This window comes from Passer domesticus, chromosome 9, assembly GCF_036417665.1.
Source record: "Passer domesticus isolate bPasDom1 chromosome 9, bPasDom1.hap1, whole genome shotgun sequence".
In the NCBI taxonomy this organism is placed as follows: domain Eukaryota; kingdom Metazoa; phylum Chordata; class Aves; order Passeriformes; family Passeridae; genus Passer; species Passer domesticus.
The window spans coordinates 9,459,121-9,599,686 of record NC_087482.1 but is presented as its reverse complement, the minus strand read 5'-3'; the positions used below and the strand labels follow the sequence as shown (position 1 = coordinate 9,599,686).

Genomic DNA, 140,566 nt, shown 5'->3' with positions numbered 1-140,566 from the left:
GCCTTGGACCAATCCCACCCTGGCTCTGAAGGAGCAGTTGTCTTGCTCACCATTCCTCAAGTTTGCTGTCCTTTAACCCTAGGCCAAAACTCATGGCTCAGTGTGGGCTCTTGCTTTCCTTTTCATTGTGCCTCTCCTTTCCACCTGAAAGAGATCAAAACAACGCTCCAGATAAAACTCATTCTGCCAAGATGTGTCGGTAGCCCTGCTTCTCGTCCTCATCATCACTGAAAACCCCAAGCTCCTCTGTCCCAGCTCCTCTCCATTAGGTGTCATTGCTGCATTTTTCACTTGGAATTTCTGAGGCAGGTCCCTCTAGCAGTCTGCAGCTTGCTCAAGAAGGAAAGCTGAAGGGCAGGCACTAGAGTGCCTTGAGTCTTGGGGCCAGTGAGAAGAGCCAAGAGGATGCATGGAAGATGAACTACTGCAGGCTTGGGTTGGATGGAAGGCAAAGGTTCTTCAGCCAGAGGGGGCTTGGGCACTGGAACTGCCTCCCCAGGGAAGGGCTCCCAGCACCAAGGCTGAGAGAGCTCCAAAAGTCTTTGGACACTGCTCTTGGGCACAGGCTGGGATTCTTGAGGCTGTCCTGAGCAGGCCCAGGTGCTGGGCTCCATGATCTTTGGGAGTTCCTTCCAGCCCAGAAAATGCTGTGACACTGTGATTGTGTTCCTGAGAAGCACCACTCAAGAGGGCATCTCACAGCTGCCTCTGACCGTGAGGCAGAGCCAGCCCTACACACATTGAACAACACAGACAAATCTAGAGCAATATCTCTCTGGAAAAGAGATGCAAGGCAGTGGGAAAAAATCAAAAAAGCTATGAAAATAGTATGTGTCTGTAAGTGATGTAAGTATGTGAGTATATAGGAATTGCTGAAACCAGATCATTTCTGAGGATGAAAGCCAGTACTGCAGACAAGCCCAGCAAACTGCTTCCATGCTCTGATGGGCAGGCATCCCAGAGGAGAAGTCCCATCCTTCTGGTTTTTCAAGCTTTGCAGGAGGTGTGACCAGAGTGAGGGCGTAGCAGGATTAGCGGACACTGAACCCCTGACCTCCTGCGGAATGACCAGTTGGTTTTGGGGTCACCACAACGTAGTTTTAGGACTTAAATGGGTGCCACGAACTTTTACACGGGTCATCAGAGGACGAGAATCTGCAAGCGCACTGTGACAGGTCCCTACGTCCTCTATGGAAAGGTGTGTATTTCCCCTGGAGGCAGCATTATTCCTGGAGAAGTTGCAGCCTGCTTTCATGTGCAACCTCGTCTGGGGAAAGTGACCACACACCGTGTCTGTGGTGGTTGGTGGCAGAGCCAGCTGGAGCCTCCTGCCGTTCTGTGAGTGCTTTGGGGGCCCACGGGGATTTTCTTACCTTGCACAGTGCCAAAGTGCTGTGGGGATGCCTGGCAGTAGACGAGGAGATGAGGATGTCGCTGCAGAGGCCAGCTGTGGCGCCGAGTGCAGAAGGTGGCTGCTGAGGGACAGCCAGGAGCAGATGCTGCAGCTGCTGCTCCAGCTGCTCCACCAGTGTTCCACCAACGGCCGCAGGATCAGCAGACAAGGGCAGTTGCTACAGGCACAGCCCAACATTCCATGCAGAACCCCAGGGGAACCATGGGACAGAAACAGGGATAGGCCACCTTTGCCCCTTCTACTTCTTCTGCTGCAAGTTTGCTCTGAAAACTGAGGAGAAAAGCTCCCCACTGGGGCTTTTCTCCTCAGTCCTCTGGATGGGGAAAAGTAGAGCAGGGACAGCTCTGGCTCTCCTCTTTGCTTCTCTGTAAGGTGCCTGCAGCTGAACAGGCACAGGAGGCTGGCTCTGTCCAAGCGCCCATTCCACATTTCCTGCACTGCAGAACCAGGATGACTGGCTCTCCTCTGGCTCTGAGAGGAGCTTGCAAATTGTTCCGTGCAGAACCAAGTGCAAAGCTTTCTGTCCAAGTGGCGGCATTCATCCTGCCCCCTTTCTCAATTGTCTGGTGCCCAATAATGTCACTTGATGTTTTCCCTCCTTTGGCCTGCTGAGCTGTCTCTCACCTCAACACTCCTTCCCTGAAACTTGGAGAAACGGGATGTTTCTCAGGAGAGCCGATGGGGACACACACACTGGGGCAGTGCACCAGCATTGCTGTAGTCAACAGGTCATGCAGAATTTCTAGGTCTCTCTTCCAGCTCCCTCGAAGAAGGGAGAATGTTCGTCTCTACTACTCTGGCATTCCTTTAAGGAAGGAACACCAAGAGAACAAACGGCTTTTCGACATGAACGGCTTTCGCCTTTGTTTGAATACTTAGATATGGTAAAACCCAGCCACTTGTACTGCTTCCCTGCCTAAGGTTATAGTAAAACAAATCTTGCTTCCTTCCCAGCAGACATCTTCCACACATATGCCCCCAACCTGCTGGGAAAACATCTGGAACAAGGCCCACTGCAATGCAGATACTTTGTAGGCTCCAGATCCCACCTGCACTGGCTCCAGCAGGCAAGAGCAAGCTTTGGTCGCTTCCCAGAAGCAGCCTGGCCATTCCCCCCTGCCTCGCCCCCTCGCCATCCTCCACAGCCCCTGCTGCCAAAGCCTTGCTAGGCAGAGCCATTTGCTGGGCTCGGTAAAAGAGTGACTTGGATTCTTCTTTGGCGCAAATACCAAAGCTGTGAGAAGTGAGAGGATCAGGTTCACAGCCGCTCTGCTTTAGCTAAGGACATTACTGGAGGCTCAGAGCCTGGTCCTTTAAAGAGAAACTGAATCTGAGCTACTGGTGTTTTCCTGGTGCATGTGGACATTTATTTTCTACAATCTCAAGATGATCCTGAGGTGTTCTAAAAAGTCTCTTTTCCCCAACTCAGTTGTCGAAAAAGGAGTCAGAAGTCTTCCGTTTTGTTCTCAAGTCTGTTTATTATTTCTTATCTAAAACATTCTCTGTCTGGCTTGCAGAGGTCTGTTCTGTACGTCAGTCTGAGGCACACTGCCCTCCCCCAGGGCTGGTGTTGTCTTTTATACTATAAACTACGTATTCAATATTTACAGTTATGTCCCAATACCTATCACCTGTGTTAGACAGTGACTTTCTACTCTAAACCAATCCCAAAGTGCCACCATCACCAAGAAGATGGAGGCTAGGAAGAAGAAGGGAGAAGAACAGGACAATGCCCAAATTCCTCCATCTTGTGCCCCTAGACCCCCATAGTCAAATTCCTCAAAATTCCACCTTTCACCCTGTGGCAACTACTGTTATGCTACTTAAACTTTTGTGACTTGTAATTCTTCATATAAAGTTGGTAATTTGCTCCCATGGGTTGAGATTGAATTCCCAAGTGTCTTTGGCTTCCTGCCAGGGTCTCCAAGCCCCTGACAGGATTTTGAGCCATCCAGGGCATCCAGAGGGATGTCCTGGGTTCTGACAGAAGAAAAGACTACATATGGGACTTATCCTTTATTTGATATGAAACAGTTTTCAACAGAAATCGGGGAAAAAAGCCTTTGAACACATCTTTACTTTGAAGAAAGGTGGCTGCAGCAGCAAATACTTACCACGACAAATAGGCATGAGCTGTCATTCTTTATGTTATTATGTGTGCGTGAAATACTGTCACTAAGCCTCTACAAAACACACAGTGCAATGGGAATCTCTATTTAATCTCCTCATCAGTACAACTTATGCTGGATTCTGAGAGACCTATTTAATTACTTTAATGCTTCGACCATTCCTGTGAATGTTCAAAAGCCATTAACCATGGCACTCAGACTCTGGCAGATATTTGGTCTTGAAGGAGAACTTTTTACTGAGTTTTTTCTTATGTCTTTTAAAACACACTGTGATCAGTTAATATCATGAGTTAGAAAGCCATAGCATGTTGAAAAGCACTATTGTAGCAAACATCTATGTAGTCAGAAAACGTCCTTTAGATAAAATCAGAATGTCCAAGGACTCTATCCTCTCCCTCTCTCTTTCCCTTGCCTCTTCTTTCTACCTTTCCCTTCCCTTTTCCCATTCCCTCTTCACTCCTACAGTCTCTTATATTCACAGAGAGAGGTTTCTATAACCTGTCCCCTTTAAAGGGATTTACCACCCCTTCATTAACTCTGCCAGATGCTGTTTGAAGGTGTTCTCTCCGTTCTCTGAGAGGCATCTCTACACCATCCTGCCCCTGCAGACACTCTGCCTTGGTGGCAGAGGCTGTCACAGCACTGCCAACAGCAACTGTGCAGCCAGAGCTGCAGAATCTGTCACTGCTGGCCTGAAAGTGCCAGCCCTGGATGGAAATATCAGCAGGAGCTCATGCTCGTCCTCCCCGTGCTGACAAATCCCTGCAATCCCTCCTGCTGTGCTCTGTGGCAGCACTGCCAGAGGAGGCAGAGGATGTGACACATCCTCAGGGACACCTCGGGCAGCAGGACCTTCCCTTGGCCCATGCTCACTTCTGCAGACAGCTACGGCCATGAGCCTCACACACTCCTTGCTTTTTGGGGCAAATCCCTTCAGCTTTGCTCATTTAAGGCTCTGCAAGGGGCCAAAGACCCAACCCTCTTTTTCTGAAAAAGCAGATGGTGGGCAGTTCTTCAGCCCACAGAATTAAAAATCAATTCTTTTGACCCAAGTAGCCTCCAAGCACATATTTTGGGAAGGAATTACTTTCCCACACATAGTGCACTTTCCCTCTTTTACTGCTAACAAAATCCCAGTGTTTGATGCAAACAGCCCCAGGATATGTTCATGAATAGCTCATCAAATAGCTCACAATCAGCCCCTTGAGAAAAGCAAAGTGTGCTTTCTAATGTAACCAGTTAGTTTGAGTTTTGAATGTTTTGCATTTGCAACTGAGACCCTGTAAGCAATTCTAATTGTTGGCAGTAGGTGAGATATTTCTGAACAAAGAAATCAGTTTTACCTGGCATTTACCTGGTCATACAAAAGAATGGATGTTTGGAGAGTGTGTTTTTATAATGTCATATGTTTAAGGTGGGACACACACAGTGTACAACATCTCTCCTTTATACTTTTCTTTTATAAATACATAGTTCTAAGAATTTATAACTTTTATTTGGCTTAAAAGATCAAAGACTCAGTAGTAAACACCTGTCAAGCCTCCTGGACCTCCGTTCTGGCCACCCAGGGCCATAGGGTGCTACTGCAATAGTTATTTTTCAGGCAACAGTAGCAAACATAGGCCCCAAGGCACCAACCTGTCCCCTTTCTGTATCATCAGCAATAGAAATTGGTTTTAAATTATGAGAATTTCCAATTCCCAAATGTCAAAAAGTATGTATTTTCACATGCAAACTATGATGGCTTTTGCTGATGTTTATAACATTTCACAGGGCCAAAGATGACTCAGATTTCTGAAGTTTTACAAAATAGAGATGCAAATGTCACAGGAAGCACAGCAAGGATGAAGGTTTAATCACCCTGAAAAAACCTCTCTTGCTGAAGTGTCCATAGAATCACAGCTTGATCCAGAGTGCACCAATAGCACCTTACCCTGTCCATGAGCCATCCTGGAAATGCAGAGCATGCCAGCCCCAAGTCTGGTTCTAGTGCCCGTTCTTATGCACAATTGTCTCCAAAATCTGCAGCAGCACAAGCCAAGGTGAGGGCAAAGCCCATTCTGAGGATGCCTTGGGGACCCTCCACGCCTGTTCCGAGCGCAGGGGACAGCAGGTTCTGCCACAGCAGCAGAAATTACATTATGTGTTAGTAAATGCAGCATTTAGAGTAGCAACTAAATAGTCCTATCTCAGAGTTAAATGTTCAATTCTTCATAAATGCAGTACCTAAACCAGTTAAATCCCACCTACACCCCAGACATCCACCTATACCTGCTTGTGTAAATTGTATTTTCCACTCCACTCCCTGGCCCTTCTCTCACCACAGTCCTCAAGCCCTCAACCAGGCACAAGCGAACTTCTCACCATGCTGTTAGTAATCACCTGCCCCACCCACAGCAGCTGTGCAGGTCCCTGACTGCTGGGAGAACAGACTTGAAATGCAGACCCCATCCTCCACCACAAAAAAAAAAAAAAAAAAAAAAAAAAAAAAAAAAAAAAAAAAAAAAAAAAAAAAAAAAAAAAAAAAATTCAGATTTTTCTAAATCATTTCAGACTAGTGAAAGATCAGGACATTGAGAGACTTGTTTATTACCTTCAGGCCAATCAAGATAAAGTTTATGTCCTTCTGTATCAAGGGAAGTCATGGCTTCATTTTGAAGCCCAGTTTTATGTTTTGTCAGCCCACTTTCCTTCCTCGTTTGTCCCTGCTCCCCAGGAGGCCACTCACTAGGCATATATAGAAATACCTGTGTCTGAAAACACATCTACATGAGTGCATGACTTGCACTGCAGCAGTTGAAGGCGTTGTTTTTATTGCACAAAGATCACAAACCTCTTCTAGAAGAACTGTAGAGTTCTTACTATGGAGCTGTAAGAACCCTGCCAGCACATCTGCTGCTAAAGCAACAATTCCAGCTTTGCAGTGGCTTAAGCGGGCTGAGACAGAATTGTTGCTCCATCAATGCGTAAACCACAACAAAGCAGTGGGGACAAGCCTTTGTTCCAAGTGTGACTGAAGCTTTGGGAAGCAGGTTTGCCTGCAGAGGGCACACAGAAGCATGACACCTTTGCCTCCTGTGCACCTACAATTTCTACACCATCATTATCACTGCTCGGGTGACTGAACAAGCTGACAGTGTGTGACAGATTGTCTGTCGTGTACAGAAAGTCACAGAAAGAAGAAGGGAGGGAGAAAACAGGGAAGATGACAATGCAAAAGATGTTGAAGGAGTGTGGCAAGGATTGAGGATTAAGAGACAGAAATAAGAAGAGACCATACCCCTAAACTGTCAAGTGCTGAGGAGAAACTGCAAGTACTTGCATACTTCAGCTCACCACCTGGACTTGCATGCCTTGTCCACATTACCATAATTTCAATAATTTTGATTCCTGGAGAAGCTGCCAGGTCCCCAGTACCAGTCCTACCTCCCTTCCAGCAGTCTCTGTCTGGGCAGAGTTGAAAATACATCAGGGATTATCTTTTACTCCATAAGCATTCAAGACAGCCAGAGAGGTTCCAGGAAAAGGCCATAGTGAGTGCCCAGAACAAAGAGATTTTAAGCAAGTGGAAGAAGGGAGTATTAATTGAGGATCACAGTTATATGTTGGGGTATAACCTTTCAAATATTTGTTGCTTTTGAAATAGAGATTTTTGGAGTTCACTTGAGTTAGCAATATGAATTAAGCATTTAAATTTTAGCTTGTAGAATTAAGTGTTGATTTTTTTCCTTTTACTTAAGAAATCATGGATGTAATTATCATGCCAGGCAAGAACAGGTGGGGCCAGGGGTTGGATATGCATGAAAAGGTTGAGCAATGTCATCTATATGGAGCACCTTTGTGAATAAAAGATTGAGCTCAGACCAGGGCTCAGGGCACAAGTTTTCAGGAGAGCTATCTCGCTTGTGCCAGGTGCTGACAATACAGACCCAGTTCATAACTACATCAGGTTGTGGAGTCTATTTATTCCACCTATGGCTTCACTTTTCTACTGAAAACTGCAGGTGAGAAAGCCCAGGCAGAAAAGGGAAGGAGAAGCCACGTAAACAAACCCATAGCTCTATACAAGGACAGAAGCAGATTTCATCTTCACCAAGCTGAAAAGAGTGGTTTTATTAGAAAAAAAACAAAAGCAAAAATACCCTAACATCATATATATTCTCCCACCACATTCAGACATTACAACAATAAAAATGCACTATAAAACCACTGCATTAAATTGGTGAGTTAGGAAAAATAAACAGGGCACAGGTTAATCTATATAGATCTTTGGAAAGATGAGCAATTACAATCTGCACCCCAGCTCATGCTCAGTATTTACTATAATCTTAAATAACAATGAAGTCAAACACAACAGAAGACTGATGTTCCTACCTTCTGCTTCCAAACACAGCCACGGGTGGCAGCAGCTACCATGAGCTCCATTCTCCTGAGCTCACAGCGCAGCACAGCTGTTCCAGCCACACCAGCACGGGACTGGCCGCAGGTTGTACAGCCCGTGCCTGAGCCAGGATCAGAGCGCGTTTCCTCTCAGGTAAGGGGAGCCCCGTGCTCTTCCACAGCTTCTCCACCTTCTCCAGGAGCAAAGCAAACCCCACCACAGCTACAAAAGCTGATGCTTATCAAAGTTTTCCCTTAGCAGCTTGGAAGAGCCAACTCCCGCAGACTCCGCAGAGCGTCCGTCCCGGAGAGCCAGCCGCAGCTGCCCTGCTCTCCTTTCATCAGATCTGGGTGACACCTACCCACAGCCATTGAAAAGGGTCATTCCCAGCCTGGGAGCCAGGCGGGTCTAAGCAGCGAACAGTGATGATCATTAGAATCACCTGAGTAACAGCTGAGGTGACTTAGCTCCCTGCTTTGGACAGGCCCCTTTGGTGTCCTTGTGCAGTGGGGCAGCCCCTGCCCCGGCACTGGCAGGGCTGGAGGGCAGCTGGGAGCCTTTCCCAGCGCCTGGCAGCTTCTGCAGCTTTGGCAGCTGGGGCATGTCTTGTGTCTTCTGGAAACCTGCCACCACAGGGGGATCCTCAGGTAGCCTCGGGCTGGCATCTCTGATTTTTTTTGCAGTTCTTTTGTTTGTCTTAGGTCTGAGATCAACAAAAGGGCTTTTCCCACAACTTGCAAGCCGCTAAGTGAAATAATCTCGTTAATTCACCAAACACAATATTGCTGCCCCAAAGCAAGAACACACAGGCCAGAAATATGTCCATGCATGTGAAAAACACATATGAAAACTGATAAAGTTTAATAAAGGACAACAGGAAACAAGGACCATAGCACAAAGGTTATTATGGCTGGATGCATCTGGGCACTCAGCCAAGCCCACGCTGTGTGTTGCATGAAGATTGCTGCATATGCATAGACCCTTATGCACAGCAAACTTTAGTTTACATGTTCCAAGAATTGTTTTGCATGGCTCCTCCTGTGTCTTAGAGCATGCATATTCCTTGGTTGTGGTTTTAGTCCATTCTTACCACCTCCAATTTTTGGACCTTGGTCCGCACCATCTTCAGACAGTGAGTGCTGACAGTGGGCACATCTGTAGCAGGTGTCTTCTTTCTATGTTCATTGGATGTTATCCCATTTAAGTAGGCATTTGAACACAAGCATACTTCTATCAGCTATTTCACTACTATGTCTAAGCCTAATTAAGAACTGAAATAAAAACTATATCTTTATAAGAAAGTTACTTTAACATCACACATATAAAATCTATTTTAATATTTGCAAAAAGCCAATATTAGAATATTATAATATGTATCTATAACAATCTATTGATAATATTGCTGAAAGAAGGAAAACTTTTCTAAATACCTAGTGCCTTTGGTAATCGCTAAAGGTAATGTAGCTTGGGCTCTACTACTGTTTACTCATCTTTCTATTGCACAGAAATCTTGGATACTTTAGTGTGTAGATCTGTATTTATGACATTCTCTGAAATGGAAGTGAGAGGAGAAATGGGCTAAATTCAGATATCTGAAGTTATGTCTGAACATTTGCTGAGGTAAATCAAAGACTAAAGGACAGCTACTCTTTGTGAAGAATGCCAGAGCAAGTTAAAATATGTATTAACAGGCATAATCAACACACTAGAATTAAAAGAGCATCTCCACCAGAAGAGAGAGTCTATAAAATCACACTCTGCATCAAGAAAACATAATGTCTATCACTACATGGATTTGTTGCTTTGCACGCCCCTCTGCCAAGTGCAAGGGGCCTCAAGGACTGAAAGCACAGGGAGCCAAAGGGAGACAGCTGCACCTACGTCACTGGGGGCTCCTGGGGAAGCAGTTTCCTTGAGAATCAAGCTCCTCTCCTCCAAAGGCACTTCCCCAAATGTCTGCATTTCCCGGGAAACACCAACACACACTTCAGAAACCCTGGCAAGGCTGAATTCCTTATGCTCCTTGCAGCACAGGCACTCCAGCTCGAGCTCATCTTCCTTCCCCCGGCTCTGTGTCACTTCCTTCCCCACGCCCACGTGTCGCTTTGGGCACGCAGCCCCGGGTCCCTACAAACACGAGCTGCCCGCTGCCTCTGCACGTGCCTGAACTCCTACCTGCGCTCAGGGCAGCAAAACCAGGCTGTTCCCAGCCAGGGAGCGGAGCCCTGTTCCCACAGGAGGCTCTGGTCAGCCCCTTGCAGGACGCTCCGCTGTGCACGCAGCACTTCTCTTGCCCGCCCAGAACGCTCCTGGCACAGCAGAGCACAAGCTGGCCGGCTCTGGGCTCAGCACTCACCAAACACGGACACAGGAAGACGCAGTGGCTGTTTTGCAGCCATGTCCAAGACAGCTGGGAAGGGTCCCCTGCCTCTGGTCTCACTTGGTTGGCTTTCTGAGTGGGCCTGAGGCAGGGGCTGCGATTCCTCACTTGTGGGGAGAGCAGAGCTGCCAGAAGCGCACCCAGCCTGCAGGCACTGCCTGACAGCGCTGCGGCCACTGGGACGCTCGCGCCTCTGAGTCACAGCCACTGCACTGCTGCTGCTGCTGCTGCTTCATTTGCTTTGAGGCACACCCAGAGCTCACTGTTAGGCCACCATGGTCTCTGGTTCTGCCCTCTTCCTGTCCCTGTGAATGCATGGAGCATTGCTGTGCTTTCAGCAAGCTCTTGGGGAGAACTTCCAGCATGGCAAGCTCCTCTGCCCTTGGTGGATGCTTGCCATAGAAGAGCATACTCAAGCTGGCTCTTCAAAAACCCAGGGTCCTTGTTCCCTTCAGCGTGCTCAGCACGACCTTCAACTCCATGGTGCTGTGCAACTGGAGCAGCAGGACAGGGACCTCTGCAGCCTGAGCTGCCCTTGTTCCTCTCTGCCCGTGCACAGACGATGGCGTGGAAGAGAACGGCAGCAGGGCCCTGCGTGTCCCCGGGCTCAGGATTTGTGCTGCTTCAGCTCCACAGAGGGAACCACGGGTGAAGTGAAAAAGCCAAAGTGTTTATTAAGGGAAGGCAAAGCAAAGGGGTGAACTGGGAGGGAAAAACGTGGATGGGCAGGGCGTGGGGGCTGGAGGGAGGGAGCTGCCAACAGGGAGGGAGATGGCAGGAGCTCCTGGAGCTTGCCACAGGCTCAGCTGTGACCAGCAAGAGCTGGGCCTGGAGCTGCAGCTGGTCCCCTCTGCTCTGCAGGTGGTCCCGTCTTCAGTGGGAACTGGGAGTGGCCAAAGGACACTGGATCTTCTGAGCCTACAGATGAAGTTCGGCAGATCTTGTGCTGAACATCAGCTGGACAAATTGCTTTATAAAGGAGGGGCTTTATTAGCTCAGGGCTTGAAGGGCTCGAAAAGGGAGGAACAGAGAATAAAAAAGTCTTGACTAGCATTTATTTGTTTGTTGTTTGTTTTTTAAAATTTTCTGATCTCTTGATAGATTAAGAGTTCCAGTCTATCTATTTTTTACATTTCTTTGTTTTGATTATTTGTTTTTCTGATCTATGGAAATCTATAATATCTTCTCAGCTTTTTTTTTGTTGTTGTTTGTTTGTTTGTTTGTTTTGTTTGTTTGTTTGTAATCTACATCATGACTGCCATGGTAAGTTACTTACCAGACAACAAAAACTTTATGCACTTTGTGTTTGCACTGCTGGAAGCTGTGTCAGCTGTGTCATGCTCCTTGTGTGCCCATAAGATGTGACAAGGAGCAGCTGTAGTGGATGTCAAAGGAGTGCAAGGAGGGGTGGAGGAATCAATTTGCATTCCTTAGAAAGAAGGGAAACAGAAGTACTGAGATGCTTTACACTACTTCTGTGATGGGTTTCTGGCATATTGTAATACAATTATCTACAAGCAGGAAATCAGCAGGCTGCTAAAAAATGACAGCAGAGAGCTGAATACCCCTAGTGCTGAAAGGCAAGGGATTTAATTTGTTCCTATGTTGGTAGGGATCTCATTCTGTGGTAAGGTAAAGAAACAAATTGCAAGTAAAATAAATCTGTGCACATCCGTATTGAGACACTCTGACTGGCAAGGTGTCTGGATGTTGTGTGCATAAGAATCTCTAACCAAATACCAAATTCTAATTGACTTTCACAAGTGAATTCATACTGGATTTCACAAAGGCAGTTGTCAATGCTCTGCAGGTGAGCAGCTTCTTGAATTAGGAGAAACTCGCTCACTATTCTGAGCAGACTGCATTCTGAAAGTGCAGGTGAAAGAGTTAGAAAATCTCATCAAATACCACTTAGCAGAGAAAGGATTTCTAAAAATTGCATTGTAAATAGAAGCATATTTTTCTGATTCTACTTTCATTGTTCTGTAAAATTAGGATGACTTTTATGAATAATGAAGAAATGAATTTCTGTTTATTGAACATAAGAAATTCTTTTTTTCTTTACAAATGCCAGCATAGATTAAATACTATTTCTATATTTCAGAAAGCTGTGGGAGAGCTGTGGAGAGTTCTGTTTAAATCACCCCAAGTGATTTCTAAATAACTTCTAAATTGTTTAAATCATCTCCAGCCCATCAGAGAGGAAACTCTTTTTGTTAGAGAAGCAGCTAACTCTGTCTTTTCATACTTGAAATATCTGATGCTTTGAATAATACGTGACATTTGAATGCTGATTTTGCACTTGGGACCCAGATCATCTACCAATCTTTAGGGATATTGGGACCTGACATCCATCTCAGCAGCTTGCTTTATGCAGTAACCAGCTGCAAGCAACTTAAAGAACATCAGCTGTGAGAGTCACTCCTAAAACTTCCTGTCTCCAAAGTTAAATTATTTAAACAAATACTACAGTTTTTTAATAAGATGTAAAATGTATAAGGAAGCTTTCAGAATGGCTTATTGAGATATAAATTGTCTGTGATTGACTGGAAATACACCTAGGTGCTGTGATGGTACCTTTTTGCTGTGGAAGTGTGAGCCTGTTGTTACTCAGGAATGACAGACTTCATTGTCAGGAACAAGAGGTTCCATAGAGCAAGGAGTTTCCAACAGTGCAAACCAGCACCAACCATTTTGCAAGTCAGGACAGCCTTCAATCATGTTTGTTTCTGAGTTTCATATTGGATGCTCTCATGACTGTTTTCTTTTCACGGACTCATCTGGAAAATGTGGAGATCTTGAGCTGTTTACACCGACTAATCCCTCAGGCTAGAACTACAGCAGAAAACAATACATGTGACAGACTCCTTAATCCTTTTATGATCTCCATCTTTAATAGGCATCCTGATGGCACACAAGAAACCTGACTGCAGAGTAGTCATGCATACAGAGCACATGTCACTAGTTGCTCAAAAGTGGGCCTGTGGGTATTTCAGAAGGAGTGGGTGGGTGTTTTCTATATCACATGCATGTGACAGCTCTCTTCATGTAGTAGGTGAATGCAGTAACTGATGTTCCACCACTAACATTTGTTTAATGTAGTCAAAGAAAAGCGTTTTTTTTTAACATTATTTGTTTCTATGTATTCTACTCTGTGTCGTAATGGATTCTGAAGGCCATAGTGACTTTTTGGTCTGTTTTTTTTTAAGAGGTCCAATAGCACAGTTAACACAGTTTAATTATTTCTCCATGTAAGAAATTTCACTCCATTTTCCGCTTTCCACATTCATTCAGTTTATTTTCATCAGGTGCCAGCTTGCTGTCCAGCAAACCAATCTCATTCCATATTGGTTTGTGATGAGGCCACAGGGCAAAACAATGCAAAAAGAATAGGAAAAAAGTGGCCAAGAAAAGAGAAGCCCTTGACCTCCTTCCTTTATGTGGCAACCTCGTTTGGCTGAAAGAGAAGTGTTGTAGTATAGATGAAAGGAATTGCTCTAGTACAAGAAGTATAAATTTATTTCTAGCTCCTCTCAGTGTGGAATTTGTGTGCTAGATTTGTATAGTTAACACTTTGTGACAGGAGTCATGATTAAGCAGAAAATATTTTCTAGTTGAAAAACTCGCGTGACCGATAGCTGGTGAAAACCCAACACAAGCAGAAAGTTTGTTTGGCCACCCTGTCTTAATAGTCTCACTCCTGAGTGAAATTGGCAAAATGAAGCCAAGATCTTTCCAAAGGCTAGGGCCTGTTTATTGAAAGTCATGACAAGCTCAGAGGAGAGCCCAGGGTGAGCCTGGGACCTGGGCGGCAAGTCCGAGTTCCAAGCTAACAATGCTGCGTGCTGCACAGGGTGTTTCCTTGGACACGGGCTGGGCAGAAAGACCCAGGTGCTCAGCACCCGGGGCTTTCAAAGTCTCTTAAAGCCACAGGAGTGATGCGCTCTCAATCCACCTGTTGCTTGCTCCTTGTCTTGGTTGTTGGTTGCTCCATAAGATGGTGCATCTCTGGCCAATCATTCCAGAGTTCCGAGGCTTCATTGGCTGGCTGCTCTTGCAATCTTGTTTCATATTAATGTCATCATCTCATGAGGCAGTTTTCTAGAAAATTCCCTCACCCAGATCTCACCACCCCCACTCTACTGGGCATGCATTCCTATTTCAGCACATTTAACTCCATAACTTATTACTCTATAACTTATTACGTAAATTAAGTGTAACAATTTATTGCATTAATTAACAATTCATGGCCCCGCCTACAAAAACTAACTTTATTTATAACCCTACTGCCAAGAACTTGGAGCTCTGCTCCTGTGCCTTTCTTGGCAGGGCTCCTGGGGCAGCTGGTTACTGTGCCAACACTACCTGTTCTTCTGTATCAGATACAGGAGTGATGAGAGAAAAAAAGAAAACACAGTCTAAAGCAGAGCTCCTGAAGAGGGGACAGCCACAGTGTGTCCTTTTGTTGTTCAGAAGCTTCTCACCATCAGGGAAGGGAGCAAACCACATCAAAACCTACCACTTTAAACCTGAACTGGAAATCCGATCATCCTCTTGTGGCATTCGCATATTCTGTGGACAGAAAGAGACTTCATTCTCTGCCAGGATTTTCCTGAGAAGCTGTGAGAAAGCTCAGAGAAAACAATTCTTCTCTTAATCTTTGCACCTGTTGTTGTGCACATGTGGAATGTGTTCTGGAGGTTGTTTACCAAAAGGTAGTTTCCTAATTGGACTCTAGTGCTGGTGTTGGATTCCTTGACCAGTTGGATCCAGTGTGTTGGACTGGCTGGCAATGGAGATGGGTTTTTCCTAGTAGTATAGTGTAGTAGTGTAATATAATATAGAATAGCTTAATAAAGCAATTATTCAGCCTGTACTATACTATAATATAGTATAGCTCAATAAAGCAATTGCTCAGCCTTCTGCAGTCATGGAGTCAATGCACATTATTCCCCCCATTCGAGGGCCCCCTGCCACACAATAATCCTATAAGGATTGATCAATGGCCTTTAACAGAGAAAAAATTAAATATCCTTAAGAGATTGGTAAAGGAGCAATTACAGGTCCAAGATCACATCACACCCATGAATAGTCCCTGGAATTCACCAATATGCCTCATCCACAAGAAGACATCGGGCTCCTGGAGGTTGCTTCATGACCTGAGGAAGATGAATGGAGTGACTGAAGACATGGGACCTCTTCAGCCTGGACTTCTTTCTTTAAAAATGTCACATTAAAAATGTGACTTTATGGTCTCATTTTTCAATGGGACCTTTCTGAGAGATATCCTTTGTTGAGAATAGAATGGGTTTTTCTTCCCTACAGGTTCCAAAGACTAGTTTTACAGTGTTAGGGATGATAGCACAAATTGTCATTAAGGCCAGAACAAGATTGTTCAGTTTAGCAAGTCAAGAATTTGCAGTTATCTATTTACCACTGAAAAAAAGATTCTCTTGATTGGGCAATGCAAAATTCTGATGATTTACAATATGCATTATTAAATTTTACAGGTATTTGTTCTGTTCCTTACGTGGCTCACAAATTATTGCAAGCAAAATTGAGTTTTAGAAAGGAACCTATGTTAAGGGATGAACCTTTAAATGCAATAACTCTCTTCCCTGATGGATCTGGGAAAAGTCATAAATCAGTTGTAATTTGGTTGAACCAAACATCTAAAACCTGGGAATCAGATTTTCTAATAATAGAAGGATCACCTCAGATTGTTGAGCTTGCTGCTGTGGTTCAGGCTTTTCAGCTCTTCCCACAACCTTTTAATTTAATCAGAGATTCTGTTGCTAATGTGGTTAAAAGATTAGAAGGATCAGTTCTAAAGGATGTTAGTAATGACACTTTATATTGTTGGCTTCCCTGTCTTTATACATCATTGCAATATAGAACTAATCCATATTTTGTTTCTCACATCAGGGCTCATTCTTCACTTCCTGGATTTTTAGTGGAAGAAAATGCGAGAGCAGACAAACTGGGAATGGTTATTTCAAACACTCTGCAAAACATTTTTGAACAAGCAAAACTGAGTCATGTCTTTTTTCACTCAAATGTGCAAGCACTTGTGCGAATCTTTCAAATTTCTAAAAGTCAGGCTAAAGCTATCATCAGTACTTGCCCTGACTGCCAGCTTGTGCAGCCTCCTGTTTCTACAGGAGCGGTCAACCCGCAGTGTTTGCAGAGCCTGCAGTTATGGCAAATGGATATCACTAAATACCTTTCCTTTGGTAAATTTAAAAATACTCATTTTTCAGTAGACACATTCTCTGGTGCAGGTTTTGCTTCTCTTCACACAGGTGAAACAGGTAATTGTGCTTGTCAACATTTTTTGCAAGCTTTTGCTTCATTGGGTGTGCCCCAAAAAGTAAAAGTCTGCAATGGTCCCGCATACATATCTCAAAAATTGGCCACATTTTTAAAGGATTGGACTGTTTGTCACCATTCTCCCACAAGTCAAGCAATTGTTGAGAGGACACATCAGGCATTAGAACACATTCTTGATCAAGAATGAGGGGGGGAGTAGAGATCACACCACAGATGAGATTGAACAAAGCTTTATATATTTTTCATTTCTTGAACTGCTCTGTTGCAGAACCTGATCCACCAATTTTTAGGCATTTTTCAAATAACACTCAGGCGCAACGAAAAGAAAATCCCCCTGTTTTAATTAGAAACCCTGGGACAGGACAAATTGAAGGTCCTTTCTGATTAACCACTTGGGGCAAAGGGTATGCTTCTGTCTCTACAGGTGCAGGAATTAAGTGGGTCCCAGTGAAAAACATCAAACCATATCACACCCCAGAAGGTGTTGATGAGTCCAAGACTGTAGAAGCAAGTACACAGACGTGAGCTGAATAGAGGGATCACGTGTCACACCTGACATTCCTTGTTCATTGCTGGGACCTGCAAACTCTGATTTTATGCTGTTTATAAATGTGTCAATTGTTGGTTTTGTAGAGCTTTTTTGGCAAAAGTGTGGTTTTTGTTTTGTGACGTTATAGATCCCCTCTATTGGGTTTTCAAAAGTGAAGTTTTTATTAAAGGTCAAAAGCAAAGTTTTTAAATTGAGGAAGATATGGGAGGTTCTTTTGCCAAAAATTAGCTCACTAAAAGAATGGAGCAAAATTGAATGATACACTGATGTTGGTTGTTTTTAATTGTTTAACAATTTAACAAACTAATGCCAATATCACTGCAATAACACAGTGATATTAAACAGATGTTAACATCTGTTTCATATCACTGTTAAACAGATGTTAAGATTGTTGGGCATGCTACCCTTTGAAATAGAACAGCTGTTGATTTTTTCTTTTTCCTGGCACATGGACATGGTTGTGAGGAATTTGTGGATTGTGTTGCATGAACCTGTCTGATCATTCTGAATCCATCCACAAAAGTATACAAAAGCTGACAGACTTGACAGCTCCAATTAAAGAAGATGCTGGATCCTGGTTAGATGATTTGTTCCTAGGATGGAGCCTTGCACCTTGACAAAGGGAACTTAGTAAAATAGGTCTATATGTGTTGGGTGTTTTGGCAGTGATACTGTAGTAATACCTTGCATACCTCAGTGTGTGCCACAAATGATGGACAAAACTATCAAAGAAGTGTTTAGCATATAAGAGACATAGGTAGGAAATGGATTCACAGAGAGTTCGCAAAATCTCACAGAGATGGTGGATGAAGGTATTGACATAGAAGAAGGTTTTGAATTAAGACCTTGGAACAGGTGAGACTTCTTCTGACAATGACTTGTAATTGCTATCAGACATGACTTATGCCCTTTGAACTGACTGGACTTTCACAACATTAAAATTGCTGTGTTGTAAAATAGCAAGGCTTAATGTGAGCAAAAAGGATGCTTTAAGCAAGTAAAAAGCCGATATACTATAGTACAGCTATGAAACGCAAGGCAGTTAATAAATGACACGGTTATGAAGGGTTTTTTTAGTCAAACCGAGAGGGAGAATTGTGGGAATCCTTAAAATCAGAAGGTTTTGGGAAAGCTGCAAAAGGCAGGGCTCAAAGACATAAGAACTGCGATTAGAGCTAATCAGCAGCCATAAGTCTGCAGCAAAATTACATAAGACGTAAAAAAGTAAGGACAAATGGAACAATGGTCTTTGTAGTAACGCTTGGCTAGAATAACTCCCTAAGCTACAGAAAGGTATATCTAGTGAGATATTAGGAACTTCTGAGCTTAATAATGGAGCTCTGTGCATTGTACTTTAAGGCTTACAATGGGTATTTCATTCCAAATTAGCAAGCATTGTTTGAACAAAAGGTACCTGTGCTTCTAGGGGTTGGATAGAACTATTGTCAATATGCTTTTGCTTTGTGGGATTGGTCAAAAAAGTTTACTTTTTTAAGGTAAAGTAACATTAAGTTCTTTGTGTGCTGCCGGGGACATGAGCTGCTGGCATCTTCCCATTGTCATAACCATGTAATGAGAGTGGAAACCAAACAGCTGGAAAACAAACAGCTCGAGGTGCGTTCCTCAGCATTCCCGTCCCGTTCATGGATTGACACAGACCCCTGGCCAGCAATGCTCTCCTCTCAGGAAATGTGGAGGGACATGGAGTTATTCAGCTTTGTGAAGAACAGGCCCCAGGAAGACTTTAGTTCCACTTCCCAAAACTTCAGGGTGGCTTTGAAGAAAGTGGGAGACAGCTTTTTTAACAGGACCAGTTACAATAGGATGTGGTCTAATATTTTAAGGAATAGATTGTAAACAAATCAAGTTCTTATATGAACTGTCCATGAGGTGGGTAGACTTCAGGATGCTTGTCTGTGGTTTCCACTGAAGTGTATTTTAGGCAGCTGAATATCATAGGGTTATTATACTGTTATATTATTTACTTAAGAGTCAAAGACGTACCTTCACAACAACCCCTTTTTCCCCTTTTTTCTTTGTATAATAAATAAAAATAAGGACAAAACATGGGTTTTGAGCTCTGCCTGAGTCTCTTTTTCACTATGAGAACCTGAGAAAAACCTCTTCTGGATGAGGCTTTTTTCATTTCTCTCAATGGAAAAAGAGAATCTAGGTTTAATAATATATTTTTCTTTACCAGCCAAGTTCATGGCTTGATCAGGATCATGAGCTTGGTTGGGGGAGGTTTTTTGTATTTATACTTTAAAAACAAACTTTTACTAATATCTAGTGCACGAAAACTTTAGACATGAATAACAGTGCAAGCAATCCACCCTTCTCCCCTTGTTAAAAGTTATACATTTTGTTAGTGATTTAATAGATGACTTTTAACTTTTAAAATGTGTCTTGGTTTGAAATGACAGATGTCTGCTGAGGAAGGCAGAAACCTCCACTGAAATGGAAAATGTGAAACCCCTCCTTACAAATTGTTGTAGTTTTGAAATTAAGGGAGCCTCTCAGGCAAAGATGCGGGAGCAGGAACAACAGTTCTTTATTAGGGAAGAAAATAAAAGTCAAATAAACAATGCAGTAATACAAAACAACACTGCCAGAGTCAGAATACAACCTGACACCTGTCAGCGATGGAGAGAGACGGAAGACTGACTCAGTGATAGAATCCAATTTTATTGTGGGATACAAACACTTTTATATTATATACTACTTCAGGGAGACTAGTCATGTGTACTACAATGATTAGGTTAAAATCACATACACAAACTTATGCATATAACAACATCTCCTGCTTGCAGAGTTTAATGGGATTTTCTTTTTCTGGTAAACCTCTTTGATTTAATCTTCTTGCAATCTAAGTCTAATTTTCAAAGTTCCGTTTGCTTTTGCCAAGGCATCCTGTTATCAAATCTCTTATGTTAACCCGGTCCAAAGTCCATCATCTGCCTTGTGTCCTCCAACACTCCAACAGACACCCTGTTGGTCAGGGGTTTGGTAGCAGTCCAATTGGAATGGTGGCTGCTGTCCTCCTGGAGTGTCAGGTGTGGTTCTGTTGAAGCAGTGATCCCGTAGAAAGGTGTAGTCATCCTCTGATGACCCAGTGGTGGTGTGGATGGGCCTGGTCTTCCTCTGGGAATCCAGTGGAAAAGGCAGCTGCTCCTCTGGGAATCCAGTGGAAAAGGCTGTCCTGGTGTCCAAAATCTCAGATGATATCCAGTTAGGAATGCTTGGCTCCTCCCTCTGGGCAGAGCTTCTCACAGTGTGGGATGATGTAGTTTTATCAGTCATGCTGTGGCACTCAATGGCCCATTAACACAGATGTGTCCCCAGAGGGAGGATTGGTCATGGAAGAGATAAAGAAAACTGCCCAGTTAAGAGAAGATAACAGAGCCACACCTCTAACAGATGGCAAATAGAATACACACATTATCTTGCAATCTAGGACAAAATGATGACAAGTGGTAGAACTTCAGTGAAAGAACTTTGCAACAGTAATTTGGTTATGACAAATTGATTTTTTTTTTTTTAAATGAGTATTTTAGTGGATATCCCTTGGAGCTTAACCATTCTTCTTGAAACAAGGCAATAATAATTAGTAGGAATACTAGGAAAACACATATTAATAGACACACTAAGGCTTCCTTGATGCACAGCAGTTATTGCCTGAAGAAGAAATAGCACATTTTCCCAATCATAGGCCTATTGATTTTGGTCCTAACAATCGCAAACAGTCATAATGAGTATTGTACTCTGAACTCTAAGGCATATTTTACAAACAGTTGTACATTTTTCTAACTTTTGTGTGATAACCCTTCAGTGTGTTTATTAGAGTTTTTGAAACATGACAGCCTTGATTTGAAAAGCTTTGTAGGGCAATGTTGGCTTTCTCTTGGACTTGGTGAGAAAGTGGCCCTCTCTCAGCTGCTGTGAAATGGCCATAGCATGTGGCCAGCAGCATCTTTTCAGGACGGCTTGCTTGCTATTGCTGACACGGCCCCACACCCTGGCATGCTTCTTTCCACTGTATTTTGTGGGTTGGGCCCCCACAGGGGCTTTTCCCACACTCTGCTTCTGGCTTTGGTGTCTGCAGCTCTTCTCAGATCCGACCTTGGAGGCAGGCTTGGGGGCAGGGCCACTCCCGATGCAGACACGCCGGGCTCCAGGGAGGGGTGACTTTGGAGCCAGCCCACTCGGTTTCCGTGGTGATGGGAATTGCGGCGGCCCCGGTGCGAATGGTGGGGGGCGATCTCAGTGGCCGCGTGGCACGGTGTAATGGCTGCGGAATTCCCCTGTAACCCGGGAGGGCTCGGAGCGGCTGCATGGCATGGTGTCCCCGGGGGGGAGCAGAAGCGTTCCCCACATGGTCTGCTCCCCCAGGGCAGGGCGGCATGGTGTGCCCGCCCGGGTCGGCTGCGGGGGCTGTGACGGCCGCCGTCTCTCCACGTGTCTGGATTGTGCAATCGGCGCCACCGGCCCTCTGGACGACATCGGTGTCCTTGGCTCGGGCAGCCCCCGGATGGTCTCCGTTTTCTGGGATTCCCCCACTCCCTGGGGCTGTGCTGGTTCCCACACCCGCTCCACATTGGTCAGCCACAGTCCCAGTAGCAGAGCACGTTTTCACAGCGGCCGGGGCCTGCCGGCTCCCGCGGCAATGCCAGCTCGCACACAGGGTGGAAGGAAGAGGCGGCTGCACTGCTGCCCTTCCCCCTTTGCCTTTCAAAATCCAGTTCTTTAATAAGTCCAGAACAAGTGTCCATGGTTTTATAATACCGATGGCTGCATCATCGCCAAATGAGACTGCCTCAAATATATTTTGTCCAGCCCTCTCCCAAAAGGGCAAATCTAAAGCATTGCCTTTTGATATGTGCAGCTCATGGTTTTCGCACCATGTGAATAAAGCTTGTAGAGCTCGCTCATCGTGGTTTATTTCTCTTCTTTGAAGGAAGAAAATCAGTACCTTCGTTACAGAGTTTTCTGCTCCTGACATCCAAGCTCCCATGGTCTCCTAAGTGATTCCAGTCCACAAATACAGGGCTAGAAACCTCGCAGCACTTTATGCTACTTAGCAAAGTCCCAGGTTTTCAGCATATCAGTTCTGTCACCATTCCCAGCTCCCAGGCTGTATTTCTCCAGTTCCAAACACCAATTTGGGCCTGTTGCTCTTGTAATCTGGTTCCCACACCATTTCCCAGCTCTTACGCTGCTTGCAATCTGGTTGTACACCGATTTCCAGCTCTAACGCCATGTGTCTCCTTTGCTCTGTGCTTCTGAGTTCTTATCACTCTGGGGTTCACCACGTGTTAGGTCATGTCTGGGGATTGTGGGTGCAGGAGACAGAGATCACTCAGCCTCGAGGTTTGTGTGGCACAGAGAGGGTTTATTTCCCAGCCTACCCCTCATACAGAACATTTGAAAGACCCAGTCTGCATATTCTCATTGGTCTGAACTGCACACCCCCTCGGCATCTGGCCAGTGAAATGCTTGCAGCTTCCTAAGAGATCTGACTGGGGGAAGCCCCTGGCAGTCAATCCCGGGGCTTGGCAGCAAGCTCATCTCTGACATTTGGGAGCACCAGCCAATGGGTGCCTTCTTTCTGTTCAGTTCTGTTAGGTCTCGGTTTGGTTTCAGTTATGTCAGGTTGAGACTAAAGGCATAAAAAGTGTGCCATGTTTACAATAAAGGGATCTCCTTTGGATGCATGAGGGGGTCTGTGTCACTTTGTTCCCCACTGCTGCATCCAAATCTGTCTTTTGGGAGTGCTAATTCACTAAACAGTCACTATACACAAACAAGGCATGGGCTATAATTATCAAAAAACTTCAAATTGTCTCAAGCCGTTTTGTTTTGTTTGTTTGACAGAACACCTACTTTATGTGTGAGGTAGAGAGTTCTATCTTACAGACTGCCTGAAAATAAGAGATACTGGAACCCCACCAGATCAGATCAATCAAAGCACTCCTAGTCTATTAGTAAGTATTAACAAGGTCTGAACTTATATTTTCTGTCTCAAGACTTTGTATGTACATCCATCCACACAATACCACTGTGATTAACTACACTGACACACAGGTTTGCATAAAGATTATTTTCCCAAATACATTGGAGTATGGTAGAGCAAAAGAAAACCTTGATTGCAGTGTCTAAAGACATTGCATCTGGTTAAATATTCTCTTTCTGTTCACAGCTTTAAATTAAAATTTACACCTTTATAACTAAAGGTACTATAAATAAAGGCACTAGAGGTTCCCATGAACTCCACAGATCTTCCAGAGGTGTTTGAAGGCTAGGTCTGTAGACACAGAAGTGCTTCATCAGCAGGTTTTAAGTTGCAGAGTTTTCTGACTATTTGCCACCTGTCACTTCTGTTTACAGTGTCTATAAAATAATTTTCATGCTGAAAATCACTAACAACTACCTTCCATATTTATTCATGGTTAAGCACTCATGCCAGCTCCTATTGAAGTCAAGAGCAGGTTTCTGAAAATAGCACGAATAGGATTAAACCTAAAAGGTCTGGCACTGCTATCACTGAAATATTAATTTGCATGTTTTCTTATTTTTCAACCAAAATATGACCATGGCTTTTAATGTTGGGTTTTTGCAGCTAGTATGCAGATGTAATAATCACAGAACTGAGGTCATTTGATATTACAGAAAGGTTAAAAACTAGGCATGGGAAGGTCATAATGAAAATTTTTAACTAACAAAAACTGGTTTGTCCTGCAGCCTTGAACTCATGTCCTTATACCCTTCCCAAAAGAAAACCTATTCACTGAAGATGCATCATCATCCCAAAAACATGTTGAAATTAGGCTCATGATTCCCTCAGAAAGCTAGGAGGTAATATTTTGCTGCAGCCAAAAGGTTATTAGAAAAAAGAATGAAAGCTGTTGGTGCTAGGTGGTGTTAGTTCTGGTTTGCATTTGTTCCAGTTAATTTCTTGGGTGTTGCTGTGAGCTGGAAAAGGGTCAGGGTTGAACACCAGAATAAAAGAGAGGTAGGAGAAGAGGAGAGGGGACAGAAAAGTAGGCTGTCAGGAGAGAATGTAAGTTGCCTAGCACCCAGCCAAAGGGGAAGGGGACAGGGATCACCTGAGGCTGGGAAAAGCAATCAAAAGCAGCATTGTGCTGGTGTGTGTGTATGTTCAGCTCTCAGGAGACAGAGATACACAGCCGGCTCAGTTGAATCCTTACTAAGAAGAAGGTTCTCTTTTGCTTTAATGACTTTGTCTCCACTTAGTGGTAACTAAGAGTTTGTTTATTTCTAACACCTCTCTCCCAGCAGCTCAGAGCGGCACTGCACAGTGCTTGCTGTGCTCCAGAGAGCACACAGCAGGCTGGCCTGGTGGGCCTGAATATTTCTGCAAAACACTCTGCATTTCACACCTTTGCTGTGGCTCAGGGCAGAACTGCAGGCCTGCAGGCGCTTCCTGGCAGAGCTGTGGGAGGCACTGGCTCCTGCAGATGTGAGCTGCCAAGCTGTCAGTGCCTCAGGCTGGCCTGGGTTGCCCTGGCAGAAGTGCCGTGCCTGAAGGACGCTGCCCTGTGCTCCAGCCTGCCCAGCAGCCCGGCTCCCTGCGCCGCTGCCCAGAGTGCTGCACACACTGCTGCCCTTTGCCAGGAGTCACAGGGCAGCCGGCACAAGAGTAGGAATCCTCAGCCAGGCCACCGGCCCTGGGCTGCCCCTGGCCTTCCTCTGCTCCTGGGCAGACTCCAGATGGCCAATGCCTCCAGTCTGGGCTGTGCCCAGCACGGCTACGCTTCCCCTCGGGAGCAGCCAGCTGCCACCTGGGCTCTGAGAGCGGAGGATTCGCCCGCTGCCAGGAAGAGGCACCCAGGGCCCGGCTGCTGCCTCCTGCAGCTCCAAGGGCCTCCTTCCAGCCTGCCTCTGCCCAGGCTCAGGCTGCTCCGGGCTCTGCCAGGCCTCTGCTGGGGCTGCACCCCGGCCAAGGCCGGGCCCGCTCTCACCTCACAGGCGCTGCCAGCTCTGCACCAGAGGAGACCTTTCAGAGCCCCCTCTCTGATCCTTCTGCTTTCTCACTTGAGCAAGGCTCTCCTTCCGCCAAAGACATTGCACTTAGGGATACAAATCCAAGTGGCAGGAACTTGAATGCTCCTGAGTCACAGCAGAGAGCCTGTATCCACATAGAGTATTTGGGCTGTCCCATTCCTCCTTTGTTTTTTCATGCAAATGCCATTGCCCTTTCTACCTCAAATAGAGGTACCACAGCAGACCAAAACCAGACACGTGGGTCATATTCCAAAAGCAGCATGGTCTGGAGAGGATAAATGAAGATGAGCATACCCCGATTTCACACCATGCCAAAGACACTGTAGGGGTGACTTCCACCTTTAAGAAACAACAGACAATTTACAAGGAAATCATGAGCTTATTCACAGAGTAAGAAGGAAGGAAATTACAAGGAGAGTTGTGGTTTTAAAAATTTTATTAATTTCAAATCCTACTCAGCAGACCTATTAGATAATCATACCCTAACCCTAAACCCCTAAGTTCTAACCCTAACCCTAACCCAAACTCAAACCTAGTCATAACACTAACTCTAACTGTAACCCTAGTCCTAAACCTACTCCTAAACCTACTCCTAAACCTAGTACTAAGCCTAAGCCTAAGCCTAAACCTAAGCCTAAGCCTAAACCTAAATCTAAGTCTTCTAAATGAGTTGATGTTCCAGAAACTTTATTTAAATCCAATCCTAATGTATACTCTATTCTCTTCAACAACTCTTCAACTCTTCAACAATCCTACTCTACATTTCTAATCTAAATTTCTTATGAAGATAACATCTTGAAATTATTGTTAAATTCTCGTCTCCTAATACTTCTTTTTCTTCTTCTGCAATTAAATGATGAGTGGTGCCAGGATGGAGGCTGGCTTGGATGATGTTACAAATGGATGCTGTCCACAGGAAAAAGAAAAAAAAGAAAACAACAAAGAAGAGTGGTGAACCATGACTTTCCAAGCTCAGTGCTTCACTGGCTCCATGAGGATTCCTCTAGTTCCTACAAAGACCCACAAAGTAGAACAATGGGACCATCTGCACCTCCATCTTTATGTGCAGGACCTTGCCATCACAGGCAAACCTGGCCCAGAATCCCACTCATCCTTTTATCAAGGTGTTTTCATCTTGCTGGGATTTTTGCCCTGCCAGTGCTCTAGAAATGGTGTTTCTGCCCTGAGGTTTCTTCCTTTCAGGAAACTCCAATTAATCACATAGGTCCCTGTATTTGAAAGACAGGCACTGTGCTGATTTCCACAGGGAGACAGAGCAGTGCCTACCTTTCCATGCCCTGCCCCTCCTGTGCTGGATGGCACCTTCCTTCCCAGCAGGGACAGCCCAGTGGCACTGGCTGCTGCACTTCCCTCTCTGCCACACAACCTGGCAGTAACCCTGGGGCAGTTCCTGTCTGCTTGAGCGTGCCAGGCAGCAGATGGGGCTGGGACAAGTCCCTCTCAGCTCTCCCTGTTTGCGTGCCAGAAACCTCCAAGGGTGGGCTGGGGGCACAAACCAGGGCCCCTCAGAGGCTGACAGTGAGCCCCCCACAGCCCCTCCTGCCCACAGCCAAATCTCTGACCACTCAGCCAGCCTGGCTTCCTTGGGTTCCTGCACCACCTTTGCATGTCTCTGTACCCTGCATTGCTCTACTTCAATTCTTTTGCCATTAGATAAAATGGGGCACCCCACCAAATTACAAAACAGGGCAACAGAAACCAGTCAGAGGACAGAGCACCTCTCCTCTCAGGAAAAACAGAGAGGGGTGGAGTTATTCAGTTGTGTGAAGAACAGGCCCAAGGAGATTTTATAGCCATTTTCCAAAATTCAATGTGGCTTTGAAGAAAGTGGGGGACACCTTTTTTGAACAGTACCAGTTACAACAGAATGTGGGAAAATATTTCTAAACACAAATGGGATGCAATCAGAGTAGATCTTAGGTAGAACTTGTTTACTTAGAGCATTCTGCAACCCTGGCACACGGGTCCCCAAGAGCTTGTAGGTGCCTCATCCCTGGAACCATTCCAGGTCAGGTGGCAAAGGGGTCTGAGCAATCTGATCTCTTTAAAGATGTTCCTGCTCATGGCAGGACACTTGCACCTGATGACCTTTACAGGGCCCTGCCAGCCCAGCCCAGTCTAGGACTCCTCACCGTTTTCATTTGAAGAGCACCAAGAGTGCAGGTGAGGAGGAAGGGGGCTCATCTGATGCCTTGGACTTAAGTAGATGAGGAGCCCATCCCTCACACCCGGTTTCACCTGTGGCCCCTTTGCATTTTACCTGCAGGAGCTCCTTGGCAGACCAGCGCTGCTCCTCATCTGTCTGCAGGCAGCAGCTCAGGAAGTCACACAGCCAAGGTGAAAACAGGTTGGGCTCCTGCAGCTTTTCTTTCCCTCCTGTGCCTATCAGGATTTGAGGCTGGGGAAAAAGGAAACAGGGAGGTTCCACCTGCTGCTTTGCCCATCTGTAACTTTGCCCATCTCCCTGAGCCCATTGTTTAAGCTTCATTCTGCAGTGGCAGTTTCTGCCCTGGCAGAGACCCAGAGATGACTTTCCTTCACCTACAAAAAACCCAAACCCCACATTTTTTCCAACATCCTACAGATCTTGACTTGGCAGCTGATTTCATTGACTGACCTAACAAGTGGGAACTACATCAGCAAAGCATGTTTGATTCTCTGAGAATTCACACCAGCTCGATAGGGTTTTTGGAAGAGGGACTTTGCTATACTAACTCTGCTATTTCCAAGGATTAGTACAAGAAAGGCATCTCTGCCATGCTTGTTGGTCCCTTAAGCAGAGCTGCCATAAAACAAAGCTCATCAAGTTCTCTCCTTTGTTCTTGAAAACCATGGTAATTGGAAGGAAAGAAAGGAAATCCACCAGGTATTCCTCAGGTAAGGAAACAAACATTTAAATCTCAAATTCCACACAGACACATTAAGATGCCTGCACAAATGTGTTGGGATGAAAATGCCTGCTTGGGCACACAGGAAACACCTGCAGCTCTGTCTCTCAGCAGTCGGAAAATTTCAGCTTCCCTTATGCAGCAAAAGAAAACTTTCCATGGTCAGAAGAAGGAGAGGTGCCATCCCTATGGTCACTCTCTGCTCATTTGGCTACTCAAGTCAATGCATTAATGGTAGGCCCATCCCAGAAAGTGCCAGGAAACAAACAGGGGGTTTTGGCAGGCTCTCCACATCACCAGGCTCTGGCTTGGTGATGAGGAGAACGTGGCTTGGGCTATGAGAAAAAACACGGTCACTAGGTGTTTCAGCATTACTGGAAAAGAAGCAGAAGAGACTCTGAGCCATTTACACCCTCATTCCCAGGCTTCCAGCATGTTTCCCAGTGAGAAGACACTGCACAGGGAATTAAGTTCCTCTCTAAAAATCATTGTTTTAGAAACTTTGTTGGCTTTGGGTTTCTTTTCTTCATTGCTGGAAATGTAACACCAGTTCTGAGAGGCTTGACTTGTGGTTTTAGGGGCATCTTCACAGACAGACAAGTGGGAACAATTTGAAACCCAAAGCAAAGTGTTGCCTCAGAAGAGTTGGGGAGTGTTTGCCTGTGTTAAGGCTTGAGCTGTCTGGCAATCCCCTTACATCCATGTGCAGAAACACCCAGCTGCTCCCCAGATCTCAGTCCCTCTGGGCACACAGGCCTCAGGAAAACGATTCCAGCCTTTCTCCTGCTCAAGAGCATCTAACCTAAGCTGAGCTCCAGTTTCTTCAGTAAAGTCAAGGACGTTCTCTTCCATGCAGCTGACAGTGTTCATGGAGCTCAGCAGGTCTTCCTGATATTCCTCAGGCCAAGGAATTACAGTGGAATTTGGCCAGACATCAGATGAACATTATCCAGTGTGGTTCATGTGGAACCAAGCTCTAACGCTGACAAGCCAAAGGGAGAGAGCTCATTCTGCTTTTGAAAGATGTCAGTTAGAAACATAAGACACAGACTTGGAACTACTCAAACCTCAGCGTGCAGAATCCATCTAAAATAGACCACAATCATAATGGCAAGGGGCGTTGGAGTCTTGATAAAAACGCCCACCACGATAATAATAACTCTGCCCTAGTGGCAGTGAAATCAATGGTGGCCAAAGAGACTTTATTACTTTCCTCTTCAAACCAAAGGAAAATTTCCAAGCCTAAAATAGCCAATGTACTCTCCTTGATTAAAAGCAATTATAACAATTCATTCAAGTACGCAGACGTGAGCCAAACAGAGGGATCACAGGTCACGCCTGACGTTCCTTGTTCATCAGTGGAACCTGCAAACTCTGATTTTATGCTATTTATAAATGTGCCAGTTGTTGGTTTAGTAGAGCTTTTTTGGCAAAATCATGGGTTTTGTTTTCTTATGTTACAGATCCCCTCTATTGGACTTTCAAAGGTGAAATTTTATTTAAAATCAAAACCAAAGTTTTTAAATTGATATATATGGGAAGATCTTTTGCCGAAAATTAGGTCATTAAAAGGATGCAGCGTTCCTCAGCAGTCCTGTCCTGTTCCTGATTTGTACACAGCCCCTGGCGGGCGATAATTCCCTTCCTTGCCAGTCAGGGAATAAGGCTCTATGTTCTCTTCTGAATTGGCCATTCGTTCTTAAAGATGGAAAGTCCCCCCTTGTCGGAACCCAGGACATCCCTCTGGCAGCTCTGGGTGGCTCGAGCCCCTGGCAGGGGGCTCAGAGACCCTGGCATGAAGGCAAAGACACCTGTGCCTTTGAGGTGTCTTTGATTTTGACCCATGGAGTAAATTACCAATGTTACGTGAAGAGCTACAAGTCACGAGAGTTTAAGCAGAATAATAATTTGTCTCAGGGTGAAAGGGTAGAAGTTTGGGGTTTTTAGAATGGGGGTTCTGGAGGTGACACAATCCGTCCTAAGGACGTGATTCATGGAGGTTCTTTTTCACTGATCTCAGGGTGCAAAAACTGACACGACAAGGGGATTTGCAGTAAAATCAAAATACATGTACTTTTATTAAATAGCCATAGCAAAGATGCGTTAGAGAGAAGGGGAATGAAGAAAGGGAAAAGAATAAGGAAAAGAAAAAGAAGAGAGGGAGGGCAAGGAGGTGTATAGCTACCAGACGTGCGGATGACAAAGTCCCTCGAAGTCCGGTCGACGAAGAGGCCTGTCGTCCTCACGTCAGGGGAGATCTCAAAGGTATCAGTCAGGTCTAACCTTTTTTATAGTCCTTTTGAAATGGGGGAAGGGGACCCATTTCAAAATACTCTATTGATAAAGGGTACAAGGAGTCCATCAGTAGTCCATCAGGAACAGGTGTCGTCAGCAGCAGATGTCGTAGGCAGGAACCATTGTCTTCTCGGTCCAGTGGTCGCTTGCAAAACTTGCTCCGGTCCCCACGCATACCTTCCCTCACCCTACGGTGGGGATTTCAGTCTTAGTCCTTTTGGGAAAAGAGGGGAGCTTTTCCAGGTAGGGGTCGCACGTCTCAGTCCTTGAGGGGAGAACCTTCTCCCATCTCAGTCCATCTGTCACGGTGGTTGATGTACAGTGAATGGAGGGTCCTTTTGTGGCGACCTCCGGGAAGGTCATTCCAGAGAGAAAGTCCAGCCAAGTCAGAAGGGTGGAGAAATTCCAGCACTAGCGTTGCTAGGTGATGCAGGCGAAGGAGAGCACACTGCCCCTTCTTGGGTGCAGTGTTCCATGAGTTGAGCAAACACACCCGTAGGCAATAATCTGGCTTGGTGGACCAGACAGACCTGGATTTTCAGAACAGGATCTTTCCCTTTCCCCGGTGGTCTTGGCTTTCATGACGATCGAGAGGCAAAAAATGAGGGAAGTTTCGGACAGACTCTCACACCTTGTCATCTCCTTTGCTTTTTGCATTCCCTTGCTGCAGGGATGGCAGCAATCAGGCTGTCAGAAGAGGCTTAAGAGAGGCTCCGCTGATTGCAGAAATGGATGCTGCCCAAAGGGAAAAAGAAACAAAAGAAACCAAATTAAAAGAGACAAAGGAAAAAGGAACCATTTTTCCAAACTGAGTTCCTAACAGGGTTGAGCTGGATTCCTCCAGCACCCAGATATACACAGACATGGGACTGAGGGCACCAGCAGCACGTCTGCCTTCATGTCCAGCATGCTGCTGGCACAGGCAAACACGGCCCAGAACTGCACTAGTCCATTCCTCATGGTGTCGTCACTTGCTGGGATTTTTGTCCTGCTATCACTGTGGGATTGCTGCTTGCTGTCCTAAGGATTTATTCCTTTCAGGAAAGTCAACAGACTTATTCAAGCTCCTCTTTTCTACAGACATGGGCTCTTTGAGTGTCCAAGAGAGATGTGGGGTATAAGGCATTCCTCAAGAGACTCCCAAGAGCTCTGAAAAATGTTGATCCCACATGTTGATCTCAGGAAAGCTGGACATGCAGGTTTTCAGCAGCAAGCCAGGAGCAAGGACACAAGCATCAGGGTGCAGATGTGCTCAGCTCTGGTTTGCAGGAAGAGCAGTGTCTGCCTCAGCACACCCCACTCCCTCCTGTGCTGGCTGGCATCTTCCTTCACAGCAGGCACAGCCAAGGAAGTGGCCTGGTCACCAGCTCCTTGTCTGCCACCAAACCTGGCAGCAAAGCCACAGCCATTCTCATCTACTTGATGGGGCAGGGCAGCACATGGGGCTGGCACAAATCCTGCACAGCTGTGCCTGTTTGGCTGGCAGAAACCTCCAAGGGTGGGCCAGGCGGGACAAGCTGGGTGCTCTCGGATGCTCACAGTGAGCTCCACCCCAGCTCCCCCATTCCCACAGACCAATCTAAAACCGCTTGGCAGGGACTGCTTTCATTGTGTTCCTCAAGCCCCATCCCCAGCATTGCAATACTTCAGTTCCTTTGCTACCAGGCAAACCTGAATACAGCACCTGAGAGCAAAAGAGGGACACAGAAATGACCAGAAGGTGGGAGCTCTCCTCTGAGGAAGGGCTGGGAGCCTTGTGCCTGTTTATCCTGGAGAAGAGCAAGCCCCAAGGAGACTTTTCAATATTTTCAGGGACTTTTAGGAAAGTTGGGGACATTTCTTTTAGCAGGGCCAATTGCAAGAGGACAAGGGGGAACGGCTTTAAGCTAAAAGACACTCAATTCAGATTGGCTCTGAGGAAGAAACTGTTTGTGAGGAGAGTGCTGGAACACTGGCACAGGCTGCCCAGAGAGCTGGGAGGAGCCCCAAGCCCAGCAACATTCAAGCTCCGCTTGGATGGCCCTCTGAACAACCTGATCTACTTGAAGATGTCCTTGCCAGTGGCTGGAGTTCTGGGCTAGATGACCTTCACTGGGCCCTTCTAACCTCAAGCAGTCAAGATCCTACTTGGTTTTCATTTGAAAAGCACCCAGAGTGGAGATTACTCTGTGGGGGGCCCATCTGATTCCCTGGAGTTTGGCCAAGGAGCAAACCCTGGCAGGGAACAGCTGTTTGGCCCGCAGCCGCTTTGCCTTGTACCTGCAGAAGTTCCTTGGCAGAGCCTTGCCTGTCCACATCCATCTGCAGGCAGCAGCCCAGAAATTCACACAAGCCAGGGGGTAGCCTGAGCTGGTGCAGATTTGGAACCCCTTGCTTGCCTATCAGGTAGCTGGCCTGAGGCAAAAGGAAACATGAGACTCTATGTGATTCTTCCATATCCTTCAGGGCTCACCTAGACCCCATCTTTAAAACTCCACTCTGCAGTGGCAATTTCTTGCCCAGCAGATGCTTAGAGATGAGCCTTCTCTCCCAAAGGAAAAAAGGCCCCAGTGCAGCCCCAGCTATTCCAGCACCAGGTCTTGCCTTGACGGCTGATGTGAGCCCCAGAGACCTTTTTTGAAGTGGCCCTTGCTGGAAGCACTTCAAGCTGTGGGAATGGGATTTTCTCTAATGGACTGAGAGCAGAAGGACACGACTATCTGAGCACATTTCCACCTTACCTTGACACTGGTCTCCTGCATATAAGGAGCCTCTCCTGTGGCCATTTCTATTCCCACAATGCCAAGGGACCAGGTGTCCACTTTGGGGCCGTAAGGCTCTCTTCTCACCACCTCGGGTGCCATCCAGTAAGTGGTCCCGACCATCGACCTCCGTTTCCTGTGCTCAGGGCTGAGCACAGCACAGAGGCCAAAATCAGCTGAGGAGGAAAACAAACACTGCTTCAAGTAGGAAACCAAGGAAAAGGGCTTCTCACTCTCAGTCCCAGAACGCAGTGCTTAATGGAGCTGGAAAAGCAGCTGGGCTCTCCTTCCTCAGGGCTGCAGCCAAGGACATGGGCAATTGTTCAGGTAACAACCCGCCCAGGATTCCCACAAAACCTTGGCTTTTCCTCATTGCCCTGAACGTTTACACTGTAACTCTCTCCCTTTGGAAGGAACACCCACAAACCAAAGTTACTCTGGATACCTGGTTGCTCTCTAGACCACTCAGCACCTTCCAGCTGCGGCCTGGGCTTGCACAGCGCTCCCTGCACTCTCAGCAGCCACTGCTGGCACCCGGCACCTCTCCAAAGCAGCCCCACACCGCCTCCCCGCAGCGCTGCGCCTCAGCAGGAATACCCACCCAGCCTGACGGAGCCATCCCGGCCCAGAAGGATGTTGTCACTTTTGATGTCTCTGTGGATCACCTGCTTGGCATGAAGGAAAGCCAGGCCTTGCAGGCACTGCCAGGGGAAAAAGAAACAGGAGGCCAAAAGTTACCCTGATCTGATTTCATCACATGCAAAAGGAGGCTGCTCCTGAAGATTCTCAGATCTCCAAGGAGCAGTGAGTTCTGGCAAGAGGAAGAGCTTGCTGCTGCAGCACTAGGAGAGCAGGATCTTTCCAAGGGAAGGCATATTAGCTTTGGAGGGGGAAGCATCAGTCAGTCGTTGCTCCAGACTGTTCCCTGCAAAGCCAGTCAGAATGAGCGCTGCTGCAGCGGATGCGCTCTCCACGTCCGGACGACAAACAATGGTTTGCCAAAAGAGGAAAACATACCTGCCTTGGATACCTAGGGGATCACTGTCGGGCTGGAGACTGGAGGACAAGGGTTCTATGGCTGCCTCAACAGCAGACTTGGAAGTAGCTCTTTTGTCAGTTTGCAGCAGCAAGCACCATGCTGGGTGCCGTGCCATCCTTTGGAGTGGAGACCTGTGACAGATGAGTCTCTCTTTGGCTTGGCCTCTGGTTTAAAACTCTCACAGCAGCACCTTTGCACTTACAGGCAAAGAAGGCAGTGCAGAAAGGCTCTGGGCAAAGGCTTGGGGAGGCAAAGTGCAGAACAGAAAATAAAAAGGAAAAAGAGACAGAGAGTTCAATGATAGTGGATAAGAGTGAAGAACAGAGTACAGGAAGGGCAGGGACACTGGCAGGCAGTTCAGTCCAGATGCTCTTTCTTCTCTGAAGCAGAAGAGCAACACAGAAAGAAAGCTCTGAACATGGAATCACTCACTTTGCAGTGCTTTCAAAGGACTAGCCTTGTCCAAGCCATCCCAAGCACAAGCAGGACCCCTTACCTCCCGACACACTGTTGCTATGTGTCCTACAGCCATCCTTCTCACGGTGACCACATCAGCTAAGGAGCCTCCATCCATATATTCCAACACCAGCAGGACAGCCTCATCCACAAGGTAGCTGCAAGAGGAAAGCAACAGCGTGGAGCTGAACGTGCACAGCTAAATTGCTGTGGGGAAGAAAAGACTACAGCTGAGTTTTGTTTCCAGGTCACTGGTAAATGAAGATGGAATCAAATGAAGACACACTCCACCTAGGCTAGCCAGTGCCTGCCATCTGTGCCACCTAAAGGAGGAAGGCACATCCATGGAAAAGGAGACGGCTTAGGTGGCAAGCAGTGGGAAAAGGAGGTTCAGTGAGGAAAAAGATAAATCTGGAAGTGGACACATCCCAGCAGCTGCTTCATCATCTTCAGACACAAATTGCACCATTCCCTCCAGCAGCAAGGAGACACAGTTTTCACAGCTTTTACTAAAGGCAAGTGGTTGTGCAGCACTGCCAACACCCTTTGGAAAACCTTGCAGAAAGGACAGTCACAAACAGGAAAACAATTTCAGACCTGGCAAATTATGTGTCTCCTAGCCTAGTCTTTTGGCATGCAAGGCTATGGAAAATAGTGGGAACAGCACAAGGTGCATAACCTCTGGCATGTTTTCTCCTCCAACACTTAGAAAAAATCATGCCCCAAACCAGCAAAACCACATGCAGCAAGTGAACATACAGGCTGCTGGCTTAGTAAGAGAGCCAGGTTTCTGAGAGCAATCTTCAAGCTGTTTATGTCAGGAAGCATTCATGGGGACAGAATGCAAACTCCTCCCATGCCTGGTGCAGGAGTGGATTGATGTTCATTGAAAGATCCATTTTCTGCCAGTGGCTAAAGAGCTTTTAAATCTTTGCCTTGCAAGTATGGAAATGAACGTTCCCAAAAAATCACCAGAACTACTTACCTTTCTAAGTAGCTGACAATATTGGCGTTCTTATTTTCTCTTATGAGCAGGATTTCTTTTAATACTCCCTCACAGCCATGGTGCTGGAGATAAAGTTCCTTTACAGCCACCTACAATGACATTCAAAAGCTCTTAGGGACAGACATGACCAGAGCCTCTTTCTCTGGCACTCATGGGCCTGGATGCCTTGTCACCTCGGAAAAAAGGGACTCTAAACCATCAACCACAAAGCGCTAACACCACCCTCTGCACCTGCAGGCTTCTCAAACAGACTTTATTTAGCACTACTATTATCATTTACACACGCTTTGGAAGCCAAAAGTAATTTTTCTCCTGTGAAGAGATGGCTGCCAATTCAATTGTGTGCCAGAGTAAACACATAAAACATGATGGGGAAAATGCTGTCAAAAAAGAACTGCAAAGCGACTCAAGGTAAAGTTACAATCCCAGCACATCCTCACTTCTTCAGTTTGGCTTTTGCAACTTTGAAGAACAATCTTTAGACTTGAAATTATTGAATGGGTTTAAAAATGAATACCCCTTTCTGTGGTACACTATGGATGTGCCCCAGGTTCTAAGTACAGGGCTTGGGGCTTTTGAACGCCTCCGAGACCTCCCTCCAAGTGCAGTTCCTGAGCACAGCTCTGCAGCTGGATAAGGAACTACCTTCTCTAATTCCTTACTATTAAGGAAGATGGAATGTATTTCCTGAGAGTCAAAAAGGAGAATTCAGGACTTGGAACTTCTAGCCCCAAAGAGCAGCAAGACTCTCCAAGACACCACCATGCCTGTTCAGAACAGAGAGCATCTCTCTAGTGGAACACAGGATCAACACAAGGTTGTATTATTTAAGGCTCTTCATCAACTTCTTCTCATTCATCTGTGCACGTGTCTCTGTGTGTGTGTGTGTGTGTGTAGGTGTGTGTGTATGTGAACTAGGTTCCCTAGGACTGAAAGGCAAAACTGTGCTCCAGACAAGATCTCTCTTTCTGAAGGGCTTGCATTGTATTTTCCAACTGAATCACCTGATAGAAAACAAAATATCTGTGTCTGATCCTGGGCTTAAGAGGAATTGGGCTGGAATGATGGCTCTTGCCATCAGCTAATCTATGCACATTTATCCAGTAAGTCCAAGCTAGCGTGTCCTCTGAAAGACACCACGGCCATCCTTGCATTCATTCAGGTAGGTAGGAAGGACAAAGTCTGTCCCAAATGCATTTTGCAGCCTGCCTCTAGACAGACTGCTTCTGCAGAACAGCCTCTGCAGCAAAGACAGGCGGCCCAAAGCTCTGGCCACAGATCACATCACAGAGAAAGCACTCAAGAGCTGCAAGATCTGCACGGGCACTCACCGCTTGTCCTGTGGCAGTGTCAAAGGCCTTATAAACAGCTCCAAAGCCCCTAGAATCAGAACAGTGGCAAGAACAGAGACGTTGTTCAGTGCTGAGGAGCAAAAGGCAGCCCAGGCAGGAGCTCTGTGCTGCCTGCAGTGTCTCTAAAACACTGGGCTTTGTCTACTCTTCAGCCAAGGGCACAGCAGCCCAGCAGCCCTCTGCCATGCAGAGTGTCCAAGAGAAAAGCTGGCTCCCACAGGAAGAAAAAGGGCTGCTTGAATTCTCCAATACACACACTAACTTATGCATGTGGGGGGGTTTTCTTTGCCTTTTTCTTCTTGTATCTCTGCCTGTGACGTGCCTTTCCAGGCAATGAAACACACAGTGCTGCTGGGCCTTCTCACTGCTCTCTTTTCATCCTACCTGCCAAACTCAGGCAATGCCACACAGCCTTTCTTATTTTCCTGACCACTGAATATTGTTTCCAGAAAAATACTACTAAGAAATGCTACTGAGAGCTGTTATCTGACAGCTGTCTGGTGGGAAACAACACACAAAACCTGCTCTCTCAGCTTTTCCTTCCGTCGTGAGTGTGGCCATATTACTTTGAATCATACAAAACCATGTCTCCTGGGAAAATAGGCAAACTGGTGCCCCATCTTGGAGGGACAGGAGGGCTTCCAGGTCCTGCTCCTTGAGGCAGCCAAGACATTGTCAGCATCCAGTCATCTTTGATGATGCCTTGTACTGCCTCAGTAGTGAGACAGGGACAATCTGGAGCCAGGCTCTGAAAATGCTTGCAGCTTGCCTGACTTCCCACATGCTATTGCACCACCAAAATTCCTGGCCTGTGGTTCTGTAGAAATAAGTGTGGCTGCACTCACCCACTGCCAAGATGTTCCCATCCAGTGTACTTCTTTTCTGGATCTTCCACACTCACCACACACCCTGAAAGAAACAAAATGCAAGAAGCAAAGTTCAAAACAGAGAGATTGAGCTTGCAGGAGATCTGAAACCCAGCTCCACTCTCTGGGGCTCTGAGCAATTTGTGGTCTTTTGGCTAACGATAACATCAACAAGAACAACAACAACAGCAGCCCCAGCAAAACAGGCAGCTCTGCACAGAGTCTGATTCTCCCACACTCCTTTGCAGGGTTGCCTTGAGGGGAAACTAAGCCCATGGAAAAACCATCAGAGCAGACAGAAATCAGAAGACAAACAGGCACCAAGGCAAGCGGCTGTCATCTACAAATGGGAAGGAGGGCTGAAAAATCAGGAGCCTTCATTTTCTTGGGAAGAAACACTCTCTTGGGAGATTCAGCACAAGATTACATACTTCCAAAGATTCAGTGCACCCTGGGATCTGGGATGAATTTTTATCAACATCTGCTTTTTGCAGAGCAGAAAGAATATTGCAAAGTGAATTCCAGGAGAGGAGGGGATGTTCCCTTCCTCTCAGCAGTTTGCCTAAAGAATGCCTTGACATTTTCAGAGAACAGCAGCTCATGCTACATCCAAGAACAATGACTCTAAGAATTAGAACACTTTTCATTTAGGAGCAGGCTAAGTTCTGAAGACCACTTTGCCCGTTCCTCATTTAGTGAAGAACTACAAGTGCTGGTCTTCAGCCTGGGCTGCAGCAGCTACGGGCACTCGACTTGGCCCCTTGAACAGCACCCACGTGCCCCATCTTCCCAAAGGGCACAGCCCAGATGGGTCACAAGGACAGCGCCGCTCCTCAGGCGCTGCCGTGACACAGACACCTGCACAAAGGAGATGCTGATCCTCTCACCAGCCCAGGCAAAGCTGCAGCAACGGGGCGGCAGCTGCAACCCCACAGCTGAGGAAGGCTCCAGCCCCTGCAGGCACAGCAGCTGTCAGTGGCAGGGCAGGTATGACAAAAAGCTTGGCAAAGCCAACGAACGGCCACTGACAGCCACTGTCAAGAAGCCAGAGGCACACCCAGCTCTGTTACAAGCTATTGACCCCACTCAAGACAGAACATGGTTGTCTTTCTCTTCAGACCCACGGAGGAGTCAATCAATCCACCTTTTGTCCCAACAGCTGATGGCAGACACTGAGTAAACTGGGCTCTGCTCTGTGCCTGACCCGTTAGTCTCTGACAGCACTGCACTGGCAGCCCTTACTAGTTGTAAGAAGCAACTCAGCTCTACTGCAGAGTCACCAAGGCCTTGGTGTGCTTTCCTCAAGTGCAGGAATCTGTGCAGGGATTGAGGCCAATGCTTAGTATTCCAAGAGTGTTTATCAGCTGGGCATTAGCAGTGACAAAGTGCCTGGTACTGCAGGAACATGCAGCAGAGGGGCTGCAGGCTTCCTCCCGAGAATTGCCTGCAGGGCACTTCTATCTGGAAATGCCACATGGATGTGTCTCTTTGATGCATCTTCCTAGGCATACAACTAAAATATCAAACAGGGATTGTCAAAAAAAGTGTGGTGGTTTTCTTCTTTTGGGGCACTTTGAAAACAACTCTTCCTATCTGATACCTCGGGATTGTTCTAACAATGTAACATTTTAACTTTTAGGGCACATTGAAAAGACCTCTTCCTCTCTTATTTGTGCTATCATTTGATGTTCTCATCCAGAAGGTCAGGCTAACCAAAATGTAGAATTCTTATAAAACCCAAACTGTAGAAGGAACAGTAGAAGTACTAACAGTCATAAAAACAACACCAGCATTAAACCAGCCCCACAGACAATCAAGTTCTGGGAAGTATTTTGTCTCCAATGGCTGGTGACATGTCAGGAGTCTAAAGGGAATCTAGGAAGCCAAATGTTCTCATCAGTTTGGCCAGACTAGCACACACACCTTCACGGAGGCATTGGCTGGGTTGCAGCCTTCTGCTGCTTGCAAAACAATCCCTGCTTTTGTCTTCACTGCACAGGGAAGCTCAGGCAAAGCCCACCCACTCCCAGCTGCCCTCAAAGGCAAAAGGAACGCCTCAAAGTGCTGTCTGGCTGCCCCCAAGCACAACACTGGCCTCTGTAGAGATCCACAATATCTGTCTTGTTGCCATGATAATTTAGGAAAAAAGCCTCTGCTAGGATTTTTCCTGTCCTGAAGAGCTGAGAGCCTCAGGAAAGAAATGTAAACAATGGCTATCTGCTGCTGTGGAATGCCACGGGTGCATCTTCCATTAGTTCGTGTAGATTGTTTTCAATCAGTGACCAATCACAGCCACCTGTGCCAAGGCTGTGAGCAGTCACAGGTTTTTGTTATTGATTCCTATTCTATTCTTGTCTTGGTAGCCTTCTGATCTTCTTCTCTCTGTCCTTTTAGTATAGTTGTAATGTAGTATTTTAGTATAATATATAACATAATAAATCAGCCTTCTGATGAAAATGGAGTCAAGCCTCGTGCCTCGTCCAAAGGGTCGCAGTTTAAACAAGAGAGCCTCACACTGGTTTTGCTTTCAAACTAGGACACAAATCCATCTCTTTATTTGAACACAGGAATGGGCCATTGCCTACCCTGCAAGCGGGAGTTGGAGGGGCGGGGAGGGTGGGGTGGGGTGTCACCTTCTGTGGTAATCGGCGGAAGAAATGCAGCACTCAATATGAGTGATCAGCAAATCTCAAAACTTTATTGATAGGCACATACATTTATATTGGTGTTAATGAGGCTAATACATATTGCAAAAAGTGAGCTCATTATTGGTTAGTTACTTATCAGCTAACTACGCCTACCTTATCATGCTTGTGGCTACTATGTTGCAGCTGTCCACATCTTTTCTTCATGTTTCTAACTAACGATCCATCCTGATGTTGCACCAAGGGCACAGTGCCCTTGCCAGGTTTGGACACTGACTGCTGACTCCTATCCTCGTCTCCTTCTTGCTAAATTAACGGTATTATGTCAGTGTGACCTTTGTTAGCTAGCCAGCTGTTCACAAAATCCTCCACACTTCCCCTGTTTTTCTGTTGCACAAGCATAGTCTGATTAGATGCAGCAAATATCATTCTTTGAACCATGTTCTGTAAGCACATGCAAAAACAAGGCAAAACTAACACTACTAACAAAGCCATAATGCCTACTATAATAATGACTCTAACAATAGAGCGCAACCATGATCCCAAGCCTAATGATTTGAGCCACTCATCAATGCCAGAGTCCGATTCTACCTGTAAGTTTCCAGTTAACCTTCGCAGCTCAGAGAGCTGGGAGTGAATGGACTGGGAATGATCAGAGAGGTTCATGCAACACATGCCCTCAAAATCTTCACAACCATGGCCCTGTGCCAGTAAAAGGAAATCAATTGCAGCTCTATTCTGAAGCGTTGCATGGCGAATAGAATCAACATCAAGCAAAAGGCTAGAAAGTGCTAAAGTGGTGGCATTAGTTTGTTTAGCAAGCCAGCATCCTAGCTTGTTTAAAATGGCATGGGCACCTGCTGCCGATACCCCTGGAGCTAAAAAGGATGCTGCCACTATGGCCCCTGGGGACCAAAATTTTACATCATCTTTGCAGTCAGCAGTAAACGCATGGGCCATTCTTTTAATTCTGTGATAGCGGCGGCTCATATTAAGGATCATTGACGCATTGGGTGTGAGGAGAGACAACTCTCCAATTGTACATGGCCCCCCGCTCAGCATCGATGGGACACCGGGCCACGCACGATCCCCACATATTAAAAAGTAACCTGCTGGTAATTGAATAGGGTCGTTTGATGAGATCGACACCCTCTTTGTGGTATAATTGCACCAGGTTGTTGCATTACGGTAAATGGCCATGCTGGAGGTTACAATAGTAGAATAGTTTTTGGCCGGCAGCTGACTTTTATGCTTAAACCTAAGGCATGCATCTGCCATCACTGAGCCTAACAGTTCCAACTCTTGGGGTTCCTGCGGTGCTATAGGAAAATGAGAAATCCATTGGTCCCAGTTATCTACACTGACCCTGGCGTCATTGGTTTTGCAGGTGGGTATTTTCGATGGGCATGGCCAGGGATCTGCCGGCAGTCCAACCAAACAGGTTGTAAATGGATTACCGGGAGAAGATAACGACAAGCAAATAGCCTCCTGGTTAGTTAAATTTGCCATGGTGATCCAAATATTAGTCTTGGGCTGAGGTGGGGCCCATGCTTGATGGGTTCCCACTCCTTTGGCAATGTCTGGGCTGTCTATTAAGAGGGCAAATACGAGTAAAACAGCAGCATAAGTCTGCCACATCACCCTGATCTTCCCGGACGCTGTTTTGAACCATCCAGACATTTAGGGAATTAACAGGTTGCCCACAAACCGTTAAGAATGTCTCTTCCTTCCTCTCCCCTTTTTCTTTCTTGAGCCGCCCAGACTTAATCTTTTTAGAGCCCTTAAACAATCGTCCCACACTTGATTAGGATCTTGATCCCTCAGAATCGGACCTACTACATCTAGCTGGGAGAGGGGAATGCCCCGACCACACTTAGACTGTAAGATACACGACTGAGATTGCCCTAAAGCGCGTCTGGCAAAGTGCTGGGTTTCCCACCTAAACCATGCGAGAATTTTCTGTTCTGGGGACTCATACAACTGTAACCCTTGGCGGCCAGGTAATCCTGTAAAGGTCTGAAGTTCTGCTTGCCAGGAGTCCCGCTGCCAATAAAATGCACAGCTTCTGCACCACAGTTCAGGTAACTGTGACTGATGCACCCACTTAGTTTGCTGACACCCCCCGCAAAAGAACAAAATCCATGCAGCACACTGAGTATTTTGACACTTAATACAAGCTAATCTCTTAGGCCTTCTATGATAAAATGTATGAAGTGCCGGAATCAGGCTTAGTATACTGTCCAGGGATTGACACCGATCAATCACTCAGTCAATGGCAAAGCTACAGTGTCCTTTCAGCTTGAGAACTATCAGTCAAATGGTGATCAGCAGCTTTGCCTCCACTCGCCGACCGTCCTCTTCGCTCAGTTGTCTGGGGTCTGGTTCCATCTAACACGGCTGGTGGGGTCCATTTAGCAGCTACCCACAAGGATCCTGTAGGGGTAGAAACACAAAGATACCCGCGGCCCCAGTATAATACCTTAGCAGGACCTTGCCATTGTCCTGTCTTGGGGTCTCTATACTTTACCCATACATCCTGCTTCACACTATCTTTTTCTGTTACATAATGACGAATTACAGCAGGAACTTTGCTTTCCCCAAAAACACACAGGTGATTTAAGACAAATAGACACTTTAGCAACCTTTCTTGCGGCTCTCTAATATCTTTGTATTTACCTAGATATTTTTTCAAAGTACCATTAGCTCTCTCTACAATCGCTTGTCCTGTCGGAGAATTAGGGATGCCTGTCACGTGTTCAATCCCCCACATTTGCACGAACTGTTTTATTCTTTTGCTGCAGTAGGCAGGCCCATTGTCTGTCTTAATATGTCGTGGCACTCCCATTACAGCAAAGCAGCTACTGAGATGCCTCTCCACGTGCCCTGCTTTCTCACCAGTTTGTGCTGTGGCCCATATAAAATGACTGTAGGTGTCTATAGTAACATGCACATACTTTATCCTTCCAAACTCAGCAACACGTGTGACATCCATTTGCCAGGTCTCATTTGTATTCAGCCCTCTGGGGTTAACTCCTAGACCTAACCCGCAGCCCCCGTTATGATGACTACATGTGGGACAGGCTTTGACTATTGCCCGTGCCTCTTCTAGAGATATTTGAAATTCCCTATGGAGGCCTTTTGCATTTTGGTGAAACATGGAGTGTGCCTCTCTGGCCAAAGTCTGCCTGGGAATTGGAGTCACATGTGTGATTGAAACTAGCTTATCTGCTTGTGCATTACCCTCTCCCAGACCAATATCCCACTTATGACTTCTGATATGAATGACAGAGAAAGGATACTTCCTCAGTTTAATTGCCCTCTGTAACTGTATAAACAGCTCATGTAACCTCCTGTTTTGAACCTCTTTTATAGAGGCATCTTCTATTCGCTCGCATACTCCAGCGACATATAAAGAATCTGTCACTATATTGAGGGGCCCAGAAAAATGCATCATGGCCCAAACAACAGCCAATAACTCCATCGTTTGTAAAGTATCCAATTCGGAGGCCTGGAGAATCTGATGGTGCCATTGTCCCTTTTCCTGCCAGGTCACTGCAGCAATTCTGGATTTTCTTCCTGCATCCGTGTAGGCTGTTATGGCATCCTGACAGGGGTTTCTGTGACCTTTTTAGGCACTGAGTCCAACCCCATTGCCCTATCCAATTCAACGGTATATTGGGGATATCATCAGTGGCAATCACACTTCCAGCTCCCAACAGTGCCTCTTGTAATTCCACACTGTTTAACAGGTACCAGGTCAATGTATCTTTCTTCATTGGTACCCGTATCTGAGCAGGCTCCTTTCCCATGATCTGTAGTGTCCGTTCACGACCCTTTTTGAGCAACTCAGCCAAAATTTCAATTTTTTGAAGAAGGGTTTTATGCTGTTGAAGTGGAGGAGATATCCATTCCAAAGCCCACACCTCCCCCGTTTTTCTGTTTTGCTGAGTAAGTGCACCTAGTAAGTATTTAGTTCCACACCAAACTGTCAGCTGTATAGGGAGGTAAAGGTCTCGTCTCCGGACACTGCCTTGTGTCACACAGTCCAGTATCTGTTGTAATGTCCTAACCTGCTCAGAGGTTATATGAACAGGCTGTGCCGGATCAGTTCCTTTTAGTAAGGGTCGAAGTTTATCTAATAGCTCATTCGGGATGCCCACAATAGGACGCAGCCATTGTAAATCACCAAGTAACCTTTGGGCATCATTCAATGTACGTATTTCAACGTTTAATTGCAGTTTCTGGGGGGTAACAACCTGACCAGTAAGCGTCCATCCTAGATACTTCCAGGGTGCAGATAGTTGAATTTTTTCAGGAGCTACAACCAACCCATGTAGTTTCAGAGCATCATGTATTTTTTGAATTTGTTGACCTGTAAAAGGTTGCTGCTGAGCAAATAGAATATCGTCCATATAATGATAAATGATGGTTTCGGACCAGGCTTGCCGTAAGGGTTGTAAAGCATTGTCAACATACAATTGACATAAGGTGGCGCTGTTTCTCATACCCTGTGGAAGATTAACCCATTCAAACCTCTTATCTGGCTCTTCCCTATTTAATGCCGGTAAAGTAAAAGCAAACCTTCGGGTATCTCTAGGGTGAAGAGCAATAGTAAAGAAGCAGTCCTTAAGATTTACAATTAACAATGGCCAGTCCTTTGGCAACATTGCTGGGTTAGGTAAGCCTGGTTGTAAGGCTCCCATAGGTTCCATTTGTTCATTTACAGCCCGTAAATCATGTAGCAAGCGATACTTTCCTGATTTCTTTTTAATGACAAAAATAGGTGTATTCCATGGGCTGGTCGACAACTTCAAATGACCTTGCTTATATTGTTCTTGTACTAGCATATGTGCTTGCTCCAGACTTTCCCTTTTTAGTGGCCATTGCTTAACCCATACTGGGACATCCGTGGTCCAGGTCAGCGGGATCGGGAAAGTCCACGCAATGGCCACTAGCCCAAAGGGTGCTCATTTGTCAACACTATTCCCAGTTGAGCCAGAATGTCCCGACCAATGAGGCACTGCACTGTAGGGGGTAAGGGTACAATTGAAAAAACATTCCGTAAAGTTTTTCCATCAATAGTTACAGACAACATGGGTGACTTTCTAGCAAGTGTCAGGCCCCCAACCCCGGTAACTGTCATTGTGGTTGGCTGTAATGGCCAGTTGTGAGGCCAGTAATCTGGACTAATAATGCTGGAGTCCGCACCAGTATCTAATAAACCTTCCAAGGTTTGTCTCCCCCCCAGATGCTCTATTGTTACAGTGCGCTTAGGCCGATCATTCAAATTCATTGTTAATAAAGTAAGTCCTCCAGTGGAACCAAAGCCTCGTTCTCCCCTCGACTGTAATTGACAAGGGGGCAATGTTTTAGCAATCTGCTCCAATGGAACCAATTGGGCTATCCTCTGCCCTTTCTCGATTTGTATCGGTGGAAAAGGAGTATGTACCATGACGTAGATTTCTCCCGTATAATCAGCATCTATTACTCCAGGTAAAACAAATAATCCCATCATGGTGGCCGACGATCGTCCCAGAAGCAAAGCTCCCATAGGTTGTCCATTAATGATGCTTGGTCCCTTTATTCCAGTCGGCACCTTTTCCGGTTGGGTGGTCATCAGTGTTATCGCTACTGAGGCTGCCACGTCCAGCCCGAGGCTCCCGGCAGTGGCTGGCTGGAGTGCAGCTGGGCCGAGGTGTTGGCAGCGGCTACTTGTGTCTGGGCGCAGCGGCTGTTGAACGCGCTCGTCTTTATGTTTCCCGAGCGGTATCGGCAAGCTCTGGTGCTGTGGGTATCCGAGCGACAACTCTGGCACCAGACGCCAGCTGTCTGACAGTCTCGTCGCGTATGTCCCATGCCTCCGCACCGGTAACATTTAAATCGGCCAGTAGATGGAGCCCGTGGCTTATTTATAGCCGCCGCTTGTAGGGGTGCAAGAGCAGCTAATACCTGACTCTGCGAAGCTGCCGCTTGTTTTTGCAATCCTACACCTAACTCCTTAATAGCTTCTACTAACATCAGCTGATTCCCTATGGGCATATTTGCCAATCGTTCTAACGCTTCCTCTATAGACCAATTAGCTCCTAAGGTATTTAATACGTTCCTTGTAGCCTGGTTACTATTCTGGAGTGCACATTGTTTCAGTAAAGCACCTGTCATAAAGTCAGGGACTCCTGCCCGTTCGATAGCAGCGGCTGCCTTATCTATAAAAGATCCAAATGATTCATCTCTTCCTTGCTTTATTCCCATATAAGAGGGGACCCCGCCTGGCTCTTTTATCCTGTCTATGGCCATTCGTACTAAGCGCATAGCCTCCCGACATTTTTCAGGACCAATTAATGCCTGCTGCTCTGTACGAAAAAAAGGTCCTGAACCCATTAGCTCATCCAGGGTTATTCCGTGTAACGGGTCGCCTTGCTGCCGTTGTGTCGCTACACATTCCTGGCAAAGTGCCTGCCAGTGTGCATTAAACAAGAGCTGCTGATGCTGAGTGAAGATAAGCTTCGCTACTCCTCTGCAATCAGCCGGCAGTAATACCTGAGTCCCCCAGATGTAATCAAGTATCTGTTTTGTGGGCTCACCGGTCACCCCAAACTGACTAACTGTGGACCGTAATTGTGACAGCAGCTTCCAGTCCAGCGCTGTAATTGTGGCTTCATATCTGTTCCCCTGCACAGGCGAAAATACCACCGGACAAGCAACCTCCACCGCTGCAGCTATAGCTCCACTATCCCCCGAATCCATGATCTCTTTTGCTACCGCCGCCCATGCCTCCCTTCGCTCCCTTGCGACGGCCCCCGCTAGGTCACTTTTTGCCCCAGGGATCGTCTCATTACAAGGAGGAGGAAACGGAGGGTGTGGCCATGGCACAGGCGGTGCGGACGGTGCTGTTACAGCATCCGCGGGGGGTGAGCTGCTGCTTGAAGGAGGAGCTGATGTTGGTGGCAAAACGACTGTAGATGTGGTAGGGGGTAACGGACAGTCGTAGCAGTCCCCATGACTCTTATTCTTATCATATGCTACGCTAGCTTGCTGCGCAGCTTTCTTTTCTACCTGATGTTGTAATAACTCATTGTGCACGACTCGCCATAGCTTTCCTAACTTCCTTGCAGTTTTATCCTCATCTATAGCTGCCTCCCACAACTTGTCCCCGAGCTTACGCCACTCTGTTAATTCATGCACTGTATGAGGATTTTGAAAAACTCCTTGTGCATACCCATAGGCTAACAACTGTGGGAGCTCTTTCTGCAAATCTATGCCCTTAACCTGACGCTATTATAAAAAGCAAGTAAATAAATCATATGCTGCTTGCCTTTCCATTTCCATTTTTGAGAACGTCAGCGCTGTTGCAGCCCTTCAAGGTTTCGGCAGCACGTATCGGCCGGGCTCTTCTATAAGGTCACCCAGGGCGCGGCACTTTTCGCTTTTTCAGCAGTGCTTATTCGCCGTCCTTGCTGCTGTAGGACCCGAACTCGTTCACCGATCCACTGTGGTTGCCATTACCGATATCATGTCTGGGGTCACCATTTGTGGTAATCGGTGGAAGAAATGCAGCACTCAATATGAGTGATCAGCAAATCTCAAAACTTTATTGATAGGCACATACATTTATATTGGTGTTAATGAGGCTAATACATATTGCAAAAAGCGAGCTCATTATTGGTTAGTTACTTATCAGCTAACTACGCCTACCTTATCATTCTTGAGGCTACTATGCTGCAGCTGTTTACATATTTTCTTCATGTTTCTAACTAACGATCCTCTCCCCCATCCTGATGTTGATCCAAGGGCACAGTGCCCTTGCCAGGTTTGGACACTGACTGCTGACTCCTATCCTCGTCTCCTTCTTGCTTAATTAACGGTATTATGTCAGTGTGACCTTTGTTAGCTAGCCAGCTGTTCACAAAATCCTCCACAACCTTCAGTGTTGCCTAGAGGGCAAGGCCAGGGGGCTCAGGGGCAGAGGAAGGGATGTGTTGGTCTCAGGAGGTGCTGGAAGGTGCTGGGCTGGTCCTGGGGTCCCTAGCGGAACTCGGGTTGGCTGGGATGGGACAGACGGAGAGAAAAAAAGGAATAAAGGAAGCTTGGGGAGGCCCATGGGGAGAGCAGGTGGCAGTGGGATCTACGGGGCAATAAGAGGCTTCCTTGTCGACGGTTGTTCTGGGGTCCTCTTCACAGAACACTTGAGAGGGCTGTCCGGGCCGTTCCTGCTGCTGGAGGAGCTGCTCACGCTGTCTGGTGTGAGGTGCAGCCACCGTCTTTCAACTCCTGTCCCGAACTGCCCCTGTGGAGAGAGGAGGTGGCTGAGGCCCCAGCTGCCAGTGGCACACAGGGACCCTCGTGCACAGCAGGGCCCAGAGCTGGCAAGGCTCCCCAGCACAGCTGGAGCTGCTGGCACAGCTGGGCCCAGCTGGACAGCTGCCCCTCAAGGCCCCGGCCAGCAGGGCACGGCTCTGGGCAGGGTCCCTGGCCAGGAGCGGGCCCCAGAGCGCCTCTGCCTTTCAAGGGCAACCTCGGCCCTGCTCTTTCTCCTCCCCACCTGCCTCTGCCTCTGCCCCGTGCCCCTGGAGCTGCTCTTGGCCAGGCAGCCTCAGTGGGAGCCAGCACTGGCTGCAGCCCCAGCGGGGCCCCCAGGACAAGGCCCAGCAATTGAGAGGCCAGTGGAAGCACTGGGCAGCAGCAGAAGCCTCAGCAGAGTTATTTGGACAATCATGGACTGGCCACAACTCCACTGCAGTCTCAATAGGAATGTTCCCTGTCCACGTTAGACTTTCAAAAGAAGCTGTTGGAGGGGGAGAGCAACAAAACACTCACTGTTTTCTGTTCCAGGAATACCCGATTCCAAAGCAGCACAACATGAAAACAAGCTCCAAACAAAGCACGCCGGCCAGTAACCCTAGCCAGCAGCCTGTTCCCTGACAGAAATCCCTTCCAAGGCCATCCTGGGCATTGGGAACAGGTCTTGTGGTGCCGGCTGCATCTGTGGGAGCGATGGGGAGCGTGAGCCCGTGCTGTGCTGCACTGCTGAGCTGGCAGCATGGAGAATACGGGCAGGACGTTCTCTGTTTCCCCCAGAGCTGGGGCCTGCAGGCACCTTGCCGGCCCTTGGCACAGGCTGTGCCAGCCAACAAAGCCCAGCAGGCCGGGAGGAGAGCCCGGGGGCAGCGCAGCTGCTTGGGCAGTGGCTGCTGCCAGGGACACGGGCCAAAGCCATCCCTGAGCAGCCACTGCCAGCCCTGGCCCTCCCTGCCCCGTGACAGCTCCCCCAGCCCCAGGGGACAGGCTCAGGCCCTGTCAGGACCCAGCGCAGCCCCTGCCCAGTCGGGAGCCAGGGCTGGCTCTGGCCCTGGGCTGGCGGCAGGGCTCCCGCTCGGGGCTGCTCCTGTGCCTTGGGCCTCTGGGCACTCAGGGCCAGCTCCGCAGCAGCTGCAGCGCCAGGGACGTTGCTGCACCAGGCGCGTTTCCCTGGGGCTCTGAACCAGCTCCAGAGGCCTGGAAGCCGAGGCGCCTCCAGCTTTGGCTGCTGCCGGGCCGGGCAAGGGCAGGCCCTGGGGGAAGAGCTGCTGCCACACAGCCCCGGCCAGGGCTGAGCCTGGCACAGCAATTACCTGCTGTGCCTGTGCCCGTGTCTGGCATCGCCTTCCTTTCTGCTGCAGGGGCTGCCAATGAGCCACTGCTTCTCCCTGGGTGCTCCTCCTTCTGCACAGCCTTTTGGTCCATCACTTGAAAAAGGAAAAAAGGGACAACTGGATCAAATGGAAATATTCCCCACTGGGGATGTGTCATCTTCATGAGGCAATGCTTGTCAAAGTCACAGGTAAAGATCAGGAAAAATCCCAGGTAATTGGGGCTGGGCCAGTGCACTCCCTTGAGAAAACAGCTGCACCTCCTGATCTTCTCAGAGACTGGGAAATGGCAGGGGATCTCAGGCCCACAGTACAGTTGGGGCACCCTATCAGCTAATGCCAAATTCCATCCTGCAGAGGCTGGGCAGAAGCTGCAGCCAGGCCTGGTTGGGAAACAGCCCTGCAGGGCGTGAAAGCAGCAGCGGGGCAGCGAGGCTGCCATGGATCCCTTCCCACTGTGCCGGGCACGGCGTGTCCAGATGTGCAGCCAAAGCCCCTGGCTGCTGAGTCCCAGGGGAAGCATGAGGGAAATGCACCCACCTTGTCCTCCGGGTGCTTCCTTCTGTGTTTGTGTCAGGAATTCATCTGACTCATGAGACATTCTGGCTGCAGTATCTTGGGTCTTTCCTTTTGGAGGACCTTAAGAGAAAGTAGTTCCATTTCCCAGGAATGCATCCCACAAAAGCAGGGCTCAACTTGTGGGGTCAGCAGGGACACACTACTCACCCCTGCCATGGGAGCTGGGTTGGGGCCAAGCATCCAGCCCTGGAGCTGGAGAAGTCCTCCCTGCAGACACACCTGTAACTCAACAGCCACAGAAGCTTCTGCCATCTCTGCTGATCTGCACGGGCACCACTGAGCCGCAGGAGTGGTGAGGGGATCGTGCAGGGCGCGGGCACACACGTGCATGGTTCTGTGCTGGCACCTTCAGCGCTGCCTCCCTGGCCCAGCTTTGGGCTCTGAGCTAGCAGCTCTCCCAGGGGAAAGGCCTTGACCTACCCTCAGCATCTCCCAGAGGCTCAGTCTTGGATGTGGGGCCTTCACCGGCAGGTTCAGCTGCAAAGAAAGGCAGGACAGAAGAGCTCCTGTGGCACTGCAGGAGATCCTCAGGCTGCCCACAAGGCTCAGCCCCGGGGCACAGCCCTGGGCCTGGCCCCTTCCCTCTCTGCTCTTCTCTGTGGCTGCACAGAGCACACGGAAGGACACACTGGCATTGCACACGGGAGGAAGATTGAAAGCTAAATGCTCCTTCCTCCCAATGACAGCGATCCTGTGGGATCCCTCAGGGCTCCAGAAGGGAGCAGGGCAAGATTTTCAGAATCCTTCAGCCCTTAAATAATGTTAAGGGAAATGGCTTATGAGTGAGCTCTTGTCACATTGACACTGATTATTCTGTCAAGAAAGGCACACGGAGGAATAGCCTCCAGCATCCTCCAGGAATTTCAAGCCATTTTCCAGCAGGGCTTCAAAAAAATCCAAGTCATGATTCCAGTCTAGAAGGGAGCAGAGATCAGAATGATCTCAGTGGCATTCTGGGATCCCCTTCTGCCACAGAGAACTGGGCACTGCCAGGGGGTCGGCTAAGGCCGTGGGAGCCAGATGCGAATTGACATGCCCATAGTTGCACAGGGGCCTGGGGAGCTCTGGGCTGGCTCCTGGTCACTCTCCACACTCTTTCCCTGCCCTCAGCAACATCCCTGGGAGGGGTGGCTGGAGTAGCCCAGGGCCCCGGGGCTCTCTCCCTCACACACAGAGGAAATCCTCCCTAAAGCATGGGGGAAAACTGCAGCAGGCAGTGACACAGGTATCCATCCCTCCCTCCCTCTGTCCCTCCTGCCCTCCTTCTGCGGCGACAGCTCCCAGATCCCAAGGGCAAACAGCCAGGCCCTCTCAGGAGACACTGGAGCCTTGCTCTCCCCCTCTGTCCTTTCCCCACCGTGGGCACCCCGTGCAGTCACTGCCAGGTTTCAGGACATGTCTCCCACAGAGGGACCCCAGCAGGACTGCTCAGTACCCGAGTGCCCTGAGCCTGCTCGGGATAATTCCCCTGGGCTGTGCCGCTCTAGTCCAGGCTGTGCCCGCACTGCCAAGCAGCAGAGAGGGCAGCTCAAGCCTCAGCAGGGCTCAGGCCCAGCGCCACAGCAATTACCTCCTGTGCCTGTGCCTGGCATGGCCTCCCTTCCTTCAGCAGAGGCTGGCACAGAACCACTGCTTCCTCCGGGAAATGCTTCCTTCTGCACAGGCTCAAAATCCACTTCTGGAGAAAGGAAAAGGCACAGCTGGATCAGGTGGAGTTGTTTCCCATTGGGGAGGTGACATCCTCAGGAGGCAATAATTATCAAAAAAATTTATAAGGATCAGGAAAGGTCCACGGTCTTGGGTCTGGGCCAGAGCACTTCCTCCTCCAAATAGCTGTGTCTCCTGATCTGCTCAGAGACTGGGAAATGGCAGGAGATCTCAGGCCCATGGTGCAGTTTGGGCTGCCTGTCAGCTGATGCCAAATGCCTTCCTACAGAGGCTGTGCAGAAGCTGCAACCAGGCCAGGCTGGGAAACAGCCCTGCAGGGCGTGAAAGCAGCAGCGGGGTAGCGAGGCTGCCATGGATCCCTTCCTGCTGTGCCGGGCACGGTGTGTCCAGATGTGCTGCCAAAGCCCCCGGCTGCTGACTCCCAGGGGAAGCATGCGGGAAATCCCCCCACCTTGACTTCTCTGCAGCATTTCCTTCAGCATTTGCCACATGAATTCAAATGGGTTCTGGAATTTCTTGTATGCCATGCCTTTGGTCTCTTCTGGTGGAGGACCTTAAGAGAAAGTAGTTCCATTTCCCAGCAATGGATCCCACAAAAGCAGGGCTCAGCCTGTGGGGTCAGCAGGGACACACTACTCACCCCTGCCATGGGAGCTGGGCTTGGGTGCAGCATCCAAGGTAGGAGCTGGAGAAGTCCTCCCTGGAGACATATCTGTAACACAACAGCCACAGAAGCTTCTGTCACCTGGTTCCTGCCCGCTTGTCTACAATTCTTCCTTGTTGGAACGCTGAGAACATACCTGCAGGAGGCTCCAAGGGCTTCAAAACTTTCTTCATCCAAGCTGATGGAGAAGCCTTCCCAGCAACCTCATCTAGAACGGAGCACAGATGAGAACATTTTCCAGGGTGTGCTGGGATCCACTTCTGCCACAGGGAACTGTGCAGTGCCAGGGGGCCGGGTAAGGCCATGGGAGCCAGATGTGAATAGACATGGCCAAAGGTGCACAGGGGCCTGGGGAGCTCTGGGCTGGCTGCTGGCCACTCTCCACACTCTTTCCCTGCCCTCAGCAACATCCTTGGGAGGGGTGGCTGGAGCAGCACAGGGCCCTGTGGCTCTCTCTTCACATACAAAAGAAATCCTCCCTAAAGCCCAGGGGAAAACTTGAGCAGGCAGTGCCACAGCTATCCCTCCATCCCTCCCTCTGTCCCTCCTGCCCTCCTTCTGCGGCGACAGCTCCCAGATCCCAAGGGCAAACAGCCAGGCCCTCTCAGGACACACTGGAGCCTTGCTCTCCCCCTCTGTCCTTTCCCCACCGTGGGCACCCCGTGCAGTCACTGCCAGGTTTCAGGACATGTCTCCCATGGAGGGACCCCAGCAGGACTGCTCAGTACCCGAGTGCCCTGAGCCTGCTCGGGATAATTCCCCTGGGCTGTGCCGCTCTAGTCCAGGCTGTGCCCGCACTGCCAAGCAGCAGAGAGGGCAGCTCAAGCCTCAGCAGGGCTCAGGCCCAGAGGCACAGCAATTACCTCCTGTGCCTGTGCCTGGCATGGCCTCCCTTCCTGCAGCAGAGGCTGGCACAGAACCACTGCTTCCTCCTGGAAGTGCTTCCTTCTGCACAGGCTCTCCTTTCATTTCTGGAGAATGAAAAAGAGACAGCTGGATCAGATGGAAACATTCCTGACTGGCAATGGGGATGGGGACAATTTCAGGAGGCATCACTTGTGAAAGGAATGGATAAGGATCAGAAAACACCCAGGATTTTGGGACAACCCAAGGCTGCTTCCTTCCCCAAACAGCCCCAACATCTGATCTGCCTGGACACCAGGAAATTGCAGGGGATCTGAGGGTGGGCATGGACTGTGGTGCAACTGGGGCTGCCTGTCAGCTGATGCCAAATGCCTTCCTGCAGAGGCTGGGCAGAAGCTGCAGCCAGGCCAGGTTGGGAAACAGCCCTGCAGGGCGTGAAAGCAGCAGCGGGGCAGCGAGGCTGCCAGGAATCCCTTCCCGCTGTGCCGGGCACGGCGTGTCTAGATGTGCAGCCAAAGCCCCTGGCTGCTGAGACCCAGGGGAAGCATGAGGGAAATGCACCCACCTTGCCTTCTCTGCAGACATTCCTTCAGCATTTGCCACATGACTTCTAATGGGTCCTGGAATTTCTTGCCTGCCATGTCTTTGGTCTCTCCTGTCGTAGGACCTTAAGAGAAAGTAGTTCCATTTCCCAGGAATGGATCCCACAAAAGCAGAGCTCAGCTTGTGGGGTCAGCAGGGATACACTGCTCACCCCTGTGATGGGAGCTGGGCTTTTGTGCAGCATCCAAGGTAGGAGTTGGTGAGGTCGTCCCTGCAGACACGCCTGTAACACAACAGCCACAGAAGCTTCTGTCACCTGGTTCTTACCAGTCAGTCAAACATTACGCCTTGGTGGGACAGTGAGAACATACCTGCAGAATGCTCAGAGTGCTTCACAACTTCAGAGCGCCAGGCTAATGGAGAATCCTTCCCAGCATCCCAGTCTGGAAGCAAACCAAGATGAGAACTGTTTCCATTGTGTGCTAGGGCTGGCTCTGGCCCTGGGCTGGCGGCAGGGCTCCCGCTCGGGGCTGCTCCTGTGCCTTGGGCCTCTGGGCACTCAGGGCCAGCTCCGCAGCAGCTGCAGCGCCAGGGACGTTGCTGCACCAGTCGCGTTTCCCTGGGGCTCTGAACCAGCTCCAGAGGCCTGGAAGCCGAGGCGCCTCCAGCTTTGGCTGCTGCCAGGCCGGGCAAGGGCAGGCCCTGGGGGAAGAGCTGCTGCCACACAGCCCCGGCCGGGCCTGAGCCCGGCACAGCAATTACCTGCTGTGCCTGTGCCCGTGTCTGGAATCGCCTTCCTTCCTGCAACAGGGGCTGGCACCGAAGATGGAGTGCTTCCTTCAAGAAATGCCACCTTCCACTGAAGCACTATGTCCATCTCTTGACAAAGGAAGGGAGACAGCTGCATCAGATGGGGCTGTTTCCCACTTGGGCGGTGGCATCAGAGGTAATATTTGTGAAATTTATGGTGCAGGAAAATGGCCAGATTACAGTGGCATGATGAGAGCACTTCCAGCTCCAAACAGACACCCTTTTCCTAATCTGCAGGGCTGGATATAGTGGGGGATCTCAGGGTGTGTTACAGTTTGGGCTGCCTGTCAGCTGATGCCAAACGCCTTCCTACAGAGGCTGGGCAGAAGCTGCAGCCAGGCCAGGCTGGCAAACAGCCCTGCAGGGCGTGAAAGCAGCAGCGGGGCAGCGAGGCTGCCATGGATCCCTTCCCGCTGTGCCGGGCACGGCGTGTCCAGATGTGCAGCCAAAGCCCCCGGCTGCTGAGTCCCAGGGGAAGCATGAGGGAAATGCACCCACCTTCTCTTGTCTGCAGGGGTTCCTTAAGCTCTCGCCTCATGTGTTTGGATGGTTCCAGGGATATCTTATCTGTTGTATCTTGGATTTTCCCTGTTGGAGTACCTTAGAGAAAAATATTTCCATTTCCCTGGAATGGATCCCAGAAAAGCAAGGCTCAGCCTGTGGGGTCAGCAGGGACACACTACTCACTCCTGTGATGGGAGCTGGGCTTGAGTGCAACATCCAAGGTAGGAGCTGGAGAAGTCTTCCCTGTAGACACATCTGTAACACAACAGCCACAGAAGCTTCTGTCACCTGGTGCCTGCCCGCTTGTCTACAATTCTTCCTTGGTGGCACGCTGAGAACATACCTGCAGGAGGCTCCAAGGGCTTCAAAACTTTATTCATCCAAGCTGATGGAGAAGCCCTCCCAGACACCTCATCTAGAATGGAGCACAGATGAGAACATTTTCCAGGGTGTGCTGGGATCCCCTTCTGCCACAGAGAACTGGGCACTGCAAGGGGGTCGGCTAAGGCCGTGGGAGCCAGATGTGAATAGACATGGCCAAAGCTGCCCAGGGGCCTGGGGAGCTCTGGGCTGTCTCCTGATCACTCTCCACACTCTTTCCTTGCCCTCAGCAACATCCCAGGGAGAGGTGGCTGGAGCAGTGCAGGGCCCCGGGGTTCTCTCCCTCAGACACAGAGGAAATCCTCTCTAAAACCCCGGGGAAAACTGCAGCAGGCAGTGACACAGGTATCCATCCCTCCCTCCCTCTGTCCCTCCTGCCCTCCTTCTGCGGCGACAGCTCCCAGATCCCAAGGGCAAACAGCCAGGCCCTCTCAGGACACACTGGAGCCTTGCTCTCCCCCTCTGTCCTTTCCCCACCGTGGGCACCCCGTGCAGTCACTGCCAGGTTTCAGGACATGTCTCCCACAGAGGGACCCCAGCAGGACTGCTCAGTACCCGAGTGCCCTGAGCCTGCTCGGGATAATTCCCCTGGGCTGTGCTGCTCTAGTCCAGGCTGTGCCCGCACTGCCAAGCAGCAGAGAGGGCAGCTCAAGCCTCAGCAGGGCTCAGGCCCAGAGGCACAGCAATTACCTCCTGTGCCTGTGCCTGGCATGGCCTCCCTTCCTTCAGCAGAGGCTGGCACGGAACCACTGCTTCCTCCGGGAAATGCTTCCATCTGCACAGGCTCTCCTTTCATTTCTGGAGAATGAAAAAGAGACAGCTGGATCAGATGGAAACATTCCTCATTGGGAATGGGCCATGGATCCCATCCCGCTGTGCCGGGAACCATGCGTTCAGATGTGCAGCCAAAGCCCCCGGCTGCTGAATCCCAGGGGAAGCATGAAGCAAATGCACCTACCTTGTCCTCCCTGCAGCATTTTCTTCAGCACTTGCCTCGTCTGTTCGGATGGTTCCAGGGATATCTTCTCTGTTGTGTCTTGCATCTTCCTCTTTGGAGGAACTTAGAGAAAAATATTTCCATTTCCCAGGAATGCATCCCACAAAAGCAGGGCTCAACTTGTGGGGTCAGCAGGGACACACTACTCACCCCTGCCATGGGGGCTGGTCTTGTTGGCAATAACCACCAAAGGACGTATGAATCTCCTCCCTGCAGACACACCTGTAACTCAACAGCCACAGAAGCTTCTGCCATCTCTGCTGATCTGCACGGGCACCACTGAGCCGCAGGAGCGGTGAGGGGATCGTGCAGGGCACGGGCACACACGTGCATGGTTCTGTGCTGGCACCTGCAGCGCTGCCTCCCTGGCCCAGCTTTGGGCTCTGAGCTGGCAGCTCTCCCAGGGGAAAGGCCTTGACCTACCCTCACCATCTCCCAGAGCCTCAGTCCTGGATGTGGGACCTTCACCGGCAGGTTCAGCTGCAAAGAAAGGCAGGACAGAAGAGTTCCTGTGGCACTGCAGGAGATCCTCAGGCTGCCCACAAGGCTCAGCCCCGGGGCACAGCCCTGGGCCCGGCCCCTTCCCTCTCTGCTCTTCTCGGTGACTGCACAGAGCACACAGAAGGACACACTGGCATTGCACACAGGAGGAAGATTGAAAGCTAAATGCTCCTTCCTCCCACTGACAGTGATTCTGTGGGATCCCTCAGGCCTCCAGAAGGGAGCAGGGCAAGGTTTCCAGATTCTTTCAACCTTAAGATTATGTTAAGGGAACTGGTTAATAAGTGAGCTTTTGTTGAATTGATCCTGATTATTTACTCAGGAAAGGCAGAGTGAAAACTTGCCTCCAGCATCCTCCAGGAACTTCAAACCATGCTTCATGAGGACTTCCTGAAAACCCATGTCATGATTCCAGTCTAGAAGGGAGCAGAGATCAGAACCATTTCCATGGTGTGCTGGGATCCCCTTCTGACTTAGGGAACTGGTCACTGCAGGGGTTGGGTAAGGCTGTGGGAGCCAGAAGCGAATGGAGATGGCCAAAGCTGCACAGGGGCCTGGGGAGCTCTGGCCTGGCTCCTGGTCACTCTCCAACCTCTTTGCAGGCCCTTTGCAACATCTCTGGAGGGGTGGCTGGAGTAGCAGCCCAGGGCCCGTGGGGTCTCTCTCCCTCCCACAGAGGAAACCCTCCCTAAAGCCCTGGGCAAAACCATCCCCAGCGCTTCCCAGGGAGCAGGGAGCGCTGTCCCAGGAAAGGGCAGCCAGGCTGCCGGCTCACCTGCTCGCCGCGCTTGCAGCGGAGCAGCCTGGGCAGCCCTGGCAGGCAGGGCCACGGCCAGGAGCAGCAGGAGTAGGAGGCGCAGAGCAAGGGCCATGCTGCCTTGTCCTCCGCCAGTCCCGCAGCTCTTGCTGCCACCGCTGTCCCGACACCGCTGTCCCAACGTCAGCACCGCTGCTGCCACCGCCGCTGCTGCCGCAACAGTTGTGCTCAGGGACTGACTGCTGGCTCCTTGTGCTGCTGTGCAACCACGGGGCTCTGGCACCTCTGTGACCTCAGGGCCTGCTGAGAGCTCAGCCAGCTGTGACCCCAGAGCCCTGCTGTGACCTCATGGCCTCAGCTGTACCCCCAGAGTGTGCGCCCGTCTGCATGAATGGACTGCCCTGATTGTAAATGTTTTGCTTCATCAAAGGGCCATTGCTCAGCAAAACCTTTCTTTTGCCTGCTGACATTGCTGGTCAGGCTGCGTCCCTCAAGATGCTCTTGATTGTTGCAGTTCAAATTTATTTTATTGATTCCATTTCAAGTCTTGTTTAAGGGCTCTGTTGTGCCCCCGTTTTTTTCCTGAGTTGGTTCACCTGTGGGTTTTACCCTCCCTCCAAACTGTCCCTCGTGTCCTTCCCCACCCCTTGTTCCAGCTCTTTCCCTGCCTCTCAAGGCAACCCAGCCCCTTGGTTCCCCAACCTTTGGGCAATCCCTGACTGCAACTCCCCTTTGGAATTCCCCTACTCCTGGAAGCCCCACTGGCCCTTGTGACCCATCCTCTCCACCCTCCTACCCCAATTGGCCCCAGACACTTGATGTAATCCCCTCACTCCTCTCCTGAGCATTCCCTATTGGTTCATTGTTTGCATCCACGCCATGACTTGTATGTGTACAAAACCCCTTGGGCAGTACAGCTAGGGGCTTTTCATTCTGTTCTCTTCACCTGGACTAAGCTGTTCCTTGCGGAACCTGAAGACGGGACGCCTCCTCCTTTCTCCTGTGCCTCGTCCCTGTCGTGACTTGTGTCTGGCACTGGAGAGCAAGTGGCACTAAAGGTTCTGCCTCTGGTAAATGCCCATAGCGAGGCAGTTCCCGACTCCTGCCGTAGTGCCGGAGTTGTAAGAGCTAGCCCAGGTTCCAGCACTCACTTCACTAATGTACCGAATGCCCCTTCTTCAGTGCCTGCTCTGGTGCTCTGCCAGCTCACACAGCAGAGTGAGATTCACATACTGCAGCCCAGAGTTAGGTTGTTGCAACATTGAAATGGGTGTGGTTGGCAGGATGGCTGGGCATAAATCACTACAGAACTAAAGCAAATGTGTGCACTGTCCCAGGCTGGACTTGAATAGGCACAGGAATTGTGGAAAGATGAGGACAAGATAGCAGAGACCAATGGAAACACCAGCTGAAAAGGAGGACATGCTAAAGGAGTTATTTGTGCACATTTGGGGGTATATTTTCCTTGGGTGCAAAGCAAAATCAAAAGCTTCTGAATGCCCAAAAGATGAGAACTGTGTGTGGTAAATAGATATGATTCATGCTGACAAAATTGAAACAGTAATCAATATTGATAATTAATATTTGGAAATAAAAAACCAGTTAAAGGAGTCATGCCAAGCAAGAAAGGGAGAGGAGGGGTCCACCCCCAACCTTCTCCTGCAGATGTTCAGAACAGGAGGAAGCAAGAGATAACTATGACTAAATTTCGTTGGAAGAGAGGAGAATTTGGTTGCACACCAGGCAAATGTTGATTATATGAGATTATATGACTGCTTTAATGTTAGAACACAGTATTGGCTTATACTGTAGCAGCTTGGTGCGCATGTGTAATCCAAAAGATGAACTACAGGACATGGAGGAAGAGGAGAGGCCTTCCTCAAAGAAGATCCCCAAAGAGTGGTACAACTTACTTAAAGAAGTGTGGAGCATGCGTGGGGAAGGTGATGATGAGGGCAGTGATACAAGTGTGACGAATCGAAAATGGGAGGAGATGGTAATGACATACAGCATAAAAAGGGGAATTTGGGCTTGACACGCTAGTACGTGAGGTGACGGGGTTCCAAAAGCCCTGCACCCCTACCCCACGCATACCCCGCGAGGTTATTTTTGCTTATACGCTATTATCAGAAACAAATTATTCATCATTTAAAGCAAATTATATTGTCAATATTTTGAGTGTATTCAATTGTATATATATTAAGCTACATAATTAAAATTGCTGTTACATTTCATTTTGTTTGGGTTTGTTCTTTCGGTTTTTTTGATTGGATAATTGGGCAAATATAACATGTGGAATGTCCTCCACAGCAGAGTGTCAGACCTCTGGATCTTTTTAAACACTTTTATCAAGGTGGAGCTGTGGCGGCTTCAGCTGGTGCCTCTGGGGGACCTTGAACAAAGAACCCCTGAGCTTTTCTACCCTCCCAGGTGAAGTGTGATAATCTCAGGTCTTCCTGCTGTGTCCGAGTGCCGGGCCACTGGCTGGCACCACAGGTCCCCAGACCCTCTGCTGAGGCATCCCTCTCCTACAGTCAAGTTTAGTCTGTCACATTTGGCTTTTCTCTCTGATCCACCACCAGGACCAAAGATCACACGGTCCTGAGGATGTAAAAATGCCTGTTCCTTCTGGAACATTGCTGTTGTGTGACAGCCGTGCAGGCAGAGCGGGCAGCTGTAGGGATACTGACTCGTTTCCCTGGTGCCAGCCGTGCTGCATCCATCGAGCTGCTGGGTGTTGGTGCTCGCTGGGACGCGGCCCGGCCCGGCACCACGGGAGCTAGGAAGGGTCTTGAAGGAATCCCCACGCGTTAAAGCAGACGATTTAGCCGGGGATTTTAAGTTGTTTCTCAGTTAACCTTGTAAAAGGCCAAAACAAGTCTCCTACGAATTCTGTCCCTGTCAAGTTCAGTTCTGCCCCGAAATCCCCTCAGCATTCTCAGGGCAGTGGCAGGAGCCGGGTGCTGGCCCGGAGCCCCACTGGCTGGGGAGAGCACGGCCCAGAGCGAGCCCCTGCTGCCCGGGATGGCCACAGGCCCGGGGGAGCCGGGCGGGCAACGCCAGGGCCCTGTCCAGGCTCCTGGGGCTCCTCTGGCACCTGTTCCGTCCTTTCGGGCGCTGAGCGGTGCCCGTCCCGCGGGGCTGTCTGTGCCCGGCCCCAAAAGAGGCAGGGCCAAGGCTGTGGCCCCTGGGCTGGCGGTGCCGCCTGCCCGGCGCTCAGCACCGCCCGTGCCGTGCCGATGCAGCGTGACCCGGCGGGGCAGCTCCGCCTTGGCGCCTCGCCACCGCCATCCCGGCACGGCGGCTGGCCCTGGGCCGCGGCAGCCCCGAGCCGCATGGGCCCGGGAGGGACTGCCGGAGCTCCCCGTCCCCTGCGTGCCTCAGCAGACACTCCAGCCCCACTGCGTGCAGCAGGAGGGACACAAAGCACCTGCACGCTTACGAGAGTCCACAGCCCTTTCTACATGTGAAATGAGACCCCAGAACCCCGACATGTGCCTCAGGAGAGATCCCAGCACCCTGCACACCTTGGGAGAGATCCCAAACCCTCTGCATGCCTCACACAGGATTCCAAATCCCTTGCATGACTTGAAGTGGACCCCAGTGTCCTCCATGACTCAGAGGAAACCTAAAATATCCCTGGGTGTGCCGCAAGGGACCCCAGCCCCTCGTGCACCTTAGGGGGACTCCAAAGCCCCCACGTGCCTTACAGGGAAGTCCAGGCCAGCTACGCCGAGTGTTTTGACCTGGAAATCAAGCCTGGTTGCACCTGGGTTGTTGTGTCTCTGGGGCTGCTCACCAGCCCTGTTGAACCCCAAGGCCACACAGCCCTTCCCTTCCCTTCCCTTCCCTTCCCTTCCCTTCCCTTCCCTTCCCTTCCCTTCCCTTCCCTTCCCTTCCCTTCCCTTCCCTTCCCTTCCCTTCCCTTCCCTTCCCTTCCCTTCCCTTCCCTTCCCTTCCCTTCCCTTCCCTTCCCTTCCCTTCCCTTCCCTTCCCTTCCCTTCCCTTCCTTCTGGCCCTGGCTGAGAGCAGCAGACCCTGTGCAGCACCCTGCATTGGTGATGGCCCATCAATTAGGTCCTATCAAGTGTGTGTTAATTAGGGAGGAGCTTTGTTTTGCCTGCTGACATTGCTGGTCAGGCTGTGTCCCTGGAGATACTCTTGATGGCTTCCCTCTTTTCCTGGGCATGGCACTGGAGGAGGTGTGGGCCCAGATGATCCCACGGAAGGAAATGTCCCTCAGCCCAGGGACGCTCAGCATGGGCTGCCCCATCCCCTCGGGGCCCCACCGCTGGTCACAGTGAAGCCATCTGCAGAATAAATAGACTCCACTGTCGCCCTGGTTTTTAATGTTCTTCTAAGCCTTCTGATGTTTACATTCTTGTAGCAAACTTTCCCAAACACTTTATGTAAATAACTTATTGTTTTGCATTCTTTTCTGCAGAGGAGAAATTTGATGGACTGTTGGTTTGTCCAGTGTCATTGGAGAGGTGGCACTTTCACCCTCCAATCCACTCTCACTTTTGGAAATCTGTAAATGTTGGAGTCAGAAATTCAACTGCCTTCTTTTTTACCTTGGAGAGATGCGTGTCTGCGTTGTTTTATTTCATGTCCTATAGCGGCACTCCACAACCTGATGTAGTTGTGAAGTGGGTATGCGTGTCAGGGCCTGGCACAAGCGAGATGGCTCTCGTGAAAACTTGTGCCCCGAGCCCTGGACTGAGCCACATCTTTGTTCACAAACATGTTCCATATGCAATACCTTACACAATCTCGCCATGCACATTCAACCCCTGGCCCCGCCTGTCCTCCCCTCACATGGCGATTAGATCCACGGCCTTCTGGGCACGCGTTGTTTCCTGTGGTGGTCACACTGGGGTCTTTGGTGGTCTCTGAGGTCGAAGGCTGTGGTCTTCCTCATGACTGAACTTTTGAACTTTTCTCCTTTGTGCATGCACTGTGGTCCCCTGGTGCTTATCTGAGTAGGTCTGTTGGTTTGGATCAGCTTGGAGACAGAGGAGCTCCTTAGTCTAGGCTACCTGCATTCCCTGGTCTTCTCCTGGTGTTATGAGTAAAACAGTTATCTGTAGCTATGATATTTTATTAAAAATCCTTTCCTGGGATTTTTCCCCTCATGAGGAGCTGAGGGCCTCAGGAAAGAAATGGAAACAATAACTGTCTGCTGCTGTGGAATGCAACAGGTGCATCTTCCATTGGTCCATGTGGATTGTTTTCACTTGGTGACCAATCACAGCCAACTGTGTTGAGCCTGTGAGCGGCCCAAAACCTCCATTTCAACAGCAGCCCCGGCCTGGCTTCTGCCTGCCCACACCGTGGGCATCCACAGCTCCTCCTGGGCATGGAGCTCAGTCAGTGCTGGTGCTGGGTGGGCTTTGCTGCTGCTGCCACCTGGACACTGATGTATTCTAATGCCATCCTCAAGAGCTACTGAAACCAGGAGGGGCATTGTTTCTTCCTCATCTCCTGTTAATGGGCCCATCAATGTCTTGCCACATGACTCAGAGATAACTCCCTCCCAGAGCCATTTCTGTTTCATGGCTAATCAAGGACCCATAGCATGAGGCAGAATGATATCAGCCCACTGTGAGATGCTCTGCCCATGGGGGAGGAGCTAAGCATCCCCAGCTGGATATAATCTGGGTTTTGGGACACAACAAGCAGTCTTTCCACTGGATTCCCAGAGGAACCGCCGCCCTTACCCACTGCTTTTCCAGAGGATGAGAGCTACCAGATTGTTTCTACAGGATCACCACTTCCACAAGGCCATTTCAGCTGGACTGCTACCACCACCCTAACTAGCAGGGTGTCAGCAGGCTGTATTCTGAGCCTGTCAGTGGTTTTTCTTTTGTATTATTGCATGTATTTTGGGTTTTTTTTCCCTTTTCCTAATAAATTGTATTTCTAACTTGGAGTCTCTCACTGGTTTTGCTTTCAAACCACAACACAGATCCTTCTCTTTATTTCAACAGAGGAATGGGCCATTGCCTACTCTGCAAGCGGGGGGGGGGGAGGGTGGGGTGTCACCTTCAGTGCTGCTTAGAGGGCAAGGCCAGGGGGCTCAGGGGCAGAGGAAGGGATGTGTTGGTCTCAGGAGGGGCTGGAAGGTGCTGGGCTGGTCCTGGGGTCTCTAGAGGAACTCGAGTTGGCTGGGATGGGACAGATGGAGAGAAAAAAGGGATGAAGGCAGCTTGGGGAGGCCCATGGGGAGAGCAGGTGGCAGTGGGATCTACGGGGCAATAAGAGGCTTCCTCGTAGACGGTTGTTCTGGGGTCCTCTTCACAGAAGACTTGAGAGGGCTGTCCAGGCCGTTCCTGCTGCTGGAGGAGCTGCTCACGCTGTCTGGTGTGAGGTGCAGCCACCGTCTTCCAACTCCTGTCCCGAGGTGCTCCTGTGCAGAGAGGAGGTGGCTGAGGCCCCAGCTGCCAGTGGCACACAGGGACCCTCGTGCACAGCAGGGCCCAGAGCTGGCAAGGCTCCCCAGCACGGCTGGAGCTGCTGGCACAGCTGGGCCCAGCTGGACAGCTGCCCCTCAAGGCCCCGGCCAGCAGGGCACGGCTCTGGGCAGGGTCCCTGGCCAGGAGCAGGCCCCAGAGCGCCTCTGCCTTTCAAGGGCAACCTCGGCCCTGCTCTTTCTCCTCCCCACCTGCCTCTGCCTCTGCCCCGTGCCCCTGGAGCTGCTCTTGGCCAGGCAGCCTCAGTGGGAGCCAGCACTGGCTGCAGCCCCAGCGGGGCCCCCAGGACAAGGCCCAGCAATTGAGAGGCCAGTGGAAGCACTGGGCAGCAGCAGAAGCCTCAGCAGAGTTATTTGGACAATCATGGACTGGCCACAACTCCACTGCAGTCTCAATAGGAATGTTCCCTGTCCACGTTAGACTTTCAAAAGAAGCTGTTGGAGGGGGAGAGCAACAAAACACTCACTGTTTTCTGTTCCAGGAATACCCGATTCCAAAGCAGCACAACATGAAAACAAGCTCCAAACAAAGCACGCCGGCCAGTAACCCTAGCCAGCAGCCTGTTCCCTGACAGAAATCCCTTCCAAGGCCATCCTGGGCATTGGGAACAGGTCTTGTGGTGCCGGCTGCATCTGTGGGAGCGATGGGGAGCGTGAGCCCGTGCTGTGCTGCACTGCTGAGCTGGCAGCATGGAGAATACGGGCAGGACGTTCTCTGTTTCCCCCAGAGCTGGGGCCTGCAGGCACCTTGCCGGCCCTTGGCACAGGCTGTGCCAGCCAACAAAGCCCAGCAGGCCGGGAGGAGAGCCCGGGGGCAGCGCAGCTGCTTGGGCAGTGGCTGCTGCCAGGGACACGGGCCAAAGCCATCCCTGAGCAGCCACTGCCACCCCTGGCCCTCCCTGCCCCGTGACAGCTCCCCCAGCCCCAGGGGACAGGCTCAGGCCCTGTCAGGACCCAGCGCAGCCCCTGCCCAGTCGGGAGCCAGGGCTGGCTCTGGCCCTGGGCTGGCGGCAGGGCTCCCGCTCGGGGCTGCTCCTGTGCCTTGGGCCTCTGGGCACTCAGGGCCAGCTCCGCAGCAGCTGCAGCGCCAGGGATGTTGCTGCACCAGTCGCGTTTCCCTGGGGCTCTGAACCAGCTCCAGAGGCCTGGAAGCTGAGGCGCCTCCAGCTTTGGCTGCTGCCGGGCCGGGCAAGGGCAGGCCCTGGGGGAAGAGCTGCTGCCACACAGCCCCGGCCAGGGCTGAGCCCGGCACAGCAATTACCTGCTGTGCCTGTGCCCGTGTCTGGCATCGCCTTCCTTTCTGCTGCAGGGGCTGCCAACGAGCCACTGCTTCTCCCTGGGTGCTCCTTCTGCACAGCCTTTTGGTCCATCACTTGAAAAAGGAAAAAAGGGACAACTGGATCAAATGGAAATATTCCCCACTGGGGATGTGTCATCTTCATGAGGCAATGCTTGTCAAAGTCACAGGTAAAGATCAGGAAAAATCCCAGGTAATTGGGGCTGGGCCAGTGCACTCCCTTGAGAAAACAGCTGCACCTCCTGATCTTCTCAGAGACTGGGAAATGGCAGGGGATCTCAGGCCCACAGTACAGTTGGGGCACCCTATCAGCTAATGCCAAATTCCATCCTGCAGAGGCTGGGCAGAAGCTGCAGCCAGGCCTGGTTGGGAAACAGCCCTGCAGGGCGTGAAAGCAGCAGCGGGGCAGCGAGGCTGCCATGGATCCCTTCCCACTGTGCCGGGCACGGCGTGTCCAGATGTGCAGCCAAAGCCCCTGGCTGCTGAGTCCCAGGGGAAGCATGAGGGAAATGCACCCACCTTGTCCTCCGGGTGCTTCCTTCTGTGTTTGTGTCAGGAATTCATCTGACTCATGAGACATTCTGGCTGCAGTATCTTGGGTCTTTCCTTTTGGAGGACCTTAAGAGAAAGTAGTTCCATTTCCCAGGAATGCATCCCACAAAAGCAGGGCTCAGCCTGTGGGGTCAGCAGGGACACACTACTCACCCCTGCCATGGGAGCTGGGTTGGGGCCAAGCATCCAGCCCTGGAGCTGGAGAAGTCCTCCCTGCAGACACACCTGTAACTCAACAGCCACAGAAGCTTCTGCCATCTCTGCTGATCTGCACGGGCACCACTGAGCCGCAGGAGCGGTGAGGGGATCGTGCAGGGCGCGGGCACACACGTGCATGGTTCTGTGCTGGCACCTGCAGCGCTGCCTCCCTGGCCCAGCTTTGGGCTCTGAGCTAGCAGCTCTCCCAGGGGAAAGGCCTTGACCTACCCTCAGCATCTCCCAGAGGCTCAGTCTTGGATGTGGGGCCTTCACCGGCAGGTTCAGCTGCAAAGAAAGGCAGGACAGAAGAGCTCCTGTGGCACTGCAGGAGATCCTCAGGCTGCCCACAAGGCTCAGCCCCGGGGCGCAGCCCTGGGCCCAGCCCCTTCCCTCTCTGCTCTTCTCTGTGACTGCACAGAGCACATGGAAGGACACACTGGCATTGCACACGGGAGGAAGATTGAAAGCTAAATGCTCCTTCCTCCCAATGACAGCGATCCTGTGGGATCCCTCAGGGCTCCAGAAGGGAGCAGGGCAAGATTTTCAGAATCCTTCAGCCCTTAAATAATGTTAAGGGAAATGGCTTATGAGTGAGCTCTTGTCACATTGACACTGATTATTCTGTCAAGAAAGGCACACGGAGGAATAGCCTCCAGCATCCTCCAGGAATTTCAAGCCATTTTCCAGCAGGGCTTCAAAAAAATCCAAGTCATGATTCCAGTCTAGAAGGGAGCAGAGATCAGAATGATCTCAGTGGCATTCTGGGATCCCCTTCTGCCACAGAGAACTGGGCACTGCCAGGGGGTCGGCTAAGGCCGTGGGAGCCAGATGCGAATTGACATGCCCATAGTTGCACAGGGGCCTGGGGAGCTCTGGGCTGGCTCCTGGTCACTCTCCACACTCTTTCCCTGCCCTCAGCAACATCCCTGGGAGGGGTGGCTGGAGTAGCCCAGGGCCCCGGGGCTCTCTCCCTCACACACAGAGGAAATCCTCCCTAAAGCACGGGGGAAAACTGCAGCAGGCAGTGACACAGGTATCCCTCCCTCCCTCCCTCTGTCCCTCCTGCCCTCCTTCTGCGGCGACAGCTCCCAGATCCCAAGGGCAAACAGCCAGGCCCTCTCAGGACACACTGGAGCCTTGCTCTCCCCCTCTGTCCTTTCCCCACCGTGGGCACCCCGTGCAGTCACTCCCAGGTTTCAGGACATGTCTCCCACAGAGGGACCCCAGCAGGACTGCTCAGTACCCGAGTGCCCTGAGCCTGCTCGGGATAATTCCCCTGGGCTGTGCCGCTCTAGTCCAGGCTGTGCCCGCACTGCCAAGCAGCAGAGAGGGCAGCTCAAGCCTCAGCAGGGCTCAGGCCCAGCGCCACAGCAATTACCTCCTGTGCCTGTGCCTGGCATGGCCTCTCTTCCTGCAGCAGAGGCTGGCACAGAACCACTGCTTCCTCCGGGAAATGCTTCCCTCTGCACAGGCTCAAAATCCACTTCTGGAGAAAGGAAAAGGCACAGCTGGATCAGGTGGAGTTGTTTCCCATTGGGGAGGTGACATCCTCAGGAGGCAATAATTATCAAAAAAATTTATAAGGATCAGGAAAGGTCCACGGTCTTGGGTCTGGGCCAGAGCACTTCCTCCTCCAAATAGCTGTGTCTCCTGATCTGCTCAGAGACTGGGAAATGGCAGGAGATCTCAGGCCCATGGTGCAGTTTGGGCTGCCTGTCAGCTGATGCCAAATGCCTTCCTACAGAGGCTGGGCAGAAGCTGCAACCAGGCCAGGCTGGGAAACAGCCCTGCAGGGCGTGAAAGCAGCAGCGGGGTAGCGAGGCTGCCATGGATCCCTTCCTGCTGTGCCGGGCACGGTGTGTCCAGATGTGCTGCCAAAGCCCCCGGCTGCTGACTCCCAGGGGAAGCATGCGGGAAATCCCCCCACCTTGTCTTCTCTGCAGCATTTCCTTCAGCATTTGCCACATGAATTCAAATGGGTTCTGGAATTTCTTGTATGCCATGCCTTTGGTCTCTTCTGGTGGAGGACCTTAAGAGAAAGTAGTTCCATTTCCCAGGAATGGATCCCACAAAAGCAGGGCTCAGCCTGTGGGGTCAGCAGGGACACACTACTCACCCCTGCTAAAGGAGCTGGGCTTGGGTGCAGCATCCAAGGTAGGAGCTGGAGAAGTCCTCCCTGGAGACATATCTGTAACACAACAGCCACAGAAGCTTCTGTCACCTGGTTCCTGCCCGCTTGTCTACAATTCTTCCTTGGCGGCACGCTGAGAACATACCTGCAGGAGGCTCCAAGGGCTTCAAAACTTTCTTCATCCAAGCTGATGGAGAAGCCTTCCCAGCAACCTCATCTAGAACGGAGCACAGATGAGAACATTTTCCAGGGTGTGCTGGGATCCACTTCTGCCACAGGGAACTGTGCAGTGCCAGGGGGCCGGGTAAGGCCATGGGAGCCAGATGTGAATAGACATGGCCAAAGGTGCACAGGGGCCTGGGGACCTCTGGGCTGGCTGCTGGCCACTCTCCACACTCTTTCCCTGCCCTCAGCAACATCCTTGGGAGGGGTGGCTGGAGCAGCACAGGGCCCTGTGGCTCTCTCTTCACATACAAAAGAAATCCTCCCTAAAGCCCAGGGGAAAACTTGAGCAGGCAGTGCCACAGCTATCCCTCCATCCCTCCCTCTGTCCCTCCTGCCCTCCTTCTGCGGCGACAGCTCCCAGATCCCAAGGGCAAACAGCCAGGCCCTCTCAGGACACACTGGAGCCTTGCTCTCCCCCTCTGTCCTTTCCCCACCGTGGGCACCCCATGCAGTCACTGCCAGGTTTCAGGACATGTCTCCCATGGAGTGACCCCAGCAGGACTGCTCAGTACCCGAGTGCCCTGAGCCTGCTCGGGATAATTCCCCTGGGCTGTGCCGCTCTAGTCCAGGCTGTGCCCGCACTGCCAAGCAGCAGAGAGGGCAGCTCAAGCCTCAGCAGGGCTCAGGCCCAGAGGCACAGCAATTACCTCCTGTGCCTGTGCCTGGCATGGCCTCCCTTCCTGCAGCAGAGGCTGGCACAGAACCACTGCTTCCTCCTGGAAGTGCTTCCTTCTGCACAGGCTCTCCTTTCATTTCTGGAGAATGAAAAAGAGACAGCTGGATCAGATGGAAACATTCCTGACTGGCAATGGGGATGGGGACAATTTCAGGAGGCATCACTTGTGAAAGGAATGGATAAGGATCAGAAAACACCCAGGATTTTGGGACAACCCAAGGCTGCTTCCTTCCCCAAACAGCCCCAACATCTGATCTGCCTGGACACCAGGAAATTGCAGGGCATCTGAGGGTGGGCATGGACTGTGGTGCAATTGGGGCTGTCTGCCAGCTGATGCCAAATGCCTTCCTGCAGAGGCTGGGCAGAAGCTGCAGCCAGGCCAGGTTGGGAAACAGCCCTGCAGGGCGTGAAAGCAGCAGCGGGGCAGCGAGGCTGCCAGGAATCCCTTCCCGCTGTGCCGGGCACGGCGTGTCCAGATGTGCAGCCAAAGCCCCCGGCTGCTGAGACCCAGGGGCAGCATGAGGGAAATGCACCCACCTTGTCTTCTCTGCAGACATTCCTTCAGCATTTGCCACATGACTTCTAATGGGTCCTGGAATTTCTTGCCTGCCATGCCTTTGGTCTCTCCTGTCGTAGGACCTTAAGAGAAAGTAGTTCCATTTCCCAGGAATGGATCCCACAAAAGCAGAGCTCAGCTTGTGGGGTCAGCAGGGATACACTGCTCACCCCTGTGATGGGAGCTGGGCTTTTGTGCAGCATCCAAGGTAGGAGTTGGTGAGGTCGTCCCTGCAGACATATCTGTAACAAAACAGCCACAGAAGCTTCTGTCAACTGGTCCTGACCAGTCAGTCAAACATTACGCCTTGGTGGGACAGTGAGAACATACCTGCAGAATGCTCAGAGGGCTTCACAACTTCAGAGCGCCAGGCTAATGGAGAATCCTTCCCAGCATCCCAGTCTGGAAGCAAACCAAGATGAGAACTGTTTCCATTGTGTGCTAGGGCTGGCTCTGGCCCTGGGCTGGCGGCAGGGCTCCCGCTCGGGGCTGCTCCTGTGCCTTGGGCCTCTGGGCACTCAGGGCCAGCTCCGCAGCAGCTGCAGTGCCAGGGACGTTGCTGCACCAGTCGCGTTTCCCTGGGGCTCTGAACCAGCTCCAGAGGCCTGGAAGCCGAGGCGCCTCCAGCTTTGGCTGCTGCCAGGCCGGGCAAGGGCAGGCCCTGGGGGAAGAGCTGCTGCCACACAGCCCCGGCCGGGCCTGAGCCCGGCACAGCAATTACCTGCTGTGCCTGTGCCCGTGTCTGGAATCGCCTTCCTTCCTGCAACAGGGGCTGGCACCGAAGATGGAGTGCTTCCTTCAAGAAATGCCACCTTCCACTGAAGCACTATGTCCATCTCTTGACAAAGGAAGGGAGACAGCTGCATCAGATGGGGCTGTTTCCCACTTGGGCGGTGGCATCAGAGGTAATATTTGTGAAATTTATGGTGCAGGAAAATGGCCAGATTACAGTGGCATGATGAGAGCACTTCCAGGTCCAAACAGACACCCTTTTCCTAATCTGCAGGGCTGGATATAGTGGGGGATCTCAGGGTGTGTTACAGTTTGGGCTGCCTGTTAGCTGATGCCAAATAACTTCCTACAGAGGCTGGGCAGAAGCTGCAGCCAGGCCAGGCTGGGAAACAGCCCTGCAGGGCGTGAAAGCAGCAGCGGGGCAGCGAGGCTGCCATGGATCCCTTCCCGCTGTGCCGGGCACGGCGTGTCCAGATGTGCAGCCAAAGCCCCCGGCTGCTGAGTCCCAGGGGAAGCATGAGGGAAATGCACCCACCTTCTCTTGTCTGCAGGGGTTCCTTAAGCTCTCGCCTCATGTGTTTGGATGGTTCCAGGGATATCTTATCTGTTGTATCTTGGATTTTCCCTGTTGGAGTACCTTAGAGAAAAATATTTCCATTTCCCTGGAATGGATCCCAGAAAAGCAAGGCTCAGCCTGTGGGGTCAGCAGGGACACACTACTCACTCCTGTGATGGGAGCTGGGCTTGAGTGCAACATCCAAGGTAGGAGCTGGAGAAGTCTTCCCTGTAGACACATCTGTAACACAACAGCCACAGAAGCTTCTGTCACCTGGTTCCTGCCCGCTTGTCTACAATTCTTCCTTGGTGGCACGCTGAGAACATACCTGCAGGAGGCTCCAAGGGCTTCAAAACTTTATTCATCCATGCTGATGGAGAAGCCCTCCCAGACACCTCATCTAGAATGGAGCACAGATGAGAACATTTTCCAGGGTGTGCTGGGATCCCCTTCTGCCACAGAGAACTGGGCACTGCAAGGGGGTCGGCTAAGGCCGTGGGAGCCAGATGTGAATAGACATGGCCAAAGCTGCCCAGGGGCCTGGGGAGCTCTGGGCTGTCTCCTGATCACTCTCCACACTCTTTCCCTGCCCTCAGCAACATCCCAGGGAGAGGTGGCTGGAGCAGTGCAGGGCCCCGGGGTTCTCTCCCTCAGACACAGAGGAAATCCTCTCTAAAACCCCGGGGAAAACTGCAGCAGGCAGTGACACAGGTATCCATCCCTCCCTCCCTCTGTCCCTCCTGCCCTCCTTCTGCGGCGACAGCTCCCAGATCCCAAGGGCAAACAGCCAGGCCCTCTCAGGACACACTGGAGCCTTGCTCTCCCCCTCTGTCCTTTCCCCACCGTGGGCACCCCGTGCAGTCACTCCCAGGTTTCAGGACATGTCTCCCACAGAGGGACCCCAGCAGGACTGCTCAGTACCCGAGTGCCCTGAGCCTGCTCGGGATAATTCCCCTGGGCTGTGCCGCTCTAGTCCAGGCTGTGCCCGCACTGCCAAGCAGCAGAGAGGGCAGCTCAAGCCTCAGCAGGGCTCAGGCCCAGAGGCACAGCAATTACCTCCTGTGCCTGTGCCTGGCATGGCCTCCCTTCCTTCAGCAGAGGCTGGCACGGAACCACTGCTTCCTCCGGGAAATGCTTCCATCTGCACAGGCTCTCCTTTCATTTCTGGAGAATGAAAAAGAGACAGCTGGATCAGATGGAAACATTCCTCATTGGGAATGGGCCATGGATCCCATCCCGCTGTGCCGGGAACCATGCGTTCAGATGTGCAGCCAAAGCCCCCGGCTGCTGAATCCCAGGGGAAGCATGAAGCAAATGCACCCACCTTGTCCTCCCTGCAGCATTTTCTTCAGCACTTGCCTCGTCTGTTCGGATGGTTCCAGGGATATCTTCTCTGTTGTGTCTTGCATCTTCCTCTTTGGAGGAACTTAGAGAAAAATATTTCCATTTCCCAGGAATGCATCCCACAAAAGCAGGGCTCAACTTGTGGGGTCAGCAGGGACACACTACTCACCCCTGCCATGGGGGCTGGTCTTGTTGGCAATAACCACCAAAGGACGTATGAATCTCCTCCCTGCAGACACACCTGTAACTCAACAGCCACAGAAGCTTCTGCCATCTCTGCTGATCTGCACGGGCACCACTGAGCCGCAGGAGCGGTGAGGGGATCGTGCAGGGCACGGGCACACACGTGCATGGTTCTGTGCTGGCACCTGCAGCGCTGCCTCCCTGGCCCAGCTTTGGGCTCTGAGCTGGCAGCTCTCCCAGGGGAAAGGCCTTGACCTACCCTCACCATCTCCCAGAGCCTCAGTCCTGGATGTGGGACCTTCACCGGCAGGTTCAGCTGCAAAGAAAGGCAGGACAGAAGAGTTCCTGTGGCACTGCAGGAGATCCTCAGGCTGCCCACAAGGCTCAGCCCCGGGGCACAGCCCTGGGCCCGGCCCCTTCCCTCTCTGCTCTTCTCGGTGACTGCACAGAGCACACAGAAGGACACACTGGCATTGCACACAGGAGGAAGATTGAAAGCTAAATGCTCCTTCCTCCCACTGACAGTGATTCTGTGGGAGCCCTCAGGCCTCCAGAAGGGAGCAGGGCAAGGTTTCCAGATTCTTTCAACCTTAAGATTATGTTAAGGGAACTGGTTAATAAGTGAGCTTTTGTTGAATTGATCCTGATTATTTACTCAGGAAAGGCAGAGTGAAAACTTGCCTCCAGCATCCTCCAGGAACTTCAAACCATGCTTCATGAGGACTTCCTGAAAACCCATGTCATGATTCCAGTCTAGAAGGGAGCAGAGATCAGAACCATTTCCATGGTGTGCTGGGATCCCCTTCTGACTTAGGGAACTGGTCACTGCAGGGGTTGGGTAAGGCTGTGGGAGCCAGAAGCGAATGGAGATGGCCAAAGCTGCACAGGGGCCTGGGGAGCTCTGGCCTGGCTCCTGGTCACTCTCCAACCTCTTTGCAGGCCCTTTGCAACATCTCTGGAGGGGTGGCTGGAGTAGCAGCCCAGGGCCCGTGGGGTCTCTCTCCCTCCCACAGAGGAAACCCTCCCTAAAGCCCTGGGCAAAACCATCCCCAGCGCTTCCCAGGGAGCAGGGAGCGCTGTCCCAGGAAAGGGCAGCCAGGCTGCCGGCTCACCTGCTCGCCGCGCTTGCAGCGGAGCAGCCTGGGCAGCCCTGGCAGGCAGGGCCACGGCCAGGAGCAGCAGGAGTAGGAGGCGCAGAGCAAGGGCCATGCTGCCTTGTCCTCCGCCAGTCCCGCAGCTCTTGCTGCCACCGCTGTCCCGACACCGCTGTCCCAACGTCAGCACCGCTGCTGCCACCGCCGCTGCTGCCGCAACAGTTGTGCTCAGGGACTGACTGCTGGCTCCTTGTGCTGCTGTGCAACCACGGGGCTCTGGCACCTCTGTGACCTCAGGGCCTGCTGAGAGCTCAGCCAGCTGTGACCCCAGAGCCCTGCTGTGACCTCATGGCCTCAGCTGTACCCCCAGAGTGTGCGCCCGTCTGCATGAATGGACTGCCCTGATTGTAAATGTTTTGCTTCATCAAAGGGCCATTGCTCAGCAAAACCTTTCTTTTGCCTGCTGACATTGCTGGTCAGGCTGCGTCCCTCAAGATGCTCTTGATTGTTGCAGTTCAAATTTATTTTATTGATTCCATTTCAAGTCTTGTTTAAGGGCTCTGTTGTGCCCCCGTTTTTTTCCTGAGTTGGTTCACCTGTGGGTTTTACCCTCCCTCCAAACTGTCCCTCGTGTCCTTCCCCACCCCTTGTTCCAGCTCTTTCCCTGCCTCTCAAGGCAACCCAGCCCCTTGGTTCCCCAACCTTTGGGCAATCCCTGACTGCAACTCCCCTTTGGAATTCCCCTACTCCTGGAAGCCCCACTGGCCCTTGTGACCCATCCTCTCCACCCTCCTACCCCAATTGGCCCCAGACACTTGATGTAATCCCCTCACTCCTCTCCTGAGCATTCCCTATTGGTTCATTGTTTGCATCCACGCCATGACTTGTATGTGTACAAAACCCCTTGGGCAGTACAGCTAGGGGCTTTTCATTCTGTTCTCTTCACCTGGACTAAGCTGTTCCTTGCGGAACCTGAAGACGGGACGCCTCCTCCTTTCTCCTGTGCCTCGTCCCTGTCGTGACTTGTGTCTGGCACTGGAGAGCAAGTGGCACTAAAGGTTCTGCCTCTGGTAAATGCCCATAGCGAGGCAGTTCCCGACTCCTGCCGTAGTGCCGGAGTTGTAAGAGCTAGCCCAGGTTCCAGCACTCACTTCACTAATGTACCGAATGCCCCTTCTTCAGTGCCTGCTCTGGTGCTCTGCCAGCTCACACAGCAGAGTGAGATTCACATACTGCAGCCCAGAGTTAGGTTGTTGCAACATTGAAATGGGTGTGGTTGGCAGGATGGCTGGGCATAAATCACTACAGAACTAAAGCAAATGTGTGCACTGTCCCAGGCTGGACTTGAATAGGCACAGGAATTGTGGAAAGATGAGGACAAGATAGCAGAGACCAATGGAAACACCAGCTGAAAAGGAGGACATGCTAAAGGAGTTATTTGTGCACATTTGGGGGTATATTTTCCTTGGGTGCAAAGCAAAATCAAAAGCTTCTGAATGCCCAAAAGATGAGAACTGTGTGTGGTAAATAGATATGATTCATGCTGACAAAATTGAAACAGTAATCAATATTGATAATTAATATTTGGAAATAAAAAACCAGTTAAAGGAGTCATGCCAAGCAAGAAAGGGAGAGGAGGGGTCCACCCCCAACCTTCTCCTGCAGATGTTCAGAACAGGAGGAAGCAAGAGATAACTATGACTAAATTTCGTTGGAAGAGAGGAGAATTTGGTTGCACACCAGGCAAATGTTGATTATATGAGATTATATGACTGCTTTAATGTTAGAACACAGTATTGGCTTATACTGTAGCAGCTTGGTGCGCATGTGTAATCCAAAAGATGAACTACAGGACATGGAGGAAGAGGAGAGGCCTTCCTCAAAGAAGATCCCCAGAGTGGTACAACTTACTTAAAGAAGTGTGGAGCATGCGTGGGGAAGGTGATGATGAGGGCAGTGATACAAGTGTGACGAATCGAAAATGGGAGGAGATGGTAATGACATACAGCATAAAAAGGGGAATTTGGGCTTGACACGCTAGTACGTGAGGTGACGGGGGTCCAAAAGCCCTGCACCCCTACCCCACGCATACCCCGCGAGGTTATTTTTGCTTATACGCTATTATCAGAAACAAATTATTCATCATTTAAAGCAAATTATATTGTCAATATTTTGAGTGTATTCAATTGTATATATATTAAGCTACATAATTAAAATTGCTGTTACATTTCATTTTGTTTGGGTTTGTTCTTTCGGTTTTTTTGATTGGATAATTGGGCAAATATAACATGTGGAATGTCCTCCACAGCAGAGTGTCAGACCTCTGGATCTTTTTAAACACTTTTATCAAGGTGGAGCTGTGGCGGCTTCAGCTGGTGCCTCTGGGGGACCTTGAACAAAGAACCCCTGAGCTTTTCTACCCTCCCAGGTGAAGTGTGATAATCTCAGGTCTTCCTGCTGTGTCCGAGTGCCGGGCCACTGGCTGGCACCACAGGTCCCCAGACCCTCTGCTGAGGCATCCCTCTCCTACAGTCAAGTTTAGTCTGTCACATTTGGCTTTTCTCTCTGATCCACCACCAGGACCAAAGATCACACGGTCCTGAGGATGTAAAAATGCCTGTTCCTTCTGGAACATTGCTGTTGTGTGACAGCCGTGCAGGCAGAGCGGGCAGCTGTAGGGATACTGACTCGTTTCCCTGGTGCCAGCCGTGCTGCATCCATCGAGCTGCTGGGTGTTGGAGCTCGCTGGGACGCGGCCCGGCCCGGCACCACGGGAGTTAGGAAGGGTCTTGAAGGAATCCCCACGCGTTAAAGCAGACGATTTAGCCGGGGATTTTAAGTTGTTTCTCAGTTAACCTTGTAAAAGGCCAAAACAAGTCTCCTATGAATTCTGTCCCTGTCAAGTTCAGTTCTGCCCCGAAATCCCCTCAGCATTCTCAGGGCAGTGGCAGGAGCCGGGTGCTGGCCCAGAGCCCCACTGGCTGGGGAGAGCACGGCCCAGAGCGAGCCCCTGCTGCCCGGGATGGCCACAGGCCCGGGGGAGCCGGGCAGGCAACGCCAGGGCCCTGTCCAGGCTCCTGGGGCTCCTCTGGCACCTGTTCCGTCCTTTCGGGCGCTGAGAGGTGCCCGTCCCACGGGGCTGTCTGTGCCCGGCCCCAAAAGAGGCAGGGCCAAGGCTGTGGCCCCTGGGCTGGCGGTGCCGCCTGCCCGGCGCTCAGCACCGCCCGTGCCGTGCCGATGCAGCGTGACCCGGCGGGGCAGCTCCGCCTTGGCGCCTCGCCACCGCCATCCCGGCACGGCGGCTGGCCCTGGGCCGCGGCAGCCCCGAGCCGCATGGGCCCGGGAGGGACTGCCGGAGCTCCCCGTCCCCTGCGTGCCTCAGCAGACACTCCAGCCCCACTGCGTGCAGCAGGAGGGACACAAAGCACCTGCACGCTTACGAGAGTCCACAGCCCTTTCTACATGTGAAATGAGACCCCAGAACCCCGACATGTGCCTCAGGAGAGATCCCAGCACCCTGCACACCTTGGGAGAGATCCCAAACCCTCTGCATGCCTCACACAGGATTCCAAATCCCTTGCATGACTTGAAGTGGACCCCAGTGGCCTCCATGACTCAGAGGAAACCTAAAATATCCCTGGGTGTGCCGCAAGGGACCCCAGCCCCTCGTGCACCTTAGGGGGACTCCAAAGCCCCCACGTGCCTTACAGGGAAGTCCAGGCCAGCTACGCCGAGTGTTTTGACCTGGAAATCAAGCCTGGTTGCACCTGGGTTGTTGTGTCTCTGGGGCTGCTCACCAGCCCTGTTGAACCCCAAGGCCACACAGCCCTTCCCTTCCCTTCCCTTCCCTTCCCTTCCCTTCCCTTCCCTTCCCTTCCCTTCCCTTCCCTTCCCTTCCCTTCCCTTCCCTTCCCTTCCCTTCCCTTCCCTTCCCTTCCCTTCCCTTCCCTTCCCTTCCCTTCCCTTCCTTCTGGCCCTGGCTGAGAGCAGCAGACCCTGTGCAGCACCCTGCATTGGTGATGGCCCATCAATTAGGTCCTATCAAGTGTGTGTTAATTAGGGAGGAGCTTTGTTTTGCCTGCTGACATTGCTGGTCAGGCTGTGTCCCTGGAGATACTCTTGATGGCTTCCCTCTTTTCCTGGCCATGGCACTGGAGGAGGTCTGGGCCCAGATGATCCCACGGAAGGAAATGTCCCTCAGCCCAGGGACGCTCAGCATGGGCTGCCCCATCCCCTCAGGGCCCCACCGCTGGTCACAGTGAAGCCATCTGCAGAATAAATAGACTCCACTGTCGCCCTGGTTTTTAATGTTCTTCTAAGCCTTCTGATGTTTACATTCTTGTAGCAAACTTTCCCAAACACTTTATGTAAATAACTTATTGTTTTGCATTCTTTTCTGCAGAGGAGAAATTTGATGGACTGTTGGTTTGTCCAGTGTCATTGGAGAGGTGGCACTTTCACCCTCCAATCCACTCTCACTTTTGGAAATCTGTAAATGTTGGAGTCAGAAATTCAACTGCCTTCTTTTTTACCTTGGAGAGATGCGTGTCTGCGTTGTTTTATTTCATGTCCTATAGCGGCACTCCACAACCTGATGTAGTTGTGAAGTGGGTATGCGTGTCAGGGCCTGGCACAAGCGAGATGGCTCTCGTGAAAACTTGTGCCCCGAGCCCTGGACTGAGCCACATCTTTGTTCACAAACATGTTCCATATGCAATACCTTACACAATCTCGCCATGCACATTCAACCCCTGGCCCCGCCTGTCCTCCCCTCACATGGCGATTAGATCCACGGCCTTCTGGGCACGCGTTGTTTCCTGTGGTGGTCACACTGGGGTCTTTGGTGGTCTCTGAGGTCGAAGGCTGTGGTCTTCCTCATGACTGAACTTTTGAACTTTTCTCCTTTGTGCATGCACTGTGGTCCCCTGGTGCTTATCTGAGTAGGTCTGTTGGTTTGGATCAGCTTGGAGACAGAGGAGCTCCTTAGTCTAGGCTACCTGCATTCCCTGGTCTTCTCCTGGTTTTATGAGTAAAACAGTTATCTGTAGCTATGATATTTTATTAAAAATCCTTTCCTGGGATTTTTCCCCTCATGAGGAGCTGAGGGCCTCAGGAAAGAAATGGAAACAATAACTGTCTGCTGCTGTGGAATGCAACAGGTGCATCTTCCATTGGTCCATGTGGATTGTTTTCACTTGGTGACCAATCACAGCCAACTGTGTTGAGCCTGTGAGCGGCCCAAAACCTCCATTTCAACAGCAGCCCCGGCCTGGCTTCTGCCTGCCCACACCGTGGGCATCCACAGCTCCTCCTGGGCATGGAGCTCAGTCAGTGCTGGTGCTGGGTGGGCTTTGCTGCTGCTGCCACCTGGACACTGATGTATTCTAATGCCATCCTCAAGAGCTACTGAAACCAGGAGGGGCATTGTTTCTTCCTCATCTCCTGTTAATGGGCCCATCAATGTCTTGCCACATGACTCAGAGATAACTCCCTCCCAGAGCCATTTCTGTTTCATGGCTAATCAAGGACCCACTGCATGAGGCAGAATGATATCAGCCCACTGTGAGATGCTCTGCCCATGGGGGAGGAGCTAAGCATCCCCAGCTGGATATAATCTGGGTTTTGGGACACAACAAGCAGTCTTTCCACTGGATTCCCAGAGGAACCGCCGCCCTTACCCACTGCTTTTCCAGAGGATGAGAGCTACCAGATTGTTTCTACAGGATCACCACTTCCACAAGGCCATTTCAGCTGGACTGCTACCACCACCCTAACTAGCAGGGTGTCAGCAGGCTGTATTCTGAGCCTGTCAGTGGTTTTTCTTTTGTATTATTGCATGTATTTTGGGTTTTTTTTCCCTTTTCCTAATAAATTGTATTTCTAACTTGGAGTCTCTCACTGGTTTTGCTTTCAAACCACAACACAGATCCTTCTCTTTATTTCAACAGAGGAATGGGCCATTGCCTACTCTGCAAGCGGGGGGGGGAGGGTGGGGTGTCACCTTCAGTGCTGCTTAGAGGGCAAGGCCAGGGGGCTCAGGGGCAGAGGAAGGGATGTGTTGGTCTCAGGAGGGGCTGGAAGGTGCTGGGCTGGTCCTGGGGTCTCTAGAGGAACTCGAGTTGGCTGGGATGGGACAGATGGAGAGAAAAAAGGGATGAAGGCAGCTTGGGGAGGCCCATGGGGAGAGCAGGTGGCAGTGGGATCTACGGGGCAATAAGAGGCTTCCTCGTAGACGGTTGTTCTGGGGTCCTCTTCACAGAAGACTTGAGAGGGCTGTCCAGGCCGTTCCTGCTGCTGGAGGAGCTGCTCACGCTGTCTGGTGTGAGGTGCAGCCACCGTCTTCCAACTCCTGTCCCGAGGTGCTCCTGTGCAGAGAGGAGGTGGCTGAGGCCCCAGCTGCCAGTGGCACACAGGGACCCTCGTGCACAGCAGGGCCCAGAGCTGGCAAGGCTCCCCAGCACGGCTGGAGCTGCTGGCACAGCTGGGCCCAGCTGGACAGCTGCCCCTCAAGGCCCCGGCCAGCAGGGCACGGCTCTGGGCAGGGTCCCTGGCCAGGAGCGGGCCCCAGAGCACCTCTGCCTTTCAAGGGCAACCTCGGCCCTGCTCTTTCTCCTCCCCACCTGCCTCTGCCTCTGCCCCGTGCCCCTGGAGCTGCTCTTGGCCAGGCAGCCTCAGTGGGAGCCAGCTCTGGCTGCAGCCCCAGCGGGGCCCCCAGGACAAGGCCCAGCAATTGAGAGGCCAGTGGAAGCACTGGGCAGCAGCAGAAGCCTCAGCAGAGTTATTTGGACAATCATGGACTGGCCACAACTCCACTGCAGTCTCAATAGGAATGTTCCCTGTCCACGTTAGACTTTCAAAAGAAGCTGTTGGTGGGGGAGAGCAACAAAACACTCACTGTTTTCTGTTCCAGGAATACCCGATTCCAAAGCAGCACAACATGAAAACAAGCTCCAAACAAAGCACGCCGGCCAGTAACCCTAGCCAGCAGCCTGTTCCCTGACAGAAATCCCTTCCAAGGCCATCCTGGGCATTGGGAACAGGTCTTGTGGTGCCGGCTGCATCTGTGGGAGCGATGGGGAGCGTGAGCCCGTGCTGTGCTGCACTGCTGAGCTGGCAGCATGGTGAATACGGGCAGGACGTTCTCTGTTTCCCCCAGAGCTGGGGCCTGCAGGCACCTTGCCGGCCCTTGGCACAGGCTGTGCCAGCCAACAAAGCCCAGCAGGCCGGGAGGAGAGCCCGGGGGCAGCGCAGCTGCTTGGGCAGTGGCTGCTGCCAGGGACACGGGCCAAAGCCATCCCTGAGCAGCCACTGCCAGCCCTGGCCCTCCCTGCCCCGTGACAGCTCCCCCAGCCCCAGGGGACAGGCTCAGGCCCTGTCAGGACCCAGCGCAGCCCCTGCCCAGTCGGGAGCCAGGGCTGGCTCTGGCCCTGGGCTGGCGGCAGGGCTCCCGCTCGGGGCTGCTCCTGTGCCTTGGGCCTCTGGGCACTCAGGGCCAGCTCCGCAGCAGCTGCAGCGCCAGGGATGTTGCTGCACCAGTCGCGTTTCCCTGGGGCTCTGAACCAGCTCCAGAGGCCTGGAAGCTGAGGCGCCTCCAGCTTTGGCTGCTGCCGGGCCGGGCAAGGGCAGGCCCTGGGGGAAGAGCTGCTGCCACACAGCCCCGGCCAGGGCTGAGCCCGGCACAGCAATTACCTGCTGTGCCTGTGCCCGTGTCTGGCATCGCCTTCCTTTCTGCTGCTCGAGCTGCCAATGAGCCACTGCTTCTCCCTGGGTGCTCCTTCTGCACAGCCTTTTGGTCCATCACTTGAAAAAGGAAAAAAGGGACAACTGGATCAAATGGAAATATTCCCCACTGGGGATGTGTCATCTTCATGAGGCAATGCTTGTCTAAGTCACAGGTAAAGATCAGGAAAAATCCCAGGTAATTGGGGCTGGGCCAGTGCAATCCCATGAGCAAACAGCTGCACCTCCTGATCTTCTCAGAGACTGGGAAATGGCAGGGGATCTCAGGCCCACGGTACAGTTGGGGCACCCTATCAGCTAATGCCAAATTCCATCCTGCAGAGGCTGGGCAGAAACTGCAGCCAGGCCTGGTTGGGAAACAGCCCTGCAGGGCGTGAAAGCAGCAGCGGGGCAGCGAGGCTGCCATGGATCCCTTCCCACTGTGCCGGGCACGGCGTGTCCAGATGTGCAGCCAAAGCCCCCGGCTGCTGAGTCCCAGGGGAAGCATGAGGGAAATGCACCCACCTTCTCTTGTCTGCAGGGGTTCCTTCAGCTCTTGCCTCATCTGTTTGGATGGTTCCAGGGATATCTTATCTGTTGTATCTTGGATTTTCCCTGTTGGAGTACCTTAGAGAAAAATATTTCCATTTCCCAGGAATGGATCCCACAAAAGCAGGGCTCAGCCTGTGGGGTCAGCAGGGACACACTACTCACCCCTGAGATGGGAGCTGGGCTTGAGTGCAGCATCCAAGGTAGCAGCTGGAGAAGCTGGAGAAGTCTTCCCTGTAGACACATCTGTAACACAACAGCCACAGAAGCTTCTGTCACCTGGTGCCTGCCCGCTTGTCTACAATTCTTCCTTGGTGGCACACTGAGAACATACCTGCAGGAGGCTCCAAGGGCTTCAAAACTTTATTCATCCAAGCTGATGGAGAAGCCTTCCCAGCACCCTCATCTACAAAGCAGCACAGATGAGAACATTTTCCAGTGTGTGCTGGGATCTCTTTCTGCCACAGGGAACTGGGCACGGCCAGCGAGTCGGGTAAGGCCATGGGAGCCAGATGTGAATAGACATGGCCAAAGCTGCCCAGGGGCCTGGGGAGCTCTGGGCTGGCTCCTGGTCACTCTCCACACTCTTTCCCTGCCCTCAGCAACATCCCTGGGAGGGGTGGCTGCAGCAGTGCAGGGACCTGGGACTCTCCCCCTCACACACAGAAGAAATCCTCCCTAAAGCATGGGGGAAAACTGCAGCAGGCAGTGCCACAGCTATCCATCCTGCCCTCCCTCTGTCCCTCCTGCCCTCCTTCTGTGGGGAAACCCCCCAGATCCCAAGGGCAAACAGCCAGGCCCTCTCAGGACACACTGGAGCCTTGCTCTCCCCCTCTGTCCTTTCCCCACCGTGGGCACCCCGTGCAGTCGCTCCCAGGTTTCAGGACATGTCTCCCATGGAGGGACCCCAGCAGGACTGCTCAGTGCCCTGAGCCTGCTCGGGATAATTCCCCTGGGCTGTGCTGCTCTAGTCCAGGCTGTGCCCGCACTGCCAAGCAGCAGAGAGGGCAGCTCAAGCCTCAGCAGGGCTCAGGCCCAGAGGCACAGCAATTACCTCCTGTGCCTGTGCCTGGCATGGCCTCCCTTCCTGGAGCTGAGGCTGGCATGCAACCACTGCTTCTTCCGGGAAATGCTTCTTTCTCCACAGGCTCTCCTTTCATTTCTGGAGAATGGAAAAGAGACAGCTGGATCAGATGAAAACATTCCTGACTGGGAATGGGGAAGGGGACAATTTCAGGAGGCATCACTTGTGAAAGGAATGCATAAGGATCAGAAAACACCCAGGATTTTGGGACAACCCAAGGCTGCTTCCTTCCCCAAACAGCCCCAACATCTGATCTGCCTGGACACCAGGAAATTGCAGGGCATCTGAGGGTGGGCATGGCCTGTGGTGCATTTGGGGCTGTCTGCCAGCTGATGCCAAATGCCTTCCTGCAGAGGCTGGGCAGAAGCTGCAGCCAGGCCAGACTGGCAAACAGCCCTGCAGGGCGTGAAAGCAGCAGCGGGGCAGCGAGGCTGCCATGGATCCCTTCCTGCTGTGCCGGGCACGACGTGTCCAGATGTGCAGCCAAAGCCCCCGGCTGCTGAGTCCCAGGAGCAGCATGAGGGAAATGCACCCACCTTGTCTTCTCTGCAGACATTCCTTCAGCATTTGCCACATGATTTCTAATGGGTCCTGGAATTTCCTGCCTGCCATGTCTTTGGTCTCTCCTGTCAGAGGACCTTAAGAGAAAGTAGTTGCATTTCCCAGCAATGGACCCCACAAAAGCAGGGCTCAGCCTGAGGGGTCAGCAGGGACACAGTACTCACCCCTGCCATGGGAGCTGGCCTTTTGTGCAGCATCCAAGGTAGGAGTTGGTGAGGTCGTCCCTGCAGACACGCCTGTAACACAACAGCCACAGAAGCTTCTGTCACCTGGTTCTTACCAGTCAGTCAAACATTACGCCTTGGTGGGACAGTGAGAACATACCTGCAGAATGCTCAGAGGGCTTCACAACTTCAGAGCGCCAGGCTAATGGAGAATCCTTCCCAGCATCCCAGTCTGGAAGCAAACCAAGATGAGAACTGTTTCCATTGTGTGCCAGGGCTGGTTCTGGCCCTGGGCTGGCGGCAGGGCTCCCGCTCGGGGCTGCTCCTGTGCCTTGGGCCTCTGGGCACTCATTGCCAGCTCGGCAGCAGCTGCAGCGCCAGGGACGTTGCTGCACCAGTCCCATTTCCCCGGGGCTCTGAACCAGCTCCAGAGGCCTGGAAGCCGAGGTGCCTCCAGCTTTGGCTGCTGCCGGGCCGGGCAAGGGCAGGCCCTGGGGGAAGAGCTGCTGCCACACAGCCCCGGCCAGGCCTGAGCCCGGCACAGCAATTACCTGCTGTGCCTGTGCCCCTGTCTGGCTTTGCCTTCCTTCCTGCAGCAGGGGCTGGCACCGAAGATGGAGTGCTTCCTTCAAGAAATACCACCTTCCACTGAAGCACTATGTCCATCTCTTGACAAAGGAAGGGAGACAGCTGCATCAGATGGAGCTGTTTCCCACTTGGGTGGTGGCATCAGAGGTAATATTTGTGAAATTTATGGAGCAGGAAAATGGCCAGGTTACAGTGGCATGATGAGAGCACTTCCACCTCCAAACAGCCACCCTTTTCCTAATCTGCAGGGCTGGATATAGTGGGGGATCTCAGGGTGTGTTACAGTTTGGGCATGGCCTGTCAGCTGATGCCAAATGCCTTCCTGCAGAGGCTAGGCAGAAGCTGCAGCCAGGCCAGGCTGGGAAGTAGCCCTGCAGGGTGTGAAAGCAGCAGCGGGGCAGCGAGGCTGCCATGGATCCCTTCCTGCTGTGCCGGGCATGGCGTGTCCAGAAGTGCAGCCAAAGCCCCCGGCTGCTGAGTCCCAGGGGAAGCATGAGGGAAATGCACCCACCTTCTCTTGTCTGCAGGGGTTCCTTCAGCTCGTGCCTCATCTGTTTGGATGGTTCCAGGGATATCTTATCTGTTGTATCTTGGATTTTCCCTGTTGGAGTACCTTAGAGAAAAATATTTCCATTTCCCAGGAATGGATCCCAGAAAAGCAGGGTTCAGCCTGTGGGGTCAGCAGGGACACACTACTCACCCCTGAGATGGGAGCTGGGCTTGAGTGTAGCATCCAAGGTAGCAGCTGGAGAAGCTGGAGAAGTCTTCCCTGTAGATACATCTGTAACACAACAGCCACAGAAGCTTCTGTCACCTGGTGCCTGCCCGCTTGTCTACAATTCTTCCTTGGTGGCACACTGAGAACATACCTGCAGGAGGCTCCAAGGGCTTCAAAACTTTATTCATCCAAGCTGATGGAGAAGCCTTCCCAGCACCCTCATCTACAATGCAGCACAGATGAGAACATTTTCCAGTGTGTGCTGGGATCTCTTTCTGCCACAGGGAACTGGGCACTGCCAGGGAGTCGGCTAAGGCCGTGGGAGCCAGATGTGAATAGACATGGCCAAAGCTGCCCAGGGGCCTGGGGAGCTCTGGGCTGGCTCCTGGTCACTCTCCACACTCTTTCCCTGCCCTCAGCAACATCCCTGGGAGGGGTGGCTGCAGCAGTGCAGGGACCTGGAACTCTTCCCCCTCACACACAGAAGAAATCCTCCCTAAAGCATGGGGGAAAACTGCAGCAGGCAGTGCCACAGCTATCCATCCCTCCCTCCCTCTGTCCCTCCTGCCCTCCTTATGCTGGGAAACCCCCCAGATCCCAAGGGCAAACAGCCAGGCCCTCTCAGGACACACTGGAGCCTTGCTCTCCCCCTCTGTCCTTTCCCCACCGTGGGCACCCCGTGCAGTCGCTCCCAGGTTTCAGGACATGTCTCCCATGGAGGGACCCCAGCAGGACTGCTCAGTGCCCTGAGCCTGCTCGGGATAATTCCCCTGGGCTGTGCTGCTCTAGTCCAGGCTGTGCCCGCACTGCCAAGCAGCAGAGAGGGCAGCTCAAGCCTCAGCAGGGCTCAGGCCCAGAGGCACAGCAATTACCTCCTGTGCCTGTGCCTGGCATGGCCTCCCTTCCTGGAGCTGAGGCTGGCGTGCAACCACTGCTTCCTCCGGGAAATGCTTCTTTCTCCGCAGGCTCTCCTTTCATTTCTGGAGAATGGAAAAGAGACAGCTGGATCAGATGAAAACATTCCTGACTGGGAATGCGGAAGGGGACAATTTCAGGAGGCATCACTTGTGAAAGGAATGCATAAGGATCAGAAAACACCCAGGATTTTGGGACAACCCAAGGCTGCTTCCTTCCCCAGACAGCCCCAACATCTGATCTGCCTGGACACCAGGAAATTGCAGGGGATCTGAGGGTGGGCATGGCCTGTGGTGCATTTGGGGCTGTCTGCCAGCTGATGCCAAATGCCTTCCTGCAGAGGCTGGGCAGAAGCTGCAGCCAGGCCAGGCTGGCAAACAGCCCTGCAGGGCGTGAAAGCAGCAGCGGGGCAGCGAGGCTGCCATGGATCCCTTCCTGCTGTGCCGGGCACGGCGTGTCCAGATGTGCAGCCAAAGCCCCCGGCTGCTGAGTCCCAGGAGCAGCATGAGGGAAATGCACCCACCTTGTCTTCTCTGCAGACGTTCCTTCAGCATTTGCCACATGATTTCTAATGGGTCCTGGAATTTCCTGCCTGCCATGACTTTGGTCTTTCCTGTCAGAGGACCTTAAGAGAAAGTAGTTCCATTTCCCAGCAATGGACCCCACAAAAGCAGGGCTCAGCCAGAGGGGTCAGCAGGGACACACTACTCACCCCTGCCATGGGAGCTGGCCTTTTGTGCAGCATCCAAGGTAGGAGTTGGTGAGGTCGTCCCTGCAGACACGCCTGTAACACAACAGCCACAGAAGCTTCTGTCACCTGGTTCTTACCAGTCAGTCAAACATTACGCCTTGGTGGGACAGTGAGAACATACCTGCAGAATGCTCAGAGGGCTTCACAACTTCAGAGCGCCAGGCTAATGGAGAATCCTTCCCAGCATCCCAGTCTGGAAGCAAACCAAGATGAGAACTGTTTCCATTGTGTGCCAGGGCTGGTTCTGGCCCTGGGCTGGCGGCAGGGCTCCCGCTCGGGGCTGCTCCTGTGCCTTGGGCCTCTGGGCACTCAGGGCCAGCTCTGCAGCAGCTGCAGCGCCAGGGACGTTGCTGCACCAGTCCCGTTTCCCCAGGGCTCTGAACCAGCTCCAGAGGCCTGGAAGCCGAGGCGCCTCCAGCTTTGGCTGCTGCTGGGCCGGGCAAGGGCAGGCCCTGGGGGAAGAGCTGCTGCCACACAGCCCCGGCCAGGCCTGAGCCCGGCACAGCAATTACCTGCTGTGCCTGTGCCCGTGTCTGGCTTTGCCTTCCTTCCTGCAGCAGGGGCTCGCACCGAAGATTGAGAGCTTCCTTCAAGAAATGCCACCTTCCACTGAAGCACTATGTCCATCTCTTGACAAAGGAAGGGAGACAGCTTCATCAGATGGAGCTGTTTCCCACTTGGGTGGTGGCATCAGAGGTAATATTTGTGAAATTTATGGAGCAGGAAAATGGCCAGGTTACAGTGGCATGATGAGAGCACTTCCACCTCCAAACAGCCACCCTTTTCCTAATCTGCAGGGCTGGATATAGTGGGGGATCTCAGGGTGTGTTACAGTTTGGGCATGGCCTGTCAGCTGATGCCCAATGCCTTCTGGCAGAGGCTGGGCAGAAGCTGCAGCCAGGCCAGGCTGGCAAACAGCCCTGCAGGGCGTGAAAGCAGCAGCGGGGCAGCAAGGCTGCCATGGATCCCTTCCCACTGTGCCGGGCACGGCGTGTCCAGATGTGCAGCCAAAGACCCCGGCTGCTGACACCCAGGGGAAGCATGAGGGAAATGCACCCACCTTCTCTTGTCTGCAGGGGTTCCTTCAGCTCTTGCCTCATCTGTTTGGATGGTTCCAGGGATATCTTATCTGTTGTATCTTGGATTTTCCCTGTTGGAGTACCTTAGAGAAAAATATTTCCATTTCCCAGGAATGGATCCCAGAAAAGCAGGGTTCAGCCTGTGGGGTCAGCAGGGACACACTACTCACCCCTGAGATGGGAGCTGGGCTTGAGTGCAGCATCCAAGGTAGCAGCTGGAGAAGCTGGAGAAGTCTTCCCTGTAGACACATCTGTAACACAACAGCCACAGAAGCTTCTGTCACCTGGTGCCTGCCCGCTTGTCTACAATTCTTCCTTGGTGGCACACTGAGAACATACCTGCAGGAGGCTCCAAGGGCTTCAAAACTTTATTCATCCAAGCTGATGGAGAAGCCTTCCCAGCACCCTCATCTACAATGCAGCACAGATGAGAACATTTTCCAGTGTGTGCTGGGATCTCTTTCTGCCACAGGGAACTGGGCACTGCCAGGGAGTCGGCTAAGGCCATGGGAGCCAGATGTGAATAGACATGGCCAAAGCTGCCCAGGGGCCTGGGGAGCTCTGGGCTGGCTCCTGGTCACTCTCCACACTCTTTCCCTGCCCTCAGCAACATCCCTGGGAGGGGTGGCTGCAGCAGTGCAGGGACCTGGAACTCTTCCCCCTCACACACAGAAGAAATCCTCCCTAAAGCATGGGGGCAAAGTGCAGCAGGCAGTGCCACAGCTATCCATCCCTCCCTCCCTCTGTCCCTCCTGCCCTCCTTCTGTGGGGACAGCTCCCAGATCCCAAGGGCAAACAGCCAGGCCCTCTCAGGACACACTGGAGCCTTGCTCTCCCCCTCTGTCCTTTCCCCACCGTGGGCACCCCGTGCAGTCGCTCCCAGGTTTCAGGACATGTCTCCCATGGAGGGACCCCAGCAGGACTGCTCAGTGCCCTGAGCCTGCTCGGGATAATTCCCCTGGGCTGTGCTGCTCTAGTCCAGGCTGTGCCCGCACTGCCAAGCAGCAGAGAGGGCAGCTCAAGCCTCAGCAGGGCTCAGGCCCAGAGGCACAGCAATTACCTCCTGTGCCTGTGCCTGGCATGGCCTCCCTTCCTGGAGCTGAGGCTGGCATGCAACCACTGCTTCTTCCGGGAAATGCTTCTTTCTCCACAGGCTCTCCTTTCATTTCTGGAGAATGGAAAAGAGACAGCTGGATCAGATGAAAACATTCCTGACTGGGAATGGGGAAGGGGACAATTTCAGGAGGCATCACTTGTGAAAGGAATGCATAAGGATCAGAAAACACCCAGGATTTTGGGACAACCCAAGGCTGCTTCCTTCCCCAAACAGCCCCAACATCTGATCTGCCTGGACACCAGGAAATTGCAGGGCATCTGAGGGTGGGCATGGCCTGTGGTGCATTTGGGGCTGTCTGCCAGCTGATGCCAAATGCCTTCCTGCAGAGGCTGGGCAGAAGCTGCAGCCAGGCCAGACTGGCAAACAGCCCTGCAGGGCGTGAAAGCAGCAGCGGGGCAGCGAGGCTGCCATGGATCCCTTCCTGCTGTGCCGGGCACGACGTGTCCAGATGTGCAGCCAAAGCCCCCGGCTGCTGAGTCCCAGGAGCAGCATGAGGGAAATGCACCCACCTTGTCTTCTCTGCAGACATTCCTTCAGCATTTGCCACATGATTTCTAATGGGTCCTGGAATTTCCTGCCTGCCATGTCTTTGGTCTCTCCTGTCAGAGGACCTTAAGAGAAAGTAGTTGCATTTCCCAGCAATGGACCCCACAAAAGCAGGGCTCAGCCTGAGGGGTCAGCAGGGACACAGTACTCACCCCTGCCATGGGAGCTGGCCTTTTGTGCAGCATCCAAGGTAGGAGTTGGTGAGGTCGTCCCTGCAGACACGCCTGTAACACAACAGCCACAGAAGCTTCTGTCACCTGGTTCTTACCAGTCAGTCAAACATTACGCCTTGGTGGGACAGTGAGAACATACCTGCAGAATGCTCAGAGGGCTTCACAACTTCAGAGCGCCAGGCTAATGGAGAATCCTTCCCAGCATCCCAGTCTGGAAGCAAACCAAGATGAGAACTGTTTCCATTGTGTGCCAGGGCTGGTTCTGGCCCTGGGCTGGCGGCAGGGCTCCCGCTCGGGGCTGCTCCTGTGCCTTGGGCCTCTGGGCACTCAGGGCCAGCTCCGCAGCAGCTGCAGCGCCAGGGACGTTGCTGCACCAGTCCCATTTCCCCGGGGCTCTGAACCAGCTCCAGAGGCCTGGAAGCCGAGGTGCCTCCAGCTTTGGCTGCTGCCGGGCCGGGCAAGGGCAGGCCCTGGGGGAAGAGCTGCTGCCACACAGCCCCGGCCAGGCCTGAGCCCGGCACAGCAATTACCTGCTGTGCCTGTGCCCCTGTCTGGCTTTGCCTTCCTTCCTGCAGCAGGGGCTGGCACCGAAGATGGAGTGCTTCCTTCAAGAAATACCACCTTCCACTGAAGCACTATGTCCATCTCTTGACAAAGGAAGGGAGACAGCTGCATCAGATGGAGCTGTTTCCCACTTGGGTGGTGGCATCAGAGGTAATATTTGTGAAATTTATGGAGCAGGAAAATGGCCAGGTTACAGTGGCATGATGAGAGCACTTCCACCTCCAAACAGCCACCCTTTTCCTAATCTGCAGGGCTGGATATAGTGGGGGATCTCAGGGTGTGTTACAGTTTGGGCATGGCCTGTCAGCTGATGCCAAATGCCTTCCTGCAGAGGCTAGGCAGAAGCTGCAGCCAGGCCAGGCTGGGAAGTAGCCCTGCAGGGTGTGAAAGCAGCAGCGGGGCAGCGAGGCTGCCATGGATCCCTTCCTGCTGTGCCGGGCATGGCGTGTCCAGAAGTGCAGCCAAAGCCCCCGGCTGCTGAGTCCCAGGGGAAGCATGAGGGAAATGCACCCACCTTCTCTTGTCTGCAGGGGTTCCTTCAGCTCGTGCCTCATCTGTTTGGATGGTTCCAGGGATATCTTATCTGTTGTATCTTGGATTTTCCCTGTTGGAGTACCTTAGAGAAAAATATTTCCATTTCCCAGGAATGGATCCCAGAAAAGCAGGGTTCAGCCTGTGGGGTCAGCAGGGACACACTACTCACCCCTGAGATGGGAGCTGGGCTTGAGTGTAGCATCCAAGGTAGCAGCTGGAGAAGCTGGAGAAGTCTTCCCTGTAGACACATCTGTAACACAACAGCCACAGAAGCTTCTGTCACCTGGTGCCTGCCCGCTTGTCTACAATTCTTCCTTGGTGGCACACTGAGAACATACCTGCAGAATGCTCAGAGGGCTTCACAACTTCAGAGCGCCAGGCTAATGGAGAATCCTTCCCAGCATCCCAGTCTGGAAGCAAACCAAGATGAGAACTGTTTCCATTGTGTGCCAGGGCTGGCTCTGGCCCTGGGCTGGCGGCAGGGCTCCCGCTCGGGGCTGCTCCTGTGCCTTGGGCCTCTGGGCACTCAGGGCCAGCTCCGCAGCAGCTGCAGCGCCAGGGATGTTGCTGCACCAGTCCCGTTTCCCCGGGGCTCTGAACCAGCTCCAGAGGCCTGGAAGCCGAGGCGCCTCCAGCTTTGGCTGCTGCTGGGCCGGGCAAGGGCAGGCCCTGGGGGAAGAGCTGCTGCCACACAGCCCCGGCCAGGCCTGAGCCCGGCACAGCAATTACCTGCTGTGCCTGTGCCCGTGTCTGGCTTTGCCTTCCTTCCTGCAGCAGGGGCTCGCACCGAAGATTGAGAGCTTCCTTCAAGAAATGCCACCTTCCACTGAAGCACTATGTCCATCTCTTGACAAAGGAAGGGAGACAGCTGCATCAGATGGAGCTGTTTCCCACTTGGGTGGTGGCATCAGAGGTAATATTTGTGAAATTTATGGAGCAGGAAAATGGCCAGGTTACAGTGGCATGATGAGAGCACTTCCACCTCCAAACAGCCACCCTTTTCCTAATCTGCAGGGCTGGATATTGTGGGGGATCTCAGGGTGTGTTACAGTTTGGGCATGGCCTGTCAGCTGATGCCAAATGCCTTCTGGCAGAGGCTGGGCAGAAGCTGCAGCCAGGCCAGGCTGGCAAACAGCCCTGCAGGGCGTGAAAGCAGCAGCGGGGCAGCAAGGCTGCCATGGATCCCTTCCCACTGTGCCGGGCACGGCGTGTCCAGATGTGCAGCCAAAGACCCCGGCTGCTGACACCCAGGGGAAGCATGAGGGAAATGCACCCACCTTCTCTTGTCTGCAGGGGTTCCTTCAGCTCTTGCCTCATCTGTTTGGATGGTTCCAGGGATATCTTATCTGTTGTATCTTGGATTTTCCCTGTTGGAGTACCTTAGAGAAAAATATTTCCATTTCCCAGGAATGGATCCCAGAAAAGCAGGGTTCAGCCTGTGGGGTCAGCAGGGACACACTACTCACCCCTGAGATGGGAGCTGGGCTTGAGTGCAGCATCCAAGGTAGCAGCTGGAGAAGCTGGAGAAGTCTTCCCTGTAGACACATCTGTAACACAACAGCCACAGAAGCTTCTGTCACCTGGTGCCTGCCCGCTTGTCTACAATTCTTCCTTGGTGGCACACTGAGAACATACCTGCAGGAGGCTCCAAGGGCTTCAAAACTTTATTCATCCAAGCTGATGGAGAAGCCTTCCCAGCACCCTCATCTACAATGCAGCACAGATGAGAACATTTTCCAGTGTGTGCTGGGATCTCTTTCTGCCACAGGGAACTGGGCACTGCCAGGGAGTCGGCTAAGGCCATGGGAGCCAGATGTGAATAGACATGGCCAAAGCTGCCCAGGGGCCTGGGGAGCTCTGGGCTGGCTCCTGGTCACTCTCCACACTCTTTCCCTGCCCTCAGCAACATCCCTGGGAGGGGTGGCTGCAGCAGTGCAGGGACCTGGAACTCTTCCCCCTCACACACAGAAGAAATCCTCCCTAAAGCATGGGGGCAAAGTGCAGCAGGCAGTGCCACAGCTATCCATCCCTCCCTCCCTCTGTCCCTCCTGCCCTCCTTCTGTGGGGACAGCTCCCAGATCCCAAGGGCAAACAGCCAGGCCCTCTCAGGACACACTGGAGCCTTGCTCTCCCCCTCTGTCCTTTCCCCACCGTGGGCACCCCGTGCAGTCGCTCCCAGGTTTCAGGACATGTCTCCCATGGAGGGACCCCAGCAGGACTGCTCAGTGCCCTGAGCCTGCTCGGGATAATTCCCCTGGGCTGTGCTGCTCTAGTCCAGGCTGTGCCCGCACTGCCAAGCAGCAGAGAGGGCAGCTCAAGCCTCAGCAGGGCTCAGGCCCAGAGGCACAGCAATTACCTCCTGTGCCTGTGCCTGGCATGGCCTCCCTTCCTGGAGCTGAGGCTGGCATGCAACCACTGCTTCTTCCGGGAAATGCTTCTTTCTCCACAGGCTCTCCTTTCATTTCTGGAGAATGGAAAAGAGACAGCTGGATCAGATGAAAACATTCCTGACTGGGAATGGGGAAGGGGACAATTTCAGGAGGCATCACTTGTGAAAGGAATGCATAAGGATCAGAAAACACCCAGGATTTTGGGACAACCCAAGGCTGCTTCCTTCCCCAAACAGCCCCAACATCTGATCTGCCTGGACACCAGGAAATTGCAGGGCATCTGAGGGTGGGCATGGCCTGTGGTGCATTTGGGGCTGTCTGCCAGCTGATGCCAAATGCCTTCCTGCAGAGGCTGGGCAGAAGCTGCAGCCAGGCCAGACTGGCAAACAGCCCTGCAGGGCGTGAAAGCAGCAGCGGGGCAGCGAGGCTGCCATGGATCCCTTCCTGCTGTGCCGGGCACGACGTGTCCAGATGTGCAGCCAAAGCCCCCGGCTGCTGAGTCCCAGGAGCAGCATGAGGGAAATGCACCCACCTTGTCTTCTCTGCAGACATTCCTTCAGCATTTGCCACATGATTTCTAATGGGTCCTGGAATTTCCTGCCTGCCATGTCTTTGGTCTCTCCTGTCAGAGGACCTTAAGAGAAAGTAGTTGCATTTCCCAGCAATGGACCCCACAAAAGCAGGGCTCAGCCTGAGGGGTCAGCAGGGACACACTACTCACCCCTGCCATGGGAGCTGGCCTTTTGTGCAGCATCCAAGGTAGGAGTTGGTGAGGTCGTCCCTGCAGACACGCCTGTAACACAACAGCCACAGAAGCTTCTGTCACCTGGTTCTTACCAGTCAGTCAAACATTACGCCTTGGTGGGACAGTGAGAACATACCTGCAGAATGCTCAGAGGGCTTCACAACTTCAGAGCGCCAGGCTAATGGAGAATCCTTCCCAGCATCCCAGTCTGGAAGCAAACCAAGATGAGAACTGTTTCCATTGTGTGCCAGGGCTGGTTCTGGCCCTGGGCTGGCGGCAGGGCTCCCGCTCGGGGCTGCTCCTGTGCCTTGGGCCTCTGGGCACTCAGGGCCAGCTCCGCAGCAGCTGCAGCGCCAGGGACGTTGCTGCACCAGTCCCATTTCCCCGGGGCTCTGAACCAGCTCCAGAGGCCTGGAAGCCGAGGTGCCTCCAGCTTTGGCTGCTGCCGGGCCGGGCAAGGGCAGGCCCTGGGGGAAGAGCTGCTGCCACACAGCCCCGGCCAGGCCTGAGCCCGGCACAGCAATTACCTGCTGTGCCTGTGCCCCTGTCTGGCTTTGCCTTCCTTCCTGCAGCAGGGGCTGGCACCGAAGATGGAGTGCTTCCTTCAAGAAATACCACCTTCCACTGAAGCACTATGTCCATCTCTTGACAAAGGAAGGGAGACAGCTGCATCAGATGGAGCTGTTTCCCACTTGGGTGGTGGCATCAGAGGTAATATTTGTGAAATTTATGGAGCAGGAAAATGGCCAGGTTACAGTGGCATGATGAGAGCACTTCCACCTCCAAACAGCCACCCTTTTCCTAATCTGCAGGGCTGGATATAGTGGGGGATCTCAGGGTGTGTTACAGTTTGGGCATGGCCTGTCAGCTGATGCCAAATGCCTTCCTGCAGAGGCTAGGCAGAAGCTGCAGCCAGGCCAGGCTGGGAAGTAGCCCTGCAGGGTGTGAAAGCAGCAGCGGGGCAGCGAGGCTGCCATGGATCCCTTCCTGCTGTGCCGGGCATGGCGTGTCCAGAAGTGCAGCCAAAGCCCCCGGCTGCTGAGTCCCAGGGGAAGCATGAGGGAAATGCACCCACCTTCTCTTGTCTGCAGGGGTTCCTTCAGCTCGTGCCTCATCTGTTTGGATGGTTCCAGGGATATCTTATCTGTTGTATCTTGGATTTTCCCTGTTGGAGTACCTTAGAGAAAAATATTTCCATTTCCCAGGAATGGATCCCAGAAAAGCAGGGTTCAGCCTGTGGGGTCAGCAGGGACACACTACTCACCCCTGAGATGGGAGCTGGGCTTGAGTGTAGCATCCAAGGTAGCAGCTGGAGAAGCTGGAGAAGTCTTCCCTGTAGACACATCTGTAACACAACAGCCACAGAAGCTTCTGTCACCTGGTGCCTGCCCGCTTGTCTACAATTCTTCCTTGGTGGCACACTGAGAACATACCTGCAGGAGGCTCCAAGGGCTTCAAAACTTTATTCATCCAAGCTGATGGAGAAGCCTTCCCAGCACCCTCATCTACAATGCAGCACAGATGAGAACATTTTCCAGTGTGTGCTGGGATCTCTTTCTGCCACAGGGAACTGGGCACTGCCAGGGAGTCGGCTAAGGCCGTGGGAGCCAGATGTGAATAGACATGGCCAAAGCTGCCCAGGGGCCTGGGGAGCTCTGGGCTGGCTCCTGGTCACTCTCCACACTCTTTCCCTGCCCTCAGCAACATCCCTGGGAGGGGTGGCTGCAGCAGTGCAGGGACCTGGAACTCTTCCCCCTCACACACAGAAGAAATCCTCCCTAAAGCATGGGGGCAAAGTGCAGCAGGCAGTGCCACAGCTATCCATCCCTCCCTCCCTCTGTCCCTCCTGCCCTCCTTATGCTGGGAAACCCCCCAGATCCCAAGGGCAAACAGCCAGGCCCTCTCAGGACACACTGCAGCCTTGCTCTCCCCCTCTGTCCTTTCCCCACCGTGGGCACCCCGTGCAGTCGCTCCCAGGTTTCAGGACATGTCTCCCATGGAGGGACCCCAGCAGGACTGCTCAGTGCCCTGAGCCTGCTCGGGATAATTCCCCTGGGCTGTGCTGCTCTAGTCCAGGCTGTGCCCGCACTGCCAAACAGCAGAGAGGGCAGCTCAAGCCTCAGCAGGGCTCAGGCCCAGAGGCACAGCAATTACCTCCTGTGCCTGTGCCTGGCATGGCCTCCCTTCCTGGAGCTGAGGCTGGCGTGCAACCACTGCTTCCTCCGGGAAATGCTTCTTTCTCCGCAGGCTCTCCTTTCATTTCTGGAGAATGGAAAAGAGACAGCTGGATCAGATGAAAACATTCCTGACTGGGAATGCGGAAGGGGACAATTTCAGGAGGCATCACTTGTGAAAGGAATGCATAAGGATCAGAAAACACCCAGGATTTTGGGACAACCCAAGGCTGCTTCCTTCCCCAGACAGCCCCAACATCTGATCTGCCTGGACACCAGGAAATTGCAGGGGATCTGAGGGTGGGCATGGCCTGTGGTGCATTTGGGGCTGTCTGCCAGCTGATGCCAAATGCCTTCCTGCAGAGGCTGGGCAGAAGCTGCAGCCAGGCCAGGCTGGCAAACAGCCCTGCAGGGCGTGAAAGCAGCAGCGGGGCAGCGAGGCTGCCATGGATGCCTTCCTGCTGTGCCGGGCACGGCGTGTCCAGATGTGCAGCCAAAGCCCCCGGCTGCTGAGTCCCAGGAGCAGCATGAGGGAAATGCACCCACCTTGTCTTCTCTGCAGACGTTCCTTCAGCATTTGCCACATGATTTCTAATGGGTCCTGGAATTTCCTGCCTGCCATGACTTTGGTCTTTCCTGTCAGAGGACCTTAAGAGAAAGTAGTTCCATTTCCCAGGAATGGACCCCACAAAAGCAGGGCTCAGCCTGAGGGGTCAGCAGGGACACACTACTCACCCCTGCCATGGGAGCTGGCCTTTTGTGCAGCATCCAAGGTAGGAGTTGGTGAGGTCGTCCCTGCAGACACGCCTGTAACACAACAGCCACAGAAGCTTTTGTCACCTGGTTCTTACCAGTCAGTCAAACATTACGCCTTGGTGGGACAGTGAGAACATACCTGCAGAATGCTCAGAGGGCTTCACAACTTCAGAGCGCCAGGCTAATGGAGAATCCTTCCCAGCATCCCAGTCTGGAAGCAAACCAAGATGAGAACTGTTTCCATTGTGTGCCAGGGCTGGCTCTGGCCCTGGGCTGGCGGCAGGGCTCCCGCTCGGGGCTGCTCCTGTGCCTTGGGCCTCTGGGCACTCAGGGCCAGCTCCGCAGCAGCTGCAGCGCCAGGGACGTTGCTGCACCAGTCCCGTTTCCCCGGGGCTCTGAACCAGCTCCAGAGGCCTGGAAGCCGAGGCGCCTCCAGCTTTGGCTGCTGCTGGGCCGGGCAAGGGCAGGCCCTGGGGGAAGAGCTGCTGCCACACAGCCCCGGCCAGGCCTGAGCCCGGCACAGCAATTACCTGCTGTGCCTGTGCCCGTGTCTGGCTTTGCCTTCCTTCCTGCAGCAGGGGCTCGCACCGAAGATTGAGAGCTTCCTTCAAGAAATGCCACCTTCCACTGAAGCACTATGTCCATCTCTTGACAAAGGAAGGGAGACAGCTGCATCAGATGGAGCTGTTTCCCACTTGGGTGGTGGCATCAGAGGTAATATTTGTGAAATTTATGGAGCAGGAAAATGGCCAGGTTACAGTGGCATGATGAGAGCACTTCCACCTCCAAACAGCCACCCTTTTCCTAATCTGCAGGGCTGGATATTGTGGGGGATCTCAGGGTGTGTTACAGTTTGGGCATGGCCTGTCAGCTGATGCCAAATGCCTTCTGGCAGAGGCTGGGCAGAAGCTGCAGCCAGGCCAGGCTGGCAAACAGCCCTGCAGGGCGTGAAAGCAGCAGCGGGGCAGCAAGGCTGCCATGGATCCCTTCCCACTGTGCCGGGCACGGCGTGTCCAGATGTGCAGCCAAAGACCCCGGCTGCTGACACCCAGGGGAAGCATGAGGGAAATGCACCCACCTTCTCTTGTCTGCAGGGGTTCCTTCAGCTCTTGCCTCATCTGTTTGGATGGTTCCAGGGATATCTTATCTGTTGTATCTTGGATTTTCCCTGTTGGAGTACCTTAGAGAAAAATATTTCCATTTCCCAGGAATGGATCCCAGAAAAGCAGGGTTCAGCCTGTGGGGTCAGCAGGGACACACTACTCACCCCTGAGATGGGAGCTGGGCTTGAGTGCAGCATCCAAGGTAGCAGCTGGAGAAGCTGGAGAAGTCTTCCCTGTAGACACATCTGTAACACAACAGCCACAGAAGCTTCTGTCACCTGGTGCCTGCCCGCTTGTCTACAATTCTTCCTTGGTGGCACACTGAGAACATACCTGCAGGAGGCTCCAAGGGCTTCAAAACTTTCTTCATCCAAGCTGATGGAGAAGCCTTCCCAGCACCCTCATCTACAATGCAGCACAGATGAGAACATTTTCCAGTGTGTGCTGGGATCTCTTTCTGCCACAGGGAACTGGGCACTGCCAGGGAGTCGGCTAAGGCCATGGGAGCCAGATGTGAATAGACATGGCCAAAGCTGCCCAGGGGCCTGGGGAGCTCTGGGCTGGCTCCTGGTCACTCTCCACACTCTTTCCCTACCCTCAGCAACATCCCTGGGAGGGGTGGCTGCAGCAGTGCAGGGACCTGGAACTCTCCCCCTCACACACAGAAGAAATCCTCCCTAAAGCATGGGGGCAAACTGCAGCAGGCAGTGCCACAGCTATCCATCCCTCCCTCCCTCTGTCCCTCCTGCCCTCCCTATGCTGGGAAACCCCCCAGATCCCAAGGGCAATCAGCCAGGCCCTCTCAGGACACACTGGAGCCTTGCTCTCCCCCTCTGTCCTTTCCCCACCGTGAGCACCCCGTGCAGTCGCTGCCAGGTTTCAGGACATGTCTCTCAAGGAGGGACCCCAGCAGGACTGCTCAGTGCCCTGAGCCTGCTCGGGATAATTCCCCTGGGCTGTGCCGCTCTAGTCCAGGCTGTGCCTGCACTGCCAAGCAGCAGAGAGGGCAGCTCAAGCCTCAGCAGGGCTCAGGCCCAGAGTCACAGCAATTACCTCCCGTGCCTGTGCCTGGCATGGCCTCCCTTCCTGCAGCAGAGGCTAGCATGGAGCCACTGCTTCTCCTGGGAAATTCTTCCTTCTGCCCTGCCTCTCCCTCCACTTCCGGAGAAAGGAAGAGGGACGGCTGGATCAGGTGGGGGTGTTCCCCACTGGGGAGGTGGCATCTTCAGCAGCCAATACTTGTGAAAGTCATGGTTAAGGATCAGGAATCCACACAATTTTTTGGGTAGACCAGGGCCCATCTTCATCATAATACCCCCCCTTAGTGATCATCCTGGAGACTATGAAATTTCAGGGGATCTCAGGCACATGGTGCAGTTTGGGCTGCCTGTCAGCTAATGCCAAATGCCTTCCTGCAGGGGCTGGGAAAAAGCTACAGCCAGGCCAGGTTGGGAAACAGCCCTGCAGGTTGTCAAAGCAGCAGCAGCAGCAGCAGTCGGGCAGTGAGGCTGCCATGGATCCCTTCCCGCTGTGCCGGGCACGGCGTGTCCAGATGTGCAGCCAAAGGCCCCGGCTGCTGAGTCCCAGGGGAAGCATGAGGGAAATGCACCCACCACGGCGTCTCTCCAGATCACTCGGCATCTCCTCCATGTGTTTGGATGCCTCCAGGACTTAGTGTCTCCTCTAAGTTTGTTCTCCATTCTCAGGGGACCTGAAGTGAAATAGTTCCATTTGCCAGGAATGGATTCCACAAAACCAGTGCTCAGCCTGTGGGGTCAGCAGGGACACACTACTCACCTCTGCGATGGGAGCCAGGCTTCTGTGTAGGGATCAGCAAAGGAGCAGGAGAAGTCCTCCCTGCAGACACACCTGTAACTCAACAGCCACAGAAGCTTCTGCCATCTCTGCTGATCTGCACGGGCACCACTGAGCCGCAGCAGAGGTGAGGGGATGGCGCAGGGCGAGGGCACACACGTGCATGGTTCTGTGCTGGCACCTGCAGCGATGCCCCCTGGCCCAGCTTTGGGCTCTGAGCTGGCAGCTCTCCCAGGGAGGAAAGTCTTTACCTACCCTCAGCATCTCCCAGAGGCTCAGTAATGGGTATGGCCTGGGAATCCCGATCATCTTCATCAACAGCATCATCTTCATCAACTTCAGCTGCAAAGAAAGCCAGGACACAACAGCTCCTGTGACCCTGCTGAAGATTCTCCTTCAGGCCCGAGTGGCAGTGAGGGCACCTGGGTGTTTGCTGCCCTCCAAGGCACTCCCTCAGCTCTGCCTCCCACTCAGGAGCAGGGGCAGGGGGACCACGTGCCTGCAGTGGCCCCACACTGGGATGGAAGGAGCCCCTTGCAGGGCAGTCGGGGCAGAAAGGACTCCCTGGAGATGCCAGCAGCTCTAAAGCCAGCCCCGGGCAGGGCCAGGGCTTGGCAGTGGCAGCAGGAGCAGCTCAGGCTCCCTGGGGCTGGCAAAGGAGCTGCCAAAGGCTCAGCCCCGGGGCACAGCCCTGGGCCCGGCCCCTTCCCTCTCTGCCCTTCTCCCTGGCTGCACAGAGCACATGGAAGGACACACTGGCATTGCACACAGGAGGAAGGCTGAAAGCTAAATGCTCCCTTCTCTCACTGACAGCGATCCTCCGTGATCACTGTTGGGCACAATAGTAGAAACTTTGAGGCCAGGATTTGCAGAATCCATCAAACTTCAGAGGATCTTAAGGGAAATGACAGAGGAATATTCCTCTGCACTACGATTACACTTGGACAGTGATTACTCTGTTAGGAAAGGGTTGCTGACAACCTACCTTCACCAAGCTCCAAGATCCTTAAACCATGGTTTACCAGCATTTCCAAATGATGCAAGTCACGATCCCAATCTAGAAAGGAGCAGAGATGGGAACTGTTCCATGGTGTGCTGGGATCCCCTTCTCTAGGGAACCGAGCACTTCAAGGGGGTCAGGTAATGCTGTGTGCCTGCACTGCCAAGCAGCAGAGAGGGCAGCTCAAGCCTCAGCAGGGCTCAGGCCCAGAGGCACAGCAATTACCTCCTGTGCCTGTGCCTGGCATGGCCTCCCTTCCTGCAGCAGAGGCTGGCATGGAACCACTGCTTCCTCCGGGAAATGCTTCCTTCTGCACAGGCTCTCCTTTCATTTCTGGAGAAAGGAAGAGGGAGAGCTGGATCAGATGGAGCTGTTCCCCAGTGGGGAGATGTAGGAGAATGCCCCGCTAATGACAGAGTGGCAAAGCTAGCCTTTGTCCCCCAAAAAAGGAAAAAAGCCCAGAAGTTTCTCCCAACGATCAGGTGAAAAGCCACCTCATAAGACCCCAGAGGCTTCACTAAAACCTTGGGGTCACCTAATTGGATAGAAGCGAAAAGGTCCTGCCTGGCCCATCAAGTAGAAAAGAGGAGGACAAAAGGACCACGAGGCTTTTGTGAAGGTGTTTATACCAGTGGCAGACTGCTGTACCTGCATCGGATTTTCTGTTTGTCATTTTGCCTTTTATTAAACTTTTTTGTTTCTAACACTGCAGCAGAAGCCATCCTGCTCATTATTTGCCAAAGGTAATAGCTAAGCTATCCTTGGGTGTGCTGGGTTCCCTTTTGAAGGTTTATAACACCCGTCCTGAGAAAAAAGAACCCAGCACGTGGCGCCCGGACAGTATTTCTCCTATTGAGGAAGATGGTCTAGGGATTTTTTGATTACCTCCATCAAAATAGGACATTTTTACTTGATATTTGCGTGTTTTGGGGGAGCAGGCCTGCACCTGAGTTTTTTGTCCCTTTAAAATAGAAAACTCAGAAGAAGGGATTTGAGATTGAGAGGGAATCTCGAATCAAAGCCTCATACTGGTGAAGAGGAGGCTGTAATCAGAGACGGGACTGGAGCAGCACCGCAGCCTCAGAGGACTCTGCCGCTCAGCTCAGCTGATTTGTCACTGTTGTGACCCAGGACCGGGGAGGAATTTCATACCAAGAAGCACAACTGGAAAACTCTGGTGAGTGCCACCATGGGAAATCGGTTGTCTTTAGCTGAGCAGGATTTTTTTTTCATATTTCATTTATAAGTTAGAAATTCAAGATATTCAGTTTGACAAGAAACAGCTTAAAAAGCTTGTAAAATGGGTCTTAACAGAGTTCCCAAACTCAGACATGTCTCAGAAACTCCATCCAGACTTCTGGGATTCGGTCGGACTGAAATTACATAACATGGAAAAGAATAAGAAGTCCAACTTAAAGCTGCGTCCAATATTCAGGACGGTGTTAAAATTTGTAACAATGGAAAGCGCAAAGCAAGCAAAGAATGCACACAAGCAAGCAAAGATCAGGGACAGGGCAGAATGCAGGCAGCAACAGCAGGACCGGGAGGAGAGGAGAAAGAGGAGTTCTGAGGGGACCCAGAAGCCTTCCCTTATTCCACTTGAGAACCAGAAACCCCAGAGGAGTGGCCGGGAGGTGGCCAGGCCAGCCGCACCCCCCTTCCCCACCCCCGTCCTGGGAGAGAGGGGAGCAGACCAGCCCTGGCCAGGCTCCTCTGCAAACCACATCTTTCACAATCCCTGCCATACCTAAGTCCTCTGTATTCCCTCTGAAAAGCTGCCTTTGGCGCTCGAAATCGGTGAATTTTGGCAGTACAATGGAAAAAAGCCGAGCCGATTGTGCCCACTCTGAGAACAGTGGAGCTCATGGCAGACGCCATGATGGCCCCGGCCCAGCCCCGCCCTTCGTGGGCGTGGCTCGCCCTCCTCCTCGGGCTCCCAGCAGTCCCTGGGTGGCTCCTCCCTGAGCTCCTGCCCATCAGAGCAGGGACACGCCCCTTTTGTGGGCGGAGCCCGGGCAGTGTCCCCGCCCCTGCTCCCCGCCCACAGCCAGGAGGGCACGCCCCCTCCCCGCGGAGCGTGGGAACCGGATGTGATGCCCGGAAGTCACCCTGTCCAAGATGGCAACGCCCATGTCCGACAATTTACTGGAACAAAAAATAAATTGTTCTTGTGCTCCACAATGTAATTCCAAATAATCTAAGGAAGAGTTTAACACAGAAGTTGTCACAGATACCTGGCAGAGGATAAGAAAGGATGCAGTTCAGGAAGGAGAGTGGGGAATTGCATCAAAGTTAAAAGTTTTTCCTGTGAGGTGCACAGCAGGTCCTGCACCAAGAGGGACCTGGCAGCAGATCAGTTTTGCTGAGTTAAAAGAGATTTGCAAAGCCTCTCGTTTGTATGGTAGCAATTCTGCATATTTCAGAAGTCTTTTACAAGCCACCTTTACAGCAAATGTATTTACTCCACACGATTTAAAGCAGCTTTGCACATCCCTGCTGTCCCCAACGGCATTTTCTCAGTGGGAACTGGCATGGAAACGTTTGTTAAATGACCTTTTAGGAGGTTATGCAGGAACTCCATCCACTGCAAATTTGACTATAGATCAGCTCTCAGGTGGAGGAGCTCATACAGATCCTCAAACACAAGCCCGAACTCTCAATAAACTAGTATTACAGGATATCAAAGAAGCAGCAAAAACAGCTTTGTTACAGGTTCCTGATGGCAACAAACCAGAACTAGATTTCACAGAAATAAAACACAGAATAGATGAGCCTTATATTAAGTTTTTGGACCGTTTGAAAATGGCATTAGAAAAGCAAATTCCAATAGACGGAGCCAGACAAGAGTTATTAAAATGGCTCGCAATTTCTAATGCAAACCCGAGCTGCAAAAAAGTATTAGGTGCATTGCCACAGGATCCTGAGCCCACCCTGACCCAGCTCGTGGATGCTTGAACCGCCTGGGCACCCCTGAGCCTGCAGCAGCCATGCAGGCAGAGGTGCTGGCCAGTGCCATCACAGCAGCTCAGGAAAACACCCCAAAGCAGCAGGAAAACGCAGCAGAAATGCAAATACAAGCCCTAGCAGAGGCTCTAAGAGCATTCAGAGGTGCAATTGAAAACCAGCAGACTCCAAGGGACACGTGCCATTCGTGTGGCCAGAGAGGTCATTTCAAAGGGGATGTCCTGGGGCCCGCAGAAGGCCACTGCCCAGAAACAGTGGATGCAGAGGTTTCTGTCACGTGCTAACAGCTGTCACCCAGCACAGGGCTGTCCGTGCCATCTGCCGGGAAACGTGTAGCCCGGCACGGGGCAGTGGCTGCCATGACACAGGAACCCTGCACCAGGGGCAGAGAGCACCACAGGCCACCACGGTCAGAGCTGCAGCACGTCTGTGCAGGACTGCCGACCACAATGTCCCCAGGTGCCAGACTGGAGCTGTCCCCAGCCCAGCCAGTGGTGCTGACCAATGCCATTGCTCACACAGTGCCCACAGGACAGCTGGGGCCTGAACCACAACCACGTCAGTCCTCATTGTGGGAGTGAGCAGATCCCATGCAGAAGGTTTTTATGTCATTCCAGCTGTGCTGTCTGTCACCTGTTCACAGGAAATTACAGTGTTAGCTTTGTGTCCAGACCCTCCATGCTTTTTACCCAAAGGACTGACCACAGCACAAGCTTTCCTCCTACCAGAGTCCCAGAACAGCACAGCTGCCATGGCCTGGACCAGGCTCATCAGCCGCGGGCGGCCTCAGCTCACCTGTGTGCTGCAGCCCCTCGGGCAGCCATCACCCTCAGTGGCCTGACAGATCCCGGAGCAGACGGCATCTGACACCGGAATGGCCACAGGACTGGGCCACGGTGCCTGCGCTGGATCAGCTGGCAGCTATTGGTGGTCACTGTGAGAGCTCTCGAAGCTCCCACTCAGGCACATTTGAGGGGCCTGCAGGTCGTGTTGCCACCACAAGACCATTCGTTGTAGGAGCTGATTTTGTTCTTTGGGGCCGGGACATTTTGTCGCAATGGGGTGTGAGGTTAGAAACTGGATTTTAACAAAAGCTGTTGATGGACATAACACTTTAAAACTGACATGGACATCTAATACATCCATCTGGGTCAGCCAGTGGCCCTTACCCGAAGAGAAACTTGCTGCTTTAGAGCAGTTGGTACAGGAACAGTTAAACAAAGGTCACTTAACTCCAACTACTAGTCCCTGGAACACCCCAGGTTTTGTAATCAAAAAGCCAAACAGTGGGAAGTGGAGGTTGTTGCAGGATCTCAGAAAAGTTAATGAAGTGATTCAAGAAATGGGTTCTTTACAACCAGGTTTACCCTCTCCTGTTATTATTCCAAAAGATTGGAAGTTGTCTGTTATTGATTTAAAAGATTGTTTTTTCAATATTCCTTTGCATCCAGATGATGCACCAAGATTTGCATTTTCCATCCCATCCATAAATCAGCAAGCACCCTTGAAAAGATATCATTGGCTTTCTCTACCAGAAGGAATGAGAAATTCCCCGAGTATATGCCAGTGGTATGTTGCAAAAATACTTTCCTCAGTTCGTGCACAATATCCAAATTCTCTCATATTACATTACATGGAAGATATTTTAGTAGCAGCCAAGGACCAAGCATCAATGCAAGAGGCAACAGATCAGGTCATCTCAGCAGAGGAGAAAGCAGGACTCGCTGTAGCAAAGGAAAAAATACAGACACTTCCTCCCTGGAAATATTTAGGATACAGGATGACAGAACAAACGGTAACCCCGCAGCCACTCCAGGTAAGGACAAATCCAAAGACATTGAATGAAGTGCAGCAGCTCGTGGGGACTCTGAACTGGCTTCGTCCACTACTAGGCCTTTCAAATCAGGACTTGGCTCCTCTGGCAGACTTGTTGAGAGGAGACACAGCCTTAAACTCACTGTGAGAATTCAACAAAGAAACTCAAAATGCTTTGGACAAAGTGATGAGAGCCATCCAGTCACGTCAGGCTCATCGGTATAATCCTAACCTGTCTTTTTTGTTTGCAGTTTTAGGAGAGAGTCCACAGCTTCATGGTTTGATATTCCAGTGGGATCTAGAGAAGAAGGACCATCTGATAATCTTAGAGTGGGTTTTCCTGTCTCATCAATTGGGTAAAACTATAACAACTTGCCCTGAAATTATTTCACAATTGATTATCAAGGCTAGATCTCGAATGCTTTCACTTGCAGGAAAAGATTTTGCAGAAATCTTTCTGCCTGTCACATCCATCTATTTAGAATGGTTAATTCAAAATTCAGAAGTCATGCAATTTGCTTTGGAAAATTTTGCAGGAAAAATTTCAGTCAATTGTCCCAAACATGAGCTATTAAGTTAATCTTTAAAATTAATTCATAAGCCTTTAAGAAATAATGCACCCCTCGAGGCAATCACATTTTTTACAGACGGTTCTGGGAAGTCTAAAAGGTCTGTGATTGCTTGGCAAAATTCAGAGACAAAAAAATGGGAATCAGATACCGAGGAAGTAGATGGTTCTGCACAGATTACAGAGTTAGCAGCAGTTGTACGGGTCTTTTCAAAATTCACATTTCCTTTTAATTTAGTAACGGATTCAATTTACAGGTGTGGTGGTGGTGGTTGCAGGTGTGGTGGAAAGAGCAGAAGGATCTCTGCTGAAAGAAGTTTCTGATGATCAGTTATACGGTTTGCTTAAAAAGTTAATCCTACTTCTTTCCATTCAACAAGAACTTTACTTTGTAATGCACATTCGCTCACATTCTTCTCTTCCAGATTTTTTAGCAGAAGGCAATGCCATGGCTGATTTGTTAGCCGTGCCAATCCAGCACACACTTTTTAATGTTATTGAACTCTTCCTCTGTTGTTGTTGATTTAAGCTTCCACTCACCTTCCCTTCTTTTGGGTACCACTGTGCTTTTTCTTGATGTAATCCATTTAAAAATGTCTAGGGGACCTAAACTGATACTGTCCCATGGCCAAATTTCACTTAAGTGTGTCCCCCTGCACACTCAACAATGAGTCAAATTAAATTCTTTTGTACCATATTGATAAAAAAGATTCTTTCTGTATATTTGTCCCTCTCTATCCCTTTGTCTTTTCAATTGCACTTCTTTCTCTTTGAATGTATCACTTTCCTTGTGGTTTCACTTCCTTGTTCAAAGCATACCCATCTTTCTTTCACAGGGCACTCTCCTGACATCCTCTGGCTTGGGTTTGCAATATTTTTAGCCAGCCCATATAGTTTATTTTCTTCTTTACAGGTTGTTAACTGGGAGTGATCGATGCATTTGGGATTCATGTCTGTGTGTACTCTGATGAGTACACGTACTGTATCTCCTCTATACAAGGGATAGTAACACTTCTCACAAGTGTTTCCTCCACTTCCTCCAAAGTGGGTGAGTAGTAGCATTGCTACGAGTGGGAGTCTGGTACGGGCTGGCCTCCTCACCTCTCGAACCACAGGGGTTTTCTCGGTGCCCAGAGAGTATTTCCTGGAGGTAGTTCCCAATCCAGTCTTGCCTCCCGCTTCTGGTTTTCCCTTCTTCTGGAGACATTCTGCCATGACCTTTATTGTACCGACTCCCTTTCTTCAATTTGGTCCCAATTAGGGTTGCAAGGAGAGTGCTCTATGGAACAGTACCAGAAACTGAGATCTTATTTTGATTGTCATTCTTAGCTGAACAAAACTTGACCTTGTACTATAACAAACATTAACAAGCTTTAAGGATTTAAGGATAACAATGTAGATGCTTCCAGTGGGGGGTTGTGTTCAGGGTTGCGCTTCTTTTGCTGTTTTCCTCAGGACCAATTTCAAGTCTTTATTGTCTCTGCTGCCTATAGTCCATTTGCTTGCCTCATTTGGGGGTTGTACTGGACCCTTCACTGGACTTGCATGTGTCCACCCCCGCTCCTTTGTTCTTCCTGCGGTGTTTGTTGTAAGCAGCACCTGGAAGGGGCCCTCAAAGCGAGCAGTGAGTGGAGAGGTTTTCCATGATTTAATCAATACCCGGTCTCCTGGGTTAATACTACGTATTTTACAGTTCAGTGGGGAAGTTTGGGGAAGGTGTCCCTTTTCCCTTAGTTCTTCCAGGGTTGCTGTTACTGTTTCTAAGTATTTTTGCATTGTCATGCCCCCTTCTAGATGTTCCCTGGTACTGTACAGGGTAAGCAAGAAAGGCAGCCCAAGCAGCATTTCATAAGGAGAGACCCCTAGATCTGTTCTGGCTCTTGTTCTTATTTGTAATAGGGCTAGATGTAAACATTTGACCCAGTTCTATTGGGTTTCTAAGACCAATTTTGTTAAGATATGCTTTAAGGTTTGATTCACCCTCTCGCCCTTCCCAGAACTCTGAGAGTGCCAAGGGGTGTGTAACTCCCACTTTATTCCCAGGGCCCTGATGACTTGTTGCAGAACACTGGATGTAAAGTGGGGGCCACAGTCCAAATCAATAAGATTTACTAGCCCATATCTCAGAAGAATTTCTTCCAAGAGAACTTTTGTCACAGTTTGAGTTTCTTGTGGGGAACACTTCAACCCAGTGGGTTAGGTGGTTAACTATGACCAATAGGTGTTGATACCCTGGGGCTGGAGTTAATTCAGTAAAATCAACCTGAATATTCTGGAAAGGTCTTATGGCTAATTTCCTCCCTCCTGGAGTTGTTTTTCACATTACCTTTTTGTTGACTTTTTGGCAGGTTAGACATTCTCCTGTGATGGATCTGGCCATTTCATAGATTCCTGTCCCCATGCAATATTTCAGGAAATGATCATATATTCATTGTGTTCCCCAGTGAGTTAATTGGTATATCTCTTCCATCACTTTCCTGGTTATTATTCAGTTGAATATTTATCATCCATCTGGGGTCCAGCACTTTCCATCCCCTGTTTTTACTGCTCCCATTTGCTCTATTTCTTTTAGCTCCTTGTCCTTGAAAACTGGAACCCCCTCTTCCTTTATTTTCCCCTGGTCTTTTTTTACCCTTAGGACTATGACTGAGTCCAGCATTTCAAAGGCTGCTTTTTTGGCTGCCCGGTCTGCTAATTTGTTTCCTTGGATTTCAGGGGTATCCCCTTTTTAGTAGCCTTTAATATGGACTGTGGCAATTTCTTTTGGTCCTCTGAGGGATTCAAGTGCTTCCCTATCAGACTTTCATGTGCCAGATTTTTCCCCTTTGAGTTAAGGTATGCCCTCTCTGGCCAGATTTTTCCAAAGGTATGAGCTATCCCAAAGGCATATTGAGAATCCATGTAGATTGTCCCTATATCATCTAATAAATCAAAACCTCTCTTTAGGGCATATACCTCGCAGTTTGTGCAGAGCAATTTGAGGGTAATTTCCCTTTTTCTTTGTTTTCCTCTGCTTCAATAATGGCGTATCCTGATGCCCATTTTCCCATTACTGTTTGGGAGGATCCATCTATATACTGGATCCTTCCATATGGTAAGGGGTCTTCTTCTAGCTCTTCTCTTACATTTGTTTGCATCTCAATTAGCTCTATACAATTATGATCTAAATTTTCCATTTTTGGTTCCCCGGTTAAGAATTGAGCAGGGTTTCAACCTTTTGAGGTGACAGTCTCTAGATTCTTGACATTCATCAGGGTTATTTCATACCTCAGGATTCAGCTGTGTGTTAGCCACTGAGGAGTTTTTGGCTTAACACTGTCCTCAAATAATGGGATGTGTGTACTGAAATCCTTCCATTTAATGTAGGATTTGGAGTGTCTTCTAATAAGGTAGCTGTGGCTGCCACAGCTTGAATAGAGGCTGGCCAACCCTCTTGCAACCGCATCCAATACTTTTGACAGATAAGCCACCAGCTTCCTGCTTCCCCCCCAGCCTTGGGTTATCACTCCATATGCTATCCATTCATTAACATTAACAAACAGATCAAACGGTTTTCTTCAATTAGGCAGACTCAAAACTGGGGTTTTCGTCAATCGAGCCTTTAAGTCTTGGAACCGTTCGGTATCCTCCAGAGTCCAGACTACAGGTTCTGTGCTTGTTAATTTTTCATACAAAAATTTTACAGCTTGAGTATACTGATCAATCCATAATATACAAGAGCCCATTAGACTTATTATCTTTCTTAGTAAAAGTTAGTAATTTCTCCACCTTCACTTTGTGGGAAATTGTGGGGGCAAAAAAGTTCCAAGCAAAACAGGGCTCAGCTCAACTACAGCCCTCAGGTTTTGCATAGAGGATCTATTTAAAAAGCAGTGAAACATCATCCCAGCTGTAACTTTCTGTTGTTAAGGGATGCTTCAAAAAAACATGCAGAGTGTACTTCAAAGTGGTCCTTAGATGAAAAATTACCCCATTTTGGAGCAAGCTTTAGATACCACAACGATGAATTTAATAACCTATCCTTTACTAGTCAAAACAAGAATTTGTTATCAAGATTCCTGCACAATTACCTTGGTTTACAAAATTCAAGATCCTTTATGCTTCCGTGCACCATCACTGACAACATCCAGACAATAAAAACCATGTTCCCAACTCCCCAGTGGCTGGTTTTTCATGTGAACCATAAATAAAGATTATTAAAAGGGAAAAAATCATTGAAGAGGATATATATTTAGAGAAACCTGCAGGAAAATAGGGGCAATATCAATTGTTTTGACTACAAAATCCACTAAATTATACACATTGTATACAAACATGGAGAGAGATATTAAATAAAAAGAAATTTAAATAAAAAGCACAGCTTATTGTTGGTTCTCTTTTTCCAAAGAAAGGTTCACTTCTTGAAAGCTGTGAGAGACATGTGATTTCTTACCCATTTATAGGGCTAGCTTTGAATTTTTATGTGTTAGACAGTAACTCTTCTGTAACTTTCACACACACGGAAAAAAATATATTTAGTTCCCCAAAACAACGAATTCAAACAAGTTTGCAACCACTCAATACATTCCACACAAAGTGCACACATGGTCAGACTTCCATTTCTCTACAGTTCTGGCCCAGATCAAAAAAAAAAGCAAAACATGCACTGAAATCTGTCAAAGTTTCATCCGAGTTGAAGTACAATTGTGCCGAGTTGCTGTCCGAGGTTTTTTCTCTACTCCCCCGGGCGGGGGAGGAGGCTGCACCGGCCGAGCTGTGGCACAGCAGCTGACAGCCGGGGGGGCACTGCCCAGATGCGCCGGGGGCGTCCGGGCAGCGCCTCAGCAGGAGGCAGCAGTGATCAGCAAGAAGGCGAAGTAGAAAAGAGGGACCCGAATCAGGGCAAAGTCCAGAGTGCTTTAATGTCTCCAGGGAACGCCAGCCGAGTCGGGACCACGAGGCAGGGGTACAGCCGATTAGAAAGGGACGGAACATAGAACATTTCAACCAATGAGAGAGAACTTGGGAGGGAACAAACTCATGACAAATATGCCGGCTCGCCAATAGGGAATGCGACAGGGAGGGACCCTTGTTCCCGATCCAGTCACCCACCGAGGAGGGGAGAACTTTCTGGAAATAGGGAAGGGGACAGTGGCTGATGGACAGGAACTCAGGGAGGGATTGACAGAGGGTAACCAGGGGAACAGGGGTGGAGACAAAAAACTGACACTCTCAAAAGGAGGGGTTGCCAGGGGGGGTGGGGGGGGGGAACCCTAGGACCGAACCGTTATAACTTTAGGGGGAAACGGAAGAAACCAAATGAACCCTGCACCACAACACAATTGCAATAGTCATCAGATATTTAAAGATATTTAAAAGTCATATGCAGTACACAGTTACTTCTTAATTATTTTGTGGAAGATTGCTGATATATTCACTTGATCTTATTTAAGTTAATCCAAATTCCAGTGCACTGATTGTATGCTATAATGTGTATCATTGAAAATATTTCTGAAAAACCTCTGAATTAAAAACAATTTCATCTGGTTTTAAAATGCTTTCACAAAAATGTACACCATGTCCTTGGCTAACAACAACAGTTAAAAGGCATAAAGAAACTGATAACTTTTTTATTATCTATGTGCCCATGAAACAAAAGTGCAGGACATCTGGAACAAGCTGGATACTATCTGAACCTGGGGTTTGGATAAACCCCTCATAGCAAGTGAAGGCACATGAAAACCATGGACCTAAAGACATACCATACTCTGAAATTTTCCAAAATGTTGACGTTGAGAGCTGCATTACAGCCACATACACTGCTTAAAATTCAACAGTCTATGATAAAAAGATGACTTTACACTAAGAAAATTTACTCTTCATGGTAAAACCACAAGTGTTTAATTCCTTAAAATTTACTCTTCATGACAAAACCACAAGTGTTTCATTGACCATATTCTTTGGCTGTGGGTACTTGTCCTTTACCTCTCCTAAAGTTTGTCCCAGCTACCTTCCACAAACTACTACCCCATCATCCCCACCACACAGAGGCAGCCCAGTTGCCCACTGCTAAATAGATATTTATACATAGACAACACGAGGAGAAAGGCCAGTCCACATGCTGTGGTTCTTGTTTCCATGTGAAGTTTAATATGATGATGGTTTCCATTTTTAGAGGGCAATTTTCTGAACTGATAGGCAGATCTGAATCATCTGTAAATAACAGTGTCTTCAGCTTGGCATCAGCTCTCTTCTCTGCAGCACTAACCTTTGTTCTTGTCCTAATGACTTCTCAGCCATAGTTTTCCCCAGACTCTAATAATGCTAAATTTAGATCACAACAGATATTTTTTATTATATTCTCTGGCATCTTTGCACTACAACCATTGCCTTACATTAGCTGCACTTTTTTAGCTCCACTGCTTTTACTCCCATAGCTCTTTTTCCAAGAGTGCTCTAACAACTAATTATGTGAGCTAACAGATAAGAAAAAAGTACTTATTTTTTTCAGACCCTCATGTGAATATAATCATATTGTTAAGTAGATTTTACCTACTTTCATCCACATATTTATTTTGAAAAGTAACTGAAATGGGATAGTTTAGTCTTCATTATCATACAGGATCAAAAACTTAAATACAGCAGATTTTTATTTTAGACTGGAAAATAAAATTTAAAAAAAGGCAAAAAACCCAGCAACAACAACCCAACATGGGAATAAGAAAACACTGGAAATCAAAAATACTCCATAGGCAAATGTAGTGAACCTTAGGAGTTTTTGACACATATTAAATTGTTAAAAAAAATTAAAAAAAGCTTGACCAAAACATTGTTTCCAATTTGTGGAATTAAGTCAGATGCAAAGAGCACTGAAGTCAAAGCTTCTTTTTGACATACTTCAAGGGGCTCTGAATTAGACTGTAAGTAATAACCTGCTTCAACTTTAGTTTCATGTTATTTTGTACATTTAAGCTATTCAACATCCACAATTCTTTGATAATGACAGTTACGCTTTCTTAGGAATGACTGATTTTTAGTCGACATCTGTGTTCCTTCCTAAACCTACCACAGTAAAAGAACTACTTTTCAGCTTGGTCTAACTGGACAATTTTTTTGAGAAAATTATGTAACACAGGCCCAGCATGGAATTCTTTTAACATGAGAGGCCTAAAAATAAGCAAAGTCTTCAGATTTTACAAGGTCCCCTGGGTGCTGTGGTGGGGGGAACAATCATCACTGATGACCTGTAGTAAGACCTGAGCCTACTCAAGCCCATAAACCTGTTGATGGACCTGTTCCCATTTCTCCTCTTCCCACCACAGCCATGCCTGACATGGACAAAGTCCCAGCCAGCACCAACAAGGACACTGTCCCCAAGTGAGGGGAGTGGGGCACGCAGAACTCACCGATTGTGAGGTCACGGGCACATCTCCAGGGAGGCCTGAGGTATAACCGTTGCTGTACATCAACATTGCACTCAGAGCTGAGGACAGGATCCCGAGAGGGAGCTTGCCCAAGGCTGCTGAGTGAGTTTTGGTGTCTCTGAGACATCTCTCTTCACTCAAGGAAGGATTGGAAGGCTTTGTCAGGAGGAGAAAGGCCGGCAGTGCTGTGGCACAGACCGTCCAGGCATTCCTCTGTACCCACAATGGTGCAGCAGAACGCTGCTAAGAAGCGTCCCCCTGGCAAGGAGCGAGGTGAGAGCCAAGTCTCCCTCCCCACAGATGGCAGAGGGGGAGCGGCCAAGAGCAGCAGAAAGGGGAAACAGGAGATCCACAGAATCACCCCAGAGTAGAGGCCCTCCTCTCATGGGCCAGAGGAGCCAGGCTGGGCTGTGGGCACCGGCACTTCCCCTGCCCTTTAGCCAGCCAGCAGGGCCTTGGGGACAATGCTGCAGGGACATTTCCTGAGCTCTACAAGGTGCTCACTCCCCCTGCCCTCTCTCTCTCTCCCCAATGCACACCGTGTCACCGGGCAGAGGCAGACGCAGAGAGCGGCAGCTGCCTCTCCGGACATGCCAGGCCGGACCAAGCTCGTCGCCGTTCATGGAGACAGCAAGCACAAGACTCGGGCAGCCAGAAAGGAAAACGCATCCGGCTCAACCGCGTGCCACTGCTGCGTGCTGAGACCAGCAGCCCCAGCACCGCCCCTCAGGCGGTGTCAGGGCAGTCCCAGGCCGTGGGGCTGGTCACCAGCAGCAGCAGCAGCTTGCCCTGCCAAAAGCAGGGCCTGAAGCGAGGCCACCCACGGGGAGACACGGAGCCTCAGGCACCCAAGAGCCCACTGGCAAAGCGCCGCAGGTTGGAGGATGGTCCAGCCCCTCAGGAGGTGTCAGGGTGGTCCCAGGCCATGGGGCTGGTCACCAGCAGCAGCTTGCCCTGCCGAAAGCAGGGCCTGAAGCGAGGCCACCCACGGGGAGACACGGATCCTCAGGCACCCAAGAGCCCACTGGCAAAGCGCCGCAGGTTGGAGGATGGTCCAGCCCAGAGTGCTGGTACCACCAGCCAGGTGTCATTGAGGCTGTCCCAGGAATCTCAGTCATCCAGGAAACAAACAGCCCCATACATACCCCCCTGGATCTTGCCCCGCTCCCAATCCGGGCCAATTCGTGTGAGGCACGTCTTGCGGCGGCAGCTGCGAGATAAAAAGCCCTACAGTCGGCCGGAAAACCAGGGCAGGACCAGACGAGCACCCACCCCTGTTGTTTGGCCCCCTCATCCCTCAAAATAAAGTTTTCTGGTTTGTTTGTTTGAACTGGGAGATGCCACATTCTTTTTTCCAGTCGTCTGCAGCTGATCTCCAAATAGGGGCCCCAAGCTCAGTGGGACAAGTGTGTGCCTTCAAGGACTCACCTGTCCCATGGCAACACCCAGCGTCACCACGTTCCATGGCAACACCCAGTGTCACCATGTCCCCTGGTCTGGAGATACCAGCCCTGCTTCTGCCAGGGAAAAAACAGAACTGTGCAAAAGGAGCACGGGGATTTTGCAAGCATTCCTGGCTGAGGCAGCCTCAGTGGGAGGGCACAGCTCTGCCTGCTGCAGGTGCCCAGGAGGGAAAATCATGGATGCAGTAGGATTATTCCCCTCCCAACCCAGCCCAGGCACAGTTCAATCTACCACTGCTGCCACTGGGGTTGCACGTACCAGCCTGGAGAGTAACTGGAATAAGAGAGAGTAACTTCCCAGCATCAGTGCAGCTGATGCTGGGAAGGTAAAACTAAACCCAGTCCCGCCCCCAGTAAAAATACACTGCACCTGAAAAAAAATAGCCAGCACCCTCCTGTTCTCTGCAAATGGGACCAAAAATTTCAAAAGCATTAAAAAAATTAACCAGGCTTTGGAGCAGTTACAGGTCAGACTACATGAGGCTGGAAAAGATTGTACAGGTGACAGTTCTCAGAGGAAAATTAGCAGGAAATCCCTTCTTTCTGCTATTAAAATCTCAGGCTGTTGCCATGAGACACTCAAGCCACAAGAAAAGTACTTAAGCACCAGCATCCAACTGAGCACCTGTTTGATCCACTTCAGTGGAAAGCCATCACTTTGCCAGCAGAATTCCTCCTCTGGGTTACACACAACATATTTTTTTCTATCTGGGAGTGCCACTGGATTTTTTTACCTAGCATTTAATATTAAATTGTGGAAGTATTTTAAATTAAAAGGGAATGAAAAGATGGACCCACGAGATGGGACAGGAGGAAGCCGGGCAGCCCTTTAAAGAGGGAGATGCTAAGCTGTACATCCAGGAGAGCTCCTCTGAGCACAGAGCAGCCACAGAGCACACCTGACCACAACATTTCTAGTTCACCTGTGTCCTTATAAATGGGAAAAGAACAAAACAGTGGCAGGAAAGGAGGCAGAAGTCAACAGTGAAAGTTTCATTCACAACACATGATACTCAAAATCAGAATGAAGGCCTATCAAGGAACACCAATAGCTATGAAAATATAGGTAAGCAGCACAGACAGGTGCTATGTATGTCCCTTCTGCTTCCCAGCCTCAATGCAGACTCAGTTTCAGGATGCAGCGGCATCCCAGGAAGCTGCAAATGCTCAGGAGTGCAGTGGCTCGTGCCTCACTGATAACCACTTGGAAAAACATACTGTTTCATATAAATTAGAGGAAACCTAGGAATCTAGCCTAAATCAAGTTCTAGGCAAGACCCCAACCAACATAAAATATGGAGAGGCACAAAAGTGCCTCCATTTTCCACTCCACCTCCCTTGAACTCAGCAAGAACTAATCCCCAAACCTCACAGCCGGAGGCAAATGCAGTTGGTTGGGAGAGGAAATCTAAAGTCTCCTTGCGAGGCAGCTCTCCAAGGCTGAGCCCCAGGAGAGGCAGCTCCCGCAGCACGTGTGCAGGTGGCACAAAAAGAACCTGTGTGCCATGACCAGCAGGACAGTGCCAGCCAAAGGGCTGCCTGAGGACGGCCACCGATGGTTTCACTGCCAGCCCTGGCTGAGGGGAAACCTGGACACAGGACAAGGCAGAGAGGGGCCAAATGTTCTACTCCTTCTCAAAACAAGTTGCTGTTTTTGTTTCCAAGCCTAGCACTCTTTGGATCTAATTAAATTTGAAGAGGGAAATGAGGAGTAAGCAAAATTCTTGGACAGCAGGCTGGTTTGTTCAGCTAGCTGGGGCTGCAAGCCATGCGTGAAAAGCAATGTCAGGTGCTAAAGCAAATCTCTGTGTCCTTCAACAGCAACAAGAGAAGTGTGAACAAGACAGAGAATATACCTATTTTAGGAATGTAATTGTTTTATAGGAAACACACCAACACCCAGTGTTCTTCTAATCTTGCTTTTTAATACTCAGCGCTTGTAAATTTCTTCAATCTGGGAAGTCCAAGATTTCATCTGATAGCATAAATATTTGTTCCGCACCATTTGGGGTTTTTTTTTTAATTCTTAATGTTTATATAAATATCACTTAGCGAACACTGGACCTGTGAAGAATTAAGGAAATATGCCTTTAACTACTCTGTGTAGGTCACCTGCAACAAATTTCATGGCAGAGGAGCTTCTGGAAGCCCCTGGTTTACCATCACTACCAAAACTTGGTAGTGATCTTCCAGAGACCCAACACGGAGAGGCCAAACAACTGTTACTGGTCTCAAAACAAAAAGAAAATTGCTCCATGGAGCTTAAGAGAGCATGCTGTCTTGGCATTAATTCCTACCAAGTCTGCTGACAGTACAGGGCAGTAAATAATGCAGATTTCTAATTTATACCTCTTAAAGCACAGCCTAAAAATAGGAAAGACTCCTATAACAAAGAATCCTCCATTGAGTGCTCAAGAAGGAATTCTTACATCTTCTTCAAGACCACACATAAACCAGGTGGAATCAGTTCTGAAGTCAGATTTTAATAGCTCTGAGAGAGATTTTCTTTCACAGTTGCATTATTGAAGCCATGTAAACTCCTGGAATCCATATCATCTTCTAACTATAAGCTGCAGAGATTAAATTTCTCACTGTGTGGAGAAATACCTGACTCAGTTTGTTTTGAATCTGCTGCCTGTCAACTTTTTTTGATCTTGTCAAAGGCTGTCTGGGGAGAACGTTGTCAATACAATTTTTGTGAAATCTACATGAGAATCTGAGGAGATTACTACACAGCTTGGATGCTAGAGGAACTTCTGCAAATAGGTTACAGGGTATTTATTTAACTGATTCAGAACTTTGCTTCAGCTGGCAATAGTTCGAAAATTTTATTTTCTAGTGTCTTTTGGTGGCCCACATTAAAAAACAAAAAAATCCACAAAATAAAAAAAAAAAACAAAGAACAAGTTCTGTCCTTTTCCAATTTCAAACAGATATTCTTTTTCTTTACCCATGAATTATGACAAAGCAAGTGACGTTCAAAGTCAGCATTCAGAAAGAGCCCTGAGAAGAGACTAGATGTATGCCAATTCCCTCTTGCTATTCAGCTGATTTTATATACTAGCTTTCTGTGTCTCTAGCTTTTTATATGATCTCTGTTACTACAGCCACTTCCAAATCTTGGTAAAAGTTAGTAATTTCTCCACCTTCACTTTGTGGGAAATTGTGGGGGCAAAAAAGTAGCATTGTTTAGTCCAAGTTCAAGCAGAAAAACAGAAATTCAGAAATACATTCTGACCCTTGGCCAGTTTTAATTTTTATTTAACAGCACCCACAAGGACACCGTCCCCAAGTGAGGGGAGTGGGGCTCGCAGAACTCACCGATTGTGAGGTCACGGGCACATCTCCAGGGAGGCCTGAGGTATAACCGTTGCTGTACATCAACATTGCACTCAGAGCTGAGGACAGGATCCCGAGAGGGAGCTTGCCCAAGGCTGCTGAGTGAGTTTTGGTGTCTCTGAGACATCTCTCTTCACTCAAGGAAGGATTGGAAGGCTTTGTCAGGAGGAGAAAGGCCGGCAGTGCTGTGGCACAGACCGTCCAGGCATTCCTCTGTACCCACAATGGTGCAGCAGAACGCTGCTAAGAAGCGTCCCCCTGGCAAGGAGCGAGGTGAGAGCCAAGTCTCCCTCCCCACAGATGGCAGAGGGGGAGCGGCCAAGAGCAGCAGAAAGGGGAAACAGGAGATCCACAGAATCACCCCAGAGTAGAGGCCCTCCTCTCATGGGCCAGAGGAGCCAGGCTGGGCTGTGGGCACCGGCACTTCCCCTGCCCTTTAGCCAGCCAGCAGGGCCTTGGGGACAATGCTGCAGGGACATTTCCTGAGCTCTACAAGGTGCTCACTCCCCCTGCCCTCTCTCTCTCTCCCCAATGCACACCGTGTCACCGGGCAGAGGCAGACGCAGAGAGCGGCAGCTGCCTCTCCGGACATGCCAGGCCGGACCAAGCTCGTCGCCGTTCATGGAGACAGCAAGCACAAGACTCGGGCAGCCAGAAAGGAAAACGCATCCGGCTCAACCGCGTGCCACTGCTGCGTGCTGAGACCAGCAGCCCCAGCACCGCCCCTCAGGCGGTGTCAGGGCAGTCCCAGGCCGTGGGGCTGGTCACCAGCAGCAGCAGCAGCTTGCCCTGCCAAAAGCAGGGCCTGAAGCGAGGCCACCCACGGGGAGACACGGAGCCTCAGGCACCCAAGAGCCCACTGGCAAAGCGCCGCAGGTTGGAGGATGGTCCAGCCCCTCAGGAGGTGTCAGGGTGGTCCCAGGCCATGGGGCTGGTCACCAGCAGCAGCTTGCCCTGCCGAAAGCAGGGCCTGAAGCGAGGCCACCCACGGGGAGACACGGATCCTCAGGCACCCAAGAGCCCACTGGCAAAGCGCCGCAGGTTGGAGGATGGTCCAGCCCAGAGTGCTGGTACCACCAGCCAGGTGTCATTGAGGCTGTCCCAGGAATCTCAGTCATCCAGGAAACAAACAGCCCCATACATACCCCCCTGGATCTTGCCCCGCTCCCAATCCGGGCCAATTCGTGTGAGGCACGTCTTGCGGCGGCAGCTGCGAGATAAAAAGCCCTACAGTCGGCCGGAAAACCAGGGCAGGACCAGACGAGCACCCACCCCTGTTGTTTGGCCCCCTCATCCCTCAAAATAAAGTTTTCTGGTTTGTTTGTTTGAACTGGGAGATGCCACATTCTTTTTTCCAGTCGTCTGCAGCTGATCTCCAAATAGGGGCCCCAAGCTCAGTGGGACAAGTGTGTGCCTTCAAGGACTCACCTGTCCCATGGCAACACCCAGCGTCACCACGTTCCATGGCAACACCCAGTGTCACCATGTCCCCTGGTCTGGAGATACCAGCCCTGCTTCTGCCAGGGAAAAAACAGAACTGTGCAAAAGGAGCACGGGGATTTTGCAAGCATTCCTGGCTGAGGCAGCCTCAGTGGGAGGGCACAGCTCTGCCTGCTGCAGGTGCCCAGGAGGGAAAATCATGGATGCAGTAGGATTATTCCCCTCCCAACCCAGCCCAGGCACAGTTCAATCTACCACTGCTGCCACTGGGGTTGCACGTACCAGCCTGGAGAGTAACTGGAATAAGAGAGAGTAACTTCCCAGCATCAGTGCAGCTGATGCTGGGAAGGTAAAACTAAACCCAGTCCCGCCCCCAGTAAAAATACACTGCACCTGAAAAAAAATAGCCAGCACCCTCCTGTTCTCTGCAAATGGGACCAAAAATTTCAAAAGCATTAAAAAAATTAACCAGGCTTTGGAGCAGTTACAGGTCAGACTACATGAGGCTGGAAAAGATTGTACAGGTGACAGTTCTCAGAGGAAAATTAGCAGGAAATCCCTTCTTTCTGCTATTAAAATCTCAGGCTGTTGCCATGAGACACTCAAGCCACAAGAAAAGTACTTAAGCACCAGCATCCAACTGAGCACCTGTTTGATCCACTTCAGTGGAAAGCCATCACTTTGCCAGCAGAATTCCTCCTCTGGGTTACACACAACATATTTTTTTCTATCTGGGAGTGCCACTGGATTTTTTTACCTAGCATTTAATATTAAATTGTGGAAGTATTTTAAATTAAAAGGGAATGAAAAGATGGACCCACGAGATGGGACAGGAGGAAGCCGGGCAGCCTTTTAAAGAGGGAGATGCTAAGCTGTACATCCAGGAGAGCTCCTCTGAGCACAGAGCAGCCACAGAGCACACCTGACCACAACATTTCTAGTTCACCTGTGTCCTTATAAATGGGAAAAGAACAAAACAGTGGCAGGAAAGGAGGCAGAAGTCAACAGTGAAAGTTTCATTCACAACACATGATTCTCTGCAAGAAGCACTGGAGAAGTGCATGGGGTAAGAGTTCTGCAAGTGCCAGGCTCTTCTGCAGCAGAAAAGGTCTAAAAAAATCAAAATTCTAGCAAGCAAAATAAATCCATCCTTTAGGGCTTGTAAATACTCCGATGAATCTCAGTTACTTTGGGACAAAAACAAACACAGGGCAAACTTTCCCAAGTATGGTTTCATGACAAAATTCCCATTTGTCTGCTCCTGTTTGTCGGAGAAGACAAGGTTACAAGCTGCCCAGCTCAAGAAGGAAAGGAGGATCTACACTTCCCTGTCATATTTTCCTACTGACAAAGGATTTAAGACAGAGAATTTGGGTAAATGGAAGGATAAGACTGGAGTACGGATGAAGTTTCACATCTAAGATACTTCATTTGCTAAAATAGAAGCACTTCTGTTGTACATGGATCTCCTTGCTAAACCTCTTTGTCTTCAAACTCCCTTCCTCCATGGCAGAACTGAGCAAGCTCCATGTGTCAGAGCTTCGAGTTAAAAGCTCTATGATGAGTTAGTTTTAATGGATCCATTTCCAGTCCGTGGGGTTGCTGTCATGAGGAGCTCAGGTGGCTTTTTGTTGAGATCAAAATCAATGAGCCATTTGTCCCAGCTCCACCTGTCCTGAGGCAGCACTGGCTCCACTGTGCCATTTCTAATGAAAATTGAACCTCCTAAAGAAGCCAGGCCAAAATCACAAGAGAGTAGTCACAAAAATTAATTTTGGCAGTTTACTGGGTATTGATCTAACAGCTACCACCTTCCCAAAGTCCAGGCAACAGTTAACAAGGCTCTTTGCTCTGTAAACGGCCTTTCAGTTGGTAGTGTTTCATACCCATGCAGAAAAACAAAAAGCCACTTCCACTGTAGAAACATGAGCTGCAGCTATGCAGTAAGTTGTGCTCAGTAGCTGACCTGCTGCTTTAGTTTTGGGGCAGGAGATACTGCCATAAAATTTCACAAGGAAACTATCAAGTATCTAAACTATGCAGCATTATGTTATTTTCTACCTCCAGTATTGCCAGCACATAGCTTAAGGAAGACAGGTATTTACCAGCCACCATAGATGAAAAAATTAGAATGAAAAATGGCTTTTAAGGAAATCAGAGTGATGGCCACCAGTCATTTTCCAGCTTTGCAGGATTTTGGTTCACAGTCAATCTAAACAAGCCTGCATATGTCTAGCAAGAAGGAAATCACAGAAACATTTCATAGATTGTAGCAGTTTGTTTGGGGGGGGGGGGGGGGGGGGTTACCCGGGGAGTCCCCGGAGGGCCCCCTGGGCTGTGAGTTGGCTGGCAGCAGCAGGCACGCAAGGAGACTCCACACGGCTTCTGAGGGTGCTGATTAGATGAGGGTTTATTGGGGGTCCCAGCCCCGGGAGTAACATGGTTTCAGAGGGAGAAGGGGGAAAGGCAAAAGGAAGGGGGAGAGAGGGCGAGCCTAGGGGAGAGATGGGCCATGAGAGAATCTGGTCTTCCTCGCACAGCTTAAGAGGGAAATTCAAAGTGGGCACGAAATAAGATTTGGGCCAATGGGATTGCAGATTCATGGGACTTCAGGGGAGGAACACAGGTTGGAATAAATCATACATTTTTGAGGGGTACATTTTCAAGATAGAGCATACCATTTGAATGAAATGCAACACCACAATAGATTAATATGATAGATGATAGATAGATAGATAGATAGATAGATAGATAGATAGATAGATAGATAGATTGACAAGGAAAATAGAGATATATGGATGCACTTGCCTGTATCACTTTGTATAGAAAAGGATGGGGAAGTGAGAGGTTATTCTTTTCCACACATGGGAAACTGTCTTTTTCCCAGAAAAATCAGCTTCCTTCTTCAGTGACCACCAGGGTATCTGAAGACCCCACCAAGAAGGCCCTGTGATGCCATTGGCCTGTGCATCCACCAAGTCAAGAAAGTAAGGCCTGCCTCTTAATACTACAGTGGTGTTAAAGAGGTTTATTCTCGGTTTTTGGTACCAAGAGGAACAAACTGAAGCCACTTGCCATAAAATGCCTGCACAAGTACCAGTGCAAATCACAGCCAAAGGAAGGATGAAGCCAAGGTGTCCCACAACCACAGCCCAAGCGGCCAGAGATCCTCCTTCAACCCTGGCTGCATTGAAGCCCCACTGACTGCCAAGAAGAAAAGCACCCTACTGAGAGCAAGCAAACTTAACCCTCTGGCAGGACACAAATTCAGAGGGAAAAAAATTTTAAAATCCCCACACCACCAGCCACACTTCCCAGTGAGAAGGGTTGGAACTCTCTGGCTCCCAGCACTTCCCCAGCAGGCAGGTTCACAAAGGTGCTGGGAGCTAAGCTGTGCCCTGCGAGGGAACAGAGCCAGCCTCCCTTCAGTGGGAGAAGGCGCGGCCTCAGCTGTAGCCCCGGGTGCCTGCGGTGGCCCAGGGCACGGCCATAGCTGTCAATGTGTTGGGCTGCAGCACAGGGCAGGCCGGAGCTCAGCAGCCTCAGCAGAGCCCAGGGCCGCGGCCCTTCCCTGCCGGGGCCCGAGCCTGGCCCGGCCCGGCCTGAGCAGCCTGGACTGGCCCAGGGGATGGGCTGCGCCCGCCCGCTGTGCCCACAGGCTGGGCCCAAGCCTTTGCAAGAGGCTTTCTCCCAGCTTGGCAAAACCTCGGCCAAGTGTCCCTGTGCTGTGCTGAGAAGAGTAAAAACCCTCTCAAATTTAACCCTGCTGCCCAACGCATGAGGGATCCCTGCACACCTTAGGAGAGGCCATCAATACTCCTTTGTGCCTCATGAGGGATCCCTGCACCCCTCAGCAGGGACACCAAAATATCCCTTTGAGCCTCTTCAGGTCCAGGCCCAGATGATGCCACGAAAGGAAATGTGCCCTCAGCCCAGGGACGCTCAGCATGGGCTCCCCCATCCCCTCGGGGCCCCGCCGCTGGGCACAGCAGCCCCTGCCTGGCTCCTGCCTGCCCACACCATGGGCATCCACGGCTGCTCCTGGGCATGGAGCTCAGTCAGTGCTGGTGCCGGGTGGGCTTTGTTGGTGCTACCAACCGGACATAGCTGTGAAAACTCTAATTCTTTATTTAAACATAAAATGTGGGAAAAGCCCTGCCCTGCCAGGCAAGGGCTGCCCACCTTCAGTCCTGGCTGGGGAACAGGACCAGGGGGCTCAGGGGCAGAGGGTCTCGTTGAGGAGGGGTGGGTTTTGGGACGGCCGCATGGCGGGGATGCAGCCACGGCAGGGCAGATAGGGGCAGAAGGGAAGAGCTGGGATAAACTGCCAGGTTGTCATTGCCTCTGTTTTTAGGTTTGTCTTCTGAAGATACACGCGAGCACCTGTGAATAGAGGTGGTGGCTAAGGCCCCAGCTGCCAGTGGCACACAGGGAGCCTCCTGCACAGCAGGGCCCAGAGCTGGCAAGGCTCCCCAGCACGGCTGGAGCTGCTGGCACAGCTGGGCCCAGCTGGACAGCTGCCCCTCAAGGCCCCGGCCAGCAGGGCACGGCTCTGGGCAGGGTCCCTGGCCAGGAGCGGGCCCCAGAGCGCCACTGCCTTTCAAGGGCAATCTCAGCCCTGCTCTTTCTCCTCCCCACCTGCCTCTGCCTCTGCCCCGTGCCCCTGGGGCTGCTCTTGGCCAGGCAGCCTCAGTGGGAGCCAGCACTGGCTGCAGCCCCAGCGGGGCCCCCAGGACAAGGCCCAGCAATTAAGAGGCCAATGGAAGCACTGGGCAGCAGCAGAACCCTCAGGAGAGTTATTTGGACTATCATGGACTGGCCACAACTCCACTGCAGCCTCAATGGGAATGTTCCCTGTCCACGTTAGACTTTCAAAAGAAGCTGTTGGAGGGGGAGAGCACAAAACACTCACTGTTTTCTGTTCCAAGAATACCAGATTCCAATGCAGCACAATATGAAGACAAGCTCCAAATAAAGCACGCCTGCCAGAAACCCTAGCCAGCAGCCTGTTCCCTGACAGAAACCACATCCGAGGCTATCCTGGGCATTGGGAACAGGTCTTGTGGTGCCAGCTGCATCTGTAGGAGCAATGGGAAGCGTGAGCCCGTGCTGTGCTGCACTGCTGAGCTGGCAGCACGGTGGATACGGGCAGGACGTTCTCTGTTTCCCCCAGAGCTGGGGCCTGCAGGCACCTTGCTGGCCCTTGGCACAGGCTGTGCCAGCCAACAAAGCCCAGCAGGCCGGGAGGAGAGCCTGGGGCCAGCGCAGCTGCTTGGGCAGTGGCTGCTGCCAGGGACACGGGCCAAAGCCATCCCTGAGCAGCCACTGCCAGCCCTGGCACTCCCTGCCCCGTGACAGCTCCCCCAGCCCCAGGGGACAGACTCAGGCCCTGTCAGGACCCAGCGCAGCCCCTGCCCAGTCGGGAGCCAGGGCTGGCTCTGGCCCTGGGCTGGTGGCAGGGCTCCCGCTCGGGGCTGCTCCTGTGCCTTGGGCCTCTGGGCACTCAGGGCCAGCTCTGCAGCAGCTGCAGCGCCAGGGACGTTGCTGCACCAGTCCCGTTTCCCCGGGGCTCTGAACCAGCTCCAGAGGCCTGGAAGCCGAGGCGCCTCCAGCTTTGGCTGCTGCCGGGCTGGGCAAGGGCAGGCCCTGGAGGAAGAGCTGCTGCCACACAGCCCCAGCCAGGCCTGAGCCCGGCACAGCAATTACCTGCTGTGCCTGTGCCCCTGTCTGGCTTTGCCTTCCCTCCTGCAGCAGGGGCTCGCACCGAAGATGGAGTGCTTCCTTCAAGAAATACCACCTTCCACTGAAGCACTATGTCCATCTCTTGACAAAGGAAGGGAGACAGCTGCATCAGATGGAGCTGTTTCCCACTTGGGTGGTGGCATCAGAGGTAATATTTGTGAAATTTATGGAGCAGGAAAATGGCCAGGTTACAGTGGCATGATGAGAGCACTTCCACCTCCAAACAGCCACCCTTTTCCTAATCTGCAGGGCTGGATATAGTGGGGGATCTCAGGGTGTGTTACAGTTTGGGCATGGCCTGTCAGCTGATGCCAAATAACTTCCGGCAGAGGCTGGGCAGAAGCTGCAGCCAGGCCAGGCTGGGAAACAGCCCTGCAGGGCGTGAAAGCAGCAGCGGGGCAGCAAGGCTGCCATGGATCCCTTTCTGCTGTGCCGGGCATGGCGTGTTCAGATGTGCAGCCAAAGCCCCCGGCTGCTGACTCCCAGGAGCAGCATGAGGGAAATGCACCCACCTTCTCTTGTCTGCAGGGGTTCCTTCAGCTCTTGCCTCATCTGTTTGGATGGTTCCAGGGATATCTTATCTGTTGTATCTTGGATTTTCCCTGTTGGAGTACCTTAGAGAAAAATATTTCCATTTGCCAGGAATGGATCCCAGAAAAGCAGGGTTCAGCCTGTGGGGTCAGCAGGGACACACTACTCACCCCTGAGATGGGAGCTGGGCTTGAGTGCAGCATCCAAGGTAGCAGCTGGAGAAGCTGGAGAAGTCTTCCCTGTAGACACATCTGTAACACAACAGCCACAGAAGCTTCTGTCACCTGGTGCCTGCCCGCTTGTCTACAATTCTTCCTTGGTGGCACACTGAGAACATACCTGCAGGAGGCTCCAAGGGCTTCAAAACTTTATTCATCCAAGCTGATGGAGAAGCCTTCCCAGCACCCTCATCTACAATGCAGCACAGATGAGAACATTTTCCAGTGTGTGCTGGGATCTCTTTCTGCCACAGGGAACTGGGCACTGCCAGGGAGTCGGCTAAGGCCATGGGAGCCAGATGTGAATAGACATGGCCAAAGCTGCCCAGGGGCCTGGGGAGCTCTGGGCTGGCTCCTGGTCACTCTCCACACTCTTTCCCTGCCCTCAGCAACATCCCTGGGAGGGGTGGCTGCAGCAGTGCAGGGACCTGGGACTCTCCCCCTCACACACAGAAGAAATCCTCCCTAAAGCATGGGGGAAAACTGCAGCAGGCAGTGCCACAGCTATCCATCCTGCCCTCCCTCTGTCCCTCCTGCCCTCCTTCTGTGGGGAAACCCCCCAGATCCCAAGGGCAAACAGCCAGGCCCTCTCAGGACACACTGGAGCCTTGCTCTCCCCCTCTGTCCTTTCCCCACCGTGGGCACCCCGTGCAGTCGCTCCCAGGTTTCAGGACATGTCTCCCATGGAGGGACCCCAGCAGGACTGCTCAGTGCCCTGCGCCTGCTCGGGATAATTCCCCTGGGCTGTGCTGCTCTAGTCCAGGCTGTGCCCGCACTGCCAAACAGCAGAGAGGGCAGCTCAAGCCTCAGCAGGGCTCAGGCCCAGAGGCACAGCAATTACCTCCTGTGTCTGTGCCTGGCATGGCCTCCCTTCCTGGAGCTGAGGCTGGCATGCAACCACTGCTTCCTCCGGGAAATGCTTCTTTCTCCGCAGGCTCTCCTTTCATTTCTGGAGAATGGAAAAGAGACAGCTGGATCAGATGAAAACATTCCTGACTGGGAATGGGGAAGGGGACAATTTCAGGAGGCATCACTTGTGAAAGGAATGCACAAGGATCAGAAAACACCCAGGATTTTGGGACAACCCAAGGCTGCTTCCTTCCCCAAACAGCCCCAACATCTGATCTGCCTGGACACCAGGAAATTGCAGGGCATCTGAGGGTGGGCATGGCCTGTGGTGCAATTGGGGCTGTCTGCCAGCTGATGCCAAATGCCTTCCTGCAGAGGCTGGGCAGAAGCTGCAGCCAGGCCAGGCTGGGAAACAGCCCTGCAGGGCGTGAAAGCAGCAGCGGGGCACCAAGGCTGCCATGGATCCCTTCCTGCTGTGCCGGGCACGGCGTGTCCAGATGTGCAGCCAAAGCCCCCGGCTGCTGAGTCCCAGGAGCAGCATGAGGGAAATGCACCCACCTTGTCTTCTCTGCAGACGTTCCTTCAGCATTTGCCACATGATTTCCAATGGGTCCTGGAATTTCCTGCCTGCCATGTCTTTGGTCTTTCCTGTCAGAGGACCTTAAGAGAAAGTAGTTCCATTTCCCAGGAATGGACCCCACAAAAGCAGGGCTCAGCCTGAGGGGTCAGCAGGGACACACTACTCACCCCTGCCATGGGAGCTGGGCTTTTGTGCAGCATCCAAGGTAGGAGTTGGTGAGGTCGTCCCTGCAGACATGCCTGTAACACAACAGCCACAGAAGCTTCTGTCACCTGGTTCTTACCAGTCAGTCAAACATTACGCCTTGGTGGGACAGTGAGAACATACCTGAAGAATGCTCGGAGGGCTTCACAACTTCAGAGCGCCAGGCTAATGGAGAATCCTTCCCAGCATCCCAGTCTGGAAGCAAACCAAGATGAGAACTGTTTCCATTGTGTGCCAGTGCTGGCTCTGGCCCCGGGCTGGCGGCAGGGCTCCCGCTCGGGGCTGCTCCTGTGCCTTGGGCCTCTGGGCACTCAGGGCCAGCTCTGCAGCAGCTGCAGCGCCAGGGACGTTGCTGCACCAGTCCCGTTTCCCCAGGGATCTGAACCAGCTCCAGAGGCCTGGAAGCCCAGGCGCCTCCAGCTTTGGCTGCTGCCGGGCCGGGCAAGGGCAGGCCCTGGGGGAAGAGCTGCTGCCACACAGCCCCGGCCAGGGCTGAGCCCGGCACAGCAATTACCTGCTGTGCCTGTGCCCCTGTCTGGCTTTGCCTTCCTTCCTGCAGCAGGGGCTGGCACCGAAGATGGAGTGCTTCCTTCAAGAAATACCACCTTCCACTGAAGCACTATGTCCATCTCTTGACAAAGGAAGGGAGACAGCTGCATCAGATGGGGCTGTTTCCCACTTGGGTGGTGGCATCAGAGGTAATATTTGTGAAATATATGGAGCAGGAAAATGGCCAGGTTACAGTGGCATGATGAGAGCACTTCCACCTCCAAACAGCCACCCTTTTCCTAATCTGCAGGGCTGGATATTGTGGGGGATCTCAGGGTGTGTTACAGTTTGGGCATGGCCTGTCAGCTGATGCCAAATGCCTTCTGGCAGAGGCTGGGCAGAAGCTGCAGCCAGGCCAGGCTGGGAAACAGCCCTGCAGGGCATGAAAGCAGCAGCGGGGCAGCAAGGCTGCCATGGATCCCTTCCTGCTGTGCCGGGCACGGCATGTCCAGATGTGCAGCCAAAGCCCCCGGCTGCTGACTCCCAGGGGAAGCATGAGGGAAATGCACCCACCTTCTCTTGTCTGCAGGGGTTCCTTCAGCTCTTGCCTCATCTGTTTGGATGGTTCCAGGGATATCTTATCTGTTGTACCTTGGATTTTCCCTGTTGGAGTACCTTAGAGAAAAATATTTCCATTTGCCAGGAATGGATCCCAGAAAAGCAGGGTTCAGCCTGTGGGGTCAGCAGGGACACACTACTCACCCCTGAGATGGGAGCTGGGCTTGAGTGCAGCATCCAAGGTAGCAGCTGGAGAAGCTGGAGAAGTCTTCCCTGTAGACACATCTGTAACACCACAGCCACAGAAGCTTCTGTCGCCTGGTGCCTGCCCGCTTGTCTACAATTCTTCCTTGGTGGCACACTGAGAACATACCTGCAGGAGGCTCCAAGGGCTTCAAAACTTTATTCATCCAAGCTGATGGAGAAGCCTTCCCAGCACCCTCATCTACAATGCAGCACCGATGAGAACATTTTCTAGTGTGTGCTGGGATCTCTTTCTGCCACAGGGAACTGGGCACTGCCAGGGAGTCGGGTAAGGCCATGGGAGCCAGATGTGAATAGACATGGCCAAAGCTGCCCAGGGGCCTGGGGAGCTCTGGGCTGGCTCCTGGTCACTCTCCACACTCTTTCCCTGCCCTCAGCAACATCCCTGGGAGGGGTGGCTGCAGCAGTGCAGGGACCTGGGACTCTCCCCCTCCCACACAGAAGAAATCCTCCCTAAAGCATGGGGGAAAACTGCAGCAGGCAGTGCCACAGCTATCCATCCTGCCCTCCCTCTGTCCCTCCTGCCCTCCTTATGCTGGGAAACCCCCCAGATCCCAAGGGCAAACAGCCAGGCCCTCTCAGGACACACTGGAGCCTTGCTCTCCCCCTCTGTCCTTTCCCCACCGTGGGCACCCCGTGCAGTCGCTCCCAGGTTTCAGGACATGTCTCCCATGGAGGGACCCCAGCAGGACTGCTCAGTGCCCTGAGCCTGCTTGGCATAATTCCCCTGGGCTGTGCTGCTCTAGTCCAGGCTGTGCCCGCACTGCCAAGCAGCAGAGAGGGCAGCTCAAGCCTCAGCAGGGCTCAGGCCCAGAGGCACAGCAATTACCTCCTGTGCCTGTGCCTGGCATGGCCTCCCTTCCTGGAGCTGAGGCTGGCATGCAACCACTGCTTCCTCCGGGAAATGCGTCTTTCTCCGCAGGCTCTCCCTTCATTTCTGGAGAATGGAAAAGAGACAGCTGCATCAGATGAAAACATTCCTGACTGGGAATGGGGAAGGGGACAATTTCAGGAGGCATCACTTGTGAAAGGAATGCATAAGGATCAGAAAACACCCAGGATTTTGGGACAACCCAAGGCTGCTTCCTTCCCCAAACAGCCCCAACATCTGATCTGCCTGGACACCAGGAAATTGCAGGGCATCTGAGGGTGGGCATGGCCTGTGGTGCAATTGGGGCTGTCTGCCAGCTGATGCCAAATGCCTTCTGGCAGAGGCTGGGCAGAAGCTGCAGCCAGGCCAGGCTGGGAAACAGCCCTGCAGGGCGTGAAAGCAGCAGAGGGGCAGCGAGGCTGCCATGGATCCCTTCCTGCTGTGCCGGGCACGACGTGTCCAGATGTGCAGCCAAAGCCCCCGGCTGCTGAGTCCCAGGAGCAGCATGAGGGAAATGCACCCACCTTGTCTTCTCTGCAGACGTTCCTTCAGCATTTGCCACATGATTTCTAATGGGTCCTGGAATTTCCTACCTGCCATGTCTTTGGTCTCTCCTGTCAGAGGACCTTAAGAGAAAGTAGTTCCATTTCCCAGGAATGGACCCCACAAAAGCAGGGCTCAGCCTGAGGGGTCAACAGGGACACACTACTCACCCCTGCCATGGGAGCTGGCCTTTTGTGCAGCATCCAAGGTAGGAGTTGGTGAGGTCGTCCCTGCAGACACGCCTGTAACACAACAGCCACAGAAGCTTCTGTCACCTGGTTCTTACCAGTCAGTCAAACATTACGCCTTGGTGGGACAGTGAGAACATACCTGCAGAATGCTCAGAGGGCTTCACAACTTCAGAGCGCCAGGCTAATGGAGAATCCTTCCCAGCATCCCAGTCTGGAAGCAAACCAAGATGAGAACTGTTTCCATTGTGTGCCAGGGCTGGCTCTGGCCCTGGGCTGGCGGCAGGGCTCCCGCTCGGGGCTGCTCCTGTGCCTTGAGCCTCTGGGCACTCAGGGCCAGCTCCGCAGCAGCTGCAGCGCCAGGGACGTTGCTGCACCAGTCCCGTTTCCCCGGGGCTCTGAACCAGCTCCAGAGGCCTGGAAGCCGAGGTGCCTCCAGCTTTGGCTGCTGCCGGACCGGGCAAGGGCAGGCCCTGGAGGAAGAGCTGCTGCCACACAGCCCCGGCCAGGGCTGAGCCCGGCACAGCAATTACCTGCTGTGCCTGTGCCCGTGTCTGGCTTTGCCTTCCTTCCTGCAGCAGGGGCTGGCACCGAAGATGGAGTGCTTCCTTCAAGAAATACCACCTTCCACTGAAGCACTATGTCCATCTCTTGACAAAGGAAGGGAGACAGCTACATCAGATGGAGCTGTTTCCCACTTGGGTGGTGGCATCAGAGGTAATATTTGTGAAATTTATGGAGCAGGAAAATGGCCAGGTTACAGTGGCATGATGAGAGCACTTCCACCTCCAAACAGCCACCCTTTTCCTAATCTGCAGGGCTGGATATTGTGGGGGATCTCAGGGTGTCTTACAGTTTGGGCATGGCCTGTCAGCTGATGCCAAATAACTTCCTACAGAGGCTGGGCAGAAGCTGCAGCCAGGCCAGGCTGGGAAACAGCCCTGCAGGGCGTGAAAGCAGCAGCGGGGCAGCAAGGCTGCCATGGATCCCTTCCTGCTGTGCCGGGCATGGCGTGTCCAGATGTGCAGCCAAAGCCCCCGGCTGCTGACTCCCAGGGGAAGCATGAGGGAAATGCACCCACCTTCTCTTGTCGGCAGGGGTTCCTTCAGCTCTTGCCTCATCTGTTTGGATGGTTCCAGGGATATCTTATCTGTTGTATCTTGGATTTTCCCTGTTGGAGTACCTTAGAGAAAAATATTTCCATTTGCCAGGAATGGATCCCAGAAAAGCAGGGTTCAGCCTGTGGGGTCAGCAGGGACACACTACTCACCCCTGAGATGGGAGCTGGGCTTGAGTGCAGCATCCAAGGTAGCAGCTGGAGAAGCTGGAGAAGTCTTCCCTGTAGACACATCTGTAACACAACAGCCACAGAAGCTTCTGTCACCTGGTGCCTGCCCGCTTGTCTACAATTCTTCCTTGGTGGCACACTGAGAACATACCTGCAGGAGGCTCCAAGGGCTTCAAAACTTTATTCATCCAAGCTGATGGAGAAGCCTTCCCAGCACCCTCATCTACAATGCAGCACAGATGAGAACATTTTCCAGTGTGTGCTGGGATCTCTTTCTGCCACAGGGAACTGGGCACTGCCAGGGAGTCGGGTAAGGCCATGGGAGCCAGATGTGAATAGACATGGCCAAAGCTGCCCAGGGGCCTGGGGAGCTCTGGGCTGGCTCCTGGTCACTCTCCACACTCTTTCCCTGCCCTCAGCAACATCCCTGGGAGGGGTGGCTGCAGCAGTGCAGGGACCTGGGACTCTCCCCCTCACACACAGAAGAAATCCTCCCTAAAGCATGGGGGAAAACTGCAGCAGGCAGTGCCACAGCTATCCATCCTGCCCTCCCTCTGTCCCTCCTGCCCTCCTTCTGTGGGGACACCCCCCAGATCCCAAGGGCAAACAGCCAGGCCCTCTCAGGACACACTGGAGCCTTGCTCTCCCCCTCTGTCCTTTCCCCACCGTGGGCACCCCGTGCAGTCGCTGTCAGGTTTCAGGACATGTCTCCCATGGAGGGGCCCCAGCAGGACTGCTCAGTGCCCTGCGCCTGCTGGGGATAATTCCCCTGGGCTGTGCTGCTCTAGTCCAGGCTGTGCCCGCACTGCCAAACAGCAGAGAGGGCAGCTCAAGCCTCAGCAGGGCTCAGGCCCAGAGGCACAGCAATTACCTCCTGTGCCTGTGCCTGGCATGGCCTCCCTTCCTGGAGCTGAGGCTGGCATGCAACCACTGCTTCCTCCGGGAAATGCTTCTTTCTCCGCAGGCTCTCCCTTCATTTCTGGAGAATGGAAAAGAGACAGCTGCATCAGATGAAAACATTCCTGACTGGGAATGGGGAAGGGGACAATTTCAGGAGGCATCACTTGTGAAAGGAATGCATAAGGATCAGAAAACACCCAGGATTCTGGGACAACCCAAGGCTGCTTCCTTCCCCAAACAGCCCCAACATCTGACCTGCCTGGACACCAGGAAATTGCAGGGCATCTGAGGGTGGGCATGGCCTGTGGTGCAATTGGGGCTGTCTGCCAGCTGATGCCAAATGCCTTCCTGCAGAGGCTGGGCAGAAGCTGCAGCCAGGCCAGGCTGGGAAACAGCCCTGCAGGGCGTGAAAGCAGCAGCGGGGCAGCGAGGCTGCCATGGATCCCTTCCTGCTGTGCCGGGCACGACGTGTCCAGATGTGCAGTCAAAGCCCCCGGCTGCTGAGTCCCAGGGGAAGCATGAGGGAAATGCACCCACCTTGTCTTCTCTGCAGACGTTCCTTCAGCATTTGCCACATGATTTCTAATGGGTCCTGGAATTTCCTGCCTGCCATGTCTTTGGTCTTTCCTGTCAGAGGACCTTAAGAGAAAGTAGTTCCATTTCCCAGGAATGGACCCCACAAAAGCAGGGCTCAGCCTGAGGGGTCAGCAGGGACACACTACTCACCCCTGCCATGGGGGCTGGCCTTTTGTGCAGCATCCAAGGTAGGAGTTGGTGATGTCGTCCCTGCAGACACGCCTGTAACACAACAGCCACAGAAGCTTCTGTCACCTGGTTCTTACCAGTCAGTCAAACATTACGCCTTGGTGGGACAGTGAGAACATACCTGCAGAATGCTCAGAGTGCTTCACAACTTCAGAGCGCCAGGCTAATGGAGAATCCTTCCCAGCATCCCAGTCTGGAAGCAAACCAAGATGAGAACTGTTTCCATTGTGTGCCAGGGCTGGCTCTGGCCCTGGGCTGGCGGCAGGGCTCCCGCTCGGGGCTGCTCCTGTGCCTTGGGCCTCTGGGCACTCAGGGCCAGCTCCGCAGCAGCTGCAGCGCCAAGGACGTTGCTGCACCAGTCCCGTTTCCCCGGGGCTCTGAACCAGCTCCAGAGGCCTGGAAGCCGAGGCGCCTCCAGCTTTGGCTGCTGCCGGGCCGGGCAAGGGCAGGCCCTGGGAGAAGAGCTGCTGCCACACAGCCCCGGCCAGGCCTGAGCCCGGCACAGCAATTACCTGCTGTGCCTGTGCCCGTGTCTGGCTTTGCCTTCCTTCCTGCACCAGGGGCTGACACCGAAGATGGAGTGCTTCCTTCAAGAAATGCCACCTTCCACTGAAGCACTATGTCCATCTCTTGACAAAGGAAGGGAGACAGCTGCATCAGATGGGGCTGTTTCCCACTTGGGTGGTGGCATCAGAGGTAATATTTGTGAAATTTATGGAGCAGGAAAATGGCCAGGTTACAGTGGCATGATGAGAGCACTTCCACCTCCAAACAGCCACCCTTTTCCTAATCTGCAGGGCTGGATATTGTGGGGGATCTCAGGGTGTCTTACAGTTTGGGCATGGCCTGTCAGCTGATGCCCAATAACTTCCGGCAGAGGCTGGGCAGAAGCTGCAGCCAGGCCAGGCTGGCAAACAGCCCTGCAGGGCATGAAAGCAGCAGCGGGGCAGCGAGGCTGCCATGGATCCCTTCCCGCTGTGCCGGGCATGGCGTGTCCAGATGTGCAGCCAAAGCCCCCGGCTGCTGAGTCCCAGGGGAAGCATGAGGGAAATGCACCCACCTTCTCTTGTCTGCAGGGGTTCCTTCAGCTCTTGCCTCATCTGTTTGGATGGTTCCAGGGATATCTTATCTGTTGTATCTTGGATTTTCCCTGTTGGAGCACCTTACAGAAAAATATTTCCATTTGCCAGGAATGGATCCCAGAAAAGCAGCCTGTGGGGTCAGCAGGGACCCACTACTCACCCCTGAGATGGGAGCTGGGCTTGAGTGCAGCATCCAAGGTAGCAGCTGGAGAAGCTGGAGAAGTCTTCCCTGTAGACACATCTGTAACACAACAGCCACAGAAGCTTCTGTCACCTGGTGCCTGCCCGCTTGTCTACAATTCTTCCTTGGTGGCACACTGAGAACATATCTGCAGGAGGCTCCAAGGGCTTCAAAACTTTATTCATCCAAGCTGATGGAGAAGCCTTCCCAGCACCCTCATCTACAATGCAGCACAGATGAGAACATTTTCCAGTGTGTGCTGGGATCTCTTTCTGCCACAGGGAACTGGGCACTGCCAGGGAGTCGGCTAAGGCCGTGGGAGCCAGATGTGAATAGACATGGCCAAAGCTGCCCAGGGGCCTGGGGAGCTCTGGGCTGGCTCCTGGTCACTCTCCACACTCTTTCCCTGCCCTCAGCAACATCCCTGGGAGGGGTGGCTGCAGCAGTGCAGGGACCTGGGACTCTCCCCCTCACACACAGAAGAAATCCTCCCTAAAGCATGGGGGAAAACTGCAGCAGGCAGTGCCACAGCTATCCATCCTGCCCTCCCTCTGTCCCTCCTGCCCTCCTTCTGTGGGGACACCCCCCAGATCCCAAGGGCAAACAGCCAGGCCCTCTCAGGAGACACTGGAGCCTTGCTCTCCCCCTCTGTCCTTTCCCCACCGTGGGCACCCCGTGCAGTCACTCCCAGGTTTCAGGACATGTCTCCCATGGAGGGACCCCAGCAGGACTGCTCAGTGCCCTGAGCCTGCTCGGGATAATTCCCCTGGGCTGTGCTGCTCTAGTCCAGGCTGTGCCCGCACTGCCAAACAGCAGAGAGGGCAGCTCAAGCCTCAGCAGGGCTCAGGCCCAGAGGCACAGCAATTACCTCCTGTGCCTGTGCCTGGCATGGCCTCCCTTCCTGGAGCTGAGGCTGGCATGCAACCACTGCTTCCTCCGGGAAATGCTTCTTTCTCCGCAGGCTCTCCCTTCATTTCTGGAGAATGGAAAAGAGACAGCTGGATCAGATGAAAACATTCCTGACTGGGAATGGGGAAGGGGACAATTTCAGGAGGCATCACTTGTGAAAGGAATGCATAAGGATCAGAAAACACCCAGGATTTTGGGACAACCCAAGGCTGCTTCCTTCCCCAAACAGCCCCAACATCTGATCTGCCTGGACATCAGGAAATTGCAGGGGATCTGAGGGTGGGCATGGCCTGTGGTGCATTTGGGGCTGTCTGCCAGCTGATGCCAAATGCCTTCCTGCAGAGGCTGGGCAGAAGCTGCAGCCAGGCCAGGCTGGGAAACAGCCCTGCAGGGCGTGAAAGCAGCAGCGGGGCAGCGAGGCTGCCATGGATCCCTTCCTGCTGTGCCGGGCACGGCGTGTCCAGATGTGCAGCCAAAGCCCCCGGCTGCTGAGTCCCAGGAGCAGCATGAGGGAAATGCAGCCACCTTGTCTTCTCTGCAGACGTTCCTTCAGCATTTGCCACATGATTTCTAATGGGTCCTGGAATTTCCTACCTGCCATGTCTTTGGTCTCTCCTGTCAGAGGACCTTAAGAGAAAGTAGTTCCATTTCCCAGCAATGGACCCCACAAAAGCAGGGCTCAGCCTGAGGGGTCAGCAGGGACACACTACTCACCCCTGCCATGGGAGCTGGCCTTTTGTGCAGCATCCAAGGTAGGAGTTGGTGAGGTCGTCCCTGCAGACACGCCTGTAACACAACAGCCACAGAAGCTTCTGTCACCTGGTTCTTACCAGTCAGTCAAACATTACGCCTTGGTGGGACAGTGAGAACATACCTGCAGAATGCTCAGAGGGCTTCACAACTTCAGAGCGCCAGGCTAATGGAGAATCCTTCCCAGCATCCCAGTCTGGAAGCAAACCAAGATGAGAACTGTTTCCATTGTGTGCCAGGGCTGGGTCTGGCCCTGGCTGGCGGCAGGGCTCCCGCTCAGGGCTGCTCCTGTGCCTTGGGCCTCTGGGCACTCAGGGCCAGCTCCGCAGCAGCTGCAGCGCCAGGGACGTTGCTGCACCAGTCCCGTTTCCCCGGGGCTCTGAACCAGCTCCAGAGGCCTGGAAGCCGAGGCGCCTCCAGCTTTGGCTGCTGCCGGGCCGGGCAAGGGCAGGCCCTGGGGGAAGAGCTGCTGCCACACAGCCCCGGCCAGGCCTGAGCCCGGCACAGCAATTACCTGCTGTGCCTGTGCCCGTGTCTGGCTTTGCCTTCCTTCCTGCAGCAGGGGCTGGCACCGAAGATGGAGTGCTTCCTTCAAGAAATGCCACCTTCCACTGAAGCACTATGTCCATCTCTTGACAAAGGAAGGGAGACTGCTGCATCAGATGGAGCTGTTCCCCACTTGGGTGGTGGCATCAGAGGTAATATTTGTGAAATTTATGGAGCAGGAAAATGGCCAGGTTACAGTGGCATGATGAGAGCACTTCCACCTCCAAACAGCCACCCTTTTCCTAATCTGCAGGGCTGGATATTGTGGGGGATCTCAGGGTGTCTTACAGTTTGGGCATGGCCTGTCAGCTGATGCCAAATAACTTCCTACAGAGGCTGGGCAGAAGCTGCAGCCAGGCCAGGCTGGGAAACAGCCCTGCAGGGCGTGAAAGCAGCAGCGGGGCAGCAAGGCTGCCATGGATCCCTTCCTGCTGTGCCGGGCATGGCGTGTCCAGATGTGCAGCCAAAGCCCCCGGCTGCTGACTCCCAGGGGAAGCATGAGGGAAATGCACCCACCTTCTCTTGTCGGCAGGGGTTCCTTCAGCTCTTGCCTCATCTGTTTGGATGGTTCCAGGGATATCTTATCTGTTGTATCTTGGATTTTCCCTGTTGGAGTACCTTAGAGAAAAATATTTCCATTTGCCAGGAATGGATCCCAGAAAAGCAGGGTTCAGCCTGTGGGGTCAGCAGGGACACACTACTCACCCCTGAGATGGGTGCTGGGCTTGAGTGCAGCATCCAAGGTAGCAGCTGGAGAAGCTGGAGAAGTCTTCCCTGTAGACACATCTGTAACACAACAGCCACAGAAGCTTCTGTCACCTGGTGCCTGCCCGCTTGTCTACAATTCTTCCTTGGTGGCACACTGAGAACATACCTGCAGGAGGCTCCAAGGGCTTCAAAACTTTCTTCATCCAAGCTGATGGAGAAGCCTTCCCAGCACCCTCATCTACAATGCAGCACAGATGAGAACATTTTCCAGTGTGTGCTGGGATCTCTTTCTGCCACAGGGAACTGGGCACTGCCAGGGAGTCGGGTAAGGCCATGGGAGCCAGATGTGAATAGACATGGCCAAAGCTGCCCAGGGGCCTGGGGAGCTCTGGGCTGGCTCCTGGTCACTCTCCACACTCTTTCCCTGCCCTCAGCAACATCCCTGGGAGGGGTGGCTGCAGCAGTGCAGGGACCTGGGACTCTCCCCCTCCCACACAGAAGAAATCCTCCCTAAAGCATGGGGGAAAACTGCAGCAGGCAGTGCCACAGCTATCCATCCTGCCCTCCCTCTGTCCCTCCTGCCCTCCTTCTGTGGGGACACCCCCCAGATCCCAAGGGCAAACAGCCAGGCCCTCGCAGGACACACTGGAGCCTTGCTCTCCCCCTCTGTCCTTTCCCCACCGTGGGCACCCCGTGCAGTCACTCCCAGGTTTCAGGACATGTCTCCCATGGAGGGACCCCAGCAGGACTGCTCAGTGCCCTGCGCCTGCTCGGGATAATTCCCCTGGGCTGTGCTGCTCTAGTCCAGGCTGTGCCCGCACTGCCAAGCAGCAGAGAGGGCAGCTCAAGCCTCAGCAGGGCTCAGGCCCAGAGGCACAGCAATTACCTCCTGTGCCTGTGCCTGGCATGGCCTCCCTTCCTGGAGCTGAGGCTGGCATGCAACCACTGCTTCCTCCGGGAAATGCTTCTTTCTCCGCAGGCTCTCCTTTCATTTCTGGAGAATGGAAAAGAGACAGCTGCATCAGATGAAAACATTCCTGACTGGGAATGGGGAAGGGGACAATTTCAGGAGGCATCACTTGTGAAAGGAATGCATAAGGATCAGAAAACACCCAGGATTTTGGGACAACCCAAGGCTGCTTCCTTCCCCAAACAGCCCCAACATCTGATCTGCCTGGACATCAGAAAATTGCAGGGCATCTGAGGGTGGGCATGGCCTGTGGTGCATTTGGGGCTGTCTGCCAGCTGATGCCAAATGCCTTCCTGCAGAGGCTGGGCAGAAGCTGCAGCCAGGCCAGGCTGGCAAACAGCCCTGCAGGGCGTGAAAGCAGCAGCGGGGCAGCGAGGCTGCCATGGATCCCTTCCTGCAGTGCCGGGCACGGCGTGTCCAGATGTGCAGCCAACGCCCCCGGCTGCTGAGTCCCAGGAGCAGCATGAGGGAAATGCAGCCACCTTGTCTTCTCTGCAGACGTTCCTTAAGCATTTGCCACATGATTTCTAATGGGTCCTGGAATTTCCTGCCTGCCATGTCTTTGGTCTCTCCTGTCAGAGGACCTTAAGAGAAAGTAGTTCCATTTCCCAGGAATGGACCCCACAAAAGCAGGGCTCAGCCTGAGGGGTCAGCAGGGACACACTACTCACCCCTGCCATGGGAGCTGGCCTTTTGTGCAGCATCCAAGCTAGGAGTTGGTGAGGTCGTCCCTGCAGACACGCCTGTAACACAACAGCCACAGAAGCTTCTGTCACCTGGTTCTTACCAGTCAGTCAAACATTACGCCTTGGTGGGACAGTGAGAACATACCTGCAGAATGCTCAGAGGGCTTCACAACTTCAGAGCGCCAGGCTAATGGAGAATCCTTCCCAGCATCCCAGTCTGGAAGCAAACCAAGATGAGAACTGTTTCCATTGTGTGCCAGGGCTGGCTCTGGCCCTGGGCTG

The 140,566-nt window shown here is 51.8% G+C and overlaps 1 protein-coding gene and 7 long non-coding RNA genes across 9 annotated transcripts; 1 reads left to right on the top strand and 7 right to left on the bottom strand.

Moving 5' to 3' along the window:
- The first annotated feature begins 27,491 nt into the window (after window positions 1-27,491).
- On the top strand, window positions 27,492-29,703 carry LOC135307613 (uncharacterized). The gene is made up of 2 exons (XR_010368322.1): window positions 27,492-28,104; window positions 28,694-29,703. It is a non-coding gene; the product is annotated as an uncharacterized LOC135307613 (long non-coding RNA).
- A 459-nt stretch (window positions 29,704-30,162) lies between these two features.
- On the bottom strand, window positions 30,163-38,588 carry LOC135307612 (serine/threonine-protein kinase PAK 3-like). Of its 2 annotated transcripts, XM_064432019.1 has the most exons (8): window positions 37,850-38,588; window positions 36,984-37,032; window positions 35,632-35,741; window positions 34,687-34,804; window positions 33,753-33,852; window positions 33,131-33,327; window positions 32,670-32,804; window positions 30,163-31,145 (listed from the first exon to the last, which is right to left on the bottom strand). In XM_064432019.1, the coding sequence occupies exons 4-8, from the start codon at window positions 34,762-34,764 to the stop codon at window positions 31,101-31,103; spliced, it is 555 nt and encodes a 184-aa protein (XP_064288089.1). In that variant the 5' UTR covers window positions 34,765-34,804; window positions 35,632-35,741; window positions 36,984-37,032; window positions 37,850-38,588; the 3' UTR covers window positions 30,163-31,100. The 2 variants fall into 2 exon arrangements, with proteins under 2 accessions (XP_064288089.1, XP_064288088.1); XM_064432018.1 differs by lacking the exons at window positions 35,632-35,741; window positions 36,984-37,032; window positions 37,850-38,588 and having other exon boundaries at window positions 34,687-35,625.
- Window positions 38,589-52,350: 13,762 nt separating this feature from the next.
- LOC135307377 (uncharacterized) lies at window positions 52,351-53,144 on the bottom strand. Its single transcript, XR_010368085.1, has 3 exons — window positions 53,029-53,144; window positions 52,840-52,941; window positions 52,351-52,398 (listed from the first exon to the last, which is right to left on the bottom strand). It is a non-coding gene; the product is annotated as an uncharacterized LOC135307377 (long non-coding RNA).
- A 2,082-nt stretch (window positions 53,145-55,226) lies between these two features.
- Window positions 55,227-56,031, bottom strand: LOC135307443 (uncharacterized). Its single transcript, XR_010368163.1, has 3 exons — window positions 55,957-56,031; window positions 55,768-55,869; window positions 55,227-55,338 (listed from the first exon to the last, which is right to left on the bottom strand). It is a non-coding gene; the product is annotated as an uncharacterized LOC135307443 (long non-coding RNA).
- A 12,291-nt stretch (window positions 56,032-68,322) lies between these two features.
- Window positions 68,323-85,876, bottom strand: LOC135307137 (uncharacterized). The gene is made up of 3 exons (XR_010367865.1): window positions 85,791-85,876; window positions 68,856-68,957; window positions 68,323-68,414 (listed from the first exon to the last, which is right to left on the bottom strand). It is a non-coding gene; the product is annotated as an uncharacterized LOC135307137 (long non-coding RNA).
- LOC135308378 (uncharacterized) lies at window positions 69,933-70,761 on the bottom strand. The gene is made up of 3 exons (XR_010368816.1): window positions 70,687-70,761; window positions 70,498-70,599; window positions 69,933-70,039 (listed from the first exon to the last, which is right to left on the bottom strand). It is a non-coding gene; the product is annotated as an uncharacterized LOC135308378 (long non-coding RNA).
- LOC135307427 (uncharacterized) lies at window positions 71,243-72,047 on the bottom strand. The gene is made up of 3 exons (XR_010368147.1): window positions 71,973-72,047; window positions 71,784-71,885; window positions 71,243-71,354 (listed from the first exon to the last, which is right to left on the bottom strand). It is a non-coding gene; the product is annotated as an uncharacterized LOC135307427 (long non-coding RNA).
- Window positions 85,877-131,635: 45,759 nt separating the features above from the next.
- LOC135307654 (uncharacterized) lies at window positions 131,636-132,647 on the bottom strand. The gene is made up of 3 exons (XR_010368345.1): window positions 132,581-132,647; window positions 132,033-132,149; window positions 131,636-131,713 (listed from the first exon to the last, which is right to left on the bottom strand). It is a non-coding gene; the product is annotated as an uncharacterized LOC135307654 (long non-coding RNA).
- Window positions 132,648-140,566: the final 7,919 nt, after the last annotated feature.

What these genes read in the sequence shown, in the direction of transcription:
- LOC135307612 (XM_064432019.1), bottom strand. Translation starts at nt 34,764, where the DNA reads ATGGATGGAGGCTCCTTAGCTGATGTGGTCACCGTGAGAAGGATGGCT. An exon ending in TAGCAACAGTGTGTCGGGAG is followed by an intron (nt 33,853 to 34,686) that starts GTAAGGGGTCCT and finishes TTCCCCTGGCAG; the next exon opens with TGCCTGCAAGGCCTGGCTTT. An exon ending in TGCAGGAGACCAGTGTCAAG is followed by an intron (nt 32,805 to 33,130) that starts GTAAGGTGGAAA and finishes CTTTTGCCTCAG; the next exon opens with GCCAGCTACCTGATAGGCAA.